This window comes from Miscanthus floridulus, chromosome 2, assembly GCF_019320115.1.
Source record: "Miscanthus floridulus cultivar M001 chromosome 2, ASM1932011v1, whole genome shotgun sequence".
Lineage (NCBI taxonomy): Eukaryota > Viridiplantae > Streptophyta > Magnoliopsida > Poales > Poaceae > Miscanthus > Miscanthus floridulus.
The window spans coordinates 114,728,356-114,860,162 of NC_089581.1; the positions used below are offsets into that span (position 1 = coordinate 114,728,356).

At 44.9% G+C, this 131,807-nt stretch overlaps 5 protein-coding genes, 1 long non-coding RNA gene and 1 pseudogene across 8 annotated transcripts; 6 read left to right on the top strand and 1 right to left on the bottom strand.

Moving 5' to 3' along the window:
• The first annotated feature begins 7,033 nt into the window (after window positions 1-7,033).
• LOC136539404 (pentatricopeptide repeat-containing protein At2g01860-like) lies at window positions 7,034-9,090 on the top strand. Its single transcript, XM_066531360.1, has one exon. It carries the CDS (start codon window positions 7,258-7,260, stop codon window positions 8,725-8,727), a length of 1,470 nt encoding a protein of 489 aa, XP_066387457.1. The 5' UTR covers window positions 7,034-7,257; the 3' UTR covers window positions 8,728-9,090.
• A 1,179-nt stretch (window positions 9,091-10,269) lies between these two features.
• LOC136539405 (protein trichome birefringence-like 12) lies at window positions 10,270-18,235 on the top strand. Of its 2 annotated transcripts, none has more exons than XM_066531361.1 (4): window positions 10,270-11,019; window positions 16,942-17,082; window positions 17,383-17,629; window positions 17,718-18,234. In XM_066531361.1, the coding sequence occupies exons 1-4, from the start codon at window positions 10,487-10,489 to the stop codon at window positions 18,003-18,005; spliced, it is 1,209 nt and encodes a 402-aa protein (XP_066387458.1). In that variant the 5' UTR covers window positions 10,270-10,486; the 3' UTR covers window positions 18,006-18,234. The 2 variants fall into 2 exon arrangements, with proteins under 2 accessions (XP_066387458.1, XP_066387459.1); XM_066531362.1 differs by having other exon boundaries at window positions 10,483-11,023; window positions 17,718-18,235.
• Window positions 18,236-32,392: 14,157 nt separating this feature from the next.
• Window positions 32,393-58,714, top strand: LOC136536896 (tetratricopeptide repeat protein SKI3-like; annotated as a pseudogene).
• A 2,140-nt stretch (window positions 58,715-60,854) lies between these two features.
• Window positions 60,855-64,890, top strand: LOC136528076 (uncharacterized). 2 transcript variants are annotated; one of them, XR_010776983.1, is made up of 5 exons: window positions 60,855-63,322; window positions 63,393-63,654; window positions 63,741-63,892; window positions 63,980-64,110; window positions 64,187-64,890. It is a non-coding gene; the product is annotated as an uncharacterized lncRNA (long non-coding RNA). The 2 variants fall into 2 exon arrangements; XR_010776982.1 differs by having other exon boundaries at window positions 60,855-63,654.
• A 7,645-nt stretch (window positions 64,891-72,535) lies between these two features.
• On the bottom strand, window positions 72,536-75,821 carry LOC136536897 (uncharacterized). The gene is made up of 3 exons (XM_066529037.1): window positions 75,441-75,821; window positions 73,666-74,604; window positions 72,536-73,321 (listed from the first exon to the last, which is right to left on the bottom strand). Exons 1-3 carry the CDS (start codon window positions 75,819-75,821, stop codon window positions 72,536-72,538), a joined length of 2,106 nt encoding a protein of 701 aa, XP_066385134.1.
• Window positions 75,822-78,118: 2,297 nt separating this feature from the next.
• LOC136528069 (uncharacterized) lies at window positions 78,119-79,439 on the top strand. The gene has a single exon (XM_066520968.1). The coding sequence runs from the start codon at window positions 78,574-78,576 to the stop codon at window positions 79,393-79,395; it is 822 nt and encodes a 273-aa protein (XP_066377065.1). The 5' UTR covers window positions 78,119-78,573; the 3' UTR covers window positions 79,396-79,439.
• Window positions 79,440-125,814: 46,375 nt separating this feature from the next.
• Window positions 125,815-129,368, top strand: LOC136536898 (uncharacterized). Its single transcript, XM_066529038.1, has 6 exons — window positions 125,815-126,812; window positions 127,191-127,380; window positions 127,498-128,303; window positions 128,434-128,521; window positions 128,610-128,834; window positions 128,985-129,368. Exons 1-6 carry the CDS (start codon window positions 125,815-125,817, stop codon window positions 129,366-129,368), a joined length of 2,691 nt encoding a protein of 896 aa, XP_066385135.1.
• Window positions 129,369-131,807: the final 2,439 nt, after the last annotated feature.

The window sequence follows — 131,807 nt, forward strand, 5'->3', positions numbered from 1 at the left end:
TCTTGTACAACTCTCCCGCTATGATGGAGTATTGCTTCATCTTGGAATTCATTCTATCTGTCTCAAGCTTGCTATGGGGCTCATAAGTTCCATTGAGGTAGGCGAATATGGGCGATCTCTAATCCTCACTTGCGATAACATGCATGGTACTAGGCCGTTCCTCTTCTTCTCATATTGCTTTGACTGACAACTCTTGATAAAAAACATCTGTTGGCATAGGTGCTCTCTGTGTAGCTGCTTTCGCTAGCTCATCGGCTTCCGCATTCTCGCTTCTTGGAATGTGGTGAAATGTAAAGCCAACGAAATGCTTCTCCATTCTTCTCACTGTGGCTAAGTACTTGATCAACTCAGGTTCCTTAGTAGTGAACTCTTTTTTGACATGCCCCGCTATTACCTGAGAGTCCAATCTGACTATGCACCTCCTGACTACTAGAGCTCTGAGCTTTCGCAACCCTAGGAGCACTGCCTCGTATTCAGTTATATTGTTGGTTGTGAGGAATTCAAGCCTTGCTGCAAAGCGAAGTTTTGGGTCCTTTGGTGGTGTTAATATTGCTGCTATGCCTACGCCAGCCATTCCCCATGCTCCGTCGCAATGCACTGTCCAAATTGGCTCTTCGAATTGCATCGCGGTGTCATAAGATGCTGGGATCCAATCTATGATGAAGACAGCGAGTGCTTGGGATTTGATAGCAGATCTATGTTCGAAGTCCACCATGAGCTCATTTAGCTCTGTGGCCCATTTCCCGATTCTTCCGATGGCTTCGCTATTGCAAAATAGTGCTTCCAACGGTTGCGCTAAAAGGACTTTGATGCGATGAGCTTGGAAATAATGTTTTCGGCTTTCTGGATGCCATGACACTGTGTATGCTATTTTTTCTAGTTCAAAATAGTTAAGCTTTGCTCCTAAGAGGGCTTCTGATACAAAGTATATCGGGAATTGCTTCATCTTGTTTTCATGTTCCTTTTCTTCGACTAGCACTGCACTAATAGTTGGTGGTGATGCCGCTAGATATAATAGCAGCGTTGCATATGGCAAAGGTTTAGATAATGTTGTTAGCTTGGTTAAGTATGTTTTGAGTTCGTCAAAAGCTTGCTGCTGCTCATGCCCCCATTCGAAATGGTCTAAGCTTCGAAGAGTTCTAAAAAAAGGTAAGCCCTTTTCGACTAATCTTGAAATGAACCTATTCAATGCTGCTAGCCCGCTAGTAAGCTTCTGTACCTGCTTTTTGCTTGCTGGCGGCTTCATGTTCGTGATCGCTGCTATCTTTTCAGGATTTGCTTTGATGCCTCTTCTCGATACTAGACAACCAAGCAATTTGCCTTTCTTGATGCCAAATATGCATTTATCTAGGTTCAACCTGAGGCCGGCCTTTTTTAGGTTTTCAAATGTTTCCTGAAGGTCCTTAATATGGGTCTCCTTCTTATCGCTCTTGACCACGATGTCGTCGACATATGCGATGAGATTTTTGCCTTTCTGTTTGTCAAAAATCCCATCTGTCATTCTAGAAAAGGTAGGGCATGTGTTGCATAGTCCCTCAGGCATTCGTCGATAACAATAGGTTCCTCCTAGGGTGATGAAACTTGTTTTCTCTTTGTCATCTGGGTTCAGCTAGATTTGGTGATACCCGGAGAAGCAATCTAATAGACTCATCACTTCGCACCCGGAGAAGCAATCTAATAGACTCATCACTTCGCACCCCGTGGCGATATCAACTAACTTGTCAAATCTTGGGAGCGGATATGAGTCTTTTGAGCAAGACTTGTTTAGATCGGTGAAATCAATGCACATTCGCCATTTTCCGTTCTTCTTCCTGACCATTACAACATTGGCTAGCCATTTTGGGTATTGAACCGGTCTGATGACGCCGGCGTCAAGTAATCTCTGCACCTCTACTTTCGCTGCTTCCGCTCTCTCTACGGACATCTTCCTCAGATTTTGTTTCCTAGGTTTCGCCCCTTTTGCCACGTTCAGGTTGCGTTGTGTGAGGTCGCGACTGACACCTTGCAAGTCTTTTGCTGACCAGGTGAATATGTCCTGATTCTCGTGTAAGAAAACCAACAGTCTGTCTTTCTCGTCCTCTGTGATGTCAGAGCCTATGTGCACGCATTTTTTGATACTAGCTTCGACAATGGGGCCTTATGCGTGTCTTCAGCTGCTTCAGCCCTTGGCTCAACTTTTCTTTTGCTGTTTGCTTCATTGTTAGGTGGTTTCTTGGAAACTTCATTGATGAGACTGTAACCCGGGATTGGTTTGCCCTCTATTCGCCTAGACGCAGCCTGATCTCCGTGTACTGTGATAATGCCGACAGGGGATGGCATTTTCATGCACAAGTAGCTTTGCTTTATTACAATTTTGAATCTACTTAGAACTCCTCTGTCGAAGATTGCGGTATACGGATAATCCATGTTGACTATGTTCGAAAGTTATGGTTTCTGTGCGGACCTTCTCGCCTTCTGCAAAAGAGACCGGGATTGCCTTCTTTCGTAGGACGTCTATCTCCCCCCCCCCCCAAAACCAAACAATGAGTTCCCAGCTGGTTCCAACGTTCGCTTGTCAAGGTTCATCTACTTGAAAGGCTTGATGAATAAGATGTCAGCAGAGCTTCCATTGTCTATGAGAATGTTGTGTACAGTGAACCCAGCTATATTCGTTGTTGCTACAAAAGCATCTGTGTGGAAAATCCCGCACTTGAAAGTCATTTTCGTCAAAGGTAATGGGTACCATGGACTAAGCCGGCCTGTTGAGTGGTACCCTTGGCGAGACGGTGTCCACTCTTCTTTCAAATTCTCTTCTGGCTCTCTTGTCTTCATGCTCCTGGTTTGATCCGCCAGTGATTGCGAATATATGGTCTTGCGATGGTAAGATATTGTTTACGGTTTGGTGTTCTTGAGTATTTTCTTGCTTTGCGGGCAGAGGATGGCTTGAATATTGTTGCTCTTGCTGAATTGGCGAGGATGCAACAGCCGACTGCCCTGGGTGATAACCAAAATGCTGGTATACTGGAAACGGTGGCTGCTGCTAGATGTACGGATGTTGGTTGTATCCGTGTGAAAAGCTGGGGGTGCTGGAAAGCGCTGCTGCCTGTCGACAAATACTGGCTGTCATAACCCTGATTGTTTACTATTTCATGACCAGTGTTGTGGAACACATGGTTAGATGTTTCGCTCCTTCTTGTGGTCTCGTCTTTCTCCTTAAGTTCTCTGGCCATTTTGTTGTATTTGCAGTCTTTTGTAAAATGTCCTACGTTTTCACCACAAACGACGCAAATAGGGTATTCTTTGGGCTTGTCCTCTTCCTCTGCCTTCACTTCCACCGCGGGGAGTTCATCCTCCTCGCCCGCCACGCGGAGACTGATCAAAACTTCTGTACTGCTGGTTAGGCGGCGGCCCTTGGAGACCTTGTTCCGCTGAGTTGTGCTCTGGCTGCTCTTGCAGATTGTTGATTGCGCGGAATGGTCTCATATTTCGCTGGCTTGGGGTTGGTGGTGGCCTAGGGGCCTTGCTTGCTTTCCTCCATGAATTCCTTGTCGCTTTTCGCTTCTTCAAGTCATCGTCTGATCTTGCGTATTGTCTCATCACCTCGAACAGCTCCCTTACGGAGGTGGGATAATTCCTGACGAAATGAGCTGCACACTGGCCTATGGCCAAACCTTCCACGACTGCTGCTATAACTGTCTCCTCTGGTGCATTTGGCACCTGAGCTTTGGTCTGAATGAATCTTTCCAAAAACTCAGACATGGATTCGTCGTCTCGCTGAATGCAGTTTAGCAAATCTCTCGTTGTTTTCATTCCTGGGTGATATCCTTGGAATGTGGACACTAGCTCTGCTTTGACTTGGCCCCAGGAGTTGATGGATAAAGGCTTCAGCGAGGTATACCAATCATGTGCGATGTCTTCGACCGCCATGATGAGTGACTTTGCGAGGATTTGAGCGTCTCCCCCAGCTGACGTTACTGTGATTTCATAATTCGCAAGGAACTTCCTCGGGTTTGTCTTTCCATCGAAGATCAGGATGCGAGGCTTGTAGCCGGATGGCCACGGATAACGCTGAAGTTCTTTCGATAAAGGTGAAGTGGGGTCGTCTTCTTCCGTGGTATTACAACGTTTCTGCCAGTGCGAATGGCACCTCCTGCACTTGCTCTCTGCAGTCCTTGAATCTCTCTCACCAATCTATCCCTCTGGATTTCGGCTTCCTTGATTGCCCTATGCATCTGTTTGGCTCTGTTATGGCCAGCGGCCAGCCCGAGCAGTTGCTCCTTCTCGTTCTCGAGTCTGAGGATGTCTTGCTGGTACTGATTCAGCGTCTTTAGGTTTCTTGCTTGCTCGGTAATTTCGCCATCTTCATCTTCTTCTACCTCATCGTCGTTTTGGTCGATCGACTTCTTCGACGTCGCCTTCCGGCGTTTGCTCAGTGTTGGATCACTCGGCAGGTGAGTGGCCACTGGTGCAGGCAGAGCAGCTTGCACGGATTGGGCTGCAGTGCTCGGAGCTCAGCAGGCAGAAGCGCCCTGATCTTGAACTCGTGTGTGGAGGGTGGTTCAATCTATGAAAAAGGAAGCTCCTTCGCCGTTGTCACAATCTTTTCGGTCCATCTTCAATGAAAGCAGTAGAGCTGTTGCCACGCCATCCTACTTCCTTTGTCCAATCTCTCAGGTGATAGAGTCTGAAAATATAAGGTGCCTCTGTTCTTTTGGTGCAAACTGCTGTCAGATATGATACTTAGCTAACTTTCTGCTATGCTTGTCTATTGTCTTCAGGTTGTCATGAGAGATCCTCAGGTGGCAGCAGATGGCTTCACCTAGGAAGCTGATGCCCTTAGATAGTGGCTCGATAGCGGGCATGACACATCTCCAATAACAAACAAAACTCTTTCAAATCGTGATACCATCCCTAATCACGCACTGCGTTCTGCCATCCAAGAATACCTCCGGCAGAACAAGCTGCAAAAACTATTTTCACAGGGGTAGGAGCAGGCCCTTGTTGGAGTTTCAATTGTGTCAACTGATAATCCTTGATATAAGGCGTGCCATTTGAGTTATGAATGCCAAAAAATTGTCCCCTTTCATGATGTGCGCATCATCTATTTGGATATGATCCTGCTTGGATTCATTCGCTGTTTGAGGAGATTTAGTCAGTGGTGCAATAGTTCTATGTACTGTATATGACGATTCATGATGTCCATATGAAATGGCACGGGCAAATATACTTTATTTCCCAAGCACAACTCGAAGAATTTAGGAGTTGTTTAGCCGACGATAGTCATAGTCCATCGTTACTTTTGCTTTCGGAAGGTCTCCATCTGGCTATGCTTATGGTTGGAGATCCTCACGTTCACGAGCAGGCAAATTCTTCGGATGACTCTGTATCTGTCAAGTAAGTACATATGCGTCTTTGGTTTTGTCATGTACTCCCTCCATTCTAAATAGGGTAAAGTACACTTTACAACCCTCAACTTGCGCCAAAGTTCGATTTTCAACCTTCAACTCTGAAACTGGTCAAGAAACACTCTCCAACTATCAAAACCGGACGAATTTGGTCCTCGGCCGGTTTCAAAAGCGGTTTTCTATTTTCGGGAGGTGCCAAAATTTTAAATTATTCTTTTGAGCATCTTAACGTCCTCAAATGAAAAAACTCAAAACTACAAAGTTGTAGATCTCATTGAGGTCTACAATTTACATATAAAAATTATCTTCATCCGACATCGTATCAAAGGGTTTTCTATTTTTTGAAATTTGAGTCTCATCACGCGACAAAATATGGTGCTGAAATTTTATATTATTTTTTCGAGCATCTTACTTTCCTCAAATGAAAAAAATTAAAACTATAAAGTTGTAGATCTCATCGAGGTCTACAATTTACATATAAAAATGATCTTCATCTGACATCGTATTGAAGGGTTTTCTATTTTTTGAAATTTGAGTCTCGCGTGATGAGACTCAAATTTCAAAAAATAGAAAACCCTTCAATACGATGTCGGATGAAGATTATTTTTATATGTAAATTGTAGATCTCGATGAGATCTACAACTTTGTAGTTTTGAGTTTTTTCATTTGAGGACGTTAAGATGCTCAAAAAAATAATTTAAAATTTCGGCGCCTCCCAAAAATAGAAAACCGCTTTTGAAACCGGCCGAGGACCAAATTCGTCCGGTTTTGATAGTTGGAGGGTGTTTCTTGACCGGTTTCATAGTTGAAGGTTGAAAATCGAACTTTGGTGCAAGTTGAGAGTTGTAAAGTGTACTTTACCCTTCTAAATATATATATAAATTTTGCTTTGCATTTAGATGTATATATTATGCCTAGACATAGCTTTTACTATGTATATAGAAAAGCTTTGGATAGGGGGAGTAGAAATTAAAGAGAAGTTGCTTGGAAATTGCCTTATACAAATCAAGATCAAAGTAGCTTACTGGATACCTGATAAGGGTGGATACAGGAAGGAAGGAAGTAATTTCAACAGAACATCAAATAATACAGGAAAAAAATTGATCTATCTGCATCGAAGCAAGAGAAAGAAATCAACTATGTATTTGCTTCATTCTAAAATGTAAGCTGTTTAAGTTTTGTGCTATGTTAAACTTCTCTAACTTTTACTGTATCTAGAAAAATATATTATCATAATAAAACTAATTTGGTGGTGAAGATTCTGGTGTTTTTTCTATGAACTTATTAGAGTCAAAAGAAACAACAACTTATATTTTTGGGACGGAAAGAGATCATAGTATGAAGTGTTACATTGCATGCATTTAAGAGATCAAATTTTAACATGATTGTTATGCCAAAAGATTGGCCAACAGGAAGACCAGCCAATTTGCTTGTCCATCAAGAGCCCGTGGAGAAATTCTCCATGCGGTCCAGCCCAACGAACATCGAGTACCCCAATGCAATACGAGGCAATTAACAGCCCATGGAAGAAGCCTACAAGGCCCAGCCCCACTCAGCCACGCATCCGTCCGGCAATCGGCAAATTCGACATCCGCTCCTCTGCCTACACGAGGAGCCAAGGTACCCACCCCCCACCCCCCACCCCCCATTCGCCTTTTCGGCGCTCGCGTTTCGGCCGCCGGCGGCGCCTCCACCCCTCCCAAATCCTGCCCCAGGCCCCAGCCATCGAAACTCCAATCCCCAGGTGGCCAGGCCCAAGCGCCCGACGGCTGCGGATCCTCGGCTTTGCAAAGGCGGCTGGGTACCCCCAGCCCCCAGCGACTCAGGGCGGATCCAATTACTCCCCAGCCCTGTTCTGGATTATTCACTGCTGATGCCCCAAGTGAAGACCGCCCGTACGCTGGTGAGCTTGCTGCTCCCGGCAGCGCCTGCCATTTGCCCAGCACTGGTGAAGCTCAGAGCCCGGGGGTTCTGCAGTCATGGCTCTTTCCCCTCGGCGTCTCGGATTTCTTGCTCATCAGAGCTATCTGATACTGATAGAGGTCCCGCCAAGGAGATGGAGGAGTCGGAATTCAGTGACGAGATATATGCCGTGAATGGTGCTGAAGAGGACGATGAAACAGAGGATTTAATTTGGAGCAAAGAAGAGATTGATGCTATTTCGGCGCTCTTCGACCGGCCGATGCGCCAGAAGCCCCTGAAGCCGCCAAACCCCGCGAGGCAGAGGGCCCTCCCATTGCCACTGCCGCACAAGACGAGGCTGCCCGCCGCTCCTGCGCCGAAGCAGAACGTCCGCCTCGCTGCAATAGCGGGGCTCTCTTCTCGCGCTTCCTTCAGTGACCAGGTGCGCAAGAACCCGGAGTTCCTCATCGGGATTGCCCGGGAGATCGCCGCGCTTCCTCCAGAGCACGACGTCTCCACGGTGCTCGACCGGTGGGCGAGGTTCCTCCGGAAAGGCTCCTTGTCACTTACCATTCGTGAGCTCGGGCACATGGGGCTCCCCGAGCGCGCGCTGCAGACATTGTGCTGGGCTCAGAGGCAGAAAGCTGTGCCGTTGTTCCCTGACGACCGGGTTCTTGCTTCGGCCATCGAAGTTTTGGCGCGCTTTGACCAGCTCAAAGTGGAGTCTGCGCTGGAGCAATGTGTGCCCACGGCCAGCCGTGCCGTTCTTGAGGCCATGGCGAGCGGGTTCATCAGAGCAGGGAAAGTGGACCGTGTGCGCAAAGTCCTTGAACTTGCAAGGATCAATAACAGGACGCTGCACCCCAGCATCTATGTGAAGTTGATGTTGGAAGCCACCCGGACACCTGAAGGCTATGGGCTTGCAGCAGCATTGGTCGATGAGCTCGGTGAGAGGCCGGACTTGGAGCTGCGTCTGCAGGACTGCACGGCTGTCATGAAGGTCTGCATAAAGCTCCGACGGTACGCAGCTGTCGAGAGCCTGTTCAGCTGGTTCAGGGAGTCCAGTGGGAGCCCCACAGTGGTGATGTACACGACGGTGATCCACAGCCGCTGCCGTGACGGGAGGCACCGCGAGGCACTGTCCCTGGTGTGGGAAATGGAGCAGGCAGGATGTCTGCTTGATCTGCCGGCCTACCGAGCTATTGTGAAGCTGTGCGTGGCATTGCAGGATCCAGAGAGGGCTCTCCGCTATTTGTCCAGGATGAAGGAGGCTGGGTTTATTCCAACCAGCGACATGTACGACAGTCTGATCGAGGGCTATTTGGCAGATGGGAGGCTGGCCAAGTGCCGACAGCTGATCAGAGATGCGGAGTCGGCCGGCGTGAAGCTGGACAGGAGGCTGCTTTCGCGGTTGTCTGAAATCGGAGGCAGACATCCTTAGTTGACTCTGATGAGTGTTGTTGACATGTGTTATGCACGGGTAGAATCAGGACAGGAACACCAAACTGTGTAGAGGCAAATTATCTGTAGCATTTATTGTAGAGTAATAGAAAGAGTAATCTTGACAGAAGATTATGAACTATTCTTTTGGTTGTTGCCCAGTTGCCCTTGTACTTTCCAGTAATCGATGATTTCATGACAACGATGAATTGGTGACTGCAACGGACTCAAGCCAAAATCCTGAAAGGCTGAAACTGCTAATGCATGCTTGCAAGTTTTTTTTGTATCCTTTCTTCTGACCATGCCATGAACAGTCTCTTTTAAGCTCTTAATCGATGCAAGAACTAAAAAGAATGTCCTCATTGTTGAAGGAAGCACCAGACTGCAGAGGCGGGGTTATCTTGTCGTTGCTGCCGAGTTCCGCTTGTACTTCTCGAGCAAGCGATGATTTCGTGACAAGGATGAATTGGTAGCTGCCATGAACAGAGCACCGTTCGTTGATGTGTTGCGAGAGAAAAACACTATATCATGACTGATAAGCCAGGCTGATAAGTTCAAGCGAACAAGGCTAAGCTGAAATCCTGAAACTGCTGATGCCTGGCTGCAAGGTTACAGTGAACAAGTATTTTGAACCTTTTGCTGCATTCTTCCTTCTGACGTTACAAGGTTACAGTGAACAAGTATTTGTCTCTTGTATGTTTTTACGAGGTGAGAATTCCTTGCGTGCCATTAAAAAAAAATCGCAATGCTCTCTGTGTGCCTCTGGAAAAGTTAACGGTCTTCAGCGTCACTGCTCTAACTTTTTTGTGCCCTCCATACCACTGCCGTCAGTTTGGGTTCTAACGCCGTCAAACTGCAGGTGTGAAAAGTCGAAAATACCCTTAAGTCTAAATATGTCATTACTTTTTTTTGAGCATCATGACGACTTTAAATGAAAAAACTCAAAACTAGAAAGTTGTAGATCTCGTCGAGATCTATAATTTTCATATAAAAATTATCTTCATTTAATTTCACAAAAAAATATGATTTGATATGATTAATATATCTTAAAAAAATAATATCTTTTTATGGAATTAAATGAAAATAAATTTTATATCAAAATTATAGATCTCGACGAGATCTACAAATTTCTAGTTTTGAGTTTTTTCATTTAAAGTCGTTAAGATGCTTAAAAAAAGTAATGACATATTTAAACTTAAGGGTATTTTCGACTTTTCACACCTGCAGTTTGACAACGTTATAGCCCAAACTGACGGCAGTGGCATGGAGGGCACAAAAAAGTTAGAGCAGTGGTATTGAAGACCGCTGAACTTTTATAGAGGCACATAAAACATTACGATCTTTTTTAACGGCACACAAGTGGCTGCAAGTAATGAACATCTGAAGCTGTAGCTTCAAGATTGATCAGTGCTGAATTCGTCTACTTTGATGCCAGGGGACTGATTAATGCTGGATTGGTGTTCATCCATGGATCCGAAGAGGTCTGAGAATGTTGACATACTTTGGTTTGGTGACCTATGACTATGATAACTCTACAAGCATGGCATCACTGCATCGATCGTACCTAGGAAATAGTCTTGACACAAGAAATTTTCTTTATGCCACTTCCAAATTGCAAAAGCTGCAGAAAGCCAAACCGGCAAGGGTACCCAACGGCAAGAACATAGAAACCGGTTAGATCCAGAGGGGAAGGGGAGGGAAAAGGAAAACTGAGCAGGAGGCCGGTGTCTGGGTGCCCGTCGTCGACAGAGGCGGGCACAATGCCGCGCCTCCGCCTCCGCCTCCCTCTGGTCCTCCTCCTCCCCATAGCCCTCACCATCCTCCTCCTCCTCCTCTTCCCATCTTCCCCACGCCCGCGCTCGCCCCCGCCGCAGCCGCTCCCCTGCGGCGCCGCGCTCTCCGATGCCGCCGACGGCCGGTGGGTGCCGACCCCGTCCCCCGCGCCGCCGCCACTCTATTCTCCGTCCTGCCTCTTCCACCGCAATGCCTGGAACTGCCTCCGCAACGGCCGACCCCAGCTCGCGGCGCTCTCCTGGGCGCCCACCCGCTGCGGCGGCGCCGTCGTCCCGAGGATCGACGCCGCGGGGTTCCTGGCCGCGGCCAGGGGGCGACGGATTGGGCTCGTGGGGGACTCGCTGTCTGAGAACCTCGTTGTCGCGCTCCTCTGCGCACTCCGCTCGGCGGACGACGGCGCCCGCAAGTGGAAGCGGCGTGGCGCGTGGCGTGGTGGGTACTTCCCCAAGGAGGACGTCATCGTCGCTTACCATCGCGCCGTCCTGCTCGCCAAGTACACGTCAGTGAGTGCTCTATGCTGCAGATAGCTGCTGCTTTCCCGGTTTGTTATTAAAAGAGCAATCCTTCTAGTACTTCTCTGAAATTACCATGAATGTTACCTACATAAGAGGTGTTAGTATTCTGTCATTAGTGCATTGCCTTGGGTGCAGAGAGCGCAGTTGCGAATTTGTGAGTAAGGAGGGCAGATAGAAAATATGAGTTTATCTATCTACTAGGCTCGCACAGACTGTTCGCTTGCTCGTAAATGATCGTAAATTTCCAGCCGGGAACAGTGTTTTTCTCTCACACCAAACCAGCCAGCAGTAAATAATCCACGATACGATACGGCCTGCCGAACAGGCTGATAGTTTTCTACATTGTAGCAGTAGTTATATCTGAGATGAGATGTTTCAGTTGCTTGGCTTGTTTAGGATACAAAAACATGCAACCGAGAAGAGGTCTTAGAAATTGGAACAACTATTGAAACATTTAAAGCTGTAAGACTGCAATGCAGTGCCATTACATGAGGCAGAGGGCACAATCTGAGTCATGTGGCGAATTCTATAAAAATGATCTTCAAGGAAGATGCACATGAAACAAACACATACTGCATTCACATACACGACTAGAAAACACAAAAACGGCACAAGCATTTTACCATTCAAATTGTTCATGTTTTTAAAAAGACTAGTTGTTGATGACCGGTAAACCATCATTCTATTTATATATGTATAGGAAAAATACTCCACTAGTGGTGTATGCTGCAACACAGTTCACTAAAAAAATTATTTTATTACACATTAGTCAGCCTGTGTTTTCAACTTTCTCACCATAATTAAACTGATTTGATCCATAAGCATGCAAAAAAAAAAAATCTGTTTATCTTTTTTTTACTCGAATGACACAAGAGAGTTGCGTGTCATTTCATTAAGAAGAGAAAGAATACCCTATCAAAAAAGAAGAAGAAGAGAGAATACAAGGAGAGGCCAGCGGCCAAGTCCCTCTGATACAGATGCACCACTTACAATAGAGACTCAGCGGCCAAGTCCCTCTGATACAGATGCACCACTTACAATAGAGACTCAACCTTGACCAAACAGGCCTTGATCTAGATGTCAAGGTTAAGTGACCTGATGAGTAGTTAGTGGAGAGCTGATGCACCAGCCAAAGACCACAAGCTACTTTCGTTTGCCACTGCCTGTAATACTACCAAAATACAAGGCCTAGCACCCTCAAACACACAAAGATTGCGATGTTTCCATATCTCCAACACAAGGATGATGAGGGAATTCTGCTCTTTCTTGCTATCCTTAGGAACACTTTTGACCCAATTTTAGGAACACTATGGCACCAGCTGGAGAAACAAGTGGCAGTAGGTTGAGGAACAAGGGCAACCAGACCCAATTTTTGGATGATAAACAACCAAACCTGTGTTGTAAAAAAAGACACAGGGGACTAGAATATGTTGAATTGTCTCATCTTCTTTATCACAATGGGGACAAGCACTGGGCTGTGGCAACCCTCTTTTAGCCAAACTATCTGAAGTCCGGCACCTATTCTTGATCTCCAACCAGAAAAAGAACTTGCAGTGGAGCTGGGCCCATGATTTCCAGACGCATTTTCATTGCGCAAACTTGATGGAACCGAGAAAATATGCATTGTAAGCCGGCTTACTAGTATAGGACCCTGACTGGGTTAGGCGCCATATGTGTTGGTCTGGCACATTTTGCTGCAAAGCAAAGTTACCTAGCAGATACCACAGGACTTGTACAGTCAGTGCTCCCTTAATGTCTGCCACCAATCTCCTGCCATCAAGAGCTAGGGAGACTGTCCACTGCTTAACTGCTTGTTTAGAGATTATCTTGATCAGGTTTGGAGCAAGCTCTGCCACTGTTTTTCCTTGTGACCAGTGATCAATCCAGAACCTGTGTTATGGGGCATCAATTAGGGGCCCAGGGGCCACAGGATCAATTAGAGGAATGAAGAAAGAACAAACAATCCAATTCCCCCAAATACTCTAGTCTCCCTCCACGCTGACTTTGCCCAGCCATCTTCCTGGTAATGGTTATCCCCCAAATGATCTAAGGATCATAACATCTGGTATTGGCTTGCTTCGGTTTCGATCCAAATCCCATGGCTTCAGCTGCAGTGCTGGATCACATCTCTGCGGTGCTGGATCGCCCAGCGGCACAACTTCTCCAAATCGGCTATCAGATCGAGAGATTGGATCGCAGACGTCGGGCGGCAGTGTGCGTATAGGACACGGCGCGTGGACTCCTGGCACGCCGGCTGGTACAGACTCTCTGTGGGGAGAAACGTCTGATTGTTGGCTCCAGGGCCATCACGTGGCCATCATCGGAGGAGCAGGCAGCGGTGCGCCTGCAAGCAGCAGGACGTGGCTTTCTTGTCCATCGGATGGTGTGGAAGATGCGTATGCCGCTCAGGCCGGCACTGCTTGATTCACAGCCTGCAGGTTCGACCACTCGAGCTCGCCCATACTTCCTGCAGAGGTCCAGGTATGGGGCCTCCCTGCACGGCGCACAACCAGCGCAACGCAGCGACGGCGGTTCAATCTGTGCCAAGAATTGCAGCAGCCGTCTCCTTTGTTCTGGCACCCGCCTTGGTGCTGGACAGGCCCAGCGTACTAGTGGGCTGGTACATCCTCCACTCTTCATCCCACATGAAGCCAGCAGTTGGGCTCTTTCCGTGGGATCCAGGAGGACATAGTTGCAGTCCAAAATTATTTTATATTTTAGTTTTAAATAATAAAATGAAGCCTAGATGTAAAAGGCTTCTTTTAGCGTGTTATAGATTTGCACCTGTGTGTGCATGTCGGGTTAGGCATCTAGTGTGGACTGCCACCAGCTCGAAGGCGAGCTGTCTCTCAAGGGTGGGGGAGTGTTATGGGGCATCAATTAGGGGCCCAGAGGCCACAGGATCAATTAGAGGAATGAAGTAAGAACAAACAATCCAATTCCCCCAAATACTCTAGTCTCCTTCCACGCCGACTTTGACCGGCCATGTTCCTGGCAATGGTTATCCCCCAAATGATCTAAGGATCATAATAACCTGCTATCGAGATCTGCCAACTAGGCTTGAGCATTACATGGCCATGAATTGGTAAACCAGCCCATGTCCAATCAGCCTCAGTTTTCTGTAACTAGAGCCAACATATGCACAAAGCCCATCCCATGATCTTGAAGTTTGTTATGCCTAAGCCACCATACTGGAGGGTTGCTCAATGCGCTCCCAGGAGACAAGAAATTACCTCCATTTACTTGCTCCCTACCTTTCCAGAGAAAGCCCCTTCTTCTCTTGTCAATAGCTTTGATAACCCACTTACGTAAATGCATGGAAATCATTAGGTAATAGGGATGGAAGTCAACACCACACAGACAGTAATTAAGTGACCCACTTCATTCATGAGAGAGGCTTTCCAGCCCAGGAGGCTGTCAACCACCTTGTCATTGATAGGTTGGATATCAGTTTTAGTGGGTTTGCGGATTGTTAGGTGAAGGCCAAGGTAGGTGCATGGGAATTGATCTGACAAGGTATAACTTCAGAGATGACTGCTAGCTCATCATCAGACCATCCAATAGGAGTTAGAGAACTTTTTGGCATATTAGTATTCAACCCAAAAGCATGACCAAAGACCTCAAGCTCCTTGATGAGACAAAGGTCAGTTCTTGTTGGACGGATGAACAGCACTACATCGTCCCAACGCTGCATTTTTTTGTTCTTTTTCTTGATATATGTTGTTTTGATTTTTTTTCCCTACTAGTTTTTCGTTTATACCCATGAAAAGCTGTATCTGACTCTTGACATAACTAGCTCACTTAGATCATGCTTACACTAAACATTGATGTTCTTGCTAAGCTAACTGTATATACAGCCCCTCTCAATATCTTTCAACCAAAAACCGTATTCGAGAAAAAAAAAATCTTTCAACCAAAAACACTGCTAGCAAGGCACAATGCAAGCCATATTCACCTGTAGAGATCATTGGGTGATTGCTTCTTGCCTTCATGATCATCGCCAATCATGGTACCGTAGCATTATCTCAAACCTTTGTCTAGAAGGATGAAGTTTTGCATGATTTTAATGTCATTAATTCATTAGATATGGAGGATCTGCATTGTAAATATAGTTGCACAAAAAAAGAGTTTTTATATGCTTAGGCTCTTTGGATGATTAGTAACTTTAGCCCACCATGATATCCTAAAATTTTATAACTTCATACAAGCATAGTCAGCGAAGGTAAGGCGCACGCTATCCCGATTATATTACAAAGAACTGGTGTAAGCATGCTTGTCAATTGCAAGTAGATGCATTTAGGGAGGATTCGAAATTCAAATTAGTTTCAAAATACACTTTGAACTAGAATTGATAGAAGAAAAGCTATTGCTAAACGCTAAAACATTATTATTAATCTCTTCTGATGCCCATTGCATACAAATCACAATCAGAACCTTCACCGCACGTCTTTGTATCTATAAGGGGCACACTATTTTTTTACTGGGGGTACTAATGGTGCTTAGAGGGCCTTAATAAGGAGCTGGCAGAACTTGACTGGGGGCCTGGGCCCCTGCTCATCTTAGCATAGGTCTGCGGTCCGCCCCTGACATGAGGGTGTGATGGCAGGAGTTGGTAGTATTCCAGTGGGAGTTGGGATGATGCTAAGTATAAATCTGGATCAGTTGCACTTGTGGTTATCTGTTCTGGAAGATCTTTTCTTGATTTCAGGTATTTTTGATGTGTAAGGGACTAAACTCCTATGGTAGTGCTGTTCCCTTGAAGAAACTAGGATGATATGTCATATGTGGCAAATATTGTTCTATGCTGCATGGTTAAGTTGCGTATATTGTTTGCTCAAACGTGAGTAATTATGCCGTTGCTTTGCTCTTCATTGTACATCTCTATGTATGTCCTATTTTTTTTACAATTTGACCCTTTTTTTGAAGAAAATTTACGTTTGGCCTCCTGGCAGACTTAAACTCATCTTTGGACCCTGGGGTCGGCGCCACGACTCATGGCGCCGAGGTAACACGTCTCGGCGCCACAGATCTTGACGCCAAGGTCGAAGACCAGATAATAACATGACGCTGATGTGGCTCCGACGTGGCATAGCTCGGCGCCGTGAGGTCTGGCGCCGACCTCGGCTATACCGACCTCGCCTGGCGCTGGCCTGCCCGCACGGGGCTCGATGCGCTGTTCCTCGGTAACCGCGGCACCCAAAGACGCAAGAGACGCGCCTGCTGCATGCCGTCTGGCTCTGGCACCGCCGCACTTTGCTTCTCCCGTCCCTGTGCCGGTGCAGCGCCAGCTAATACTTTTCTTTGGGCGGCACGGGGACGGGAGAAGCGGAGCGCGGCGGTGCCAGAGCCAGACGGCAGGCCGCAGGCGCGTCTTTGGGCGCCGCGGTTACCGAGGAGCAGCGCATCGAGCCCCGCGCGGGCAGGCCAGCGTCAGGCGAGGTCGGTATAGCCGAGGTTGGCGCCAGACCTCACGGCGCCGAGCTATGCCATGTCAGAGCCACATCAGCGTCATGTTATCATCTGGTCTTCGACCTCGGTGCCGAGACGTGTTACCTCGGCGCCATGAGTCGTGGCGCCGACCCCCAGGGTCCAAAGATGAGTTTAAGTCTGCCAGGGAGCCAAACGTAAATTTTCTTCAAAAAAAGGATCAAATTGTAAAAAGTTAGGTATGTATGTAAAGCAGCATGTTTAAGTGCACTTTGTTTAGGATTAGATGCACTGTAACACCCAAGGAGGCAAAGGATATTACTTAGTTGCCACATAAAGTTCATATTTGTTAAACATGCGGCACTTGGACATTTCTATTTCTTGCACCTGTGTTTTTTTAGAATAACAGGATTGCATTTTTTTTATACTTCGCATAACAAAATCATGAAGCTTACTTGGTGGTGACTAATGATACAAAGGTGGCATCCTGTGGAGAATTCAGAAGAAGATAGGAAGGATGGAATAAAAGGAACATACAGAGTGGATGTTGACATTCCTGCTAATGATTGGATAAATGTCACCAAGTTCTATGATGTGCTAATTTTCAACACCGGACACTGGTGAGTTCGTTTTCCCCAAATGAAGTCTTTCTTTTTGCATACTAGTAAAGTGAAAAGACCGTTTCTTGTTTAGTCGGAGGCAATGGGATTGTTCAAATGTTTGTTACAGTAGTACGGTTCCGGCTCTCAGCTTCGTATTGATGTCATATTCATTCATAAAAGGGTCTTTCTTGAACAGGAACAACCTTCAGTTATTTTCACCTGTTACTGTTAATTTTCTTGACGAACAGTTTGGTCATGAATATACTAATTTGTCATTATTGTTCCTATTGTGATGCTTTACACATTTCTCCATATCAGGTGGGATACATATAAATTCCCAAAAGATACTCTTGTTTTCTACAAAGGAGGAAAGCCGATTGAACCTCCACTTGACATACACAGTGGACTGAAAGTAGTCCTAAAAAGTATTGCTTCTTACATCGAAAGGGAGGTTCCTAGGAAAACACTGAAGCTGTGGCGCACGCAGTCACCTAGGCACTTCTATGGAGGTGAGTGGGATCACAATGGCAGCTGTGTATCTGATAGACTTCTTGAAGAGCATGAGGTGTGGTTCTGGCGACCAAACTGTTTCAATTCGGGTTATGCATTCCAAAGTTGTGAACTGTTTATTCATTTTCACAAATCTTGTGCAGCTCAATTCTTGGTTTGATCCCCGGTTTGGGGGAGTGAACAAAGAAGCGAGAATGGTGAATTTAGCAATTCAGGAAGCCCTAGCTGGCTCAGAAATCCAGCTGCTCAACCTCACTTACATGAGCGAGTTCCGTGCTGACGCCCATCCAGCTATCTGGCTCGGCAAGAAGGACGCGGTGGCTGTCTATGGACAGGACTGCATGCATTGGTGCCTGCCTGGCGTGCCGGACACATGGGTCGACATCTTGGCTGCACAGATCTTGCATCACTTCAAGCAGGGGAAAGGCTGATCACAGTTTTTTTTATTCTGTAGTTATGTGATAACTACAGCACATATTATAGATATATGTAGTTTTGTGATACAACTCTTTAGATTTGTATTTTTAGTTCCAAACTACAAGTTAATTTAGTTTTGTAGTCAAACTTCTTAGCCTTTTGAAACATCAAGCAATATTCATTAGGTCTTCCATAATGTGATAGTGATGGACCCCACAATGGGTAATAGGCATCGATAGGGATGAAAACGGTACTGATATTTTTCGACCGTATTTGAAACCGAATCCGTTTAGAGGGGTTGCGATCTGTCCGTATCCGAGTCCGGATATCCAACATCTGATGAAAACGGTACGGATATTTTCTGACCGTATTCGAAACTGAATCCGTTTAGAGGGGTTGAGATCTGTCCGTATCCGAGTCCGGATATCCAACATCCGATACCGTATCCGTATCCAAATACTCAAATCGTATATTTATGATGTCGATATCCAATCGTATTATATCCGATATAGTTGACACTATCCGTATTCGAATCCGAATCCGGACAGAAATATGAAAACAAATGTAATATCGGTGATATCTGTCCGTATCCGATCCGTTTTCATCCCTAGGCACCGAACCTCCTAGGGACTACTCTCCAAAAAAAATTTGTCACTGTAGAGTGGGTACTAGTCAAACTTTCTTAGCTTTGATCAGGTTTATAAAAAATATAAAAAATATTTGTATCTCTAAATAAGTTTATTATAAAAATATATTTAGCGACTTATCTAAATGGGACTAATTATGCACCATAAACATCAATATTTTATTATATATTTTGTCAAAGTTGAAAATATTTAACTTCTCAAGAGTGAGAATGACACCTTTTATGTAACGGGGGGATTAATTTTCAAATAAAATCCTATTTGGTAGAGCTCCTCTAACACCTCTTATGGCTGTAGTGTTTAAATAAGGGTTTGTTTGAGCCTCTCTTGGTTTTGATTCTTTGTGGGTCCCAAAGCATGCTCTTGCCGTCTTATAAGTCTCTTAGGCATGAGTTAGTGTTACTTGCCCTAGCGCATAGCGTGATGTTGTATAATCTTTTCGTCCCAAAATAAATCAACTTCTAGGGTTATTCTAAGTAAAACTATCTTAAGTTTAATTAAATTTCTAGAAAAGAGTACCAATATTTATAACACCAAATTAATATAGCTAGACACCTCATGAAAAATATTTTTATAATATACTTATTTGGTGTTACAGCTGATATTACTCTTTCCTATAAAGTTTGACAAACGTATGATAGTTTGACTTTAGATTATTCTAAGGACTAATTTATTTTAGGACGGAGGTAGAATGTTAACATATTTTCCATAAATTTGGCGGAGATTAGATAAGTTTGACTTTAGAAAAACTAAAGTCACTTACAATTTGAATAGAAGGGATTTACTTTGTTTTTTGATTGGCAGAGCCATAAATATTCTTAAGCTCATTTATTATTGCCAATTTGGTTTAGTGGGATAATGATCCGTGAACTAGTGAACCACGAAAATGTTTACAAACTCTAAGAGTGGATCAGCCCAGACAACGGCATGAGCTGCCTTCCAACTTAAAACTAACACGAGCAAATTCTTTATGAAAAAGAAAAAGTACGACCAAGTCCATGTGCACACATTACAGGATTGAGTGAAATCATCAACTGACTCAAAAAGGTCCTAGCGTGATTAAAGGTAGTTGAGTTTCTCCTTATTTCGACCGTCTATGGGTATTTGTAGTAGAGTTCCTTCTACTCTTGATTTCCCTGTGGCATGCAAAAAATAATTCTATGAGAAAAGAGATTCAATTGCCAAAAGAAATGGTGAAGCCAAAATTATTAGTGTCGGGGACCAATACTAGGGTACCAGAAGAGGAGGGGCTAATGGCCGTTATACGTTAATCCATCCAGGCAGTCAAAGATGCGACTACAGCTCCAACCGACATTGAGGTCACGGGCTCCGCCTCGCCCGACCTCTGGCCGCGGGCTCCGCCTCGCCCGACCCCAATGTCGTGCGATCCGCCTCGCCCGACACCGAGCCCGTGGGCTCCGCCTTTCCCGACCTCTAAGGGCGGGCTCCACCTCGCCCAATTTCTAAGGGCAGGGAGGTCGGGCTCCGCCTCGCCCAACCCCAAGGTCGTGCGATCCGCCTCGCCCGGCCTCTAGGGACGGGCTCCGCCTCGCCCGATACCGAGGCCACGGGCTCCGCCTTGCCCGACGTCTGAGGGCGGGCTCCACCTCGATCGACACTGAGGCCTGGGCTCCGTCTCGCCCGACCTCTAAGGGCGGGCTCCGCCTCGCCCAACCCTAAGGTCGTGCGATCCGCCTCGCCCGACCTCTAGGGACGGGCTCCACCTCGCCCGACCTCTAAGGGCGGGCTCTGCCTCGCCTGACTCCAAGGTCGTGCGATCTGCCTCGCCCGACACCGAGGCCACGGGCTCTGCCTCGCCTGACGTCTGAGGACTGGCTCCGCCTCGCTCGACCCCTCGGGCACAGCTCCTAACGGAAGCTCACGCCACCGCCAACCACTACGGGCCAGAAAGTACAACCTAAGGTCAAACTTTTGGTATCATGCAGGAAGCGGTCACGTCTCAACACAATCCATCCCCATGACATGTCATTCCACGGAACTCAAATCACCCACAGTGCCGGATGCGTGGTCACTATTCTGCCTACTCCCTGTACGGCCGCTGATCAGCACGATGGTTCATCACGCCGCCCGCTGGGGCGGAGTGGGACATCATGACCCACTGACAACGCTAGGGCATGGCATCATCGGCGGACAGGCGCCCGGCGTGGAGCTGTCTCTGTCGCCACTTGCCGTGTCAGCAGGACCCGTGTAAAGGAAAAGAAAGGCCCGGCGACCCTGAAGGACTATCTCTCTCTCGTTCTCCTCTTTTCTCCCGCTGTAACCTGTGCTTTCCCTTGGCCTATAAAAGAGAAAGCAGGGCACCCCACTAAGGGACATCACACCGCATCAGATCAGATCACATCAAAACCACTAGCATCGAACCTCGAACACATAGCCGAGCAACGACCGAGCTCTTGGCACCTATTCGTTCTTTCCATCATAGACTTGGGACCTATCCCTCTCTCGCCCATTTGTAACCCCTACTACGAACTTTTCAGTCCTAGTAACATGAGCAACAGCAATGAACTAGACGTAGGGATATTGGGCCCAAACCAGTATAAACCTTGTGTCCTCTTAGCACACCATCTGAGCCAGACACGCAATATTAGAAATTTACTTGGTGTTTACTCGAAACACCGACAGTTAGCGCGCTAGGTAGGTGAAAGCTCTAGTTTGGTTTTGGTTAATTGATGAAACCCTAAGTGCTAACCTAGTTTATCAAAGTGATTATGAGATAGGTAGCACCACTCCAAGTGATGAAGCAATGGCGAAGATCATGACAATGGTGATGGCATGGTGATGGTCAAATGCTTCAACTTGGAAAAGAAAGAGAAAAACAAAAGGCTCAAGGCAAAGGTAAAAATTGTAGGAGCCATTTTGTTTCGGTGATGAAGACACTTAGCGAGTGTGATCACATTTAGGATAGATAGCCGTACTATTAAGAGGAGTGAAACTCGTATCGAAATGCGGTTATCAAAGTGCCACTAGATGCTCTAATTCATTGCATATGCATTTAGGATCTAGTGGAGTACTAACACCCTTGAAAATGTTTGTGAAAATATGCTAATACATGTGCACAAGGTGATACACTTGGTGGTTGGCACATTTGAGCAAGGGTGAAGGAGATAGAGTCGAAAAGGAGTTAGTCGCACTGGTTACAAAGTGACCGGACACGTCCGGTATGGTGACCGGACACATCCGGTATTTGGCGACGAACTCAGTGACCGAACGCGTCCGGTCGCCACACCGGACACGTCTGGTGTGATTCAGTAAACGTAGTGCTCGGCAGATCGGTTGATCAAACACTGGTAGCGTCCAGTCCGGTGTGACCGGACGCGTCCGGTCGTCCGTGGGTGCTTACTGGACTCGACCGGACGCTGAGGCTCAGCGTCCGGTCAGTTTTTAACTGACGCGTCCGATCGGCCCTAGAGGCTTACTAGACTCGACCGAACGCAGCGGCTGAGCATCCGGTCATTCATGTTTGTGCGTCCGGTCATCGGCAGAATGGGCCGCAATGGCTCGGTTGGTTTGAACTAGACACATGGCAGTCTAGGAGCTACCGGACACGTCCGGTAGGCTGACCGGATGCATCCGGCATTCACGGCTAGAGCGTTCGGTGCTGCGTCCGGTGCATTGTGACCGGAGCGTCCGGTCAATGCGCAGTCAGCCAAATATTTGAGCCAACGGCACTATTTCCTAGGGGCTTCTATTTAAGCCCCATGGCCGGCTCAAGCTCACTCTCTTGCACATTTTCATTGACATAGCAACCTTGTGAGCTTAGCCAAAGCCCTCCCACTCATCTCCATCATTGATCCATCATCTTTGTGAGATTGGGAGAGAATCCAAGTGTATTGCTTGAGTGATTGCATCTAGAGGCACTTGGTATTCGTGTTGCGCTATGGATTTTGCTTGTTACTCTTGGTGGTTGCCACCACCTAGATGGCTCGATGCAGCGGTGGAGGATCGGCATGAGTTGGTGATTGTTCGTGGCCGCCTCCGGTGATTGTGAGGGGAGTTGTACCTTCCCCGGCGGAGTGCCGAAAGGTAACTCTAGTAAATTGCTCGTGTCATTGAGTTACCTCACTTATGGGTAGGTTCTTGCGGTGTCCAATCATGTGGATGAGGTTTGTGAAACACCTCTTAGCCGCTGAACCACCAAGTGTTGGTCGACACAACGAGGACTAGCGTGTTGGCAAGCACGTGAACCTCGGGAGAAAAAACGGTTGTCTCTTGTCATTTGCATTCTCCTGGTGATTGGCTTAATCTTCATCTTATGATTGGTTCATCCCTCGACACGTCGGTATAATCATCTTACTCACTCTTTTATATTCTTGCAAACTAGTTGTGGCAAGCTCTTTAGTGTAACTAGAATTGAGAGCTTGATTTGTTATTTAAGTTCATCTAGTGGAGCTCTTTAGTGTAGCAAGATTGAGAGCTCTTAGTGAGTAGTATCATAGCAAAGTTGTGTGTCTAGTAATCATTGCAACTAGAATTGTTGGGTAGGTGGCTTGCAACCCTTGTAGAGCTAGAGCAAGTTTGCCTTTTGCCTTTTGTCATACTAATCAAATTGCTCTAGTTGTTTTGTAGATTTTTAAAGAGGCTATTCACCCCCCCCCCTCTAGCCATACTAGGACCTTTCAATAGGGGCCTTTTGCGCGTCTTAACATCCACACCAGGCCTCGGATGGCTAATCACAACGTCAGCTAGGTCCCGGTGTAAGGTTGAGATGGCGGACTAGAGGGGGGTTGAATAGTCTTTCCTAAAATTAATCGCGTCGGCTAACCGAAACAAGTGTGGAATTAAAACGATTGGTCTATCCAAAACTACACCCCTCTATCTATGTTCTCTAGCACCTTCCAAAGATACTAATTAAGCAACAAAGGTGTCGGGCTAGCTAGAGCTCACCTAACCAATTCTAGGAGCAAGGTCACACAAACCTATGCCACTAGTACTTTAAGCAACAAGAGAGCTCCTACACATGCTAGTAAGCAAAAGCACAAAGCCACCTAATGCTCACTAGCAATGCTCTATAACAAGGCAACCAATGCCAAATTAGAGAGCGCAAATACTTAGCTACACAAACTAAGCAAAGTGACTAACAAGGTTACACAAACCTAATTAGCTATGCAAGGGAGCTACTTCTATGCTACACAAGCAAGAAGGTAACTAGTAAGCTACACAAGCTAACTAGTTACAAGAGCAACTACACAAGCACAATGTATATGAAAGTAATTACAAGCTTGTGTAACGAGGATGCAAACCAATGGGAAGAACAAGGTTGACACGGTGATTTTTCTCTCGAGGTTCACATGCTTGCCAACACGCTAGTCCCCATTGTGTCGACCGCTCACTTGGTGGTTCGGCGGCTAATTGGCATCACCCGCCAAGCCCGCACATCGGGCACCACAAGAACCTACCCTAAGAGTGAGGGTAGCTCAATGACACGCTTTACTAAAGTTGCTCTTCGTGGCTCCCGCGGGGCGAGCACAATGCCCCTCACAAAGCACTTCTCTGGAGCGCCGCACAAGCTTCTTGCGGGCTTTGATGGAGACCACCACCAAGCCGTCTAGGAGGTGGCAACCTCCAAGAGTAACAAGCACCACCAGCTTATAACTCGATCACCTAGTGCCCCTCGATGCAACCTCACGATGCAATCACACTAGAATCGCTCACTCACATAATCGGATGATCACTATCAAGTATATGTGAGATGGAGGGCTCCCAAGCACTACCACACAAGCCACCAAGGCTCTAGTGTGCTTAGCTATCGGCCCAAGGCCGACCATGGCTTCTATTTATAACCCCACGAACAAATAGAGCCGTTACCCCTTCACTGGGCAAAAGTCGGGACGACCGGACGCTCCGGTCCTACTGACCGGACGTAGCTCCAGACGCACTGGTCGTGAATACCGAACGTGTCCGGTCACCATACCGGACGCGTCCAGTAGGTACCTGACCGCCACATGTCCCACCGTTGCCACCAATGGCTTTCTGATATGTCCGACCGGACGCACTATTCAAAACGACCAGATGCAGAGCCGCTGCGTCTAATTGAGTCCAGTAAGCCACCAGGGCTGATCGAACGCAACAGTTAGAAACTGACCAGACGTTGAGCCTCAGCGTCCGGTCGAGTATAGTAAGCATCCATGGACGACCGGACGCGTCTGGTCACTCCGGACCGGACACGGCCAGCGTCCGATCAACTGCCTCACCGAACACTGATTTTGCTGATTCACACCGGACATGTCCAATGTGTCGACCGGACGCGTCCAGTCGCTGAGTTCATCGTTAATACCAGACGCGTCTGGTCACCATACCAGACGTGTCCGGTCACTCTATGACTAGCGCGACTAACTCCTTTTCACTTCTAACTTCTTCACCCTTGCTCAAATGTGCTAACCACCAAATGTATCACCTTGTGCACATGTATTAGCATATTTTCACAAACATTTTCAAGGGATTTAGCCACTCAACTTGCCACGCCACTCAATCCTAGCGATGATGCAAAGTTAGATCACTCGAGTGGCACTAGATGACCGATATGCAAACAAGTTTGCCCCTCTTGATAGTACAGCTATTTATCCTAAACCTGGTCATAAACTTCTCTACACACCTATGATGGGTGAAATGAAATGCCCTAGGTTATACCTTTGCCTTGCGCATTCCATTCCATCTCCTCCAATGTCGATGCAACACATGCACCAATACGATCAATAATGATATGATCCACTTCATATCATCACGTGATCATATTGGTTCATCGATCTTGACTTCACTTGCTTTTCACCGTTGCCTTCATCCATCGGCGCCTAGTCTTGCTCAAGCTTCACCGCCATGCGGTCCATCGCTCCAAAGCCTCCGACTTGCCCTTCACGCTTACAACCGGTCCATCAAGCCAAGTCTCGTCTTGATCTTCTCCACCTTGATCACATGACTTAATGCCATGTCTCATGTGCAATGAGCTCCTTCATCATCACATGTGTGAGCTTTGCAACATCTCTAAGCCATTTTCACCTTCATGGCATATGTTGCTCACACATATATACCTGTGGACTAATCACCTGTGTATCTCACATAAACACAATTAGTCCACCTAGGTTGTCACTCAATTACCAAAACCACACAAGGACCTTTCACTCGGGCGCACACATGCTTTTGGAGACTTGGACTTCATCGCCACGACGGAAGGAGAGTTGGTGCAGGCTCCCGCCCCCATCCAACCTCTCCACTCCACCGGCCTCGGCGCAATCATCGAGGCGCTGGAGGAGCTGTAGCTGCAAGCACTCGAGGCCTATGCCATCGGAAGCAACTAGCTCCTCAACTTCGACTATGGGAGGCTAGAGCGCTAGCTCGGCGCCTTCCTAGGACCACAACCATCCTGAGAGGACTTGTGCCACCTCACTTTTTCATTCACCAACATCATGATGTGGCTTGCTAGAGGAGAGCCGCTCTCTCTATAATACCTCGTCTGGAGCGCCCCAATAGTGCTCCCATGTAGGCCGCACACCACGGTTCTAGTGCATGATTGTCTTGGCCCCCACCATGACGCCCACGACACCCTCGACGTCCACAGGCGTAATGCGCCTGCAGAACAACCCGATGAGGACGTGTCGATCCACTAGGCGTAGCAAGGCGGCAGGTCACGCACCGTGGTTCTGGTGCATGAGCGTCTCGGCCTCCATCACGACACACATGACATCCTCAACGCCCGCAGGTGTACCTATGGCAATGTGAGGGAGGGGGCTAGCTGCGGCTACCACCCAAGTCATGGTGAATGCTATGACAGCGGCAAGGACCGAAGCCTGAGCCCTGGCTTGCTGGGACCTTAGGCCTTTGGCCGACGCATCCTCAAGGGCAAGGCAAAGCGGGACGAGGACACCAGCGAAGGCGCCTCCAACCGTTCTAACAAGAAGAAGAACAAACAGCGGCACGAGGGCTCGCTCATGGCCACGGGCGACCATAAGGGAGACTAGAAACCCACCAAGGGTACCACGAACCACTTCGAGAGGCTGCTCGAAGGGCCATGCCTGAACCATGCTTTCCCTGTCGAGCACCTATACAAGGATTGTGGCCTCTTAAAGTGGTTCTTGTCCAGGGGCTTCAATAGGGAAGATCACATGAAGGAGACCAGCTAGATGAAGCACGCAACGTCGCCCTCCTCCGCTTGGCCAAGTACCAGCAAGCGTTGCGCCGGTACCACTGTGGCAGAACCGCCTAATCTAATGCCTCCTAGGAGCACTCGTCTTTCATTAGACACTAAGCACTCAAAGGAGAACACTAAATTACATGGTTCTGTCGGGCACATCTTGAGGGAGAACCCAAAAATCCACATTTTTCCATCAGGATCATAAATGAGAGAATAAAGCTTACATCATTCTTAAACCATTTCTTACATCACTTTTAATACAATATCAGATTATAATATTTATTGTTATAACAACGGAATGTAATCATATTATCAGAGTTATGAACAATTTAAGTTAACAACAGAATATAAACATGTGATCAGAATTACAGCGGAAATAAATAGCTATTCATGGCATGATAAAGCATTGATAAATAAACTATGACAACTGATTATAAATTTTCATTTATAAAAACATTTGGTAAGACTTATAAATAAAAACTATGATCGCAACATAAAGGAAATCCTCTATGAGCCAACCAGGAGGAATCCACACACAAAGGTCAACTCTAGCATCCACCTGTCACCTGCAACAGGGGGAAATAAAACCTTGAGTACTCAATTGTACTTAGTAAGACTTACCCGATAGGAGAAAGAAAATACTCCAATGATTATACAAGGCTATCTGGCTTATGGGTTTATTGCATCTGTAGGAAGCATTACTAAGCGTGCGTCCTTATATTCGATTTTTATTAACAGCCGCATTGGTTCATTAACTAACCATTCTATGTAAGCACCTGTGCTACTTTCAAGTTGGTGGTAAGCAATTAGATTTCCTTTTTTCTATCTTCCATCTTTTATCTTTCAGTTCTTACTATGATGCAAGACCACAGACAAGCCATATCAGAACGCCGGTGATTCGCGGATCAATGCCCCCAGCTGGGTACCCTAAAAACACACGCCCCGCTTATACCCCAGGCACAAGCTGGACCAACCCATCACCCTCCTATCCAGGGTGTCTAGGTCCCCATCCAAACTGGGACTCCAAGGCGCCGCACCTTAGTCCCGGACTCAGTGCGGTGTAAGGACCTCCTAACCCAAAAACCACCAAGACAGTCAGTTCAAAAAGAGCCAGATTCACGATAAGAGAGCAACAAGTCTTCTAAGTGCCCATACCCAAGTATGTGCTCGGTATAATAAGTCTGTGACTTGCCTAGAGCCTTATGCAACGGCCGGTCCTTAACCGACATAGACAGGGAAAGCAGTGTAACCAAGCCATGCCCCGCATCCATGGTGACACAACCTCTTATTCCCACCAATACCAAAACCATATCTCTGCCCGATCACCATTTTTCCTTTCCACCATTTATATTTTCCAAGTGATAATAATATAGTAATATATTTCCTATCTCTTGTGAGTGACAGCCAATCACTTGACTTCTACCGGAGTCCTGTAGCATAGCATTCAACACGATCCTGTAATACTAGTAAGACTCATAGGATAAATATATATATATATATATGCAAGTGGGTTTCATTCAACTCCTTAAAACTTAATGCACAAATATAATTTAAACTGCGGAAAAGTAGGGGTTATGCACTGGGGCTTGCCTGGGTAAGATATATATTAAAAGTTAGTATCTGCATCTTCAGATCATCCACCATCAACTGGATAGAAAGCCCATTGCATCATCTCCTGGAGAGAATACCATTACATCATCTTTGGATTCCCAATCATCCTTCAATTGATCCGTTGATCCATCATCGTACCTATATGATATGCATTGATGCAAATACATAGATATAAATAACCAACAACAGCCAAAACGCTTAGAAATCTGATCATGCCTCACAAGCTAACGAGATAACTCTAACGCTAGTCTACGTATCCATGTTGTCGAATAAGGCGTTACTTCCCAATAATTATTTTAGTTATACAAACCCAAGTTGTTTCTTTATCCTATTCTATCAATTTAATCTTTATTAGGAATAGGGCATCATTATCTATTTAGCAAACTAATTATTTTGGAGCTACAAAAATTACTTTGAGCACCTAATATTGCTAGGAGCCTACTATACAAATTTCAGATTCAACAATATTACCAATTTATCACAACAATTCCTACAAGTTTATATTTTTACAATATTAAGTATCTTAAATTAATTATATAGCTTCCAAGACTATTATCAGACTATGTGAACAAAATATACTAATAGGTAGATCATGATTTTAGAAACTTAATAAACTTAGTTTCACCATTTTTGGAAACCAACACAATTTTATATTGATATTACAAGTTTGCTTCAACATTCAATTAGAAAATACCTCAAAATGAAAAAGGGGCCGGCGGCAACTAACTGGCCCAGCAGCCCAGCACGGACGGACGCACGGCGGATGACCCAGGCCATGGCCCAAAGGCGCGGTGATTGCTACCTAGCCAGTAGGCCCATGCACGGTGCAAGCGCGGCCTAGGCGCGGCGGTAGGCCGGCCCAGCGCGCGGCGAATGGCCCAGGCACAGCAGGGCAAGCCGACGCAACACGGACGAGCCCAAACCGACTAGGCGGTTTAGCAAAAAGGACCCTGCGTTTACCTCTATTCAACTCGAGATCCACAAGCGCTATTTATATGAGTCGTCCAATTTGCACCCAGCAGATTGCCTATGTAGGGAGGAGCCGGTGCCGGTAGCGTGAGAGGAGAAGCGAGGAGGGGTGCCGGTGCTCGCATGGGGACAATGCGAAATGGCAGTGGCAGCTCTGCTTTCGGCTTAAGGTGCACGAGGGTAGTAGCAGCAACGAGTGCGGCCAAGGTCGGAAGGACGAGAGCGGGGCCGACAAGGAAGCAAGCGCACGTGGGTGGCCGACCAAGGCATGCGTAGGGCAGTGCCAGTGAGGGCAGCACGACAAAGTCATTAGCTTAATGGGACAATGGAGGCAGAGCGGTAAGGTGTAGCATGGCCGTTAGCTACGCGCCTATACGCGCACAGAACATGAAAAGACATGGCGAGGGCAGAGGCAGAACCACGTGCACCTATTTCAGACGCCTGTCGCAGTGGATCAGTTCAGATGCGGTTGGATGGGAGGCTTTGCAATGCAGAGAAATGCAGAGCCATGACGAGAACGAGATGGTGAATAATTGCCATGCAATGAGTACTCTGTACATCAGGAAAAATAAACGAAGCTGTTGCGCTCTCTCTCTTGTCAGTCCATGCTTATCAAAATAAACCCATGAGTATATGTATATATATATATATATATATATATATATATATATATATATATATCGTTCTATTTATTAATGGATTTTATTTTATTTATAAAAGTTGCTTTTCATGCTTAATCTAACAGAACAAACCGTTCGCTAGCATCGTCGTTCGGTATTCCTAAATATCTTTACGCACTGAGTAACTTAACTTGGGCTTTTATTTGAGTCCACAAAACCTAGTCACACGGGATTCGCTTATCGCATCAAGTACATTTTAAATAAAAAATTCTAAGAAACTCATTTCAAAAATTTTACTTAGGCCTAAATCACGGTGTTAAACAAGATCGTAACACTAGAGGTGTTACAACCAACCCTCCTTAAAAAGAATCTCATCCTGAGATTCTAAGCAAGAATCAGAAGAGGGGAAACACGATTACATTACGTAGATCAGGGATTATATGAAAGATTACACGACTTCAAATGCTAACCACATAGAGATTAGGAATACATGTTTAAGAGCAACCTCATACAATCAAAACTTAATTCAAAAGTTGAGATAGTACCAAAAGTTGGTGTAGGTCCAATAGATCTAGAAACAGTCGACTGAAAAGTCAAACATCATGAATCCTAAGGCCAAACTACCCAAGGGAACTTGAACTTCTTCAACGAACCAAATCCTTTCTTCTTCTCAATTTACACCATCACCTCAGACTGATGAACTTAGCTCCACAATGGCGATTGGATTTCATAGCTCTACTCTGAATGCTAGGGGAATGGGGATGAAGAAGAAGAGCAAGGACCAAGGGTATTTTTATAGAGGTGAACGGAGGTGGGTTGCAACACACCAGAAGCGGATGCGATGGGGATGGGATACATAGACGGTTCATGCTATGGGGATAAACACGGCCGTGGTGTGCTCCCTACACAAGCGAGCGCATGGGAAATAAAGAAGAGGAGATAAGAGGGTGTGCTCGATGAGGGAGGCGTGTGGGCAGTCATGTCACCAAAAGAAGAAAGAAAGGAGAGGGAAGGGGGTCTGGTATGAGGGATGAGGCGTGAGAGTCGAGAGCAGACCGGATGCTAGAAAAAAGGAAAAGCGCACAGTGCACAAGGACGGCGAGTGTGGCACGATGCCACGGTCATGCAAGAACAGGGTGCTAAAGGGCCCAACATAGACGGCGTCCGTAGGGCACATAGCAAAAATAACCTAGCATGCGTAGCACAGTCAATTAAACACAGGGTTTGGGACATGACGTCCACTCAGGCTTTTACAATTACTCCCGACTATCCACTACTAACTTTCCATACTACTCTTCTTTCCTTTCCTTGTCCACCATGTGTACCAACCTCTGTGTGAACTGAGAGCATGACATACACACTTCCTCCTTTTTTATTACTCTGAGAAAACACTTCTACATCAACCCATTGTGGATTTCCCGTTTGAACACCTAAATATTTTCAAGGAGAATATTTTGTAGCAAAAGCGGTATGGCAGTGCAACTTGGTAAAGGTACTTGGTCAACAACCTCGATACCAGCGTGTGCCGAGCAGCATCACCATGTGGTGGCTGTTCCACAGGGAGCCCTCGGTTTCGTCGTGGCACCATAAGCTATTAACCCAACAACTATCACCAACTTACACGCCATGAAGGCGGTGGGGTCATAGACCACCGAATAGGGGAGTATTGCAAGGGAAGATTCAAACAACAAGGGTTCCCTTCACAACAAGGGATAAGGAATTCAAATCCAATGGCGGATTTGTTTTAAAGAGATTCAAGTGTTCTACTGGGACATCCATAATTAGTCGATATAGTGTCCTATGTTATCCAATCATGGCTGGTCTGCTGGTATCTGAATGACAACTTCTCTTGTAACCCACTTAATATCACCCTTGAAAACTTTAAGCTCGTCTAACAAAACTTAAGGGTAGGTGGACGCAATAAACACAGCAAAATAACAAAATGCATATTCCAATGGTCTTATACGAGTACATCATACAGGCATTCAGGCTCCCATTCATGGCACATCATTCACCTATGGTCGGATGATTTCAACAACTATGGACGACAACAACGGTAAGAGTACAATACCAGAGAACAGCAACAACAAGCACTACTACTATGGGTACAACATCCTAAGGCAACTAAGCTACTCTAGACCACACATCTTCATTCATAGCTCGGTGGATTTTTTCTACCGCTCTGGCTATGGGTCTGCATCTTCTCAGGGCAATAGCTAAGTGAGAGGAACCAAGGGCTCGACTTCTAACACTTCTGAGGGTGGAGGTGCTGACAGCACTGCAACACTGGTTCTCCTTCTTTCTGGTGGATGGACAGGAATCCCTTCCAAGATTGGGGCATGCTGCCTTTTAGCAACCAACGTCCTTCGCTTGGCCCTGGTGACAAGATAGGCCTCCCACAGCTAATGGACATGCCGATCTTTAGCCTCCTTCAGAGCTTCCAACATGGCAGTCTCCCGGCTCTTAGCAGCTGCAGCACTGGCATGTGCTTCGCCCAGTTGCACCTAGAGCATCTGGGTGAAGATCTCGGCTTCCTTGGCCCACCGGAGGTAGATCCTCAGTTCCATAGCTTGTCGACCATACTGCTCATCCAGAGCAAGCAGGTACGTGGTCAAGTGCATCATGGTAGGACTATCTTCTTATGCCTCCCGCCCTTGCAAAGCCTCCATGCAAGCCCTCTATGCCCGTCGATTCTTGTCCAAAGGTGGAAAGAACCTCATGGGGGTACGAGCAATGGGCTCCTCATAGATCTGGTAGAGGTACCGCAAGGCTTTGTGGGCCACAACCTGATAGGTGTCGATGAAGCTAAACCCGGTTGTGGTCACACTCCAGGCTTTAGTGAGGTCAGGGAACTCTCCACTCTTCCCGATGTAGATGGTAACCTCACACCACTTGGTGCCATGCTCCTCATACTCATGGCCCTCATACTCGGGACGACCTTTGACTCTGAGCTTTTATAGGGTGGCATGCAGGATTCTAGGAAAACCCTCAATGTTCAGGCAGTAACTACTAACCCAGGCTCCTACCATTCTTGGCGATGGTTGTGAGGAAGGCTGAGTGAAAAGCTAACTCAAAGAAAAAGCTAAGCGAGCTAAAGTACACCGAGTGGTGGTACCAATGGCTAAGCCAGGCTCTAATTATAAAGGTGGAGCATTCTGACACGGTCCACCAGGGTTCCTGTGTGAGGTCACTATGAATAAATCGACCAAATTTTTTGCGCGTTCGAGGCGAGCGAGGCCCGAGGCCATTATTGAATAGTACGACTATAGGACAAGGGTCCGACAAGAGCGCAGAAAAGGGGTACAGGAAGATGTGGGTCATGACAGGCGTAAACCATGGGTGAATATGGAGCACGAAGCCATAGTGTAGACCTAACTCTAGAACAGAAACGAGTCAGTCGTGCACAATACGACACGCGTGACACCTATGGATGGTGTATCTACCAGCAATACGACACTACAATGCACAAATAGGATACGCATGGATGCACGTCCTATACGTCCTTTCACTATTGCCAACATATATGACAAACATTCTCAAATTTTGGGCACATCATTCTCTCCCTATAGCTAGTCGTTACTATCGGACTATGCTCGAGTCAGTGTACCTACAGAAAAATTGATTAAACCTATCTAAGTCAGTAGAGTGCTGGCTATCCTAGATACATAACTATAGTAATAGGGCTACTTATATAACTTCGCAGTTGAACGCCCCAACTTTTTGCAAAAATAGGTTGTCAAATTTTAGTTTAGAAAAGGTTTTCGAAGCTTTATTTCCTTATTTGCGCTCTGATACCACCTGTGGTAGAACCGCCTAATCTAATGCCTCCCAAGAGCGCTCGTCTTCCACTAGACACTAAGCACTCGAAGGAGAACACTAAATTACACGGTTCCGTCGGGCACACCCTGAGGAAGAACCCGAAAATCCACATTTTTCCATCAGGATCACAAATGAGAGAATAAAGCTTACATCATTCTTAAAACATTTCTTACATAACTTTTAATACAACATCATAGTATAATATTTATTATTATAATAGCGGAATGTAATCATATTATCAGAGTTATGAACAATTTAAGTTAACAGCGGAATATAAATATGTGATCAGAATTATAGCGGAAATAAATAGCCATTCATGGCATGATGAAGCATTGATAAATAAACTATGATAACAGATTATAAACTTTCATTTATAAAAACATTTGGTAAGAGTTATAAATGAAAACTATGATCGCAGCGTAAAGAAAATCCTCTCTGAGCCCACTAGGAGAAATCCACACACAAAGGTCAGCTCTAGCATCCACCTGTCACCTGCAACAGGGGGAAATAAAACCCTGAGTACTCAATTGTACTCAGCAAGACTTACCCGATAGCATGAAGAAAAGACTCTATGGATTATGCAAGGCTATCTGGCTTATGGGTTTATTGCATCTGCAGGAAGCATTACTAAGCGTGCGTCCTTATATTCAATTTTTATTAACAGCCGCATTGGTTCATTAACTAACCATTCTATGTAAGCACATGTGCTACATTCAAACAGGTGGTAAGCAATCAGATTTCCTTTTTTTATCTTTCATCTTTCATCTTTTAGTTCTTACTATGATGCTAGACCGCAGACAAACCATACCGGAACGCCGACGATTCATGAATCAATGCCCCCAGCTAGGTACCTAAAAAACACATGCCCCGCTTGTACCCCAGGCACAAGTAGGACTAACCTATCACCCTCCTGTCCTAGGTGTCTAGGTCCTCGTCCAAACTAGGACTCCAAGCCCCCGCCCCTGAGTCCTAGACTTAGTGCGATATAAGGACCTCCTAACCCAAAAACCACCAAGACAGTCGGTTCGGAAAAGAGCCGCATCCACGATAAGAGAGCAACAAGTCTTTCAAGTGCCCATACCCAAGTATTTTCTCAGGATAATAAGTCTGTGACTTGCCTAGAGCCTTATGCAACGGCCGGTCCTTAACCGACATAGACAGGGAAAGCAGTGTAACCAAGCCATGCCCCGTGTCCACGGCGACATAACCTCTTACACCCACCAATACCCAAACCATATCTCTACCCCGGTCACCATTTTTCCTTTCCACCATTTATATTTTCCAAGTGATAATAATATAGTAATATATTTCCTATCTCTCACGAGTGACAGGCAATCACTCGACTTCTACCGGAGTCCTGTAGCATAGCATTCTACATGATCCTGTAATACTAGTAAGACGCATAGGATAAAGATATATATGTGCAAGTGGGTTTCATTCAACTCCTTAAAACTTAATGCACAAATATAATTTAAACTACAGAAAAGTAGGGGTTATGCACTGGGACTTGCCTGGGTAAGATATATATTAAAAGTTAGTATCTGCATCTTCAGATCATCCACCATCAACTGGATAGAAAGCCCATTGCATCATCTCCTGGAGAGAATACCATTACACCATCTTTGGATTCCCAATCATCCTTCAATTGATCCGTTGATCCATCATTGTACCTATATGATATGCATTAATGCAAATGCATAGATGTAAATAACCAACGATAGCCGAAACGCTTAGAAATCCGATCACGCCTCACAAGCTAACGAGATAGCTCTAACGCTGGTCTATGCATCCATGTTGTCGAATAAGGCGTTACTTCCCAACAATTATTTTAGTTATACAAACCCAAATTGTTTCTTTATCCTATTCTATCCATTTAATGTTTATTCGGAATAGGGCATCATTATCTATTTAGCAAACTAATTATTCTGGAGCTACAAAAATTACAGTGAGCACCTAATATTGCTAGGAGCCTACTATACAAATTTTAGATTCAACAATATCACCAATTTATCACAACAATTCCTATAAATTTATATTTTTATAATATTAAGTATCTTAAATTAATTATATAGCTTCCAAGACTATTATCAGACTATGTGAACAAAATATATTAACAGGTAGATCATGATTTTTAGAAACTTAACAAACTTAGTTTCACCATTTTTGGACACCTACACAATTTTATATTGATATTACAAGTTTGCTTCAACATTCAATTAGAAAATACCTCAAAATGAAAAAGGGGCCAGCGACAACTAACTGGCCCAGCAGCCCAGCACAGACGGGCACGCAGTGGACGACCTAGGTCGTGACCTAGAGGCATGGCGATTGCTGCCCAGCCAGCAGGCCCATACGCGGCGCAGGCGCGGCGATAGGCTGGCCCAGCGCGCGGCGAACGACCTAGGCATGGCGGGGCAAGCCGACCCAATGTGTCATCATGTACATTTTGGGGGGGGGTGAACCCCTCGACCTCTACTCTGCCTTGTCAGGGCGAGGCCGCTTTGAGCCCACCCCCTGCTCCTAGGCAGAGAGGCTCACTCCCCTTGACTCTTGGTGCGCGACAGCGGGGCCGCCCACCTCTGCCGGCATCTTAGGCGTGGCGACAGAGTCACCCGCCTCTATTGACTCCTGAGGGAGGCCGACGGTACATCCTGCTTCCACCGGCTCCCCGGACATACCCTCCCCTCCGTGGAATGGAAAGGGTCCTGACTCCTGCAAGGGCGAACCAATACCTATCTAGGCATCTTCGTTCTCCAGGATGCCCCACTCGACATCGTTGGCTATCTCATCGTCGTTGCTGTCATCATCGTAGTTGTCGCTGTCGGTGTCCTCCCCCCGTTCCCGCGCTTGCAGCTTCTGCTGTCTTTTCCACCTCTTGTCCTCCTTCGCCTTCCTTAGCTGCTCGCCCTTGATGCGATTCACCACCCTCACAAACGAATCCCTCAGCAACGGAGCTAGGTGATCCATAAAGATGAGGTCCCTCGGTTGGTCCTGTTCCTCTCAAAGTTAGTATCAAGAGGTCAGAAAATCAACTGAAGAAAAGACACAGAAAGGGGAAACTTATGAAGACGATGTGACCTAGCTCTGGCCGCATCGGAGGATGCCCCGGCACTAGATAAATGAAGTCAAGGGGGGCACCCACATCATCCCACGAAGGCTCCATCGCCCCCTTGATGCGTTGCATGATCTCAGAGTTAAAGAGCGCCCCCTCAGCAAGTGTTGTTCCATCGAATGATGCCTCGGGCACCATCGCATATAGCAGGAGCGTGTGTGGGGGTATTAACCCCTATACCCATACGGCTAGGCTTGGGCTAGCCTAGATTAGAGGGTCCGGTCCACCAAAAGATGACGTGTGGCCCAGCCAACCTGTTCGGAGTCCCGCACAAGGAGTTAAGACAGATTTGGCGATCAAGCAAGATCCTGGTCGATTAGAATAGGAACTCTTATCTGGCCATCTATGGCAATTGTAACTGGCTAGGATTAGTTTCTAGATCTGTAACCCTGCCCTCCGGACTATATAAGGTGAGCAGGGGACCCCTCTAAAAAACATCTCTCATTGACATATAGCAATACAATCAGACGTATGACATAGGTATTACGCCTTCTTAGCGGCCGAACCTGGATAAAACCTCGTGTCTGTCTTGCGTCACCGTCTTGTTTGTGGCTTGCGCATCTGTCTACCGACAATCTACTATCTTGGGCATACCCCTAGGTAGACTGCTGACCATATTTCATCGACAGTGGCGTGCCAGGTAGGGGGTGTGCGTACTGCTCTCCAAGCAAACAAGATGGTCATCATCTCTGGCTCTGTGGCTACGCCGAACGGCCTCACGTTCACCATTGGCCAGATCACCTGGACCACCGGCTCCAACGACTTCATCGCCATGACTACAGAGGAGGCGCGGATTCAATCTACGTCGACCACTGCTTCACCTGCATCGGCTACGGCTCCGACCAGCTTGGATATGGCTCTGACCATGGTGGATACAGCTCCAACCACAATGGATCTGGCTCCGACCATGGTACGTCTAGCTCTGACCACACCTGCATCATCTTCAGCCATGCCAACAACCCATCGTCCGCTTCCCCGCTACAAAGGGAAGCAGATCGACAACACCGACCTGCTCGACTCCATCGATCGGGTTAGCACCAAACTCGCTGAAACCCTAGCTCTGGTAAGTGCAATTCAAAGTCAACCTAATGAGCAGGTAACCGCTCCCCACAACAGATCTACCTAACCAGCTTGGGCTAGCCATCCTGCACAACTTGGTACAGATCTCGTGGTCATATCTACTCCTAAAGGGTGCTCCGCTCATCGCCAGCCAGCCTCCGCGATGGGCCTCTGGCTCTCCGAGTATGAAGCCTCGACAGAGAACTACCAGGCCCAGCCCTATGGCCTGCGAAACACTACCTCCAACTACGCGTATAATATACAATGCTGCTCGGATCTGTGTTTTGTACATCGACCTCGGCCGAGGCCACGCAACTTCGTCAACATGATTTAGATTGAGGATTATCAAGAAGGATCCGTCCACGCGGTCCAAGAGGGTGACTCCAGCTCCTCGTCTGGCATCACATCTAATGCCTCTGTCCACATCGAGCTCTAGCATCATGACGATGAAGGCGTCGAATACAATCTGGATAACCACGGTCGCAGGGCTAATCTAGATGGCAACCGAGATCGCCATGATGGCAATAACGATCTCCACCATTACCTCGGAGGATGTGATCTGCGCGCTCGCATCAACCAGAGAGCCAACGATCATGCATCCCATGAAAGCTATCGCCGTATGGAATATGACACTGCCCACGGCTCGCCGGGTTTGAAGCAGTTTACTCCACACCTTCGCCAAGTCATATGGCCCAAGAACTTTAAGCTCGAGAAACTTCAGAAGTACGACGGCAAGGAGAACCCCGAATTATGGGTCATGCTCTACGAAACTATGTGTAGATTAGCCATGGCTAACGAGCACATCATGTCTAACTACTTCTCAGTCGCTGTTGGCCATGCAGGTCACCAATGGCTGGTCAGCTTGCCGGCGAACTACTTTGATTCTTGGCAAGAGCTCAAGCAAGCCTTCATCGACAACTTCATTGCTACTTGCGAGCAACCCGGCAACAAATATGATCTGCAATGAATTCAGGATCGAAAAGATGAGCCACTGCGCGAGTACGTCCGGCATTTCTCAGAGATGCGCTTCAAGGTCCCATCAATCTCTGACAATGAGGCAATCGAGGCTTTCATCACTGGCCTCCGCTACCACGATGCCCTAAGGGACAAGCTCCTACGCAAGAGGCCTGAATCGGTCACAGCGCTCCTAGCCACCGCTAAGAAATATGCGGACGCCGATGATGCTAAAAAGATAATTATCGAAGAAGCAGCAAGGGTTCCATGCTCCGACCACCCCCCACACCGCGATGACTACCGCGACAACCGTGGTCAAAACGACAATTTTGACCGCCGCAACCAGCGCAACGACTCCCACGACCACCGTGACCAACGTAATCAGCGGCATAACTGCCGTGACGATTATAGGGGCAAGCGTGCTCGGGAAGACGACGGCGAGGTCAACACCGTTAAAAAAGGTGGCGGACATCATAACTATGAAGACGACTATGCCAAAGCATTGTAAGGGCCCTGCCAGAACTATCCCAAGTCAAACCATACTATGGAGAATTGCCACGTTCTCAAGTCTATCTACACGCGTAAATAGGCTCCGAATACATCCGACAAGCCTAATGACGCAGGGGAACAGCGCAACGAGGACAATGACGATGAAGACGTAGATCCCTGTCACAAGTACATCAAGCCAATCGATCGCGTGTACACCATCATCGGAGGCAAAGTGTCCATCGAGACCAAACGAGAACGCAAGCTGCTCGCTCACGCTTGCTTGAACATGGCCAACACCGATAACCTCCTCACCAATCCGCGGCTCCCTCCGTGGTCTCACCGTGAGATCTCCTTTAGCAGAAAGGACCAATGGGCTGCAAAACCTAAGCTAGGACATTTTCCCCTGGTCCTCGATCCTTGTATCAACAAGGTTCAGTTCGACAGAGTGCTGATCGGTGGTAGCTCCATTGATATACTATTCAAGAATAGTCTGCCTGCCCTGAAGATAACCCAGGCGGATCTCAAGCCATACGAGGCACAGTTCTGGGGTGTTCTCCCCAGACAGAGCTCTACACCTCTTGAGCAGATCATGCTACCTATGCAATTTGGGACCCCAGACCACTTCCGCACCAACTACATCAACTTTGTGGTCGCTGACTTCGACGGCACCTACCATGCTATTCTTGGTCAACCGTCGCTCACCAAGTTCATGGCCATACCTCATTACAGGTATCTGGTGCTCAAGATGCCTACCGAGAAAGGAGTTCTAACCCTCAGGGGCAACGTATACGCAGCTTATACTTGTGAGGACGACAGCTTCAAAATAGTAGAGGCTCATGACCTCTCTATTCGCATGGCCAAGACCATGCTCGATGCCAAGAAGACCTCAGCCGACCACCTAGAGATCCCAGAGCTCGAGGCTCCACGCAAGAACATCAAGTCTAAGGAGCACAAGGTGATCTAGCTGGTCGACGGCGATCCTAGCAAAACGGCCCTTATCGGGGCCAACCTGGATCCCAAATAGGAAGATGCGCTCGTCAGGTTCTTGAGGAGCAACATGGATGTGTTCACATGGAAACCTATTGACATGCCTGGTGTACCTCGAAACTTGATCGAGCACTCCTTGAATGTCAACGATAAGGCCAAACCTATCAAGTAGAAGCTACGACGGTTCGCCCACGACAAAAAGGAGGCGATTAGGGTAGAAGTTACACGGCTTTTGGCAGCCAGATTTATCAAAGAAGTGTATCATCCGGAGTGGTTAGCCAACCCGGTTCTTGTACGCAAAAAGAATAATGAATGGAGAATGTGCGTTGATTATACTAATCTCAACAAACACTGCCCTAAGGACCCCTTCGGCTTACCTCGCATAGACAAGGTCATAGATTCAATCGCTGGTTGCGAGCTACTTTCCTTTCTCGATTGCTACTCTGGTTATCACCAGATCGCTCTCAAAAAGGATGACCAGATCAAGATATCTTTTATTACGCCTTCCGGCGCCTACTGCTACACGACCATGTCGTTCGGGCTCAAGAACGCCGGGGCTACCTACCAACGCGCTATACAGGCCTGCCTCAAAGAAGAGATAAAAGACAACCTCATCAAGGCTTATGTTGATGATATAGTTGTCAAAACTAAGGAAGCACATACCCTTGTTGACAACTTGGAATGCACCTTTGCAGCCCTTAACACATTCTAGTGGAAATTAAACCCAAAGAAGTGCATCTTCGGTGTTCCTTCTGGCATACTACTTGGCAACGTCGTCAGTCACAATGGCATACGCTCTAACCCGGAGAAAGTCAAAGCTGTCTTGGACATGAAGCCGCCCAAAAAGGTGAAGGATGTTCAGAAGCTTACCGGATGCATGGCCGCCCTCAGCCGTTTCATATCAAGATTAGGCAAAAAAGGATTACCATTCTTTAAACTGCTCAAAGCATCCAAAAAGTTTGAGTGGTCGGAGGAAGCAAACGCTGCCTTCACACAGCTGAAACAATACCTTACGTCACCTCTGGTCCTCACTGCTCCCAGAGAAGATGAAACACTCCTGCTTTACATTGCGGCTACTAATCGAGTGGTCTCCACGGCCATGGTGGTCGAGCACGACGAGCCCAACCACGTCTACAAGGTACAGCGACCAATCTATTTCATCAGTGAGGTACTCAATGAGTCCAAGACCAGGTACCCACAGATTCAAAAATTGATCTACGCCATACTGATAACATCCCGAAAGTTGAAACATTACTTCGACGGATATCGTGTGGTGGTCATGACTGAGTACCCTCTGCGAGACATCATTAGCAACAAGGATGCAAACGGGCGCATCGTCAAATGGACAATGGAGCTATGCCCCTTCTCCTTGGAATTTGCAAGTCGTACTACAATCAAGTCTCAGGCACTCGTCGATTTTATCGTCGAGTGGACAGACTTAAGCACGCCTGCCTCTCAGGGGTCCGACGAGTATTGGAAGATGTACTTCGATGGCTCTCTCAATATCAACGGCGCGGGAGCAGGAGTCCTTTTCGTGTCACCATCCAAGGAGCAGCTCCGGTACGTCCTCAGGATTTATTTCCCAGCATCTAATAATGCCGTCGAGTATGAATCATGCCTACATGGTTTGCGCATTGCAGTCGAGCTTGGTGTTAAACGTCTCTATGTCTATAGAGACTCGGCTCTGGTCATCAACCAACTCAATAAGGACTGGGACATGACCAGCGAAAAGATGGATGCATACTGCAAAATCGATCAGAAAGCTGGAAGGCAGGTTCTATGGCATCGAGTACACACACATGATCCGAGACAAAAATCAAGCAGCGGATGCACTGTTAAAGTTAGGATCATCCCGAGCCAAAGTCCCACATGGCGTATTCATCCAAGACATGCTCACGCCTTCGATCGAAGAGGAAGATTCCACGGTCGACAAGCCTCCAGACAAGCAATTGGTGGCTACGGTTCCGGCGTCGAGCACCATCGAGCCACCTCTGACCACTCATGAGCCCAACTAGAGAATACCTTTCATCAAGTACCTAACAGATGGCAGCGGTTACACTGATAGAATAGAAAATGAGCACCTAATGCATCGCAGTAAGCAGTATCTGCTCGTCGATGGAAAGCTATGGCGTAAGAATGCAAAGGAGGAAATCTTGATGAAGTGTATAACCCAAGAAGATGGCGAGCATCTCCTAGATCAAATCTACTCTGGCTCCTGTGGCAACCACACGGCCTCGAGAATGCTGGTCGGCAAGGCTTTCTGAGCAGGGTTCTATTGGCCATCAGCGGTAGCCGATGCAGAGAAGCTAGTCCGCCACTGTGAGGGTTGTCAGTTCTTCGCCAAGTGAATTCACATACCAGCACATGAGATCCAAACAATACCAGCCTCTTGGCCCTTCACATGCTGGGGACTGGATATGATCGGGCCCTTCAAACCAGCTCCTGGGAAATTTATATGTGTCTTTGTGTTGATCGACAAATTTTCTAAATGGATAGAATACATGCCTTTGGTACAGGCATCCTCAAAAAAGGCTGTTACGTTCCTCGACCAGGTCATCCACCGTTTCGGCATACCCAACAGTATAATTACTGATCTAGGTACTCAGTTCACTGGGAACACTTTTTGGGACTTCTACGATGAAAGGAGTATAGTAGTAAAATACGTCTCGGTGGCGCACCCTAGAGCTAATGGATAGGTCGAGCGGGCAAACGGCATGATTTTGGACGCATTGAAGAAGAGGATGTACAGAGAAAATGACAAAGCTCCCGGAAGATGGCTCAAAGAGTTACCAGCCGTGGTCTAGGGCCTTAGAACTCAGCCCAGTCATAACACCGACGTCTCACCATACTTTATGGTTTATGGCACTGAGGGAGTCCTTCCCGCAGATATAGCTTTCAGATCAGCATGGGTTGAGAACTTCGACGAAGGCAAGGTCAACGAAGTGCGGGAGCTAGAAGTGAATAGTGCAGAAGAGAAGCGGCTTGATTCTTGTGTACGTACAGCCAAATACCTTGATGTTTTGCATAGGTACTACAACAAGAATGTTAAAGAGCGGTTCTTCATGGTCGGGGACCTAGCCCTAAAGTGGAAGACGAATCAGGCTGGTGTCCATAAACTCACAACTCCATGGGAAGGGCCCTTCATGATCAAGGAGGTCACACGACCAACGTCTTACAGGTTAGCTCACCTGGATGGTACGGACATACCTAATTCATGGCACATCGACAAGCTTAGGCGTTTCTATGCTTAACTACTAAGATATGTACTCCTCTTGTACTTTCAATTTCATTCAATAAAGCTATTATGATTTCTTCAACCACTCTAATGTGTCACTTCGAATTTTGTGGTTATTCTAACTTAGCCAGTCAAAGCCGACCACCATTCCTTCTAGGGTTTTTGGAGCAGGCCCTGTCTCCGGTTCCTCCCAACGCATGCATGGGATCTGCTCTCTACGCTACGGGTGATTGGTAGGTCCCCCCTGGTTTGACTTGTCCACGTCTATGTGTGCACAGGTCACGCACCTCACACTCCGACCACATGGCAAATTTGGGCTGTACAAACCTTTCAGGATGACGTGTTGAGTAAAATGGTACAACTAAACAGAACGTTTACATGTTCTCACTTAGTTACACCAACATGAGTTTCAAGCTTAAATACGTTTTATACAAAGCAAACAAGCTTATGATGATATACAGTTACGCTATTACAAGCTTGCCTAAAGAGGCCCAAGTTTACAACAACACAACTATGTCCTTCTTCTATAGCTCTAGCCTATTCTATTGGCTGGTCGGGGCACGCGGCACCCGCTGCTCGCTGCTCCCGACATCCTGCTCGAGTCTTAGGGACTCTTGTACTGGTCGAGCTGAAGAGGATGGCCTCGCCGATGCCTGGCTGGTCGAGACCGCAGGTTTCACCAGTTGGCTCACAATTGATGGCCTTTCTAGCTGACTTGTTGATGGCGTACCCTATACAGGTGTTGTCCCACCTCCACACAGGTTAATGTCGCTAATTATCTTTGAAGACAGGTCTAGCTGGGTCATTTGAAGCTCCTCGGCCTTGTCTAGATCTACCTCCTTTGGGTACCCAGCCTCCAGGCGCTTGAGATCGATTAAGGGGTAGTGGGCACGCACCATGCTTATCACATGTGCGCCTGTGTACTCACCCGCCTCCTTCACGAACTCTTGGAACCATCCCCACGCCTTTCGGCATCTCTCGACCAGTCCAAGCTACGGCATCCTTGGCACTTCTTCTGTAAGCGCTGGGTCAATAAGGTCGAGAACGGGCAAAATGCCAGTTGCCACCTTCTGGCACCGGTTCTTCCATGTGTCCTGATCCTTAGTGATCTCTAGGCATTGCGCCTTCTAGCCGTCACAATCTTTCATCATGGCTTCTAGATGTTTCTTGGCATTAACTTTTAAAACTGCAAACCACACAAGACATTAAAATGTCACGCCACGACAAGATAAGGCGGGCAATAGAATGAGCAAGGTGGTCTAGAACACTTACTTTTTAGTTCCTCCTTCATCTTAGTTGTGCGGTCCCGGAGTTGCGACTGGTCGTGCGATAGTTTCTCGTTGTCCTCCTTCAGGCGAACACACTCTGCGGCCACATGGCTATTCTCCTCTTGGAGACAGACTACTTCAGCTTCTAAGCCTACACTACAGTTGTTACTACCAACAATGCAACAACACGTGTCATGCACTTGCTGCGATAAAATGACAACTTACTTGTTTTTTCTTGCTCTTTGTTATTGAGCTGGACGACCAGGTTCTGGTTTTGTGCTTCTTGCTTCGTCCTCTCCTAGTCGGTGGCTTCAAGTTGGTGGCGCAAGCGTTCCACCTCGGCCGTCAGTTCTCTATTGCTTGCGATGATCCCCTTAATCTAGTCGAAGCATTTTTTCGGTACCTTGCGGTCTTCATCAAGTCCTGCATGTAAAAAAGCTAAGTCAGACAATTCAACTAGATAGCAGGATCAAGTGGTCAAGCTAAACATACCTAGACTTTCATCACCAGACGTTTTGTCGCTCGTTCAACTTTCATGGTCTCTTCGACCTCTGGGATTTCCTCGTGCATAACCCACTGGTCATTCCGCCAGCGCAACACATATACATGTTGTCGCTTGTCTTGGGGACGGCCCAAGACCTCTTCTACTTTGTCCTCTTTGGCCTCTTGTTCAGGTAGCGGCGCTTGCCTGGAGTTTGTAGTCTCTACGATCACTATGGCCTTCCCATGAGCCGTAGCATCGGCAAGCATGCTTTGTGCCACCTCCGGCTGCTGCTCCTCGGCTTGGTCTGATCCCCTTGGTGCCGAAGTATCCCCCTCAGCTGGGTTAGTGCTCGGAGCACTTGTACTTGGCTCAACTCTCTTCTCGACCAGCTGCTCGGGGACTGTCGTCTGGCCGCTCGTCTGCTGAGGCTCCGATGGACTTTCTTCTACAAGTTCCTCCATAGCCGGCTGCTGGGCAGTTCTCTCCGCCATTGCTGGCGAAGCTATGTCACACCTGGCTAGCTGGTTGGGATTTTCGGTGGATGCCGACCTAATATATCAGAGATAAGTTCAAAAGACAATAGTATTCAATATAAATAGAAAGCTTTCAGCAAGGTTACAAATACTTACAGCTTGAAAGCACGGAATGATGTGGCGAAGGCGCGTCTCTTCGTCCATGCCTACTCCATGTGCACTGTGGGTGCCATCGGGTCTCTTTCCACGACTAGTACCGGCGCCGGGGCTTGGTGCTCGACCCCTTTGCTGCTTGTCCTCTGCGTTGCAGTGGTCGGTGATGTGATCCCTGCCGGCACGGAGGAGCCACCCTACTCCATCGACTCTAGTTGTCTCCTCCTCTTTTGAGGGATGAGTCGGAAGATGTCTGCATCCTCTGTTTCATCATCTAACAGTGGGAAGATGGCCTGATGACGCTTGCTGGCCATCGGCCGCTTGCTAGCAGCCCTGGCCGTTGCCTCCTCCCCAACCCCGAGTATGGCCCAGTCGACATCTTCGACCCTGGCGCTAGTCTAGGCGGTTGGGCTGGCAACTTGCGGCCAATCCACACCAGGGGGTGGAGACACGAACACTGCTGCTCTGTCACGACCATTACTCTGGAAAACATAAAGGCGACAACACAGTAAGTTTTTGTTACAACATAACTCTACGGGCACAAGGCAACATAATTTACCTTTGGGGGAGGTTGGGCCAGCTTGAAGGCATGCTCGATGTCGCTTAACCTGACATAATTTGGATCAGCTAAGTTGAATAGCTCTCTAATCCTGGCTTTGACTTCTATCTTGTCAAGCGCCTCTTGCCTGGTCCTAGTTGGGTCCGCCCTACCTTGGTACTCATAGCCGGGATGTACCCTTCTCTGGCAAGGCTGGATCCTTCGGCTGATGAAGTTCCCGACCACGCTCGGACCATCTAGTTTCTTCCATGGGATCATCTCAAGAAGTTCTTAGATCTGCTCCAAGTGCTCGGGCTTCTCCGACCAGCTGTTCTTCTTCTCCAGAATGAACCCCACGTCGCACAATGTGATCGTGTTTGGCTCCTTGCGGATGTAGAACCACTTTTTGTACCAGTCATCCAAAGATGTGTTCTAAGGGCAGTGCAGATACTAGGCCTTCATCCCGTCACGCAGATTAAGGTACACACCTCTGACTATCTTTGAGCCGCCGCTTCCTTTCTTCCACAGACAGAAAAGATGGCGAAAGAGGTCGAAATGGGGCTGGAAGCCACCATATGCTTTGCAAAGATGGATGAAGGTGGAGACAAGAACAATTGAGTTGGGATGCAGATTGCAAATCCCAATCTTGTAATACAAACAGAGCCCCTAAAGGAAAGGGTGCACTAGAACCCCAAAACCCCGCTTAAAGAAATCTTCGAAAACCATAATCTCACCTGGTTGTGGATCGGGGTACCTTTCTCCTTTCGGCGCGTGCCATCCTGCGAGTGCCTTGTTATGGAGTACCCCCATGGTGATGAGGTCTTCGATGGTTTGCTCGTTGCTTCTTGACTTCCACCATTCCTTTGCCATGACTCCAGCCTTCTTCTGGGTGTCACTCTTTGCCATGAATCCACCCTTGCTGATGGAGGTGGATATGGTGGAAGGGTGATTGGTGATGAACCCGGAGGTATTAGGGTTGGCAAGAGGAAGAAGAAGGCTGCGGCGGCGAATGGTAATGGAGATCGGTAAAAAGTAACTTACCAGTTCTATATTATAAATAACCAAGAGTTCCGTCGTTTCGTCCGCCTGAGATTCTTGAGAGACGTGCGCACGCGCCGCAGGCGGTTGTTTTCACAACCTCGAGATCTGCGCCAATAAACGCGCCCCTTCGTTACCAGTGTACGTGCCTCTTCGTTGCTAGTGTGAGAGGGCCCACACTGACGCACCTCCTTACAGGTGCCAAGCGACTATTTGCTTGAAAGGGTAAGAGGGTAGTATGACATGCTATACCTGTCTGCTTTTTTGACTAGACGTGTCAGATTGGACTTGACAGAGTAAGAAGATAAATAAATACACCAAAGAATGGTACAAGCGGCGTTCGATTCTTCGCTTCATGTCTCGTGCTCAAGGACTGCCCAGACCACTGCCGTGCTCGGGGACTACTCCGACCACTACCGTGCTCAGGGACTGCTCTGACCATTACCGTGCTCGGGGACTGCCCAGACCACTACCGTGCTCGGAGACTGCTCCGACCATTCCCATGCTCGGGGACTGCCCAGACCACTGCCGTGCTCAGAGACTGCTCTGACCACTACCGTGCTCGGGGATTGCTCTGACCACTACCGTGCTCGGGGACTGTACCGACCAATGCTCGGAGACCGCCCTCCTCGGCTACATGTGATTTGTACTCACATACAGTTGAGAGACATTTATTTAGACCTTGCTACAAGGCTCATACTTCGCCTTCTAGCAAGCTCGAGGACTACATTGGTACGATGCACCTACCGGTGCATCTCGTATCGCCTGTTCAACGATTGGGTTCTCAACTTAACTGGGAATTCTTTTTGGACCCTGGCACCACGTGCCTACGTCACCTACTACCAAGCTCGGGGACTAAGTGGGCACACTTCACCTTGCGGTGAATGTGTTTGTTTTTCGACCCCTACGCCTCTGATGATCAAGGACGCTACGCTTCAAGACGCACTTACATTTCTTTTTAGAAATACAAGTGGGCACACTTCCCAGGACGGAAATCTTTTTCTTTTTTCTTAAGAGCACCACACATTCTTCGGACAACCTACTTCTCCGGTTGAATACGGTGGTCAGAGATGTCAAGAACTCAAGCCTCAATGTTCGGAGAAGGTTAAAATGGCGTGTCGTAGTATAATACATGGTGCTCGGGGACTAGCTGTGGGGGTATTAACCCCTATACCCTTACGGCTAGGCTTGGGCCGGCCCAGATTAGAGGGTCCGGTCCACCAAAAGACGACGTGCAGCCCGACCAACCTGTTCGGAGTCCCGCGCAAGGAGTCAAGACAGATTTGACGATCAAGCAAGATCCTGGTCGGTTAGAATAGGAACTCTTATCTGGCCATCTATGGCAATTGTAACTGGCTAGGATTAGTTTCTAGATCTGTAACCCTGCCCCTCGGACTATATAAGGAAAAGAATGGCCCGACGACCCTGAAGGACTTTCTCTGTATCTCGTTCTCTTCTTTTCTCCCGCTGTAACCCGTGCTTTCCTTTGGCCTATAAAAGGTAAAATAGGGCACCCCACTAAGGGGCATCACACCGCATCAGATCAGATCACATCAAAACCGCTAGCATCGAACCTCGAACACATAGTCGAGTAGCGACCGAGCTCTCGGCACCCATTCGTTCTTTTCATTAGAGACTTGTGACTTGTCCCTCTCTTGCCCGTTTGTAACCCCTACTATGAATTTTTCAGTGCTAATAACACGAGCAGCAGCAACAAACTGGACGTAGGGACATTCCGCCCAAACCAGTATAAACCTCATGTCCTCTTAGCACACTATCTGAGACAGACGCACAATATTAGAAATTTACTCATTGGTGTTTACTCGAAACACCGACAATTAGAGGGGATGAATTTGTTTTGTGAGTGTATAAACTTATGTCATAAGATCCACATATGGTGTAGTCAAAATCACTATTTTTTCTTTTACATTTTTGAGGAGTGTATTTACACCCCCGAACACTACATATCTTTACCCACAACACTACCCCCAACACTATACAGAATGATAACTTGGTGTGTGGAATGAGGAGACTCTTTCTTAGTGAAAACTCTATAGCGGATGTCACCAAGGTGACTAGAAGAGTTGAGTGACGGTAATGAGCCTTAGTGGCTTACAATAATTGTCTTGGTTGATGAGGTATTTGTGGCAAACTCAATACTATGACCGAGAGCGTAATTCGGTAGCGCTCTAAAATGGATTAGAGATTGGATTTTGATAACTGATGCCACGGGGTACATCATCTCATCTGGAAAATTTGTACCCCTTACTTGAGCTCTTTACTTCTCACATCTACATTATCTGCATGTGCTTGTATTATGTGCCTTTATCGTTCCTATATTAGAATAGACTAGTTAATAATTAATAAATTTATTTAGTTTTAGATTGTAAAACTCTTGGTGGGTATGAATAAATAGAGAACACTAGATAAACTTTAAGTACACATCTTGCTAATTAGTTTTTGTTTATTTGGCATGAAATCAAGCAAAAGCACTATATTTAGTTTTAGCAGCCGAGTTCACCCCTTCCCTTTGGAGGCTACTCACATTCCTTTTCGATGCCTGGTGCCCGGTTACCTCTCTTCTTAGATATACACTGTGGTCTTGTTTGTTTGAACTTTTGGTCACTTTTAAACTAGTTTTGGACTTTTCAAAAACTAAATAGCTCCCATAAACGAAAAGCACAAAAGCTCACTGTAGAGAGCTTCTGGATTTAAGCTTCCAGGAGCTTTTTGGCTTTTGAAATATTCAAAAACCGGGATCTAAAAGCTCAAAAAAAAAAAAAAAACCTCAGCCTAGATATCCGTAAAAGCAATATATCTAGAAAAACCAAAACATTTTAGAATTTGAAAGAAGTGTAGTATAGTTTTATGGTGTGTCTATTTGGTGACGTAATATTTATTATATTTTTACAATTAAATTAAAATGTAGATAATTTATGTAAGACACAATTAGAATTGCATTTTTTTTGCCGAGGCACTAACTGGGAGTGTCTCCACTAGCGGACTCGGAGACTCGACAAGAGCCAATTTATCGCCCTTCCGTCGCTTCGGCGGTTCAGCCCCTTTCCTCCACGCTCCGTTTCGCCGGCCGCCGTCTCCCGCCGCGCTACCTCGCCGACGACATGCCCGAAACCGTACTCCGCTATATCTCTCTCACACTCTCCCGCCCCCCTCGCCTCACTTCTTACTGACCTGGTCTTCTATCCCCTCGCAGGCGGCGGAGACCAACCTCCGCAGGCAACTGGAGCAAACCCTCGCCGCCGAACCCTCCAGCCCGCTCCACCACTACAACCTTGTAGGTTTCCTTGTCTATTGCATTGAGCCCGTGGTCGCGTCCGCGCTTCTCCGTTGCGCCTAATCACCTGCTGGTTGGTCCTGTGCGTGCAGGGCGTCGTGGGACCGCGCCGAGGCAGAGCAGGAGGGTGACGGGGAAGAGGCGCGGAAGCTCCGCGCGGCAGCGTCGGAAGATTTTCTCGCGGCGGCCAAGCTGAACCCCAACGATGGCGTCCCCTTCCGCTTCCTCGGCCACCACTACGCCCGCGGCGGAGACAATCAACGAGCGGCCAAGTGCTACCAGCGTGCGGTGACCCTCAACCCTGACGACGCTGCGGCTGGTGTATGTGTGGGAATGTGTATATTCATATGCCCAATGTATTCGTCCGTTTGCTTGTGCTGGGTTCTAATGTGTTTTCCCCCTTTATTTCTGGGCTATGGTGCAGGAGACGCTCTGTGACTTGCTAGATGTTGAGGGGAAGGAGAGCTTGGAGCTTGCTGTGTGCAAGGAGGCAGCTGGCAAGTCACCGCGTGCGTTCTGGGCTTTTCGAAGACTTGGCTACTTACAGGTAACTTGTATAGCAATTTCTTGAATGGACTATCTGTTGAAGTAAGAATTCAAATAGTATGTGTCATTAACAGAGGTCTGGACTAGATGTGTTATGTTAATGAATCTTACGGCTTCATTTTGGATTGGGTTGGAATCTACAGGTCCAAACTTGTCCAAGCCTAAACCCAATCATATTGGTTAAGGGCAGCATTGGTTTGCAGTAATTAGTTAGATTTAACATGGTTATGCAGAATGATGAAAATGGTTGAAATTTAACCTAATCTAGCCCCTTCAATATTTAAATCTTATAGCAATCTCATCCATTTGTCATTGATGTTTCTTGTAGTTTATACAGAGGCAGTGTTCACTTCCATTCATTATGGCATTGATATCACCACCCCACAAAACCTTTATGTTAAGTTGTTAATGTTAGTGACTTTTAATAACTCAATTCTGTGGCTATCCTTTTAGATTAGCTGACAGATGAAATTAGATTGTGCAGGATAACATGACTCAGTTGGTCATTCACCATTAGTATAGCATTATTAAGTAAAAATCTGGATTGTGCTGGTCTTGAAAATATTTGAAAGGTTTACACGCCTGGAGCAATATCTCTTATTATAACTTCTACTTGAGAAGTTGGTTGCTTATTTTCTTTAAAAATTGCAAAGGTTTTTCTGTTGGAAGGAGATACTGCTGCTAATATTTTAGGTGTGCAATTTGCTTTTGTTTAGGATAAGGCATTACAAAATTTGTATATATTGTGTATTGACATAGTTGGTGAAAGGTTAGGTTCATCAGAGGAAATGGTCAGAGGCTATACAAAGCCTTCAGCATGCAATACGAGGTTACCCAACATGTGCAGATTTATGGGAGGTGGGTACTTTTTCAGTTTGCTCTTGCCAAGGTTTCTTAGTGTAACTTATATGTGATGTGTTTTCAAGTTCAGTTATTGAATTTAAACATTCCATATTTATGGCTACAGGCACTTGGTCTGGCATACCACCGTTTGGGCATGTTCACTGCAGCAGTAAAGGCTTGCAGTTTTCGGTTTTGAGCATACTTAATAACTGTTGCAGTGTGCTGTATTGAGCCTTCTCAATGTGCTTAATTCAGTTTTTGCTGGCAGTCATATGGACGAGCTATTGAACTTGATAGTTCCAGGGTCTTTGCATTGATAGAAAGTGGAAACATCCAGTTAATGCTTGGTTACTTTAGAAAGGTAGGAAGTTTTCTGCTTGCTTTTTTAACTATCTATTGTTCTGCTGGTATACGTGATTTAATCAGCCAATGCTAATCTAACAGTGCATCCATTCAAAAATCTATTTAGCCCTTATCTCTTTCATTGTTAATACTATTTAATTTCTCTCTAAATACACAACACCAGGGAGTGGAGCAGTTTCGTTCTGCTTTGGAAATGGCTCCATGTAATCATTCGGCTTACTTTGGCCTTGCTTCTGCATTGCTTGCATGGGCAAGGAATTGTGTAACTACTGGGGCCTTTGGTTGGGCTGCTAGCCTCTTGAAGGTATTTTGATCTGATACTAGCTTTTAAATGTCATTGAATAGGCCATAGCTGTATAGCTTCACCATATATATTGTTTTCTCATAGGAAGCTTCAGAAGCTTCCAGAATTTGTACTTCTTTGACTGGAAACCTTTCATGCGTCTGGAAATTGCATGGAGATGTTCAGGTATTTGATTTTTCATCATTTAAGTATGCTTGTCATCTACTTATAATGTGAAGAGTTATAATATTATATTCTACCATATACCTTGCCTGCTTGGTGTCAGCTCGCACTTGCGAGATGCTTTCCTTGGGTGGATGGGAAGACCAAAAGGGGCATGGATGCACAGATGTTCAAAGATTCTGTTCAAGAGCGGAGAAATACATGTTTGTCAGCAGCAAATGGTGCAAAACTCTCATATCAACGTGCTTTGCATCTTACTCCCTGGGAAGCTAATGTTCACAATGATACGGCTATTTGTCTTTATCTAATTTGTTCCATGGATGACAACAATATACTCAACCCCAATGTTTGGTAGGTTTCTTTGTTGCATAGGCTAATACTATATTACCTTTCAGATGGCGTTTCGTGAGTTGTCTAAGAGTATTTGATTTTTCCTTTTTGTGCAACAGGGAGCTGCCAGAGAAAATGTCACTGGGTGCCTTGATGTTGGAACCAGTTAATAAGGATTTTTGGGTTACTTTGGGTTCAATGTCAAGTTATCTGGTTTTGAAGCAGCATTGTTTTATTAGGGCACTTCATCTTGACATGTCATTGTCTGAAGCTTGGGCATGCCTTGGAAAGGTACTGCTCTTAAAGCAACAGCTGATTTATATCTGCTACTAGTAGGGGGTATCTAATAGTCTGGCCTTCAGATTTACAGGCAGTCTGGTGATAAGCAATTGGCAAAACAAGCATTTGATCGAGCTCGAAGCATTGATCCTTCGTTGGCCTTGCCATGGGCAGGAATGTCGGCGGAAAATTATCACCAATCTGGGTACCCCTCACCCCTCATTTCATGGAAAAGGTTCCTATGCTGTGCTCTGAAAAATTAGTTACTGAAGCTGTTTTTTCTATTTCATGTGATTTTAAAGGAGCAATCCTGTAAATGAATCTTTTGAAAGCTGCTTGAGGGCTGTGCAGATCCTACCTGTAAGTGCAATTTTTTTAACATCAATAATGTCTTCACTTGTGAGTATAACAATTTTCTGATTTTTCTTCTCCAAGCTAGCCCTGATTTCATTCTATTATGTTCTTGCATTAGCTGCCAGAGTTCCAGATTGGTCTTGGAACAATTGCTGCCCGTTCTAGTAATCTTCTTTCACCTCAGGTATATATCCAGTTTTATATTCATGGTTGAGGCTCTTTTAGGTGGCAATGGTCTATTCAACTCGGTGCCAATTTTTTTAGTTGGCCTTCATTCTTATATTCTACATTATTTAACTGGTTGACACTAAGAGATACATGATGATTTGCTAAGTCATAAAGATATTTCTAGTGCGTAATCTGCTACTTAAAACCTTAGTGCCTATTTTAACAAATCAATTTCTTTATACTTGGTTCCATTATGTAGGTATTGATGGCTGTAAGACAGGCTGTTCAGCGAGCACCTCATTACCCAGAGTCTCACAATTTAAATGGCTTGATTTCTGAAGTGCGATTAGATTTCCAGTCTGCTATAGTGCTATCACATTTTACTTGCAAGCGAGATTTGCTTTAGGCATGATGTACAATTCCAAGTCAGACAATAGACAAGCTTTTGCTGATGTTTCAGTGAATCTTGCCCGTGCACTGTGCAAGGTAAGAGTGTTAACGGTTACTTTACATCTGGTTTGATGAAGTTAAACACACTAAGCAGCTAAAATCATGGTGTTTTGGATGATACATCTGAGATTCTAATCATTGCACTAATTGCAGGCTGGTCTCGCAACTGATGCAGCGCGGGAGTGTGAAGAGCTGAGATCTCAAGGTATATTGTTTTTATTCCACTTAAGCAACGGAAGGGTTCCGTTCCCTAATTTGCCAGATAGCATTGACAGTAGATCCTTTCACAATATTTTCCACATGCTATATAACATATAAACTAACAAGGGCGTACCCAGTGCAGAGAGCTCCCGCTCTATGCGGGGTCTCGGGAAGGGTGTCAGTGGCAAGCCTTACCCTCGCCTGTGCAATGCGAGGAGACCGCTACTCGAACCCGGGACCTTCCGGTCACAGGCGGTAAGACTCTACCGCCTGCAAACTAACAAGTACTCCTAAATTTTCTAGGACTGTTGAGTGTTGATGGATTGCAGATATATGCTCTGGCATTGTGGAAAATTGGACAAAGCAAGGAAGCTCTTTCTGTATCTAGAAGCTTGGCTGAAAATTTAAGTGGTATACAGGCGGAGAGTGCAACTGCAGCTTGGGGATTTATATGCACCTTGACGTATGGAATTTCTGGGAAGAACTCTGCAGCTGCCATCATTCACAAGCTTCCTGGTGAACTCAATTACAACTCACAGTTGAAATTCATTATCTCTGCATTGGATGCTTTGCATCCAACCAAGCGTCTCCAGCTGCCTCAGTTGAATATGCCTCCTAAGCATACAGCTTATGAAGTGATGAGTGAAGTACACTCGAATATTGCTCTTGGGAAGGCTGTAAGTATTCTAAAATACTGGTGTTCTATGTTTCTATGGAAAACTAGTTTATTTTGAGTACATGCTTGATGTACTAATATATATAAAAACAATCCTTTTAGATTGGTGCGGAATTTGACAAGCCTCTGAGTGTTGATGGTAGTTTGTCTTACCTGAAAAAAGTTCTGCACATGTATCCCGACTGCAGTTTAGTGAGGTAATTTTCTTGCTTGGAATGGTTATATCAGGAGTTCAAAAGGTTACTAAACTTGAGGCTTGAGTCAAAATATTGCTTACCATTTTCTCTTTTCTACATGCTGCAGAAACCAACTTGGATCCCTGCTGCTGTGGAGTGGAGATTGGATGGCTTCTCATAAAGCAATAAGGGTTACCTCTCTGTCGTCACATGGACACACATCCAGTATGGGCCTAAGATCACCACATCATGTTCAAGCCTGTGCAATGGTTTCTTGCTATGCTACCTGCCCCACTTACACAAAGTTCTCTTTCGCAACATGTGAACACCAATACCTAAGTGGACCTGATGCAATACACCACCTGCAAAGGTATATCTTCTACTTGTTGTATTGACAATGTATGCCTTTGGTAGGAGAGCTATTCATGTTCTTTTTTGCCCTCTCAAGGTGGGTTCATTGTGAACCATGGAACCAAGACGCACGCTACCTGCTTGTGCTTGCCATTTTCCAAAAAGCACGGGAAGAGAAGTACCCCAAACATATCTGTGTTATTCTGAAGAAGCTCATTATGCAAGTGTTGTCCAATATTAGCAATCCACACGAGAAAGAAGCTATGCAGTATGAGGTGTTTTTGCTACTTCTTTTGTCATCAGAGGTCTATTTGCAATCTTTAGACTATGAAAATTGCATTGCCCAAGCTAAAGAAGCCCTAAGAACCACCCCGTCAAGCTGTGTGGATACTTTTTTTTGCACATTTGCAACTGTGTCGGGCCTTTGCAGTGCAAGGGGATCTTTCGAACTCTAGGAATGAGTACATGAAATGCTTGAGAAACCATACAAATACTGAGATTGGCTGGGTAATGCTGAAGCAACTTGAATCTGCATGTTCATTGGAGGGCTCTTCTGATGAAATAGATATAAATCTGTGTGAATGCGTTAAAAGGAATGGTAGCGACTCATCGAAATGGGCATCCCTTTTCAATCTGGCGTGTGCTCAGTGCTTTCTGTGGGATGGAAACTTTGAAAGCGCTGAAAAAGCTCTTGCTCAGGCATGCACTCAAATAGATCCAGATAGCTGCATCAGTGCATCTTGTTCCTTAATGGTTAGTCACTTTCTTCTCACATAGCTCATTAGTCGTCAAGGATTCTCTAAAACCCTTTGCTGTTTATGGTATGAAGTTGCACCGTGAACCTGGTTGTTTTCTTCCCTCCAGTAGAATCCAGGAATAAACTTGGTTGCTTTCTTTCCTCGAGTAGAATCCAGGAATAAACTTGGTTGTTTTCTTCTCTCCTGTAGAATCCAGGAATAAACTTGGTTGCTTTCTTCCCTCCAGTAGAATCCAGGAATAAACTTGGTTGCTTTCTTCCCTCCAGTAGAATCCAGGAATAAACTTTGGTTGTTTTCTTCTCTCCAGTAGAATCCAGGAATAAACTTGGTTGTTATCAGATCAACAAACTTTCTGCTAGTCTTATTCATGTTGATATGTACTATGTAGTACATTCCTTGCACTGGTTATTGAGTGGTACTAACTGTTCACTATGCTAATAGTGAATTAAGGAAAAATGTGCTTAGATGATACTTTCTTGATAATTTATTTTGTGGAATTAAATTGATCCAATCTTTTAAGGACGCGGTGTGAAGGACCCCGCTTCTAATTTTAGACTGTTTCCCTGCATGGTCCTGAGAGTATTAGTCTATTTTGATAGAAATGAGGTAGACTGGAAGCTGAAGCCAATAGACCAATGGAACTAATCAATCACTTGCTTTCCCGAACTGGACAGCAGGATGCCTCCAATGAATATGTATTATTTACTTCTGTCTCACCTCACCCACCCCACAGCCCTCGTGGGCAAAAAGCAGCTATTGCTTTCTTCCTCTTATGAGCATATTAAACCCTCGGAAAAGACAAAGAAAAGGGGCTCCACTTGGATGCTATTATATTAGTAAGGAATAAACTATATATGAAAATTTTAGATGAACTAGAATGGCTACCGCTTCACTTAAAATATGCAGCCCACACGTAGTCAAGACAAGTAACGTAAAAGACAGAATGGGAAAAAGAAAGAATGGGAAAAAGAAATTGCAATTGGCTCGTATAGACCTACCTTGTTTTGAACGGTAACCTCTTAAAGCTTGGGAGACAGTTTTTTCTTGGTGATAGTTTGAACTTTCTTGGCCTATCCAAAGCTTGAAATATCTTTACTTATTGCCAGAGAGATAGGGGCTGAAACAAGGCTTGAAAAGGAGCTTACAAAGAAGACTCAAGTAGTGGGCGCTGACAGTTAAGTGACAAAGAGATGGTTATGTCCTAAGGGATGAAAGCAAGGTCACACCATTATGGAGAAGAGAAATTCTATCACGAAAGAGCTACTCGCTATAATAGGCCTGATTAATTACTAATTATAAAATATTCCTGTTTTATGTAATTTGATTTTGTACTGAATGAAACATCACTGATAGGTGCAACCTGTATGGAAATTGCCCGGAGGTTTGTAGCTCCTCAATTTATATCCCGCGCAGCTTCCAGCCTCAGAAAGGCCCAGCAGAAATCACATGCTTCATTACCTCTCGTGTCACTGCTACTGGCTCAAGCTGAGGGCAGCCTTGGCTCCAAAACCAAGTGGGAGAAAAACCTTCTACCGGAATGGTTCTCATGGCCCCCAGGTGCGAATTGAACCAGCCTTCGAATGAACATTATTGGGTTTTCAGTCAGCTGTTTGGTTTCAGTCTCAATGCCTTTTTTTCCCAGTTTGGTTGTGCAGAACTGAGGCCTGCGGAGGTGTACTTCCAAATGCATCTGTGTTAGCAACAAGGAATTCGGTAGAAGGAAGAACTGGAATCGGAAGGAAATAGGCAGCAGGAAGTATACGACGAACGACGACGAGTACTCTGATTTAGAACCAATTGTGATTGTTACAGTTCTTCATGCCTCTCTCTTCCCTTACAGCCTACTAATACATTCTCTACACCTGCCACATTGGGCCGACTATCCTTGTATTGGGCCTGCGCACTCTCTTGGGCCTGACAGGCCGAGCGGCCTCCTCTTCAACTCCAGGCGCGTCAGCTTCCAGCACGTCATCCTCCATTGTCACAGGCACAGGCAGGGACCTGCTGCTAGCATTCCCCCCATCTTCAGAACCAGCATGACCTCATGCTGGCGCTCGTGGGAACTGTTGGCGAAGTTGCTCGAGCGGCTCCCAAGTAGATAGCTCCGGCGGTGAATTTGACCACTGAATAAGACCTTGGGCCACCGGGCGAGCGCCGGATGTCCAGCGTTGTTGGAGCACCCGAAGCGGAAACTGAAATGGCCGCAAGTCAGAAGGTAGTGAGGGTGAAACCTGCTGAGGGCCCGGAGATGAACGAAGCTGTGAGACGTGGAAGACTGGATGAACAGCAGCGTCTGGTGGAAGAAGCAGCTTGTAGGCGACTGGACCAATCCTTTGAAGTACTTGAAATGGTCCAAAGAATCTGAAGGATAATTTGTTGTTGGAGCGGTGGAACAGAGAAGATTGTATATATGGTTGAAGCTTCAAGAACACCATGTCGCCCACAGAGAACTGACGCTCAGAGCGGCCTTTATCAGCTTGCCGTTTCATGCGAGCCTGAGCACGGAGCAAGTGCTGTTTGACAACAGAATGCATGAGCTGGCGATCAGTCATCCACTTGTGAAGATCAGGTACTGGAGCCACTTCATCCAAGTTCACCGACAATAGTCGTGGAGGAAAACCATACAAGACCTCAAAGGGGGAACGGCCTAAGGCAGAATGTGTAGAGGTGTTATACCAAAATTCAGCGAGTGACAACCAGCGACTCCACTGAGCTAGGCAAGTGTGCACAAAGCAGCGAAGAAAGGTTTCGACACACTGGTTGACGCGCTCTGTCTGGCCGTCCGTCTGTGGATGGTATGCGGAGCTGAACTGAAGCTCGGAACCGGCAGCTTTGAACAGACATTTCCAGAAATGACTTGTAAAGATGCGGTCGCGGTCTGAAATAATGGCTCGAGGAAGCCCATGAAGGCGATACACTTGGTCCATGAAAAGTTTGGCAACAGAAGCTGCTGTGAAGGGATGACGAAGGGGAATAAAGTGTGCAAACTTGGAGAATTTGTCCACCACTACTAAGATAGCATTGAAGGAACCAGACTGAGGCAACCCTTCGATGAAATCCATCGTGATCACTTCCCAGGAGACAGATGGCACAGGAAGGGGCTGCAAGAGACCTGGGTATCGTGACCTGTCCGGCTTAGCTTGCAAACACACTGCACAGGACTGAACATAAGCCCAGATGTCTGATTTCATACCGGGCCAGAAGAATAGAGCTTTAATTTTGATGTATGTTACCGGAGCTCCTGAGTGACCCCCCAAGGGACTGCTATGCAGAGCAGACATAATTTTCAGTTGCATGGGCTTGTTGGAACCGAGCCACAGACGGTTCTTGTATCTGATGACGCCTTGGACCAAAGAGAATGGGGGGTGGCTGTCGGGGCTGGCAGCCAGCTGAGATAACAAGGTGTTGACACAAAATGTGACGCACTGTGCCTCACACACAGCAAGCCGAAAAGTGTAGCTTCAATCGGGTTCTCGGGTGTTTCGTTATCCGGAAGCGTGCCAGTCAGTTTGACCTGAAAACTAACAAGGGATAAAACAATTAAATGTCAAACCGGAACATGTCGGGTAATACCAGACAGTTCCACATGTACGGCCCTGAAGCCACTTACAACGACATACAGCTATAGAGAGCTGTCTGCCAATGAGTTCATAAACCATTTCGGCTAATCGTAAGATGAATGCACGTGGAAACCTGATCGCCGAATACATGTGCATAGGAAGACATGTTTGAACAAGTAAAATTAATTATGAGTTAACGCATAACCAAATCCGGCAGTCCAGCCGAATTGGGGTCCATGAAGAAGGAACGTGCAAATAAAAACGATTAAACTAATCCAAAACCTGCATCTGCCGCACGACACCTGGTTTTGTTAAAGCTTAAACGTGATTAACATGCATGAACCCACAACATGTGACAATCTAGATTGAAACAATTCAGCCATGATGAGCATGTTATCGATTTTGCAAAGGTTATATAAAAGACAATGAACGTTGAAGCACGAATAAAACCACGAGAGAAAGAAGGCCGAACGATATCAATCTAGATTGGGCAGAAGTGTGTTACAAATATATATATATAAAATGTTTCGTAACATGCAACACTGGATAACTTAATGAATCTATTTAGATTTGCCATATCTAAAAGAGCCGATAACTATCTTGCTTTCACTAAGCATATTGAATAAACGCCCGCCGCATGGTATCTACTCATACACAAAGCATAAGCAAAGACTTCTTGATTGTCAAGCAAAGATCCGCCGCACGACCATTGAAAACAAACAAGACTACTTGCATCACGTTTAAATCCACCGCATGATACTAAACATGATAACAAGGTTGTCGGAACTTACGGAGGTCGACGGATCGATGATTCCTCTCGAAGAACTCGACGACATGACAAGAGGACTCGAAAGTTGGCACGGGGCCGGTTGTATTGATTTGGTTGTGAACCCCTTTTACAATGGTCGAGGGTCAATATTTATACCCTAGACAAAATGTGAGTCCTAGAGGACTGCGATTTACAAAGGAACTTCTAAACAAACTTGGAAACTTACGATTCCTTACCCTAAACTTATAGATTCCTTTATTATTACAACTCTCATCTTTCCGATCGGTCTTGCCTGCCATCTTCTGTTTTCCCGAATGGAGTTACCGCCTTCTAGAGTAACCGACCGCACAAGCATTTAGCCGACCGCTTGTTTTGTTTGCCGAACACCCTTCTTCCCGCATGTGGGTCTACCTGTCATCTTCCAGAATCGACCAAAATCCAGTGTTAACATATGCCCCCTCAATTTCGGGATAAAAGTTGTTTTATTCTGAAATTGACCACAAGCTCTTTCATCCTCCTAGGTCATCACCGTTCAAAACCGCAGCCGCTGCCCAAAAATTCAAGCTTTCAGCGCAACCTCGGACCTCCTTCAAATCTTCAATGGCGACCCAGGATGAAATCCCAGAGGTAAACTTTACTTATATTCGGCAACTTTCATCTTATCCTCCCGCTCCTCTTTTGATTTACTCCCCTCTGATTTCAATCATCTTCTAAAGGAATACAAGAGCCAGATTTTGATCCCCTATGCTGCCAACCCCGACTCCTATTTCCTCGGCCCAATGGGAAATCCTGACGCTTCTGAAATTATTGAGAAGGAAACCCAAAGAATTCCTTTTAAGTCTGGGATTACCTCGTCAAACCGATGGCCAAACACGTTCAAGAATTGGCCATTTCCTCCAATCACCGGATGACGTAACTGGTACAGGAGAATGCTGGAGAAAAGCAGCAGCCACTGGGAAAGTCAGAACATCAGTCATTGTCTGGAGTTATCTTTAGCAGAGACACCTAGGAATGATTCTCTTCTGATATCAGCTTCTCATTTTTGGTCTGACGCTATCAATGCCTTTATCTTTGGTCATGGTATTATGACCATCACTCTAGCCGACGTATTCATGATGACTGGCTTGAATGTGTCATTGCCAGTATATCCCTACAAGTACAAGAGCAAAAGTAATCAAAGAGCCGTCAGCTCTGGATGTGGATGGGTCAAACATATTCAGAACTACATGAATGCATCTGGCGCCGTCTCTGACAAAGAGTTGAAAGCCTTCATGAATATGTGGCTATGCAGATTCATCTTTTGTGGAAAATCCAATGAACCAACCCTGAATCACATGGTAATGGCTGAAGACTTAGCTACAGGCACTCAGATCCCACTAGGCAAATATCTCTTAGGGTCTGCTTATCATATGATGCATCAGATCACCCTTCAGATGCGTCAAGGTGGAGAAATTTCTTGTGTGAATGGTCCCTGGTGGCTAATTCAAATGTGGCTCCAGCTATATATGCATCAGATAACCCCTGTGAGCCTCTTCAACCTAAGTTTTCCCTCAGTTAACTATGCTGAAGGCAGCACAGCAAAGGTTAAGGCTTGTCAGACTTATAGGGAAGCAGCATCATCTATAAGCATTGATATAGACATTGGTCATTTCTTCAAGCTATTTTTCAAAGGATTCGGCAATGTGCTCTGGTTTCCTTACAGAGAAAATGAAAATCTGACTTTGCCCTGCAAGTTTAGCTATGCAATTGGTTGTTCAGGCCAAGAATCCACGGAGATTTTCAACTCCTTTATCAAACCTTGCACTTTGCCAGCCGAATTTCATCATGGGAGATTAGTACAATCCACCTATGAATTCTATTATCCAAACATGGTGGCCAGACAATTAGGATGTGGCCAACTGCCTCTAAAATTCCTTTTCTCAACAATCATAAAGTCAAGGGAAGTAATAACAGAAGGAATGGAAGCTAAGAAGGTCTTTAAATTAGGATGGGAATTGCCAATATACGAACCATCTCCATTTGGGCTAATAGATGTTGCTCATCCCTTCTTCGTTTCTTGGTGGCAAGAATGGCATGCTCATATTTTCAATATATCAGTTCATTCTTTATGCAAAAACTTGCAACCCGATTTTGCTTCTGACAGTGAGGTAATTTCATTATGCCCATCATTTCTTGTTCTTGAATCCACTTCTCATTTTAACATTTGGTCATGCACAGGATCTTGAGTTTACTCCCCTAGCCAAAGCAATCCAGTACTATTCGGCTGGTCCCAAGCCTGCTCTGGGGTTTGATGCTCCAAACTTAAAGGAATTCATGAAAACTTCTGCAACTTTGGATTCAGCACCTCTAAAAGCACTCATGAGAACTCTTGCTACTTCAGCTGCTGCATCTTCAAGAGGAAAAAGCAAAAGGAAAACACCTGAAAGTTTTCTCTTACCCAAAAAAACCAAGGACCAAGAAAGCCAAATTATCTCTTAAGGTATTAACCTTTTATTCTCTATCAGGTTACCAACCTCACTTAGCAGTAAACCTGACCACCTCTTACATTCATTACTTCCATTGCAGCCACAAGTCGAAATTCCCACATTAGGCAATACCTCAGTACCTGTAGAACCAATCCCTGAAGTTTTTATTGAAGATAAAGAAATCCATGATAGCGAAACTTCAGAGACTCATGAAGCTGAAGGCTCAGGCTCATAAACCTGATGAAACTATAGGTAACATTGTTCAACCAATTCTCTTTTTCTTTCTTTTTAATAACATCTATCTCTTGTGCTCATTATCATTTACTTTACCGAAAATAGATGAAATCTTAGATGAACTGGTAAGGGAAACTTCTCCTGATCAAGCTCCAGACCTGTCCCTACTGAATCTTCAGCCAAGTTCCCCAGCAAGCCAGGGTATAACCCATCCTGATGATCAATCATCTCAGCAGGTAATCCTTTGTTTTACACTATATTTTAGTAAAATTACCCAATCGGCTAACACCTTCTTTCTTTTCTTTTCTTTAGAAGAACATCACTAAACCGACCACCAGTTACTCCTTCTCTATTGAGGATTACATCATTGAGAAAGGTGAAGAGATTACTTCCCATCAAACCTTATCGCTGGAAAATCAGGCCCGGCTAAAAGAGGTGATCATTCTGCTAAACAAGGATACCATCAGTCTGGTTCAGGATGCAGACCAGATAAAAGACCTCCTTGAACTCATTGATCAAGATATCCCCTCTGCTCTCAAGGCTCCCCTAGAATCTGCAGCCCATCTTGATAACCATTTTGCTATGGTGAGAAGGGCAACCAAAAATATATCTTCGAGGACCGCTCTGCAGAAGGATAGATCTCTGAAAAAACTGGAGATTAAAGATCTTCACTCTCATATCCAGACTACGAGAAATTCCTTGGCAACCTTGGAGCCTGAACTGAAAGCCATGGAGGATGAAAAAAGCAGACTAGAAGCTCAACTAGCCGAACTGAATGCCAAAATTCAGTCTCACAGGGCCCATATAACTAACTTGCCGAAGAACATAGAAGCAACTTCACTAAAGATAGCTTCGACCATCAAAGAAGATCAGCAGATCAAAACTAAGTTATCCAGCATCCAGAGTTCTAAAGATGAAGATCAAAAAGTGCTAGATAATGTTAGCCGAATCAGGACTGAGGCCATAGAGGCAATCAATCATCTTCTGAACCAGTAGACATTGGGTTTGTAATAAACTTAAGTGTGATATCTTCTTTCCCTTGATTAACCAGCTTTATGTTTACTTATTTTTATTCATTCGAAAGCAATCGACCCCTTTCCCTTAAATTACTCGATTAGAATGTAGCCGATTGTCTCCATTCTTCCGATAGCCGAACGAATCCAATTCAAATATTGTGAGGGTATAACCGAACAATGTTGGCTCCAACAAACCAGGGAGATATTCAAGCGACGTTCGACTTAACCCATGCCTGGCCCAGCCCAGTAACGGCCCAGCCGAAAGGGAAAAAACCTACTCCGTCGTTCGGGATTCTCGCCCCACAACCCCGTGGAATTCGCCACGATCCTTCGTTTCGGCTTATAAATAGACCCTTCCATTAGCCTTCATCGCTATCTTCGCCTCAGCGTTCTCACATCCGTCTCCTCCACTTCCTTCGTTCGATTCATTCCAGAAGAAAACCCTAACCTCCATCAAAGCAAATGACGAACAGTGGCAACCGTGGCAAGTGTCCTGCCGATGGAGAAGCTGAAGGAAGCAGAGCATCGCGCTGCCGGTGTCGTGGGTATGATTCGGCTTTTTCCCCCTTTGCAATTTCCTTGTTCATCTCTTAATTTCGATTTTTCCTTCCTCATTCATCAGGATAAGGGTCATCAGCTCCAGCCAATACCATCTCCTTCCTCCGGTGACGGCAGCTCAACCGGGAACTCCATCATCCGGCTCCTCCGGGTCTTCCAGCTCTTCAAGCTCTTACCATTCCAATCCTTGGGGTTCGGCAGAACCAGCAGATGCACACCATCCATACTCTCACGAGGAGGCGCTCAAGTTTCGCCAGGAGAGGGACGAAGCCCGAGAGGAGCTAGGCGACGTCTCCAAGAAGTTCGGCATCGATCAAGCCAAATGGGAGGACCAGCGGAAGCAATTCTGCGACGCCATCACCGGTTTGATATCTTCATTTAGTTTTATCATCTTGGCTTCCTTTGCTTGCCGACCCATTTCTTCTTTTCTGCCCAGCTCTTTCCGCGGAGAATGACCGCTTGAAGGCGGCGGCAAACAAGATCGCCGACAAGGTGAATGCCCAGGGGGAGACATCCGAAGCACGCCTTGATGCTGTGGACGGCCGCATTGATCAGGCCGTCATCCAAGGTGTGCACCTCGGCGCTTCTCTCGGGCTGGCGGCAATGACCTCCCAAACCAACGAGGACTACTCCTCCCAGCCAGTTGGCTTCGTTGGAGGACACCCGGACGAGATCGACGACATTGATGAACGTCTGGAGGCCTACGATGATCATGCCGCTGCCCTTGCTGAAATCACAAACCCCCAGTCCGTCCTCAACAAGTTATTTGAGGAGTAGTTTGTATTAGGATGAACTTTTATAAATAATCTCATCCTTTGGAATAATATTTACTTCTTTGACTCTTTTCGGTAAAATTCCACTTGCGACTGTCAGAAAAATGCTAAAAACAACCCAGTTTTGGATAAACATTCTTCTGCTAGAGGCGATGCAAACTGCATCGGCTATTTTGTGCTAAAGGCGATATGAACGATATCGGCTATTCTCAATCTTGTATTTGATTTTTAGGCTAAAGGCGATATGAACAATATCGACTATTCTCAGTCTTGTATTCGATTTTTAGGCCAAAGGCGATTTTCTCTTTGTCGGTTTTTCTGATCTACATTCATGAACCAACCTCAACACTGGGGTAGTATTTCTGAAGAAATCTTCCATTAATAGCTCTGGTAAACTCCTCTCCAAATAAAGTCTTTAATATGTATGCATTGCCAGGTACACATTCTACAATTTGGAAAGGACCTTCCCAATTTGGAGACCATTTGCCGAACGCTCTATCCTTTGTTCCAACTGGCAATATAGTTTTCCAAACCAAATCTCCTTCTGCGAATTGCTTCAGCCTAACCCTTTTGTTATAATACTTGGCAACGCGCATTTTATTTTTCTCAATATTTTCTAATGCCTTGAGACGAATCAAATGTAAATCTTCCAATTCATCCATCATCAAATTCTTATAGTCTTCTTCTGCCAATTCTTTCTGTAACACAACTCGCCTTGAATCTGACCGTAATTCCCATGGTAGTACGGCATGATGCCCATAAACCAGTTCATAGGGAGACGTTTGAGTGGATCCATGACAAGCCATTCGAACAAACCAATATGACCAGGACATCTGAAAGCTGTTTTCGAAATATCTTCTATTGCCATAAAAATTTGGTTATAGCCAGCATTACCATCCATAAAACTAATGACTTCATAACCTGCTGCTGCATCTACCAGCAAATCGGCAACTGGCATTGGGTAACCATCCATGGGAGTAGCCTTATTAAGATTTCTGAAATCTATGCAAACTCTCATTTTTCCATTTTTCTTGTATACCGGTACTATATTTGAAATCCACTCTGCATACTTGCATGGCCGGATGAAGTTTGCTTCTATTAACCTTTCAACCTCCTTCTTCACATCGGCCAATACTTCCTCTTTGTATATCTTCCTTGGAGGTTGTTTATAAGGACGAAATCCAGGTTTAATGGGTAATCGATGCTCAACAATGGAACGATCCAATCCAGGCATTTCCGTGTAATCCCAAGCAAAACAATCTTTAAACTCTTTCAACAAATCTATGAACTTTGATTTATATTCTGGGTCTAACTTTGCACTAATATACATCGGCCTTGGCTTAGATCCATCACCAACATTAATTTCTTCCAATTTATCAGCCGACATAAAACCACGTCCCAACTTTCCTTTGTTGCCATCGACAGGATTTCCCATTAAAAATTGCTATGAGAGCCGACTGCTTGGATCGGCTGTTGGCCTTCGCTGAAAACATTTATAGGACCTTCTTTCCACACTTTTCCAGAGAAACAATCGATGCCCTCATACTCCCAATAGGTAGATTCTGTGGTAGCAACACTCACCGAATTATCAGCATGTACAACTTCAACATCATCTCCAATCCATTGAATGAGAATTTGATGCATAGTTGAAGGAATGCAACAATTAGCATGGATCCAATCTCTGCCCAAGAGTAGACTATATGCCCCCTTGCCATCAATGACAAAAAAGGTGGTAATCAGAGTTTTTGACCCAATAGTCAACTCGACATGGATAGCACCTCGGGTATCAGAAGGATTGCCAGCAAAGTCCCTAAGCACCATGTCAGTTTTCAACAATTCTTCATTAGTCATCCCAAGTTTCCTGAAGGTAGTATAAGGCATGATATTGATAGCAGCCCCTCCATCAACAAACATCTTGGTCAAAGGCTTGCCATTGACATATCCTTTTAAATAGAGTGGTCTCAAATGCCGATTCTTGATTGGCTTGTCAAAAACAGCCTGCTGCGTTAATACAAGCTGAGCCATCAAATCCTGATATTCACTTTCATCAAAATCAAAGTACACCTCTTCTTGGACATCTTGACCTTCGGGAGCTATAAATTCTGATGGGAGGAAGAAAGCCATGCAAGCATTAGCCAAAGGACCACATCCATCAGGCTTCTTTTTAGGACGCCATATTTGCTTTGTTTCGGTAACTTCCAGTTCCAACTCCCTATTCCTCAACCGTTGCACTCTTCTTTTCTGACTTTTCCTCAGGCCTGGAGGACACCACTGTCCTTTTTGCCATACGTATTTATAGAAGTCAGCTTCTTCATCATGCACTCTATCATGCATCCAACCTGAACCTGCAACTCTTTTCCTTTGCTGATTCTCAAAGTCATCTATTTTTAAGCGCCGATCATCTTCAGGAACCTTCGTTCCAAGTCTTTCATAGACGGGACGGCGGTTGACTCAAGATTGCCTATACTCGGAGTACTGAGCACTACACTCCGGACAATTATTTCTTGCAGGCAACCTCAAGCCTTCATTCCAACAATGCCTAAAGAACGAACAACCCCAATGAGACTGCTCCTGTTCTGTCATGTATTCTTCTTGCTCCCTTCGGTATACTTCTTCCTCATACCTCCGGCATTCTTCCATAAACCATTGCTTCTTACAGTATTCCTTCTCTTGTTCCCTCTGCCACTTGTTTAGCAAAATACGTGATGTAACTCTGGGTTTGGAAGCTTGACCTTTCTCGGTTCGGCTACTCTGAAACCGAACTCGTTGCTGCAGCTCTTTACTGGTGACTTGCCGATCCGGGTCAACAGCACCACTCTCCTTTGCTCTATCAGAAGTCAACACTTTCACCTTGCCTTTACCTTTGAGATCATTGGCAGAGACCATATTCACAGAGAAAGAAATCATATTTTGTGAAAAAGGCTGATCATCAATTTTCATCTTGCCATCAAACCTCAAGTGTCCCTCTTGGATAGCTTTCTGGATTCGTATTCTGAACACTCGGCAATCATTGATAGAGTGAGAATTAGTGTTATGAAAGCCACAATACTTTTTGTCTTTCACTCCTTCAGGACGTAACATAGGATGTCCTTCTGGCAACTTGATGTGTCCTTCCTTTATCAACAATGCAAAAAGTCTGTCTGCTTTAGTAACATCAAAATCATAGGTTCCCTTTTGTTGTTTCAACCAGCGTTGACTAACTTGGGTGGGTTCCTTTGCCCAATTTAACTCAGCTGCAGCTATCTCATCTTCATCAATATACTCAGTCGCTTCATCCAAAAAACCTTGATACACCTCATTAGTGGCATTATTCTTCTGAAAGCGATTATCTCTCCTAAATCCTTGGGCTTGATTACTCATAGCTGCTAAACGCTGTGCAAGTTGGCCAAGATCATCAAACTCTAAACCGAACAACTTCTCCCTGATATTCGGCAACATTCCTGCTATAGCTATTCCAGGTAGTTGATCATCTGGTAAATTTAGAGAATAACACATATTCTTGGTCTCCCTAAATCTGCGAAGATATTCCAATGGTGTCTCATTTGTTCTCATCCTCAGACTCATGAGATCAACCAACTTCTTCTCATTAGTACCCGTATAGAAATATGAATGAAACTTCTGCTCTAGTTCTGCCCACGTACCAATGGAATGAGCTGGTAGAGACGTGAACCATGTGAAAGCTGGTCTTGTAAGAGACAAAGGAAAATATCGAATTCTTCAAGCTTCATCTGAAGCAGCTTCTCCAAGCTGCATTAAGTACCGACTGACGTGCTCTATGGTACTAGTATCATCTTGACCAGAAAACTTGGTCAAATCTATTGGAGGCTTCACCCTTGGAGGCAACGCCACTCTGTTGTACCATTCTGGATAAGGAGACTTGTATGAATAGGATTGATTCTTTGGCTTCAAGCCGAACTGATTTTGCATCATATCAGCCATCTTGTGCATCAAAACATCAATGCCTGGATCCTGATTTCCTTGTACTTGTACTCCAGAAGGCAATCCTGAAACACTTCTATACCCTGGATTTGGCACAGCATTGATAGCACTGTAATCAGTAAATTCTTGATACCCATCTCCATACATATTCTTCTGCAATCTGTTTGATGCTGGAGAAACTCTATAAGCTGAAGGTGGCACTTCTCCCGTGGTACCAAATGTTACTTGGCCATAGGTGGGATGTGATTGCTTTTCAGTGTGAGTCAATCCACCTATATTTGAAGGCGACGCTACTTCTTTTCCAACAGGCTTCTCTTGATGCTTTGGAACATTGAAAAGCGTCGGCCCACTGAGTGGTCCAATATTTTCTTCGAAATATTTATCAACCATTGGACCAAAAGTACTGATCATGATTGCCCGAAAGGTATTCAGAAAAGCTGTGTGATGATTTGTCATGGTTTCTCCCATAGCTTTATAGACCAGGGCTGCCATCTTCTGAGCATCCTCCTCTTCAGTGTAATCAGTTTGATGCGGAAGAAGAACCCTTGGCATTGATTGCTTTTGAAATACTTTATTGCTCTTGTTTTTGGAAAAAGACATCAAGCATTTCCGTTGGTATTGCTCACATGCTTGTAGCACTAAATCCTTATAATTATCTGGCAATTCTGCCATGCTTACATCCAGAACATGATCATTGTTGATCTCAGATGCCATCTTAAACTAGCAGATGGTCCCACCGGGCGTGCCAAAAAGTGTGTTGACACAAAATGTGACGCACTGTGCCTCACACACAGCAAGCCGAAAAGCGTAGCTTCAATCGGGTTCCCGGGTGTTTCGTTATCCGGAAGCGTGCCAGTCAGTTTGACCTGAAAACTAACAAGGGATAAAACAATTAAATGTCAAACCGGAACATGTCGGGTAATACCAGACAGTTCCACATGTACGGCCCTGAAGCCACTTACAACGACATACAGCTATAGAGAGCTGTCTGCCAATGAGTTCATAAACCGTTTCGGCTAATCGTAAGATGAATGCACGTGGAAACCTGATCGCCGAATACATGTGCATAGGAAGACATATTTGAACAAGTAAAATTAATTATGAGTTAACGCATAACCAAATCCGGCAGTCCAGCCGAATTGGGGTCCATGAAGAAGGAACGTGCAAATAAAAACGATTAAACTAATCCAAAACCTGCATCTGCCGCACGACACCTGGTTTTGTTAAAGCTTAAACATGATTAACATGCATGAACCCACAACATGTGACAATCTAGATTGAAACAATTCAGCCATGATGAGCATGTTATCGATTTTGCAAAGGTTATATAAAAGACAATGAACGTTGAAGCACGAATAAAACCACGAGAGAAAGAAGGCCGAACGATATCAATCTAGATTGGGCAGAAGTGTGTTACAAATATATATATATAAAATGTTTCGTAACATGCAACACTGGATAACTTAATGAATCTATTTAGATTTGCCATATCTAAAAGAGCCGATAACTATCTTGCTTTCACTAAGCATATTGAATAAACGCCTGCCGCATGGTATCTACTCATACACAAAGCATAAGCAAAGACTTCTTGATTGTCAAGCAAAGATCCGCCGCACGACCATTGAAAACAAACAAGACTACTTGCATCACGTTTAAATCCACCGCATGATACTAAACATGATAACAAGGTTGTCGGAACTTACGGAGGTCGACGGATCGATGATTCCTCTCGAAGAACTCGACGACATGACAAGAGGACTCGAAAGTTGGCACGGGGCCGGTTGTATTGATTTGGTTGTGAACCCCTTTTACAATGGTCGAGGGTCAATATTTATACCCTAGACAAAATGTGAGTCCTAGAGGACTACGATTTACAAAGGAACTTCTAAACAAACTTGGAAACTTACGATTCCTTACCCTAAACTTATAGATTCCTTTATTATTACAACTCTCATCTTTCCGATCGGTCTTGCCTGCCATCTTCTGTTTTCCCGAATGGAGTTACCGCCTTCTAGAGTAACCGACCGCACAAGCATTTAGCCGACCGCTTGTTTTGTTTGCCGAACACCCTTCTTCCCGCATGTGGGTCTACCTGTCATCTTCCAGAATCGACCAAAATCCAGTGTTAACACAAGGCCATAGCAGTTTGATCAGAGGTGTATCCCTGTACTACTTCATCGAGCCAAGAGGTGGAGACTAAAGATATGGCATAGCTCCGTGTTGTGGGCACGCGGCGAGATAGAGCATCGGCCGCGCCATTCTCCGAGCCTTTCTTGTACAAAATCTTATACTGTAAGCCGAGTAACTTGGAGAAGACCTTCTGTTGCCATGGAGTGTGGAGCCTCTGTTCATTAAGATGGACCAAGCTGCGATGATCAGTGTGAGATAAAGAACTCGCCTTGAAGCAAGTAGTGACGCCACTGTTCAACAGCCAGCAAAATAGCAAGATATTCCTTCTCATAGACCGTCAGCCCTTGATTCCGGGGACTGAGACCCTTGCTGATGAACGCTATGGGGTGCCCATTCTGCTGGAGAACTGCTCCAATTCCGGTACCTGAAGCGTCTGTTTCAATGTGGAAAGGCAAGGTGAAATCTGGCAACGCCAAGACAGGTGCAGTACAGAGAGCCTGCTTGAGGACCGAAAAGGCAGACTCATGAGTGGATGTCCAAACAAACAACTGATCTTTCTTCAAGAGATCGGTGAGAGGCTTGGCAATAATGCTGAAATGACGAACAAACTTCCTGTAATAGCCGGCAAGGCCCAGAAAACCACGGAGCTCCCGAACGGACGACGGAGTGGGCCATTCGAGGACTGCTTGCACCTTGGCTGGGTCCGTGGATAGACCTTGGCTGCTGATGATATGACCCAAGTAGGAGATGGACTCTTTAGCGAAGGTACATTTGGAGAGCTTGAGCTTCCACTGACTGGCGCATAACCACTGAAAAACTTGGCGCAGATGGTGTACATGGGCTTTAAAGGAAGGGCTGTAGACGAGGATATCATCGAAGAAAACCAACACGAAGCGGCGCAAGCCCGGAGCCAAGGTACCATTCATGGCGCCCTGAAATGTGCCGGGTGTGCCAGTAAGACCAAACGCCATGACTCGGAACTCATACTGACCCAGGTGAGTCTGGAAGGCGGTCTTGAACTCTTCACCTTGCTATAACAGGATTTGGTGGAACCCGGCTCGAAGGTCCAATGTGGAGAACCATTTAGCATTGGCTAGCTCATCCATCAACTGATCAAACACTGGTACAGGAAATTTGGACTTCCTGGTCAGAGCATTGAGATGTCTGAAGTCTACACAGAACCGGTAGGAGCCATCTTTCTTTTTAACAAGCAAGACCGGCGAGGAGAAGGAACTCGAGCTTGGCTGAATGAGGCCCTGGGATAACATTTCCTGAACTTGAGCTTCAATTTCATCTTTGAGTTTGGGGGGTATCTATAGGGCCGAATGAAGACTGGCTGGGCACCGGGCAACAGAGGGATCTCATGGTTACAGACTCGAGAAGGTGGAAGAGATGTTGGTGGCTGGAACAAGTCAGCAAACTCCTCAATAATCTGCTGGATTGGAGCTGGCACACTGACTAGATCCTGAGCTGAAGAAGAAGTAGGAACGGTAGGATCAATGTGCAACAACAACTGGTCCGGTTCCTCAGGCAGTAACCCTTGCAACAACTGGGTCGTGCCAGCATACGGAATTGCCATCCACTTCAATGCCCAATGAACTTGCATAGGACTGTAGGTCTCTAACCAATCCATTCCCAAAATGGCGTCGAAGGTACCCAGCGGTAGCACACGGAAATCAGTGGTAAAAGAACATGAACCAACTGTCCATGGAACTTGGCGAAGCATCAAGGAACTCAGCAACACACCACCACCAGCAACTTGCACACAGCCAGATATAGCAACTGGATCTGAGTGATGTAACTTAGCAGCTGTAGTGGTACAGATAAATGAAGAAGAACTTCCTGAATCCACCAAAATGTGTACTGGAATACCCGACATGGAACCCAGCAACCGGATAGTACGAGCAGCTGGTACCCCAGACACGGCAGACTTGGAGATAGCCAGAAACACCTGTTCCGTTGGTTGATCAGCCGAGTCTTCGACAGCCTGCACAGCATCAGGGTCCAAGGATTCCCAAAGAGCATCAACTGCATGCAGGATTTCTGGGGCACACCGATGATCCTTAGTCCACTTGGCGTTGCACTTGTAGCATAACCCCAATGCTCGACGGTACGATTTGACAGCAGCCAGAGCACCAGATGCTGAAGATTGTGCCGTGGGAGCGACAGCTGCAGGCTTCGCCACGGGCTTGTCGACACGAGGCGGAGGTGTGGGAAGCGGCAGCGCAGTCCGTGGTGTGGCCTTAGGAGACCACTCAACAGATGCTGATGAACGGAACGAAGACGTTGCGCCCGCCTGGCTAGCCACCTCCTCCTGCACAAGAGCCATGCAAATAGCAGCATCGAGTGTCTGGGGTCGAGAAACCAGAATCATAGCTTTGAGGTCGGGCCGAAGGCCATCGATAAAGCGCATTGTATAGAACAGGGGATCAGTAGAAGCAGAATAAGATTTGAGGCGATCAATTAACACAGAGAAACGCTCGACATATTCCGAGACCGTAGAAGTTTGCTTGATGTGGAATAATTGACGGATTAGCGCTTCCTTCTGATCACGATCAAATCGATCGTGCAAGGCTTGACAGAAGGCTGTCCAATTTGCAGTGGCTGGGGTGTTTTCGATGGATTCATACCAGTTAGCAGCGGCGCCTTCCACATACATGGTTGCGACGCTAACCCAAAGGGAAGGATCTACGACGTACATAAGGAAGTAACGCTCGCAGCGAGAACGCCAGAGGCGTGGATTTGCGCCATCAAATTTGGAGAATGGAAGTTTAGGAAGACGACCAATTGGATGGGAAAAGTCATGTATGTCGAGCGGGGTTGGATGGCGAGGAGTAGAAATGGGTGGCCGAGGAGGAATGTAAAGCGGCGGGGGTGGGGGGCGCGGTTGATGCGGAGAAGGATGCGGAGGCGGAGGAGGGTACGGTGGCGCCGGTGGACGGTACGGAACTGTGGTGTCGAGCGTGGATGAAGGGGAGGAGGAGGAGGGGGAGGAGGAGGCTCGGATTGCTTACCCATGACTGGGACGTGAGTCCAGATCGCCCCGGTCCCGAACCCACCATCCCGGTGAGACGATGCCTCGCCATGCCCACTGGGCGCTGAGGAAGAAGCGGCGACGACGGAGGGCCATTGAGGCAAACCGTCGAACACCTTAGAGTCGCGACCTTGGGAGAGCTTCTGCATCTCGAGCCGCAGGTCGTCGACGAGGGCCTCCATCTCGGGCCGCCAAGTACCCAGGTCCGTGGCGGCCACCTCGAGGGCGAAGACTCGGTCGTCGCGGTCGTCGCGGAGGGAATCGATGCGGATGGCCTCCAAATCGGTAACGCGACGGCCGATGGTGTACGCCGTGTCGGCGCTCGCGAGCTCGAGGGAATCGAGGCGCTTATCGACCGCAGCGTCACGGGCGGATCGGCTGAGCTCGAGTTCGGCGAAGCGCCGCTCCCACTGGTCGTTGTGGTCGTCGAAACGACGGCCGAGCTCGTCCTTCGACTTCTGGATCTCCTCCAGGATCAACTTGAGATTCGACTCCATAGCTCCCAGAGAGCGTTGGAGACGGGTAAAGTGGGTATGAGGGGGATCGGGATCCAGGACTCGAACAGAAATCTGATACCAATTTGTTAGCAACAAGGAATTCGGTAGAAGGAAGAACTGGAATCGGAAGGAAATAGGCTGCAGGAAGTATACGACGAACGACGACGAGTACTCTGATTTAGAACCAATTGTGATTGTTACAGTTCTTCATGCCTCTCTCTTCCCTTACAGCTTACTAATACATTCTCTACACCTGCCACATTGGGCCGACTATCCTTGTATTGGGCCTGCGCACTCTCTTGGGCCTGACAGGCCGAGCGGCCTCCTCTTCAACTCCAGGCGCGGCAGCTTCCAGCACGTCATCCTCCATTGTCACAGGCACAGGCAGGGACCCGCTGCTAACAATCTGCTGGCGAGGCAGTCGGCTGCAGCTGTTTCTCAGCAGAACCAGCTGGTGGAGACGATGCAGAGCCCCGAGTTGTGGTTGCTTCGGGCGATTCACCTGAACCCGTCCTGCCCCAGGTACTGGAAGGCTCTGCTGCAGCAAATGGATGTGTAGCCTTTTGTATCACAGGTATCGTCCAGGCGCATTCTAGCGGGCGATTTATTTGGCTGAGATTGCCCGGACGCTGGCGATAAGTTTGTGACTCGTCGTAAGACTTTGCGTTGGGAACTTGGGATAGTTTGCATCTGCCCTGTGCTCTGTCCTTTCCGAAATGATATTACTGGAGCTTGTGGGATTATTTTGTCGATGTGTCTTTGTTAATTGTTATAACCTTCAGTTTGTAGGAACCAATACACCTGATCTCTTAAGAGTGTTTCTAACCATTGAAGTTGTTGCTAGCTACTCGTTAATTGGTAGTGAGAGCCGGAGAGGCGAAGTTCCAAGTGCGTGTCGCCCATGCACTACTCTAATTAAAGTGCTCCAAAAAAACTCTATTTAGGGCCTGTTCGTTTGGTGGGAACCAACCCTGGATCCATTCATCAGGAATACTTCACTAATTTATACTAGTTTTGATTAGCTGGAACTGGAAGGGTTCCTGGTTGGATTTCACCCAACCGAACGAGCCCTTAATGTGAATCTAGCTCCAGCCTCCCATCGGAAATAAAAGTTCTTACTTTCCATAATAATTTATTAGCTTAAATGAAAGTAATTATGCATTATACAAATATTTTCATAATGATGAATACAGCAATGCTAATCTTGTGTCGCTAGTTGGCTTGGGGTAAACTAAATTTGCCTTTAGGTTAGAGAGCAAATAGGAACTAAATACTTAGGCTATGTCTGAAAGAGCATTTTTCGTAACTGGCTTCACTAGAAAGGTAGAGAAGTTCTTTTTTTATATAACGGAAGACCACGATCATTACATTGAGTTGATACAATAATCTTGAACTTCTAGTCTCTGTATAAATCACACAACCTGAACAAAACAAAAAGAGGCTTTACACTCTCATGACTAACAATCATAAGACTAGATCACCATCTAAGTGTCCTGGAGAAAAAAAGGTTGTAACAGCTCGTGCCAATCGTTGAGATGATGTTGTAACCAAAGCCTATAAGGCATTTTTTTGTAGGATAACCTAAATGTGGAGTCAATGGACAACCAAATGTATCACCTATAAATAAATGGTAATAAACATGCCTCTTTTTAAATATGAAATCATCTGTTAAGGAAAAATCTTTTTCACTTCTAGAGCATTGTAACTAGCTTAACTAGGAAGCTAGAGAATCCATGTTTAGGTGGCTTCATCCAATCACCTATGTAATATTAAAAAAAAACCTTTGTAGTAGAGCTTTCTCGTGAAGTAACAGAGGCAGGGACTATTCCGGCTAGACGGAGCTTATACAAATTGAACATGTAATCCTAGCTGGATTACTTCCGGGCCTCGGTTCCCTGGGAATCCAACATGTCTTATCATTTGGAGGGTCATTTATGTAAGAATCATTTTATCTTTTCAATCTCCAATAGTTTTTTTATATCTCGTGTGCACTCTAGAGAGTTATTCTCGTATTCTATTTTTTAGCTAGCGAAAAACCCAGGATAGAAGGTGGATATATTTGAATAACTATTTAGAGAAGCTATTGGAGAGCAATTTTTCACCAAAATCTCTGAGATACTCTTAATACCCTTCCATATTAATGGAGATAGAGATTTCAGTAAAAAAAATTCTCTTCAAAATGTATAGTGACTGTAATTGTTTTTTCAAAATGTCAAACAAGTTATATAAAAGTCGTTGAAGGGCAAAGAGATATAGACAGCAAATTTTATTAGAATAAATAATGGCTTTCCAAAGGAGAAATTAGAGAGTGAATTGTGTATAGAAAAAGAAGAACCTAGCGAGCCCAACCACAGCAAAACACGCCTAGAAACACGTAGCCTCTTTGTCAGTTGTTTAGGCGACGGCGTGGAGCTCTGCAGAATGTCATCCTAATTTCAAGGAGGTGCCCACGTCAGGTCACTTGCAGATCGGCTCTCGCCGCGCTGTTGAGCTGTTCTCCCAGGCCGGTAAAATAATGGAGCCCAAATCCCTCCCACTCAGCCGTCAGCACACGCGGCGCTCCGCCGCTTGCCGGGCTACCGCGGCGCGCCACACGTCCTATGCTCCCGCGCCAGCCTCCGTCGTCTAAACATCACCGCTATCGCGAGCCCGAACGCCTCCTCCGCTCAACAGTCACCCACCGCTTCCAGCATCCAGCCAAGCCCGCGCGCCGCTCACGCTCACGCTCTCAGCGCCTCAGCTCGCCAGGCCCATGTCAGGCGGCGTCGGCCCGACGGCGGGGGGCGGGATCACGCTGCCGTCCATGGGCGCGCCCCCACCGCCGCTGCACCCGACGCCCACCTCGCCCACGGCGCGGCCGCACCACCACTATTACCTCTTCTCCATCAAGCAGCTCAACACGCTGGGCGCGGCGGCCGTGCTCGCCTTCTCCACCACGGTCCCGCTGTCGGAGATCGCCTTCGCGGTGCTCCTCCTCCCCTACCTCCTCCTCCTCGCCCGGCTCGCCTTCCCGCAGCGCCCGGGCAAGCCCAACCCGGCCGCGCCCGTCTTCCCGGGCGTCGGCGGGCGGCTCCGCCTCGCCGTGCACACCGCGGTGGGGTTCGTCGTCGGCGCCGCGCTCCCGGCGCTCTACATCCTCGACGGCCTCCGGGCCGGGGACACGGCGGGTGTCGCCGCGGCGGCCCCGCACGCGTTCCTCCTCTCCGCGCAGGTGTTCACCGAGGGCATCGCCGCCGCGTGGCCCGGCACGTTCTCGCTCCCCGTCAGGGCCGCCGTGCCCGTGATGTACAGCGCGCGCAGGATGTTCGCGGCGTCCGAGTGGCTGCGCGAGGAGCTGCAGGAGCGCGACGACCTCGGGCGTGGCCCGCCCGTGCCGCCGCGGCGGGTGGTGGCCGGCAGGGCGCTCGCGGCCGCCAACCTGGCGTTCTGGGGGTTGAACCTCTTCGCGTTCCTGCTGCCCTTCTACCTGCCCAGGGCGCTCAGGAGGTACTACCTCGGCAGCGACCATGAGGATGACGGCGGCGCACACGCGCACTTGAAGCAGCAGCAGGGTGAAGGGAAGAAGGATTCGTAGATCAGGCTAAATAGACGTGTGTGATTAGTAGCGGAACAACTACCTGTCTCTGTCTCTGTTCCTTCATTATGTATACCAGTAGTTGTCTTGTTTGATGCATGCCAAACTTTTTTGCTCCATGTTATTACCAGCAGAGCAACGCTTACAAACTAATATCTTCTACTACTATCCACAATTTTATTCAATGAAACTATCTATAATTTGTTTTTTTTATAAAGGATAAAGATCCGGCTTCATCTATGTATGGTAGAATCAGGCCACTTGAAAACACTAACAGAGACCTAATCCGATAAGTAGGTAACCATCCAAATGACCCAAAAAAATATAGCGAGCAGCTTGAAGGAGCATCTCTTGGTCCTCATGACGCTGTAGCTTTGTCCACTGCCGGAGCCAATGCGTCCCCTGAACAGTTGTCCTGTTCGCTTGGCTGATAAGGCATGACTGAAAGTATCGTTGGCTGATTTATTATGAGAGAAAAATACTGTTCGTTGGCTGAAAAAGTATCTGCAAGAAAATTCGTTTCTTGTGATCCAAATGATCCAGCACAATGCTGCTGCAGCAGTTAATAACGATAGATTATGTTTGCTCCCCAAGTTACACCATGGATTAGTCATGTATGTTAATTGGTCTTGGAATACCAAACAATAAGTGGAAATTAGCATATGCACATTTAAAAACACAGGTGCTGAATAGACTCATTTACATGACAGGATAAACATTTTTTCCCGTTTCAATTCCGTCTAACTAGATTATCTTCAGTCAGAATTACACCTCTTTCCACATAAAAATCTTGTTCTTCATTAACATCTTTGCACGCTGAATTTTCTGTAAAGTTCTCACACCATTATTAACTAACATTGCATACATAGATTTAACTGAGAACTGTCCTGTTGAATGTAGAGACCATTTAAAAACATCTGGGCTATCTTGAAGATTCAATTCCGTTAAAGAGAAAGAAGACACAATTATGTTCCAATCTCTCAAGTTTTGCCCCACCAGGCTTCTCCTCAACATGATATTGAGGGGTGATGTCTGAAAGATATTAGCCACAATGTCTTGCTTCCTACGAACTATGTTAGGGTACTTAAGTTTAGTCTGATTGTCCAATCATCTATCTTTCCAAAATCTAATTTCAGAACCATTCCCTACTTTGAAGTATCCATTGTTTAAAAATTGGTCTTTCACATTCATTAGGCCTTTCCAGAAGTGCAAACCAGTTGCTTTTTTGTTCCTCTCCTAAAGTTTTGTTTCTCACGTATTTGTTCCTCAATAAGGGCCTGTTTGGTTCCAAATAAGTCACATACTTATAAGTTAAAAAGTGAAATAAGTGATTGATTTTGCCAAACACCACCAACTTATAAGTCACCCCTGCTTATAAGAAATAAGCTGGTTCACCCCTGCTTAAAACTTATAAGCCACCCTTTTTCACGTGGGGCCCACACCTTTCACTTAACAGGTATGAGCTTATAAGTCATCTATAACCAAACAGGCATGACTTATAAGTCACTGGTTTTCAGTCACCTGACTTAATAAGTCACCTGACTTATGGAAACCAAACAGGGCCTAATGCTCATTATAAACCTTAAACAACCACTTGCTGAGTAAACATCTATTTTGTAACTCCAAATGTTATAGTCCCAGACCCCCTTGCTGTTTAGGTTGACAAATAATATCCCATTTGACCAATCTATATTTTTCTTGTGTTGGACGTTTTGCCAAATTTTTTTTTGGATCTGCAATAATTCAAAATTTTGGACACTCCTTTTGATAGTTCAAAAAAAGACATCATAAACATTGGTAAGCTCGAGATCACCGAGTTTATGAGCACTAGACGGCCTCCTACTGTGAGCAGCTTTCCTTTCCAACAACTCAATAATTTCTTCTCAAATATCTCTTCTATGACCTTCCAATCTCTATTGTTTAGTTTCCTAAAGTGCATAGGAATACCCCTGAAGGGGAAATCACCAGTTTTACAACCAAACAGTTGTGAATAGGCCAGTTGTACTCCTTTGCTTTACCAAAGTAAAATATTTCACTTTTGTGGAAATTTATTTTTAACTTTGATAATTGTTCAAAAGCACAAAGTAGAAACTTCATATTTATTGCCTTTTCCATATCATGGCTCATAAAAATGACCGTATCATCCGCATACTGTACAATTGACAAACTATCATCTACTAAATGTGGAATCACCCCTTCAACCTAACCATTATCTTTAGCCCTTGCAATGAGTAGAGCCAGCATGTCTGCCACTGTGTTAAATAGTAATGGAGACAATGGATCGCCTTGCCGTAAGCCCTTCCTTGTTTGGAAGTATGCGCCTTGCTGGTCGTTTACTTTAATTCCTAAGTTGCCCCTTGCTAAAGGAAATCCCATTTTACCTTATCATATGCTTTTTCAAAATCAATCTTGATAATAATACCGTCTTGTTTTTTTGGTATGGAACTCAAGAATTGTCTCGTGTAAAATGACTGCACCCTCCATAATGTTTCTTCCTGGTAAAAGTGATGTTTGTGTCGGTCTTATAATTCGTTGGGTTATGCTTGTTATTCAATTAGTGGCCACTTTTGGATTTTTTTTTGAAGCTAACATTTAACAAACATATGGGTCTACATTGTTGAATTTGTGTTGCTTCAATTTTCTTTGGGAGCAATATGATTGTTCCTAAGTTGAGGCTGTGAAGCGGCAAAGATCCCTGATGGAACTCCTGGAACAGAGCCATAAGGTCTTCTTTTATGACACCCCAGAAAAACTCTGCTAGGAAATCATCAGGCCCCGGAGCTTTATTATGCTCCATTTGAAAAATAGCTGTTCGCACCTCACTTTCATGGAACTGTTGAGTTAGGATCTCATTTTCTACTGGGAAGACTTGGGGGATATCTTCTCTTTGTGATTCATCTAGCGTCACAGTACTCTGTTCTGATGGGCCAAATAGGTTTTTGTAGTATGTAGTAATGTATTTCTTAAGATCGCTATCACGAACTACTCTACTTCCATCTTCCAACTGGAAGATACGAGTTTTTCGATGTTTCCCATTTGCCACCAGATGGTAAAATTTAGTATTCGCATCTGCCTCTAAAAGGTTTTTGACCTTTGCCCTTTGATATCATTTCAATTCTTCTTCCCCCAAGAGGCTCGCCAGCCTTTCATTAAGGACATGTTTCAGGTTGATCTCAGCAGCCTCTAACGTTATTGACTCGGCCTTTTTATCTAGCTCATCTAGTTTATTTAGTAATGCCATTTTTTTCTTCCTTATAAGCGCCACTTATGTATTTTTCCCATCCCCTAAGGTATTGGCACACCTTCCTGATTTTTGTTTGCCACCTCTGTAGCGGTATGCCATCTGTGTATGTGGTTTGCCAAATATTGCTAACCACCTCTATGGAACCATTCGACAGAAACCATCCCAGCTCAAATTTGAACTGTGGTTGGTAAGCATTGGATGAGCTTCTAGTATTTAAGAAAGGGAATATGGTATGATATTTCTCTATTTAGGGCAGTTAGAGTGGTATGTGGAAACTTGGACTCAAAGTTGATACATACGAGTACTCTGTCAAGTTTCTCCAATGTCCGGCTTTGAAGGTGATTAGACCAAGCAATTTCCTCCTGACAATGCGATCTCATGGAAATTAAAGGCATCAGTAATTGCATTGAATAAAAAAGGTCATCTATGATTATAATTGTCATTATTTTTCTCCCAAGGTCCAAGGATGATGTTAAAGTCACCACCTAGAATAATAGGTAAGGTTTGCTTTGAACACATCTGTACTACCTCCATCAAAAACCTTTCTTTATGTTCTTGTTGTGCAGGCCCATAGACCTACACCAAATTCCATTTGAAGTCGTCCTCTCTATTCTTAGTTTAAAACGCACTAGAAATTCGCCCTCCTCAATCTCTCCTATATCATACGTCAAAAGATTAACCCCATCTACCATGACACCAGAGCGACCTTTCGGAGATTTAATATGCCACAAAAATTCCTTCCTAGCACATATATTATTTAGTGTGGATTGTGGGATATTATCCCGTCCGATCTCTGATAAGGCAATAGAATCTAAATTCTTTTCCTTAGTTAACTCAGAAAAGAAATTTGTATTTTTTTGGGTCCCCAAACGCATTTCAATTCCAAAATACACCTTCATTTAAACTGATTCTGTTGTCTTCACTTAAACTGAATTTGTGATATAGTAGAGTGTAGATCACTAAGATCACACCCCTCATCACTGAAACACTCTGTTAACTCGCTACAAAAATTGTTTAAAACTTCCAAATTTAAGACATCATCAACTGAGCATTCTGTACTAGCATCCCCATCATCTTTGCATTGAACTGTGTTGTTCAAAGACAATTCATGCAATCTGCTAGCTTCCTCATTTTTTAAATACTGAAAAGAACTAGCAACTTGCTTACAATCTGATCCTAACGAAATGCCTAAACTAGCAGCCATTTCGAGTAAATCACAGTTATCAAAACTTGTAAAAGAAGGATTTGCTAGAAGGTTACCTTTAGGTTTCGGAACATCCAAATTTTTGGTGGCTTTAAGCTTTGTCGCTTTCTCCATTGAATCTTGACCACAGTGACAACATTCCGCTTGCTGGCTCTTACCGGCGACAAAGTCTCAGTAGCAGGTGCTTGCCCATGCATAGCCGTGTCACTTATTAGGAAAGAACTGGCAAAATAAGTATGATCACAATCACGAGAGATACTACTTTATGTGGAAACTTCTCTGGAAATCAAGACAGGAATACACAAAGGTAATCTTCACTATTCAATATATCTGGAGGTCTACAAACTCAATGAATTTACAATGAGTGGTAACTCGATCCAAACGGATTACAAGAAGAAGAGGAATTGAAACGCAGAAGAGTTCTCCTAATTGTGTTACACATCACCATTAAACTTTCCCCGGTTTATATAGTCGTCAGCATACAACGGCCCAAAACATGAGTGGCTGGAAAGCAACTACGCATGCAGCCATTAAGCAGGCATGTATGCATGCAACCAGAAAACGTCTATGCCAATTTGGTAGAAGCAAATTTAGACTATCGTCCATGTGTAAGCACATGAAAGATCCTTTAGGAATTCGGAGCATAAATCAACAAACTCTACCTTGAGACCAATTCCTTTCTTGTGAAGAATCACCATCAAAATCCTTCAATGTTAACAATCACCATGCACCCAAAAATAATCCCATGGACTAAACGGTAACACCAATTAAACTTGAGCAAAGCTCAAACTTATTAGTAGGAATAGTCATCATGATGACTGTAGGATTTTTATGAGTACTAATCTTGCATGCTTTGATATCACCTTGGGCTATAACACCTCGAATGTAGTGATATGTAACATCAATATGCTTTGTTCTCTCATGGAACATTTGATCCTTTGTAAGGCATATAGCACTCTTACTATCACAAAATATAGTGGTACAAAATTTATCACCACAGAGCTCATTGTACAAACCTCTCAACCAAATAGCTTCATTGCATGCCTCAGAAATGGCCATATACTCTGCTTCAATTGTAGATAAGCAGCTGTAGCTTGTAAACTTGCTTTCCAACTAACAGCACATCCACCAATGGTGAATACATAACCTGTGAGTGACCTTCTTTTATCCAAATCACCAACATAATCAGAGTCCACATAACCAACAAGTCCAATTTTAGATTTTCCAAAATTGTAGACATGCATTTGATGTGCCATGCAAATATTTGAAAATCCCTTGGACAACTTTCCAATGCTTTTTACCTGGTAACAAGATCCTAACATATGGGTATGTTAAGCCTCAGGATCAAAGGTTCCTGACCGAGAGATAGGGCCTTAGGTGCGCTCGCATGCACCTTCTGGCTAAGGATAGGGCTGAGCCAGAGCACACCTTCTGCCTTTGCTCGGGGTTCGGGGGCTCGCCCGAGCCTCAGGCTCCTGATTGATGGAAGTCTAAACCCGATCCTTGGCCGCCTCCTGGCCTTCAACGTAAGCCAAGGCCCGGGCCTGAGATAGGCGCCCGAGCCTCCAAGACTCGAGGGCTCCCCAGCGCTACCCAACAGGCGCGGTGTTGTCAACCACTCCTCTGACAGGGTCACGCACGGGATGTGACGCAAGAAGACAAATCCCTCCGCTGGCTCCAAGGGCTCTTGGGCCCGCTCGTCAGCCCCTCAAGCCAGCTGCCTTCACCGCCAAGAAGCCTCTAGAAGGCGCACCTGGTGGAGGCCGGTCTAAGCCAAAAGAACCTGACACTCAGCGTGTTAGAACAGAGGAGCCGGACGACGCCTAGAGCTCCTTTGGCTCCATGACAACGTCAAGGTCCATCCACGTCGCTGCAAGATCCTCCTGGACTTCGGCACACGTAGACCATAGGCTCAACTCCCCCAAACCGCCATGTACCCGACCTACCTCGATATATAAGGGAAGGTCGGATCCTAGAGGGGGGGAGGATGATTCCAAATAGATCATTCCTATCCTCACCGAATAGCTCGAGCTCTGCACTGAGAGTAGAGCCACCCTGAGAGGAGTACGGAGAGCTCCTCCCCCACTTCGATCGTCTTCCTCCTCTCTGACGAGGGGGAGACCTCACCGATGATGAGGCTCAAGGATCAACACCGAGCAATCCCCTACCAAATCTCTCTCTTGCACTCTATTGTAACCCCCCGATTTTGGGTGCTCTTGAATACAAGGATCATCTGCTGCTGGACGTAGGGCCCTGATAGCCCAAACTAGGATAAACCGTTGCGTTCTCTCTGTGTTCTTTGTGTTCTTGAGTCCACCCGAGCTATCGGAGACACACACTTAGTGACACCTGGCAAACAACAATGCTTGCCATGGTTTCAACCCTGCGACAGCTGGATTGGCCATGTATCTACTAACAACACTCAATGCATGAGATAAATCCGGACGAGAGCAAACCATGGCATACATAAGAGAACCAACTACACTTGAGTATGGAACTTTAGACATGTACTCCACATCTTTATCTGACTATGGACATAAAGCTGTACTCAATGGCTTAGCTTCATGCATATTAAAGCGACAAAGAACCTTATTGATATATCCTTTTTGACTAAGGTATGATTTTCCAACATGTCTTTCTCTGATAATTTCCATGCCAAGAATCTTCTTTGCTGCACCCAAGTCCTTCATCTCAAACTCGTTATTCAACCGTGCCTTTAGTTTTGCTATTTCATTTTTATCTTTTGCAGCAATCAACATGTCATCAACATACAAAAGCAAATAAAGGGTTGAGCCTTCAATGGTCTTTAAATAAACACAACTATCATTATCTGATCTCTTAAAGCCCTGAGAGATCATAAATGAGTCAAATCTTTTGTACCATTGTCGAGGAGACTATTTTAAGCCATAAAGAGATTTCTTTAACCTGCAAACCAGGTCCTCTTTTCTAGGAATAACAAAACCTTTCGGTTGATCCATATAAATGTCTTCCTCCAACTTCTCATGTAGGAATCTAGTTTTAACATCCAACTATTCAAGCTCATAGTCAAGCATGGTGAAAGGTCATAATGGCTAGAGGGGGTGAATAGCCTATTGAAAATTTCTACAACAACACTTAGCAAAGATGTTAGACAATTAAACGGCGAAGCGAGTGTTGCGCTAGCCTACTAAAAGTGCAAGCCACCTACCATAATTCTAGTATCTATAGTCTCTATCCACACAAAGGCTATGTCACTACACTAAGTTAGTGAGCTCTCAAAAACTAACTAAAGAGCCTCACTAACCACTAGACTCGACACAAGCTTGCTCTCAAAACTAATTACACTAAAGAGCGAAGCAACACTAGAAATGTAAATGCAAGGTAGGGGATGTGATGATTATACCGCTGTGTCGAGGATAGGGCCAATCACAATATGATGGAGCCAATCAATCACAATCAAGATAACCAATGAAATCCTCGGACAAAATGAGACAATATTTTTTTACCGAGGTTCACTTGCTTGCCGGCAAGCTAGTCCTTGTTGTGGCGATTCACTCACTTGGAGGTTCACGCGCTGTTGGTATATTTAACGCACACAGATAAATCCATAAGTGCATAGATACTGCTGTAGCTTTCACCCAGAGGTATTCCAAGTATCGTATCCATTAGAAAACGTGTGAGACTAACTATGGTCTAACTTAACTAAGGGTAGCAACAAGGTTAGGATAAATAGGAGCGTAGAGAGAATAACTAAAGTTCTCTAGTTCTGACTTGGGTAAGCTTATGTCTTCTACTATTTAATTGTGGACATTACTAGGGAAAGACACCAGCAGAGGATGCTTTCCTTCGCAACCGCGTCCTATGTGTGCCTATAGATGGGAGGTGGACTATAAAGGATCAACGAAGCTATATAGTACAAGCTATATAGAACTTATGTCACTCACGCGATCTACCACCTTCCGAAATGCAGGGTGCATCCACGATTAACCCAAGTCTAAGCACCATGCTTACACTTACGATTAATACTCTACTCCCCCTAGGAAGAGAATAAAGCACTCAAAAGAGAGTCGTGAACCTGAAGAACAATATAAATATGATGCTTACTTGAATCAGAAGTTGGTTACCAGATAAATCTCAGACGTAAGCTCAGATAGAACTTGAATCCGCCAAGGTACAAGCCATAGAGAGAGCACCGACAGGCCGACACCTCCTCTAAACTCTTCCCTCACTCTCTATCTCTCTATTATTTATAAGACTAGATCCTATGGAGGACTAATCTTCTCTTAATAGCTGGCTCTGATCCTCATGATATGAATTAGAGTTTTAGGATGGCTCTAGGGAGGGTGGCAGGGACTGGTATATATAGGTCGGAGCATCCAACGCGAGTCCTTGGATCAAACTGGCTTAAAGGATGGCGTAGATAAAACCTAGGAGGCGATGGAAAACCAACATAACAATGGGAGGCTAACATAGGGGGCCATAGGTTAGGCAGCCTCTAGGTGGGGCCAGCCAGCCCCACATGTCAGAGACACGGGCTGCACTTCGGTGATTTGCCTTCTAGAGTCTTCCCACGTTGATTACGCGGCAGAATCCCATAATTTCCTTTGACGAATAGGTCCCCCTTGATGGTTTTCTAGATAAACCTTGCTAAAAACACAAATTCATCAAAACTCATGGAATTTATCAGTTTAAACCCCTATACCTATATTTGGTGATGGAATTAAGTATAAATACATGTTATGTTGACAATTTATAATTGATGTTAGTGACCGTCAACATGCGCTAATTGGCATCACACACCAAACCCATAACCGGGTGCCACACAACCAACATAAGATGAGGATCACACAAGCCATGAGCAATCCACTAGAGTACCTTTTGGCTCTCCATCGGGGAAAAGTTAAGAACCTCTCACAATCACCATGATCGGAGCCAGAGATAATCACCTTCCTCCCCTCAATGATCCTCGCTGCACCAAGCCATCTAGGTGGCGGCAACCACCAAGAGTAACAAGCGAAATCTGAAGCAAAACACAAACACCAAGTACCTCTAGATGCAATCACTCAAGCAATGCACTTGGATTCATTTCCAATCTCACAAAGATGATGAATCAATGATGGAGATGAGTGGAAGGGCTTTGGCTAAGATCACAAGGTTGCTATGTCAATGTAAATGGCCAAGAGAGTGAGCTTGAGCTGGCCAAACACCTTTTATAGAGCCCCCAAACGAATAGAGCCATTGGGCTCCTCGGGGCAGCTTACTGCGCATCGACCGGACGTGCAGGTCTGGATGATCGGATGTACCCAGGCCTACGTCTAGTCCATGGATGCTCGCCACATGTCTCAAGTTTAAACTATGGTTGTCGATCACCAACAGCTAGTTCGCTCCTATGCTCGCATTTAAAGAAGGATCAGACATGTAGATCCATTGACCGACACGCCAGCCCCACATTAGATGCTCACTATGCCTCGTGCCTCCAACTGATGAACGGACACGCTGATTAGCCATAGCGTCTGTGCATTAGGTCATTTCTAGAGAGCTCCCCGAGCATCAAAACCATGACTGGATGCGTCAGGTACTCATGACCAGACACACCACCGCATCAGGTCCTAGCTGCGCTCACCAAACTGCTCACGTCATCTGTCGTTAGCACTGACTAGACACACAAGCGTCGAGTCAGGGCTTTTAGTTCCTTGTGCGAGTCTTTGTATTCCCTTCTCTTATTGTCAAAATATTCTTTAGCATCTTCTAACATGTCAATTAGTTCATCTTTAGTGGGTTCATTATCATTGTCACTTTCACTTTCACTTTCACTTTCATTATCATGTTCCTCATCATAACCATCATCATAGGTTTGTACCTTAGTGGCCTTAGCCATGAAGCATGATGGAGTGTCAAAGAGAGAAAGCTTCTCATTGATAGCAATGCTTGCAAGAACCTTCTTCTTGGTGGTCTTGTCATCATCACTATCATCATCATCACTTAAGGAAGCATCACTATCCCAAGTGACCACATATGAACTACCCTTCTTCTTTTTCTTGAAGGTCATCTTGTCCTTCTTCTCTTTCTTTTCCTTTTTGTCCTTCTTGTTGCTCTTCTTGTTGTCATCATCATTGTCGCTATTGTATGGGCATTGAGCAACAAGATGATCCTTGCTTCCATAATTGAAGCACCTTCTTGGCTGTTCCTTGTTCTTGGATGAAGATTTCTTTGTTCTAACATGGTAGCCCTTCTTCACCATGAACTTGCCAAAATCTCTTGACAAAGAGAGCCATCTTCTCATCATCCATCTCATCAAAGCTCAAGTCTTCATCTTCACTTGATGATTCTTGCTTTGCCTTGCCCTTGGATGATGTGGCCTTGAATGCCACACTCTTCTTCTTCTCATCCTTCTTCTCATCTTTTTTCTCCTTCTTTTCTTCCTTCTCATCATCATCTTTATATGTGTCATCGGTCATCACATCTCCCAACACTTGGTTTGGTGTCATGGTGTCCAAACCACTCCTCACTAGAATAGTGACCAATGTGCCAAATCTCAAAGGTAAGCATCTTAAGAACTTATGAGAGAAGTCCTTGTCCTTCACTTCTTCTCCAAGTGCTATGAGATCATTGACAAGCACTTGAATCCTATGGAACATCTCTGGTACACTCTCATCATCCTTCATCTTGAAACTAGCAAACTTCTCCTTGAGGATGTATGCCTTGGCACCCTTCATGGCTTGAGTGCCCTCAAATGATTCCTCCAACTTCTTCCATGCCTCACGAGCCATCTCAATGTTCATGATTTGCTCAAATGTTCTCTCATCCAAAGCATCATGAATGGCACTAAGAGCAATGCCATTGTTTTGGAGTAGCACTTCTTCAGCGGTGGTGGGAGCCTCTTCATTGGCAAACTCAACCTTGGTCTCCACCACCTTCCACACCTTTCTATTGATTGACTTGATATATATTGTCATCTTTGCCTTCTAATAAGGATAGTTAGAGCCATCAAATTGGGGTGGCTTCTTGGTGTTGTTGATTTGAGCTGTTTTGATACTGAAGGTTGTTAAGCCTCAAATCACGGTGATCACGGATCTAATACCACTTGAAAGGTCCTAATGGATAGAGGAGGGGTGAATAGCCTATTGAAAATTTCTATAACAACACTTAGCAATGATGTTAGACAACTAAACGGCGAAACAAGTATTGCGCTAGCCTTCTAAAAGTGCAAGCCACCTACCATAATTCTAGTATCTATAGTCTCTATCCACATAAAGACTATGTCACTACACTAAGTTAGTGAGCTCTCAAAGACTAACCAAAGAGCCTCAGTAACCACTAGAATCGACACAAGCTTGCTCTCAAAACTAATTACACCAAAGGGCGAAGCAACACTAGAAATGTAAATGCAAGGTAGGGGATGTGATGATTATACCACTATGTCGAGGATATAGCCAATCACAATATGATGGAGCCAATCAATCACAATCAAGATAACCAATGAAATCCTTAGACAAAATGACATAAGATTTTTACCGAGGTTCACTTGCTTGTTGGCAAGCTAGTCCTCGTTGTGGTGATTCACTCACTTGGAGGTTCATGGGCTAATTGGCATCACATGCCAAACCCGCAACTGGGTGCTACACAACCAACACAAGATGAGGATCACACAAGCCACAAGCAATCCACTAGAGTACCTTTTGGCTCTCCGCCAGAGAAATGTCATGAACCTCTCACAATCACCACGATTGGAGCCGGAGACAATCACCTTCCTCCGCTCAGCGATCCTCTCTGTAGCAAGCTGTCTAGATGGCGACAACCACTAAGAGTAACAAGCGAAACCCAAACACCAAGTGCCTCTAGATGCAATCACTCAAGCAATGCACTTGGATTCACTCCCAATCTCACAAAGATGATGAATTAATGATGGAGATGAGTGGGAGGGCTTTGGCTAAGCTTACAAGGTTGCTATGTCAATGCAAATGGCCATGAGAGTGAGCTGGAGCCGGCCAAACACCTTTTATAGAGCCCCCAAACGAATAGAGCCGTTGGGCTCCTCGGGGCAGCTTACTACGCATCGACTGGAAACACAGGTCGGGGCGATCGGACACACACAGGCCTGCATCTGATCCACGGATGCTTGCCACGTGTCCCGCATTTAAACTACGTCCGTCGATGACCAATGGCTAGTTTGCTCCTATGCTCGTGTTTAAAGAAGGACCGGACACGCCGATCTAATGACCGACGTGCTAGCCCCGCGTTAGATGCTCACTGCGCCACGTGCCTCTAACTGATGATTGGACATGTCGATCAGCCATAGCATCCATGCGTTAGGTCATTTCTAGAGAGCTCCCTGTGCATCAAAACCATGATTGGATGCATCAGGTACTCGCAACCGGACGTGCCACCACATTAGGTCCAAGCTATGCTCGCCAAACTGCTCATGTCATCTATCGTCAGCACTGACCAGATGCACAAGTGTCGAGTCAAGTCACTTTTTGCCTCAATGTCCGGTCAAGCACCAGAGAGAAGCCTAGTGCGCCACCAAGTTTTATAACTGACCGAACGCTAACACCCCGAGTTCGGTCACAATGTCACCTGCATTCGGTCACTGATTTCAGTGAAAATGAACTCCACTTCACCAACTTCTCCACCCTTGCTCAAATGTGCCAACCACCAAGTGTATCACCTTGTGCACGTGTGTTAGCATATTTTCACAAACATTTTCAAGGGTGTTAGCACTCCACTAGATCCTAAATGCATATGCAAAGAGTTAGAGCATCTAGTGGCACTTTGGTAACTGCATTTCAATACGAGTTTGACCCCTCTTAATAGTGCGGCTATCGATCCTAACTGTGATCACACTCGCTAAGTGTCTCGATCACTAAACCAAAAAGCTCCTATGGAAATTCACCTTTGCCTTGAGCTTTTTGTTTATCTCTTTCTTCTTTTCCAAGTCCAAGCAATTGATCATCACCATGGTCACACCATCATCATGATCTTCACCATTGCTTCACCACTTGGAATAGTGCTACCTATCTCATGATCACTTTGATAAACTAGGTTAGCACTTAGGGTTTCATCAATTCACCAAAACCAAACTAGAGCTTTCACATGGCAACAATACTATAAGTAAAGTTAGAATTGAACTATGCTTCACAACAGGTTCGGTATTACCTTCAATTTGGCTATAGCCTTTGGCAACTAACCTTGCCTGATATCTCACTTCTTCACTTGGTGAAATTCCTTCCTTTCTTTTGAAAATTCACTTGCAGCGAATAGGCTTCTTTTCTTTTAGTAATTTTACCAAGTTCCAAGTGCCATTCTTATCAAGTGACTCCATTTCATCATGCATGGCAGTTACCCAGTTACTGTAATCAGTTGAATCAATAGCCTTAGAGTAAGTAGAAGGTTCAGTATTACCTTCAATTTCTTTTGCCACACTTAAAGCATAAGCAGCAATATTAATTTTGTTAATCAATCTCTTTGGTTCTATAATTTGCCTCCTGGGCCTATCAACAGCAATGGAACGCTATCGTGGTGGTGGTGACTCTGAAACAATGGGAACATTCTCAACAATAGAGGAATCCTCAGTAATAGGTTCGGCTAAAATACTATTAATTTCTTTTCTTGGGGCATCAACAAACTGCTCCACCTAAATAGTTGACTTCTATTGACCATCGACAAGAAAATCAGTAGTATTGTCTTGTAACATAGCTTGTTCGTTAAAGACAACATTTTTACTAATCACAACCTTTCTGGTTTCTGGATTTCACAGCTTATATCCCTTTACTCCAGATTTATATCCTAAAAGATACACTTAATTGCTCTAGGCCCTAGTTTTCCGTTATCAACATGAGCATTCACAATACAACAAAAAACTCTCAATTCTGAATAGTTTGCTAGAAAACCAGACCAAACCTCAATTGGAGTTTTCTTATTAAAGGCAATAGAGGGAGACCGAGTAATGAGATAACAAGCAGTGGAAGCAGCTTCTGCCCAAAAATGTAAATGCAGTCTTGCATTAGACAACATGCAACGAGCCTTTGATATGATTGTTCTGTTCATACGCTTAGCTACACCATTTTGTTGAGGTGTGTAAGGAACTATGCAGTGTCTCACCATGCCTTTAGATTTACAATAAGAATTAAATTCCTCCGAACAGGACTCCATCCCATTATCGGTGCAAAGCTTTTTTTACCTTCTTTTTAGTTTGCTTTTCAACCATTACCTTCCACTCTTTAAAAGCTAAAAATGCTTCTGATTTATGCTTCAAGAAATAAGGCCAAACTTTCCTAGAGTAATTGTCAATAATTGTCAACATATAACAAGCACCACCTAGTGATGTCTCACGAGATGGCCCCCATCAATTAGAATGCACATAGTCAAGAATACCTTTGGTTGTATGTGTCGAGGTATTGAATTTCACCCTCTTGTGTTTGCCAAACACACAATGCTCACAAAATTGTAACTTACTAGTGTTATGTCCATCAAGAAGCCCTCTCTTACTTAGCTCTGCCAAATCAAGTTCACTCATATGCCTGAGACGCATATGCCGAAGCTTTGTAGCATCAGAATCAGATATTGACTTTGAAGTTGTAGCACCATTACCTACAATTGTAGTACCTCGCAAGAGATACAAATTGGCGGATTTCAAATCACCTTTCAAGACAACAAGAGAGCCTATTGATACATTCATAACTCCACCTCCAGCGGAGTATTTGTACCCTTTCAAATACAGAGTACTTAATGAGATAAAATTTCTTGTCATAGTTGGAATGTGCCTCACATTAGTCAAGGTCCTGATGACACCATCAGACATTTTAATTTGAATGGATCCAATGCCAACTATCTTACGGGGTGTGCTATCACCCATTAATATAGAGCCACCATCTTGCACAGAATCATAAGTGGTAAACCATTCTTTATGAATGCATATATGAAAAGTGTAGGCTGAATTAGGAATCCATTCATCATCAATCTTTGCACATCCAACAAAAGCAACAAGAACATCACCTTCACCGCCACTTTTAGTAGCAACTGAAGCTCTACCTTCATTTTCAGTTTTACCTCTTGACATAGATATGCTATTTCGCTTTTCCTTGTTTTTCAACTTATAACACTCTGTAATATAATGATTGTCTTTATTGCAATAATTGCAGAATTTATCACCCTTCACTCGAGACTTTGCACGGCTCCTGTAGCCACCTGAACTTTTAACTCTAGATCCACTATAGGACCCCTTCTCCTTTTGCCTACCCCAAACAAACAAGCCTTCTGCTTGTGAACTTGAACTTTCAGTAGATACCATTTCTTTCATCTTTTCATTGGCATGCAAGGCTTCATAAACTTCATTTAGGGTGAGAGTATCACGACTATATAGTATAGTATCTATGAAATTTGAATATGAACTAGGTAGGGAACACAAAATAATAAGACCAAGATCCTCTTCATCATATTTTACCTCCATTGACTCAAGATCAGCAACGATCTCTTTAAATTCTGAAAGGTGGTCCAACACCTTTCCTCCATCTTGCATCTTGTGCAAAAACAACTTTTGCTTATGGTGCATCTTGCTAGTGAGATCCTTTGTCATACAGAGCTGCTCCAACTTTAACCATAGTCCAGCAGCAGTGGTCTCCTTTTAACACCTCCTGCAAAATATTGTTTGACAAATGGAGATGAGTTTGACATAAAGCCTTGTGGTCTTTCCACTTTTTAGCATCGGACCAATCTGTGGTATTCTTCCCACCAAAACCATCTAGCGCATCATCCCATTTAGCATGTGTCAGAATTGCTCGCATCTCGACTTGCCATAGAGAAAACCGTGTATCTCGATCCAACAATGGAATATCATACTTCAAAGATGCCATGTCAAAGAAGCCTGGATTGAATAGGCAATAAACTTGGCTCTAATACCACTTGTTAGGAAAGAACTGAAAAAATAAGTATGATCACAATCACAAGAGACACTATTTATGTGGAAACTCCTCTGGAAATCAAGACATGAATACACAAAGGTAATCTTCACTATTCAATATATCTGGAGGTCTACAAACTCAATGAATTTACAATGAGTGGTAACTCAATCCAAACAGATTACAAGAGGAAGAGGAATTGAAACGCATAAGAGTTCTGCTAATTGTGTTACACATCACCGTTAAACATTCCCCGGTTTATTTAGGCATGGGCATACAACGGCCCAAAACATGAGTGGCTGGAAAGCAACTACGCATGCAACCATTAAGCAGGCATGTATGCATGCAACTAGAAAACGTCTGTGCCAATTTGATAGAAGCAAATTTAGACTGTTGTCCATGTGTAGGCACATGAAAGTTCCTTTAGAAATTCGGAGCATAAATCAACATCAATGATAAATGTAGCAGCAAGACCACATGCTTCTTTTTATGTAGGAGCGGATCACCTAGGCACATCCCTAACTGATGTCGCCTTCTCCTTTGGTGTAGGCGTAGTTACACAAGCTTCCATCGCCTTCCCCTGCGCTGCACCACCAGAACCCCCTACGGCCCCTCCTATTGGAGGTACGTTAGGTGGTAGCTGCTTTGGTGCCGAATCCATCTGCATGCCATCCTCCTCCATATGCTCTTCATTACCATTATGTAACACCCCTGGTGTTACGAGCTCGTTTAGCACCACGATTTAGGCCTAAGAAAATTTTCCGAAATGAGTTTTTCGGGTTTTTAATTTAAAACATACTTGAGGCGATAAACGAATCCTATGTGACTTAGTTTCACGGACTCAAATAAATGCTCAAGTTAAATTAGTCAGTGCGTAAAGATATTTAGGAATATCAAACGACGATGCTAGTGAACGGTTTGTTCTGTTAGATTAAGCAGGAAAAACAACTTTTATAAATAAAATAAAATCCATTAATAAATAGAACGATATATATATATACTCACGGGTTTATTTTGATAAGTACGCTCAGTTGAAAAGCTTTGGTCTAGTGACATGTTTACGTTTACGTATAGACTCGTTTTAGCCCTTAGGATAAATTGGTAACATACCCACGACAGCTACCGTCCTGACCGCTTGACGATGGTGGTGCGTCCCTGCGCGGAATCAATCACCCGATTTACTCGCGTCACGCCGTGCTGTCGAGTCAATTGCTTGCTCTTCCTTTTTCCCTGTCTGCTTCTGTGCCGCGCCATGGCGCTTGGAGCATGTGCCATCCCTGCCGCGGCCGTGTACTGCGTTGCTCGTTTTCCTTCCTTTTTCACTGCCAGTTCGGTCACTTCATCCTTGCAGCACCATCACATCCTCTGCTCATCCTTGCCTTGCCTCTCTGCTGTCTGCCTCTGCTTGCGCTGCCGTGCCAGCACGCCAGGTCTGCAACTGTCATCACCGGCCCTGTGCGTTCCTGTGCTGACCACTGTGGCGAGGACACCCAGGTGGCCATGTCGTGTTGGTGCCTGTCTCTTCTGTAGTCACATCCGCCAATGATGAGGCCAAGCCGTGTCAGACCTGTCCCTCACTCCCTTCCTTTTTCCCCTGCCTTCCGGCCGTCGTCGCTCGGCCACAGCGCGCAAGCGCACCGAGCCCTGCTGCTAACCACGCGCACCCCTCGGTGAACCGTACTACTCTAGGCGACCTCCGCTGGCACCTGCGCAGCTCCCATTGCCGGCCATCGCATGCGCATGCTGCTGCCTGCCCTACCCTCTGCCATTTTAGTCTCGCCAGTCACCATGGCTACCATCCCTCTCTCTTGCCCTGCACCACTCCTCTACTCTGACCTTGAGCCGCTAGCGTCGAGCTTCGCCACCAAGCACCCCGGCATGGCCTGGTGCTCGCCACGGGCGCCGTCCTACAGCGCAACCACTAGGCTATGGCTGCACCAAGCCTCGACCCCGCTGTGGCCACACAACCACACATGCCTGAGTCCCGCTGCCTTTCCTGTGTGCCGCAGCGCTGCCCTGCTGCTCCTTGGTGGCTTGTCGTCGTCGCCTCGCCCTCCTCGTAGCGCATCTGAGCCGCCATGGCTCCTCCTGTTCCCCTACGTGTGCGAGCCCTGAGGCCCCACGCTGGATCCAAGCTCCTGCTTGCCTTCCCCGCTGCGCGCTGCCCCACCGTCATGGCGTCCCACACCGATGCCCTTGCCACCGTTAAGGTGCATCTCGAGAGCGCCTAAGCTGCTGCGCTCCACTGTGCCGCTCTCCCTCCATTCTCCGTGGCTGACCACAGCGCTGTCCCTCCTCTTCCACCCCGGCATCTCTGCCTTGCCAGCGTCATGCCGCGCCGCTCGTCCACCATCGTTGCGATTTCCATAGTTCGCCGCCCGGCTCTCCTTCGCGAGCACCTACGTGTTCCACACTGGTGCCCCCTCTTCTTCCTCACCGCCTCCAACGCCATCGAGCCAGTACCTCCACCAGCGCCGCCGTTGCCACCTCCCCTACCGCAACCATTGTGCCCGCCTCCATGGCTCGCGCGGCCAGGCTTCCAGGGGTTGGCTTGGCTCTTGCCATGGCTAGCCCGAGGCCACATGAGTCCCCATGCAACTCGTCGGCGGGTGGACCGCCGCAGCCGTGCCTTCCCGGCCCCACCGCGCCATTGCCGCCACCGCTGGCCGGTGTCTCTATGTTGTGTTCTGTTCGTGGAAGGTGAAGAGATGGGTAAGAAGGTGAATAGAAATACATAGGGTCCTTATTGCGAAATACGTGACTTTGATTAGTGAGCTAGATCGTAGATTGATTAGTTAAAAACCTGGGGTCTTCTCTGCAAAAACACGCGCCGAGACTAGGCCACGCCGCGTTGGCCGGCTTGTTGGGCCGCTCGCCCTGTGCCTCTACGGTCGTGGCCTGCTTCGCGCTGTTCGCCTGGGCCGCGCATCCGCGTGGGCCGAAGGGGGTGACCATGGGCCCTTTAGTCTTATGAAGCACTTGCTAATTTAATTGTAGAAATAAACTTGTAAAATCGATATAAATTTGTGTATTTCTCCAAAAATTATGAAACTAATTTTGTTAGTCTCCTAAAATTATGATCTACCTGTTAGTATATTTTGTTCACATAGTTTGATAATATTCTTGGAAGCTATATAATTAATTTAAGGTACTTAATATTATAAAAAGTTAACTTATAGGAATTGTTGTGATAAATTGGTAATAGTATTGGATCTAAAATTTCTACAGTAGGCTCCTAGCAATATTAGGTACTCACTGTGATTTTTGTAGTTCCAGAATAATTGGTTTGCTAGATAGATATGTTACCCTATTTCGAATAATGATTAAATTGATAGAATGAAATAAAGAAACAACTTGGGTTTGTATAATTAAAATATTTGTTGGGAAATAACGTCTTATTCGACAACATGGATACATAGATAAGTACGGTTGTCATTAGAACTAGGTCGTTAACTTGAGAGGCATAAATCATATTTTATGAATCACGGTTGCAGTTGATTAATTACTTCTTGCATTGCATCGCATTGCATATCATATAAGTATGATGATGGGTCAAAGGATCAATTGAAGGATGATTGGGAATCCGAAGATGGCATAATGGTATTCTCTCTAGGAAATGATGCAATGGGGTTTCTATTCAGTTGATGGTGGATGATCTGAAGATGCAAATACTAACTTCTGATTATATTTTACCCAGACAAGCCTCGATGCATAACCCCTACTTTTCTGCAGTTTAAATTATATTTATGCATTAAGTTTTAAGGAGTTGAATGAAACCCACTTGCATATATATATATATATATATATATATATATATCTTTATCCTATGAGTCTTACTAGTATGATAGGATCGTGTAGAATGCTATGCTACAGGACTCCGGTATAAGTCGAGTGATTGCTTGTCACTCGCGAGATATAGGGAAATATATTACTGTATTATTATCACTTGGAAAATATAAATGGTGGAAATGATAAATGGTGATCGGGCAGGGATATGGTTTGGGTATTGGTGGGCGTAAGAGGTTGTGTCACCGTGGACACGGGGCATGGCTTGGTTACACTGCTTTCCCTATCTGTGTCGGTTAAGGACCGACCGTTGGATAAGTGTTGAGGCAAGTCATAGATTTATTATCCCAAGCACACACTTGTGTATGGGTGCTTGGAAGACTTGTTGCTCTCTTGTCATGGATCTAGCTCTTTCCGGACCGACTGTCTTGGTGGTTTTTGGGTTAGGAGGTCCTTGCACCGCACTAAGTCTGGGACTTAGGGGCGGGGTCTTAGAGTCCCAGTTTGGATGGAGACCTGGACACCCAAGATAGGAGGGTGATGGGTTGGTCCTGCTTGTGCCTGGGGTACAAGCGAGGCGTGTATTTTTGGGGTACCCAGCTAGGGGCATTGATTCGCGAATCGCCGGGCAATTCGGTATGGCTTGTTTTGGATCTAGCACCGTAGTAAGAACTAAAGATGAAAGATGGAAGATGGAAAAAAGGAAATCTGATTGCTTACCACCTGCTTGAAAGTAGCACAAGTGCTTACATAGAATGGTTAGTTAATGAACCAATGCAGCTATTAATAAAAATCGAATATAAGGATGCATGCTTAGTAATGCTTCCTGCAAATGCAATAAACCCACAAGCCTGATAGCCTTGCATATCCTTGGAGTCTTTACTTTCCTCCTATCGGGTAAGTCTTGTTGAGTACAATTGAGTACTCAGGGTTTTATTCCCCCTGTTGTAGGTGACAGGTGGATGCTAGAGCTGACCCTTTTGTGTGGATGCCTCCTGGTGGGCTCAACGAGGATTCCTTTACACTGCGATCATAGTTGTTATTTATAGCTCTCACCAAATGCTTTTATAAATGAAAGTTTCATAATCTGTTGTCGTAGTTTATATATCAATACTTCATCATGTCTTGATTAGATATTTATTTCTGCTGTAACTCTGTTCACATGTTTATATTCCACTGTTTAATTAAATTGTTCATAACTTGGATAATATGATTACATTCTATTGTTATAACAATAACTATTATACTCTGATGTTGTATTAAAAGTGATGTAAGAAATGGTTAAGAATGATGCAAGCTTTGTTCTCTCATTTGTGATCCTGCTGGCAAAAATGTGGATTTTCGGGTTCTCCCCTAGGGTGTGCCCAACGGAACTAAGTAATTTAGTGTTCTCCTTTGGGTGCTTAGTGTCTAATGGAAGATGAGCACTCCTAGGAGGCATTAGATTAGGCAGTTCTGCCACAGGTGGCATCAGAGAGCAAATGAGGAAATAAAGCTTCAAAAACCTTTTCTTAAATAAAATTTAACAACAAATTCTTTTCAAAAAGCTAGGGCGTTCAACTGTGAAGTTATATAAGTAGCCCTATTACTATGGTTATGTATCTAGGATAGATGACACTTTGCTAACTTAGGTAGGCTTAATCAAATTTTCTGCAGGTACACTGACTCGAGCATAGTCTGATAGTATCGACTAGTTATAGGGAGAGAACGATGTGCCAAAAATCTGAGAATGGTTGCCCTATATGTTGGCAACAGTGGAAGGACATATAGGACGTGCATTCATGGATATCCTATTTGTGCATTATAGTGCTGTATTGCTGGCAGATACACCATCCATAGGTGTCACACGTGTCATATTGTGCATGACTGACTCGTTCCCGTTACAGAGTTAGGTCTACACTGTGGCTTCGTGCTCCATGTTCACCCATGGTTCATGCCTATGGTGACCCACGTCTCCTTGTACCCCTTTTCTATGCTCTTGTTGGACCCTTTCCCTACCGTCGTACTAGTCAGTAATGGCATCGCACGTCGCTCACCTCGAATGTGAAGAATTTGGTCGATTCGCTCATAGTGATCCTACGCGGGAACCTGGGTGGACTGTGCCAGGACCACTACCGCTCTGTCTTTATAAGCAAAGCCTGGCTTAGCCATTGGTACCACCACTCGACACACTTTAGCTCGCTTAGCTTTTCCTTTGAGCCAGCTTTTTGCTCAGCCTTCCTTGTAACCACCGCCAGAAATGGCAGGAGCCTGGGTTAGTAGTTACTGCCTGAACGTTGAGGGTTTTCCCAGAATCCTGCATACCACCCTGCAAAAGCTCAGAGTCAAAGATCATCCTGAGTATGATGGCCGTGAGTATGAGGAGCATGGCACCGAGAGGTGTGAGGTTACTGTCTACATCAGGAAGAGTGAGGAGTTCCCCGACCTCATTGAAGCCTGGAGTGTGACCGCAACCGGGTTTAGCTTCATTGACACCTACCAGGTTGTGGCCCGCAAAGCCTTGCGGTACCTCTACCAGATCTATGAGGAGCCCATTGCCTGTACCCCCATGAGGTTCTTTCCACCTTTGGACAATAATCAGCGGACATGGAGGGCTCGCACGGTGGCTTTGCAAGGGCGGGAGGCACAAGAGGATAGTCCTACCATGGTGCACTTGACCACGTACCTGCTTGCTCTGGATGAGCAGTACGACCGTCAAGCCTTGGAACTGAGGATCTACCTCCATCGAGCCAAGGAAGCTGAGATCTTCACCCGGATGCTCTAGGTGCAACTTGTCGAAGCGCATGCCAGTGCTATAGCTACTGAGAGTTGGGAGACTACCATGTTGGAAGCTCTGAAGGAGGCTGAAGATCGGCATGTCCATCAGCTGCGGGAGGCCTATCTTGTCATCAGGGCCAAGCGAAGGACGCTGGCTGCTGAAAGGCAGGATGCCCTAATCTTGGAAGGGATCCCTATCCACCTACCAGACAGAAGGAGAACCGGTGTTGCAGTGCCACCAGCACCTCCACCCTCGGAAGTGTCAAAAGTCGAGGCCTTGATTCCTCACTCAGTCATTGCCACGAGAAGATGCAGATCCATAGCTAGGGTGGTGGAAGAATCCGCCGCACTAGGAATGAAGATGCGTGGCTAGAGTAGCTTAGTTGCCTTGGGATGTTGTACCCATAGTAGTAGTGCTTTTCATCGCTGCCCTCTAGTATTGTACTCTTGCTATTGTTGTTGGTCTGTAGTTGTTGAGATCGTCCTCCAGTAGGGAAGGTGAATGCTGTGTCATGAATGGGAGCCTAAATGCCTGTACGTTGTACCCGTATAAGACCGTTGGAATATGCATTTTGTATTTTGCTATGTTTATTGCGTCCATCTACCCTTAAATTTCGTTAGACGTGCTTAAAGTTTTCAAGAGAATATCAAGCGGGTTACAAGAGAAGTTGCCATTTAGACACTAGCGGACCAGCTGTGATTGGATAACATAGGACACTATATCTACTAATTGTGGATGTCCCAGTAGAACACTTGAATCTCTTTAAAATCAAATCCACCATTAGATTTGAATTCCTTGTCCCTTGTTGTGAAGGGAACCCTTGTTGTTTGAATTTTCCCTTGCAATACTCCCCTTATTCTGTGGTCTATGACCCCACCACCTTTATGGCGTGTAAGTTGGTAGTAGTTGCCTGGTTAATAGCATATGGTGCTATGACGAAACCGAGGGCTCCCTATGGAACAACTGCCACATGGTGACGCTGCTCAGCATGCGCTGGTATCGAGGTTGTTAATCAAGTACCTTTGCCAAGTTACACCACCATGCCGCTTTTACTACAAATAATTTCCTTGGAAATTGTTTAGGTGTTCAAACGGGAAATCCACAATGGGTTGATGCAATGGTGTTCTCTTAAGGTAAACAAGAGGAGGTGGTTTTGGAGGAAGAAGGTATGACATGGTCTCAGTCTACATGAAAGACGGATGTGGTCGAGTAAAGTAAAGAAAAAGAAGAGTAGTAAGGAAAGTTAGCCTTGTGTAGTCGGGGGTGATTGAAAAGTCTGAGTGGATGTCATGTCCCAAGCCTTGTGTTTAGTTGACCACGCTATGCATGCTGGGTCATTTCGCTATGTGCCCTGCAAACACTGTCTGTATCTGGCCCTTAGCACCCCATTCACGTGTGGCCACGGCATTGTGGCGCACTCGCCGTCCTTGTGCACTGTGCGCTTTTCCTTTTCCTAGTATCCGGCCGGCTCTTTACCCCGCACCCTCATTCCCTATACTAGACCCCCCATTTCCCCTTCCTTTCTTTCTTCTTTTGGGACATGGTCGCCCACGCACCTCCCTCGTTGAGCGCACCCTCTTATCTCCTCTCCTTTATTTCCCATCTGCTCGCTTATGCAGTGAGCGCACCTTGGCCGTGTTTATCTCCACAGCATGAACTGTCTATGTATTTCATTCACACCGCCTCTAATTCCAGTGTGTTGCGCCGCACCTCTGTTCGCCGCTATAAGATACCCTTGGTCCTTGCTCTTCATCTTCATCCCCATTCCCCTCGCATTTTGACATAGAGCTATGAGATCCAGTCGCTATTGTGAAGCTAGGTTCGTCAGTCTGAGGTGATGGTGTAATCTGAGAAGAAGAAGGACCCAGTTTGTCGAAGAAGTTCAAGTCCACTATTGGTTAGTTTGATCTTAGGGTTCACGATGTTTGAGTTCTTAGAGTCCTGTTTCTGGATCTGTTGGTGCTACGCCTGATTTGGATAATCATTATATTGTTGTTTATCCATTGTCCTCGTCTATCTCGACTTCTGGATTAAGTCTTAATTGTATTAGGTTGCTTTTAACCATGTATCTCTAAATCCCCATGTTGTTTAGTATTCGAAGTCGTGTAATCTTTTGTGTAACCTCTGATTTACGGAATGTAATCACGTTTCCCCTCTACCGATTATTGCTTTGAATCTCGAGATGAGATTCTTTTTAAGGAGGGTTGGTTGCAACACCCCTGGTGTTATGAGCTCGTTTAGCACCACGATTTAGGCCTAAGAAAATTTTCCAAAATGAGTTTCTTGGGTTTTTAATTTAAAACGTACTTGAGGCGATAAGCGAATCCTATGTGACTTAGTTTCATGGACTCAAATAAACGCCCAAGTTAAATTAGTCAGTGCGTAAAGATATTTAGGAATGTCAAACGACGATGCTAGCGAATGGTTTGTTCTGTTAGATTAAGCAGGAAAAGCAACTTTTATAAATAAAATAAAATCCATTAATAAATAGAACGATATATATGTGGCAGAACCTCCTAAGAAATCAGGCCCACGTGCATCTATCGTTGTCTCAACAGACCTCTGATGGCGTACACGAGTTCCCAACAACTTAACAGGTCTGTCGGGTGTCCTCGGGAAACCCGAATCATCCACGAATCTTTTCCAAATAGGATCCCAATCACAGACATTGCAGATTACAACAGATTTCAATATACATACCAGAGATTATAAAGCGGAAGATTTAAGTTTTAATATTACAAACTAGTTGTTTCAAAGTTACATAACCATAAGTGTCATACAACCATAGTAGCAGGATAATATTACATTAACATTATTTATCATACAAACTAGTGCCTTGTCCAAAGGCCATTCATCATTCCTCATCGTCATCGACTTCAAACACTGACATGCAGCAGGGACCAAAACAAGCCTGCGCATGCGACTCACCTGCAACAAGGGTTGACAAACCCTGAGTACAAAAAGTACTCAACAAGACTGACCCGACGTAAAAGGGGTAGAATACTTTAGAGATGCAGGTGTTGGGGCAAGGTAAGGATGTAGCAAGATTCAAAAGTTCTTTGCCAAAAGCTTACTATTCTTGATTCTATTTTCAAGTTTTACCCCTAAGTCTTCTTAGTTCATTATCTCAAGCTAAGTGTTCATATCCCATGTTCCATTTCTTCTCATTCCATTCCTTTTCTCAAGTTTTAGTAATTCACCAGTCCTGCATTGCTTCTGTATTGAAACGAGTCTCCATATCCGTGGAGCATCGGCAATTCGAATTGATTCAAGTCCCAGCTGGGGATTCCTTATCACACGACATATGTAGAACTTAATCTTGCATATATCAACCTCGCTACCGGATCCTCCTATACTAAGCCATCTCCACGCCACTCGAGAGCACAGCACACCTCAAATCCAGCCACATTCCAAATAAACAGAAGGGGCAAAAAGGACTTTTATAATTTGAATTTGAATTCAAATTTGATTTGTTTACCTTTTTACTTAACTTTGATTTTTGACCAGTAACATGGCACATTAGGGTTATTTGAGTCAATTGACACATGGTCTCACATGATCACATGAAATTTGACCCTTGTGGTCATGATCTTTATTTAGAGTTTGGGATCACATTACATCACATAAAATAACAACTTATGAAATAAAGCTTATTTAGTGAATGCATTCAAATTTTTCTACTTTATGAATGCTTTGCAATGCATATGATGACATGTCAAGTTTTAGTGCTAGGTCAAAACACCAGAGGTGTTACAACCCTTCCCCCTTAAAGAAATCTCGTACAAAGATTTAAAACCTAAGGCTAAGTAATGGAAAAGGAAATGTGTCAAACTAACACATCACAACTTTGTTCAAAAAGCTTGTGAGGGGGTTTTCCATTCTTATGACAAAAGAGACAAGTTACAACATAGATAAGGTATTGCAACTAGATAGAAGCGAAGAAGTTAGGAAAGTTTTCTTCTAAGAAATCCTCGGACTCCCAAGTAGCTTCATCTTCAGTGTGTTGATTCCATTGTACTTTGTAGAACTTGATCATACGTCTTCGAGTGATTCAATCTTTCTGATCTAAGACTCTAATGGGGTACTTGGCATAAGTCAAATCAGATTCTAGTTCTACATTACCAAAGTCGATCACTTGGTCAGGTACTTGAAGACACTTCTTTAACTGGGATACATGGAAGATATCATGCACAACTGACATGTGATCTGGTAGCTTGACGCGATAGGCGACCGGTCCACATCATTGTTGGACAAGAAAAGGACCAACATAACGGGGCGCCAATTTTCCCCGAATCCCAAAACGATGAACTCCTTTCATCGGCGACACATTGAGGTAGACATGATCTCCCACTTTGAATTCTAGTGGTCGTCTCCTATTATCAGCATAGCTTTTCTATCGGGATTGAGCTACCTTCATATTAGCTTGTATGAGTTTAACTTTCTCTTCAGCTTCCTTGACCACATCCGGCCCAAAGAACCAACGTTCTCCAGCTTCTGACCAATTTAAAGGTGTCTGGCATCTATGGCCATACAATGCTTCGAATGGTGCCATTTTAATGCTCTCTTGATAGCTATTGTTATATGAGAATTCAGCTAAGGGAAGGCATTCGTCCCATTTAGCATTATAGGAAAGGACACATGCTCTCAACATATCTTCAAGAATTTGATTTACCCTTTCAGTCTGTCCATCTGTTTGCGGATGATAAGCAGAACTGTGGATAAGTTTAGTTCCCAAAGACTCATGTAGACTTTTCCAAAACTTGGATACGAACAATGACCCTCTGTCAGAGACAATGGTCTTGGGTGCCCCATGCAGACTAAAGATTCTATCAAGATAAAGCTTTGCATACTGTTCCGCTCGATATTTATCTCTGACTGGTAAGAAATAAGCTATCTTGGTTAAGCGATCAACAATAACCCATATTGAATTGTAGCCTGCAGATGTCCTAGGCAATCCTACGATGAAGTCCATACAGATATCTTCCCACTTCCAAGATGGTACTGGCAATGAATGTAATGGACCTACAGTCTTCATGTGAACTGCTTTGACTCTCTGACAAATATCACATTTGGCCACATATTGAGCTATTTCTATTTTCATTTTGGTCCACCAATATCTCTTTCTTAGATCATGATACATTTTGTTGCTACCTGGATGAATGGAGTATCTTGTAGAATGAGCTTCATCAAGAATCTGCTTTCACAACTCCGGGCGTTTGGGTACTACCAATCTATCTTTGAACCATACGGCATCGGATTCATCAATATTGAAACATGTTGGTTTTCCAGATCTGACTTTATCTTTGATATGGGCTATACCCTTACTTTTCCGTTGAGCATCAATGATCTAATCTTTGATAGTGGACTCAACTATAACATTGGACAGGGAACCTTGTTCTACGATTTGTAAATTCTGATGCTCCATCTCTAGACACAATGTTCGTTGCATAGGTTTCACAGTCAGACAATGGCAATGGCTCTTACGACTCAGGGCATCGACAACCACATTAGCCTTGCCCAGATGATAATGCACTTCTAAGTCATAATCTTTGATAAGTTCTAACCATCTTCTTTGCCTCATATTCAACTCTGACTGAGTGAAGATATATTTCAAACTTTTGTGATTTGTATAGATATGACAGATATTGCCCTATAAATAATGTCGCCAAACCTTGAGTGCATGAACAATAGCGGCTAATTCAAGATCATGGGTGGGATAATGTTCTTCATGCTTCTTGAGTTGTCTGGAAGCATACGCTATGACTCTGGCTTCTTGCATAAGAACACAGCCAATACCAATTCCAGATGCATCACAATAAATATCAAACGGCCTCTCGATATCAGGTTGTGCTAATACTGGTGCAGTTGTCAGCAACTTCTTTAACGTTTGAAAGGCCTTCTCACATTCTGTTGACCATACAAACTTAGTTTGATTTTTTAGCAATTCAGTAATCGGCTTCTCAATTCTAGAGAAGTTAGGGATGAACCGACGATAATATCCTGCCAACCCCAGAAAACTACAAACTTAATGAACAGTGGTAGGTGCTCTCCAGTTAAGGACTTCTTCTACCTTGCTCGGATCGACAGCTATACCTTCAGCAGATAACACATGACCCAAAAATTGTACTTCCTCTAACCAAAATGCACATTTACTGAATCTAGCATATAATTGGTGGTCTCTTAATCTTTGTAGAACAATGTGGAGATGTTCCGCATGTTCCTCTTTGCTCTTAGAATATATAAGAATGTCATCAATGAACACCACTACAAACTTACCCAACTCGGGCATAAAAACTGAGTTCATCAGGTACATGGAATGAGCCAGGGCATTGGTCAGCCCAAAAGACATGACTAGATACTCATATAGACCATATCGGGTAGTAAACGCTGTCTTCGGCACATCTTCTCGTCTGATCTTAATCTGGTGATAGCCTGATCTCAAGTCTATCTTCGAGAACACCTTAGCTCCCACAAGTTGATCAAAAAGCAAATCAATTTGGGGTAAGGGGTATTTGTTCTTTATGGTGACTTCATTTAACAGCCGATAGTCAATACATAACCTTAAGGTTTGGTCCTTTTTCTTCATGAAGATAGCAGGGCATCCCCAAGGTGATGAACTGGGTTGAATGAAACCCTTGTCTAACAACTCTTGTAGTTGGATCTTTAATTCTGTGAGTTCTTTGGGTGGCATCCTATATGCTCTTCTGGACACAGGTGTTGTTCTTGGTTTCAGATCAATTCTAAACTCTACATCTCGGTCTGGTGGCAGACCATGCAGATCATCGAGAAAGACATATGTAAATTCACATACCACAGGAATTTTCTCGGCTTCTTCAACAGTAGTTGCACAGACTGTTCCAACTGTACTCTTAGGGAAGGGAAGTTGGATGAGAAGTTGGGTTTTGCTGTCAGGTACATTTACCCTTGTGGTTCTACACAGGACATCTATGATAGCCCCGTGTTGGGTTAACCAGTTCATACCAAGGATCACATCTATACCTTGATCCTTTAATATCAGCATATTGGTAGGGAACTCATAACCTCCCAAATCAATAGGTACATGCTGAACTACCTCCCTTGTATAGATTTGTCCCCCGGGTGACTGTATATGATATGGTTCTTTTGTTTCCCTAATAGTTACCCCATGCTTCACAACAAATGTACGATTGATGAATGTATGGGATGCACCAGAATCAAATAAGGTAATTGCAGGATGCTTAGCAATGGGAAACATACCCATCATTACTGGTTCTCCTTTTGGAATAGATTCCACCTAAGTATAGAAGACCCTTCTAGTTTTCTTCTCAGCCTGACCCTTCTGACTGTTCTGAGCATTGCCCTTGTACTGATTCTAAGCTTGAGTAATAGGGGCTTTAGGTGCATTAGGATCACTCTTCCTAGGATACGGACATTCTCGGGAAAAGTGTTTGGGTTTACCACAATTATAACATGGATAATTGTGATTCTAGGGAGTAGCAGTGCGGTTTGCATTATTTGTATTCTTTTGCTGCTGCGGTGCTTGATGAGGATAAGGCGTATTAGTTGCAGGGCGAATAAAGATTTGCTGCCTGCTTTGGCTTTTTTGTGGGCGGAATGGTGCATGGCCATGATTTTGAGGATGGTAGACTATCTTTTGATGCTTTCCACTCGATGATCTAGAAGCAGATATTCTCTTTTTCTTCGCCTCCTTGTGTCGGTGGTAATTCTCCTCTAAAGCGATAGCAATATTGACTGTCTCATGATAAGTTGCGTTGCCACAAGTTGCCATTATGGTCTGAAGTTTGGTGTTCAGGCCTCTTAGGAAATGATTCTTCTTCTTCCTGTCAGTATTCACATACTCTATAGCATACTATGATAGGTGATTGAAGCGCCCAACATAGTGCATCACCAGGTGCTCTCCTTGCTTAAGAGCCAAAAACTCTTCTAACTTCATGGTCATCACGCCATCTGGAATATAGTGTGCCCTGAAGGCATCCTTAAACTCCATCTAGGTGATTTGGTGACCAGTGAGCTGTACAGCTACCAAATTTGCCCACCAGGCACCAGCAGCTCCTCGGAGTTGCTGTGCCACAAACCTTGGTTTCTAAATCTCGGTACAGTGAATCAGCTCAAACTTTTGCTCTATTGTCCTAAGACAATCGTCATCTTCTAAAGGCTCTTTTGCCTTAGAGAACACAGGCAGACATGTGCCAGTAAAATCAATATAGGTTGACTTGTCATTTCCATTATTATGGTGGCCACGATTAGGGTGTGGTGCCTGTTGGTTCTGAGCCAATTCCCTTAACAACCTAGCATTCTCTGCCGTTGCGTTGACGAGTGTGGCTATGGCATCTGCCATAGTCAGAGGCATTGGTGGAGGATTTGGGATATGATCATTGTCATGCGAGGTACTTGCGCCAGCTCGGGTTATAGGACGAGGCATCTGTTAGAGACACATGTTTATTTACATTATTATTTATTTAAAGCAGTTAAAAGGTTTCATGCTACAAGTGGTTACTTATTTATATTACATGTCTTGTATCCCATAAGACAACCCTGGTTTACTAGAAAAGCAGTAAAGAAACTAATACTACTCCAAGCTCTCAGTCATTGGTGTCTGTGTCCATACCGGACGAAACCTCATCTTCATCTGAGAAGTACACTAATTCCTCAGGGTCCTCCTTCTCTTCTTCATCGTGGATTTCTCCTGGATCTACAATCATTTCTTCATCTGTAACTTCACCATCCCCATGAGGTAGATGAAGTTGAGCATACATCATGTGAACATTCTCATGAAGAATGGCATTGTCCATTTCCGGGTCTTCTACGTAGAATTCCAACTCATGGACGCGTTCATTGGCCACATCCTCTCGTGTCCAGGATTCATTCCGCAACTCGGTGTTCATGGTGATGTACATTCGCATTTCAGCCAGCTCCTCTTGATCTTTGGCATGAGCTTGACGAAGAGTGTTGAGCTCCTTGGTAAGGTTCTCGATGTTGGTGGGATTGCTTGAAGATCCTTCCTCTCCTAAGGTCCTATAACTTCCTTCACCAAGCTCATGGTTTCGCGGTGCCAACTGGTGATGAGGGACTCCGTGAGGTCCGGTGGACTTGCGTGCGGTTATCTTGGTCTTTGCCATAGCTTGTAGATGTTAGGGTAGGACTATAAGAATAGCTAGAGGATAATGGAGGTTAGCAGGAATGGGATTGACATTACTTACCCAACCACTTTTAAGGGGAATTATTATGCAAGGTGTTCAAGCATGATGCATGAATCGATCTTACGAATCTAGGTACAAAAGATTTATATAATCAAAAGTACTAGATTTTTAATACATAGACAAACCTAATCATATTATCCGCCATGAACTTTCAAATAAGATAGGATTGAGACTAGATCAGAGGTAAGAAGAAAGAAATTGAACTTTAAAATATCAAGTTTACTTTCTTTGATCCAAATCAATTTGAAGGTTTTCCAAAGTAACCTACAATGATCTTATATAGGACCTGCTCTGATACCAACTATGGTAGAACCTCCTAAGAAATTGGGCCCGCGTGCACCTATTGTTGTCTCAACAGACCTCTGATGGCGTACACGAGTTCCCAACAACTTAACAGGTCTGTCGGGTGTCCTCGGGAAACCCGAATCATCCATGAATCTTTTCCAAATAGGATCCCAATCACAGATATTGCAGATTACAACAGATTTCAATATACATACTAGAGATTATAAAGTGGAAGATTTAAATTTTAATATTACAAACCAGTTGTTTCAAACTTACATAACCATAAGTGTCATACAACCATAGTAGCGGGATAATATTACATTAACATTATTTATCATACAAATTAGTGCCTTGTCCAAAGGCCATTCATCATTCCTCATCGTCATCGACTTCAAACACTGACATGCAGCAGGGACCAAAATAAGCCTGCGCATGCGACTCACCTGCAACAAGGGTTGACAAACCCTGAGTACAAAAAGTACTCAACAAGACTGACCCGACGTAAAAGGGGTGAAATACTTTAGAGATGCAGGTGTTGGGGCAAGGTAAGGATGTAGCAAGATTCAAAAGTTCTTTGCCAAAAGCTTACTATTCTTGATTCTATTTTCAAGTTTTACCCCTAAGTCTTCTTAGTTCATTATCTCAAGCTAAGTGTTCATATCCCATGTTCCATTTCTTCTCATTCCATTCCTTTTCTCAAGTTTTAGTAATTCACCAGTCCTGCATTGCTTCTGTAATGAAACGAGTCTCCATATCTGTGGAGCACTGGCAATTTGAATTGATTCAAGTCCTAGCTGGGGATTCCTTATCACACGACATATGTAGAACTTAATCTTGCATATATCAACCTCGCTACCGGATCCTCCTATACTAAGCTGTCTCCACACCACCCGAGAGCACAACACACCTCAAATCCGGCCACATTCCAAATAAATAGAAGGGGCAAAAAGGACTTTTATAATTTGAATTTGAATTCAAATTTGATTTGTTTACCTTTTTACTTAACTTTGATTTTTGACCAATAACATGGCCCATTAGGGTTATTTGAGTCAATTGACACATGGTCTCACATGATCATTGGTTCATCCCTAACTTCTCTAGAATTGCGAAGCCAATTACTGAATTCCTAAAAAATCAAACTAAGTTTGTATGGTCAACAGAATATGAGAAGGCCTTTCAAACGTTAAAGAAGTTGCTGACAACTGCACCAGTATTAGCACAACCTGATATTGAGAGGCCGTTTGATATCTATTGTGATGCATCTGGAATTGGTATTAGCTGTGTTCTTATGCAAGAAGGCAGAGTCATAGCATATGATTCCAGACAACTCAAGAAGCATGAAGAACATTATCCCAGCCATGATCCTAAATTAGCCGCTGTTGTTCATGCACTCAAGGTTTGGCGACATTATTTATTGGGCAATATATGTCATATCTATACGGATCACAAAAGTTTGAAATATATCTTCACTCAGTCAGAGTTGAATATGAGGCAAAGAAGACGGTTAGAACTTATCAAAGATTATGACTTAGAAGTGCATTATCATCTGGGCAAGGCTAATGTGGTTGCCGATGCCCTGAGTCGCAAGAGCCATTGCCATTGTCTGACTGTGAAACCTATGCAACAAACATTGTGTCTAGAGATGGAGCATCTGAATTTACAAATCGTAGAACAAGGTTCCCTGTCCAATGTTATAGTTGAGTCCACTGTCAAAGATCAGATCATTGCTGCTCAACGGAAAAGTAAGGGTATAGCCCATATCAAAAATAAAGTCAGATCTAGAAAACCAACATGTTTCAATATTGATGAATCCGATGTCGTATGGTTCAAAGATAGATTGGTAGTACCCAAAAGCCCAGAGCTACGAAAGCAGATTCTTGATGAAGCTCATTCTACAAGATACTCCATTCATCCAGGTAGCAACAAAATGTATCATGATCTGAGAAAGAGATATTGGTGGACCAAAATGAAAATAGAAATAGCTCAATATGTGGCCAAATGTGATATTTGTTAGAGAGTTAAAGCGGTTCACATGAAGACTATAGGTCCATTACATTCATTGCCAGTTCCATCTTGGAAGTGGGAAGATATCTGTATGGACTTCATCGTAGGATTGCCTAGGACATCTGTAGGCTACAATTCAATATGGGTTATTGTTGATCGCTTAACCAAGATAGCTCATTTCTTACCAGTCAGAGATAAATATCGAGCGGAACAGTATGCAAAGCTTTATCTTAATAGAATCTTTAGTCTGCATGGGGCACCCAAGACCATTATCTCTGACAGAGGGTCATTGTTCGTATCCAAGTTTTAGAAAAGTCTACATGAGTCTTTGGGAACTAAACTTATCTGTAGTTCTACTTATCATCCATAAACAGATGGACAGACTGAAAGGGTAAATCAAATTCTTGAAGATATGTTGAGAGCATGTGTCCTTTCCTATAATGCTAAATGGGACGAATGCCTTCCCTTAGCTGAATTCTCATATAACAATAGCTATCAAGAGAGCATTAAAATGGCACCATTCGAAGCATTGTATGGCCATAGATGCCAGACACCTTTAAATTGGTCAGAAGCTGGAGAATGTTGGTTCTTTAGGCCGGATGTAGTCAAGGAAGCTGAAGAGAAAGTTAAACTCGTACAAGCTAATATGAAGGTAGCTCAATCCTGACAGAAAAGCTATGCTCCGCTAGAATTCAAAGTGGGAGATCATGTCTACCTCAAGGTGTCGCCGATGAAAGGAGTTCATCATTTTGGGATTCGGGGAAAATTGGTGCCCCGTTATGTCGGTCCTTTTCAAGTCCAACAACGATGTGGACCGGTCGCCTATCGCATCAAGCTACCAGATCACATGTCAGCTGTGCATGATATCTTCCATGTATCCTAGTTAAAGAAGTGTCTTCAAGTACCTGACCAAGTGATCGACTTTGGTAATGTAGAACTAGAATCTGATTTGACTTAAGCTGAGTACCCCATTAGAGTCTTAGATTAGAAAGATTGAATCACTCGAAGACGTACGATCAAGTTCTACAAAGTACAATGAAATCAACACACTGAAGATGAAGCTACTTGGGAGTTTGAGGATTTCTTAGAAGAAAACTTTCCTGACTTCTTCGCTTCTATCTAGTTGCAATACCTTGTCTATGTTGTAACTTGTCTCTTTTGTCATAAGAATGGAAAACCCCCTCACTAGCTTTTTGAACAAAGTTGTGATGTGTTAGTTTGACACATTTCCTTTTCCATTACTTAGTCTTATGTTTTAAATCTCGGGGAGAGATTTCTTTAAGGGGGAAGGGTTGTAACACCTCTAGTGTTTTGACCTAGCACTAAAACTTGACATGTCATCATATGCATTGCAAAGCATTCATAAAGTAGAAAAATTTGAATGCATTCACTAAATAAGCTTTATTTCATTAGTTGTTATTTTATGTGATGTAATGTGATCCAAAACTCTAAATAAAGATCATGACCACAAGGGTCAAATTTCATGTGATCATGTGAGACCAAGTGTCAATTGACTCAAATAACCCTAATGGGTCATGTTACTGGTCAAAAATCAAAGTTAAGTAAAAAGGTAAACAAATCAAATTTGAATTCAAATTCAAATTATAAAAGTCCTTTTTGCCCCTTCTGTTTATTTCAGAATCCATTTGGAATTTGGGGGTGTGACAAAAAGCAAAGTTGAAGCTTATTTTATAAGGATCAACTTTGGTACTCAAAGTTTTTAAAGTTTATATATAAAATTTGGAGTAATTTTGAAATGATTCAAATGCTCAAATGCACCCCAAATTCGAATTTCAAAATGGAGGCAGAATTTGAAAATGTTCCTTTAAGCAAAGTTGTAGAACTTTGAATTTTGAGCAACTTTTATTTTTGGAGATTTTCAACTTCTTTAGAAATTTTGGGAGTAATTTGTAAAATGGACTCAGTGGCAATTCTATAAATATTTCAGAAATTTCGTTGACAGCAGAGCGCCACTGCCTGCTCGCCACCGAGCTACCGTCGCCGGCCGTCTTCACCGCTTCCTCACGCGGTGACACGTCTTTGTCGCCATGGCGACTCGTTCGGGAGCTGACGAAGCTAGACGCGTGTTCCCCTTCTATAAATAGGAGCACCCGCCATCTGTTCCACCACTGCTCAGCTCTGCCGCTCGCCGTAGCCGCCGTCGAACCATTCCTGTCGTGCCTAGCTACGTCAACAAGATCGTCTCGATCTAGCACTTCTCCTTGGCTTGCTCGCATCACTCGAGTTCACCAGAATCACCCAGCACGACATCTTCTTCCTCGGAGCCAGCCGAAGCACCACCACCACTGACCTCACCGTGGCCAGGACGCTCCAGCCCGTCTTCGCCTTCATCAAGCACATCGTCGTGTTCGTTGTGAGCTCCTGAGCATGATGCTCTCTCTGTTTTACTCTCTACCACGCTATAGCCGGCGTTGTGCCGTGCACCGCCGTGCCCGCACCACAGTGGCCGCCATGGCCGACGAAGAGCTCCCTCCGATGCGCCTGCTGCAGTTCTGAGGGTCGGGATAGGTTCGTGGGGTGATGTAGATCATGATGGTGCGGTCTGTCTCGCCGGAGTCTTGCCGTCAGCGTGTTTTGACCGACCGGTGCTGGCAGCGCCGCCGTGTCCTGCGTTTGTGTCACTGATGAACGGGCCCAGGCTGTCAGTGAGAGAAGAGAGAGAACAATGAGTTTTGGTATTTTCTAAATTTTGAATAGTGCAGTAACTTTGGAAATTCATAGGAAAATAATTACAGCTCCAAAAATTCTGAAAATTTGTGTGTAGCTTCTGTACATGTTCTATTATGGTTTAAAAATATGAAACTTGAAATTTGAATAAATTGTTAATGTTCAAAAATTCAGTCAATTAATTAATAAATGTAATTTCCATGATTTTTGTAGGCCACTGTATAACTCCAAAAATTATGAAATTTGTTTTGGTACACTAAATTGTCTTGAGGAAGCTTACATAAAATTTTGAGGTCATTTGGAACAAGTTCATTTTTAACTTAATTCCAAATTTAATTCAAAAATGGATAAAAGCAAACCCTAAGTGTTAGTTTAGGGTTTGATCTTGTTTTGGTCATGTTTTGTGACCAGTAGGGTTTCAAGATCAATTTGGTCAAGTCACTTGTGTGGTCCTTGATGGTAGAATTGCAAGTTGGTTTTGTTGGCTTGCAACTGTACCGTGAAGGAAAGTTGTATTCAAGGTGTTATTATATTTCATGCACCATGAAAGCATCATGTTTACATTATCATCATGTTGAAGCATATGTTATTATTTCATGTAGAATTCGAGAGTGAACCAATCCTAGTTGAGCAAGTCATGGAAGAATCCCTGGTTGTCTCGGGATTCGATATTTGTGGTACTGATCCGGAACCCGAGATCGTCAACGAAGGCAAGCCTCGGTTTATGCATTAAACCATTACCTTGTTTACTTTGAAAAGTTTATCACCTATGTTACCTATTGCATTAAGTTGATTTATTCAAATGTTACCTACTTGATGCATTGCCTACCTTGTTAATTGTTTATCATCCTTGAAGATGATTTCATTTACAAAGGCGTAGAATGCTTAGTATGCTTTATGGTAGGCTTTCAAAGTAAAAGTTTCGATACAATCAAAGATGGCATACTAGCCAAAGAAAGAAAGAAGATAGAATGAACTAGAGACTAGTCAGGTAACTTATCTTGAATGTTGGGTAATGTTGCCGACTATGTCGCTTAAAGGCCACTCATTGTGGATCTTTTGAACGAGACACTTTGTAGTACTGGTCACATACTCTGGTAAGCCTACTTCGGCTAATCCGATACTAAGACGAATGCCCACGCACTGGGAGTGGAGAGATGGCGGGAGTAGCGTGTACCCTCATGGCTAGAATGTGGCCGGATTTGAGGTGTGCTGTGCTCTCGGGTGGCGTGGAGACGACTTAGTATAGGAGGATCCAGTAGCGAGGTTGATATATGCAAGATTAAGTTCTACATATGTCGTGTGATAAGGAATCCCCAGCTGGGACTTGAATCAATTCAAATTGCCGGTGCTCCGCGGATATGGAGACTCATTTCATTACAGAAGCAATGCAGGACTGGTGAATTACTAAAACTTGAGAAAAGGAATGGAATGAGAAGAAATGGAACATGGGATATGAACACTTAGCTTGAGATAATGAACTAAGAAGACTTAGGGGTAAAACTTAAAAATAGAATCAAGAATAGTAAGCTTTTGGCAAAGAACTTTTAAATCTTGCTACATCCTTACCTTGCCCCAACACCTGCATCTCTAAAGTATTCCACCCCTTTTATGTCGAGTCAGTCTTGTTGAGTACTTTTTGTACTCAGGGTTTGTCAACCCTTGTTGCAGGTGAGTCGCATGCGTAGGCTTGTTTTGGTCCCTGCTGCATGTCAGTGTTTGAAGTCGATGACGATGAGGAATGATGAATGGCCTTTGGACAAGGCACTAGTTTGTATGATAAATAATGTTAATGTAATATTATCCCGCTACTATGGTTGTATGACACTTATGGTTATATAACTTTGAAACAACGGGTTTGTAATATTAAAACTTAAATCTTCCGCTTTATAATCTCTGGTATGTATATTGAAATCTATTATAATCTGCAATGTCTATGATTGAGATCCTATTTGGAAAAGATTCATGGATGATTCGAGTTTCCTGAGGACACCCGACAGACCTATTAAGTTGTTGGGAACTCATGTACGCCATCAAAGGTCTGTTGAGACAACGATAGGTGCACGTGGGCCCGATTTCTTAGGAGGTTCTGCCACAATATATATATATATATATAGGGAGAGTATATTCAGTAGCCAGCTACAAAATTAGTTATTCTATAGCCACCTCCATTTACGATAATTTTATATACTAATTTGCAATAACGTCAATATATATTTACGATAGTTGGGTCACTATAATACATGAGGATATTTACCATAACGTTATAGTAAACCACTTAGCAAAGAGTTACTATAATCTCGTAAATTAACATAGTAATTATCGTAACTCAAAGTGGCTATAGAATAAGTTATTTTGTAGCCAGCTATAGGGTAGTAGTTATATATATATATACACACACTCATGGGTTTCTTTTGATAAGCATGCTCAGTTGAAAAGCTTTGGCCTAGTGACATATTTATGTTTACGTATAGACTCATTTTAGCCCTTAGAATAAATTGGTAACGTACCCACGACAGCTACCATCTTGATCGCTTGATGACGGTGGTGCATCCCCGTGCAGAATCAATCACCTGATTTACTCGCGTTGCGCCGTGCAGAATCAATCACCCAATTTACTCACATCGTGCCATGCTATCGAGTCGATTGCTTGCTCTTTCTTTTTCCCTATCTACTTCTGTGCCACGCTATGGCACGTGGAGCATGTGCCATCCCTACCGTGTTCGTGTACTGCGTTGCTGGTTTTCCTTCCTTTTTCACTGCTAGTTCGGTCACTTCATCCTTGCAGCACCATCACGTCCTCTCCTTGTCCTTGCCTTGCCTCTCTCTGTTGTCTGCCTCTGCTTGCGCTACCATGCCAGCACGCCAGGTCTGCAACCATTGTCACCAGCCCTGTGTGTTCCTAAGCCAGCCACTATGGCGAGGACGCCTAGGTGTCCATGACGTGTCAGTGCCTATGCTATGCTGTCTCTTCCGCAGTCGCGTCGCACCAATGATGAGGCCAAGCGGTGTCAGACCTATCCCTCACTCCCTTCCTTTTTCCCCTGCCTTCCAGCCACCGTTGCCCGGCCATAGCGCGCAAGCGCACCGAGCCCTGCTGCTAACCACACGCGTCACTCGGTGAACCGTACTAGTCCGGGCGACCATGGCTGGCACCTGCGCTGCTCCCATTACCGACCATTGCACGCGCATGCTGCTGCCTGCCCTGCCCTCTACCATTTTAGTCTCACCAGTCACCATGGCCACCATTCCTCTCTCTTGCTGTGCACCACTCCTTTGCTCTGACCCTGAGCCACCAGTGCCGAGCTTCGCCACCAAGCACCCCAGCGTGGCCTGCTACTCGCCGCGGGCACTGTCCTGTAGCGCCACCACTAGGCTATGGCTGCGCCAAGCCTTGACCCCGCTGTGGCCACACCATCGTACGCGCTCGAGTCCCGCTACCTTTCTTGTGTGCCGTGGTGCTGCCCTGCTGCTCCTCGGCGACTTGCCGCCATCACCTCGCCCTCCTCGCATCGTGCCTAAGCCATCGCAGCTCCTCCTGTTCCCCTATGTGTGTGAGCCTTGAGGCCTTGCGCTGGATCCAAGCTCCTGCTTGCCATCCTCGCTGTGCTGCTCCACCATCGCAGCGTCCCACGCCAACACCCTTACCACTGTTAAGGCGCATCTCGAGCGCGCTCGAGCCGCTACGCTCCACTGTGCCGCTCTCCTTCCATGCTCCATGGCCGACCGCAGCGCTGTCCCTCCTCTTCCACCCCAACGTCTTTACGTTGCCAGCGTCATGCCGTGCCCTCGTTCGCCATCGCTGCGCCTTCCAGAGTTTGCCGCTCGGCTCTCCTTCACGAGCACCCGTGTGTTCCACACTGACGCCCCTCTTCTTCCTCATTGCCTCCAACGCCGCTGAGCCAGTACCTCCACCAGCGCTGCCATTGCCGCCTCCCGTGTCATGGCCGGTGTGCCCGCCTCCATGGCTCACGTGGTCAGGCTTCCGGGGGCTGGCTCAGCTCTTGCCATGGCTAGCCTAAGGCTGCACGGGTCCCCGTGTAGCTCATCGGCGGGTGGACCGCCGCCACCGTACCTTCCTGGCCCCCCTGCACCATTGCCGCCGTTGTTGGTCGGCGTCTCTGTGCTATGCTATGTTCATGGAAGGTGAAGAGATGGGTAAGAAGGTGAATAGAAATACACAGGGTCCTTATTGCAAAATACGTGACTTGTTTGAATAGTGAGCTAGATCGTAGGTTGATTAGTTAAAAACCTAGTGTCTTTTCTACAAAAATGCGCACCGAGACTAGGCCACGCCGCGTGGGTTGACCTGTTGGGCCGCTCGCCCTACGCCTCTGCGGCCGTGGCCTTCTTCACGCTGTGTGCCTGGGCCGCGCATCCACGTGGGCCAAAGGGGGTGGCCACTGGCCCTTTAGTCTTATGAAGCACTTGCTAATTTAGTTGTAGAAATAAACTTGTAAAATCGATATAAATTGTTGTTGTTGTCCAAAAATTATGAAACCAATTTTGTTAGTCTCCTAAAATCATGATCTACCTATTAGTATATTTTGTTCACATAGTTTGATAATATTCTTGGAAGCTATATAATTAATTTAAGGTACTTAATATTGTAAAAAGATAACTTGTAGGAATTGTTGTGATAAATTTGTAATAGTGTTGGATCTAAAATTTCTACAGTAGGCTCCTAGCAATATTAGGTACTCACTGTAATTTTTGTAGTTCCAAAATAATTGGTTTGCTAGATAGATAATGTTGCCCTATTTCGAATAATGATTAAATTGATAGAATGAAATAAAGAAACAACTTAGGTTTGTATAATTAAAATATTTGTTGGCAAATAACGTCTTATTCGACAACATGGATACATAGATAAGTACGGTTGTCGTTAGAACTAGCTCGTTAACTTGAGAGGCGTAAATCATATTTTACGAATTACGGTTGCAGTTGATTAATTACTTCTTGCATTGCATCGCATTGCATATCATATAGGTACGATGATGGGTCAAAGGATCAATTGAAGGATGATTGGCAATCCAAAATGGTGTAATGGTATTCTCTCTAGGAGATGATGCAATGGGTTTTCTATTCAGTTAATGGTGGATGATTTGAAGACGCAAATACTAACTTTTGATTATATTTTTCCCAGGCAAGCCCCGGCGCATAACCCCTACTTTTTTGCAGTTTAAATTATATTTGTGCATTAAGTTTTAAGGAGTTAAATGAAACCCACTTGCATATATATATCTTTATCCTATGAGTCTTACTAGTATGATAGGATCGTGTAGAATGCTATGCTACAGGACTCCGATATAAGTCGAGTGATTACCTATCACTCACGAGATATAGAGAAATATATTACTGTATTATTATCACTTGAAAAATATAAATGGTGGAAATGATAAATGGGGACCGAGCAGGGATATGGTTTGGGTATTGGTGGGTGTAAGAGGTTCTATCACCGTGGACGCGGGGCATGGCTTGGTTACATTGCTTTCCTTGTCTGTGTCGGAGCAGGACCGACCGTTGCATAAGTCTCGAGGAAAGTCACAGATTTATTATCCCGAGCACATACTTGTGTATGGGTGCTTGGAAGACTTGTTGCTCTCTTGTCGTGGATCCAGCTCTTTCCAAACCGACTGTCTTGGTGGTTTTTGGGTTAGGAGGTCCTTGCACCGCACTAAGTCTAGGACTCAGGGGCGGGGGCTTGGAGTCCTAGTTTGGACGAGAACCTAGACACCCAGGATAGGAGGGTGATGGGTTGGTCCTGCTTGTGCCTGGGGTACAAGCGGGGCGTATGTTTTTGGGGTACCCCGCTGGGGGCATTGATTCATGAATCATCGGGCATTCTGGTACGGCTCGTTTTGGGTCTAGCACCGTAGTAAGAACTAAAGATGAAAGATGGAAGATGGAAAAAAGGAAATCTGTTTGCTTATCACCTACTTGAAAGTAGCACAGGTGTTTACATAGAATAGTTAGTTAATGAACCAATACGACTATTAATAAAAATCAAATATAAGGACGCACGCTTAGTAATGTTTCTTGCAAATGCAATAAACCCACAAGCCAGATAGCCTTGCATATCCTTGGAGTCTTTTCTTTCCTCCTATCGGGTAAGTCTTGCTGAGTACAATTGAGTACTTAGGGTTTTATTCCCCCTGTTGCAGGTGACAGGTGGATGCTAGAGCTGACCCTTGTGTGTGGATGCCTCCTGGTGGGCTCAGCGAGGATTCCTTTACGCTGCGGTCGTGGTTGTTATTTATAACTCTCACCAAATGCTTTTATAAATGAGAGTTTCATAATCTGTTGTCATAGTTTATATATCAATACTTCATCATGTCATGATTAGATATTTATTTCCACTATAACTCTGTTCACATGTTTATATTCCGCTGTTTAATTAAATTGTTCATAACTTGGATAATATGATTACATTCTGCTATTATAACAATAACTATTATACTCTGATGCTGTATTAAAAGTGATGTAAGAAATGGTTAAGAATGATGTAAGCTTTGTTCTCTCATTTGTGATCCTGCTGGCAAAAATGTGGATTTTTGAGTTCTCCCCTGGGGTGTGTCCGATGGAACTGAGTAATTTAGTGTTCTCCTTTGGGTGCTTAGTGTCTAATGGAAGACAAGCACTCCTAGGAGGCATTAGATTAGGCGGTTCTACCACACATTATCTTTTGCACCACTATTAGCCTCATCGAAAGCTGCATCCATATCAATTGGTAGTGGCTCCTCACTAGTTCCTTCCTTCTCCACATGAAATTGTAACTCATAAACAAACTTCCTGATTACCACATCCACCAAGTCAGGAACTAACTTTGGGTTTAGAATTGCGACTCTCAATCTTGCCTGTCCAAATTTTTTGTTGAGTTTCATATCCACCGCTCGAGTTACTCCCAAGGTGGAACCGATGGCCCAAACAATGGAGAAATCTATCAATTCTTTGGATATGCCTCTGAACTAGTCCAAACTTTCTCATATTTATACTCATCCTTGTTGGCACCTTTCTCAAAAACCAATTTTTGCTTTCTTTTTTTTGAACATGGAAGTGATCTCCATTACTCAGAACTTAATGCCAAATCAATGGCTACAAGAACATTAATACAAGATGGAATACTATCCTTGATCAGATTAGTACCCGAACACAACTTGGCCCCAAGGGTAGCTAGACGGCGAGCAACCAAATTACAAGAATGTGGTTTATAGGCTATACTGCTGCTGCTAAAATTACAAAGCAAACTTTCTTTCAATTCCCACAGCAGCCCACTCGTCGAGCTTTGATCAAGGACCTAGGTGTTGATGGCTTCAACCACCGCCAGGGCATCAGTCTCCAGCACCACATTCTGAATCCCTAGTTTAGTCGCTCACTACGACACTTGTAAACAGGCGATAATCTCTGCATGAGATGCCTCATGCACCTTCCCCAATCTGCCATAACCGGTGCAAATGACCACACCATCACATCCCCTCATCACATAGCCTCAGTCGCCTATAAACTACTCCATTGTGAAGGCACCATCACAATTGATCTTGTGATCTCCGATGGAGGTTTGATCCTGATCGACTTCCTCCGGGTTGGGATAGGTTCACTATCTTTGTTTCCATTGGACCCCATTCTACCATCCGTTGAAGCAATTCAGCTGGTGGGAATGCAGTAATGAAAGCATTTGTACCTTTCTCTTTTATCACCCATTTGTTCTTGCCCGATAGAAGTCTTTCAAGATCCACCATGAGTTGATTCGGAGTAAGTGAACCTTTTATAACACTCATCATGGCATTTTTCTCTTCAATTTTATTTTTTTAGCACCGTTGTAAGGAATGTAGTTGAATTTGAGGCCTTCTACTACATATGCACAAGGATTAGCTACAGGTTGCCCACCTTTCATATGCGGACAAGCTTTTGTAAAATGTTCACCATCACACACATCACAACAAATCACCGTAGTGCAGACACCGAAAACATGTCCTTTGGTATACATCTATAACAAAAAGGCTTGCCTTTGCTTTTGTTCGTGCCTGTACCGATGGCTCCGGAATGTCTTTCGAATCAATCATCACCTATTGTCCTATTGCAGTAGGGGCTGGAGCCAAAGTTCCACTTGTCACCGGTATTGCAGTCATGGAGGAAGCCAGCGCCTGGTTTGCAGCAGTGGTCATGTTCCTTGCCTGACTGGCCATTGTAGTCTCCCGATGAAAACTAGTTGTCAGACCTCCACTCTGCACTACTAGAAATGTGTTCATCAATGACGATTCACTTGTGACAATTACTAATTTCATCACAGAATGAGAGCATTCTATGACGAAATGTGCAGGTTCGTCATTAGTCACAAGTGACGGAGCTTTGGCACGAAGAATAATGACGAAAACGAAATAATCGTCATACAATAACAAAACTAAATCGTCATTGATTGTTTGGCTCGTGTACCACCTCGAGGACATGGGTCCAGCTGGACCTGCAGCCTTCCCCCTCCATTTTTTTTGCAAAAAAATAGCTCATTGAGTGAGCTTCGAACCCACAACCTGCTGCTAGGTTGATAGGTGCCTTACCAATGGAGCACTCGGCCTTTTGTGATAAAAATGTGCATATTTTTTTTATTTGTAAACTCCATGGTAATTGAATCATAGATAATGACATGGCGCTGTGGTCCCACCAGCGGGTCCCACACTGAGGACATGGCGGAGCGGTCCCACCATCGAGTCCCACGTCGATGATGTGGCGATGCGGTCCCACCAGCAGGCGTGGCGGCGAACACGTGGCGCTGCGGGCCTAGGGTCCAGCTCCACCAGCGGCCTGCCCCTCCCTTTTAATTTTTGCAAAAATAATCCCCCGTAGGGGGAATCGAACCCGCGACCTGCCGCTAGACAGGGAGGAGGCGTTACCGCTGGAACTCCTGGCCTTTTGTGTTTATGGCTAGCCTGTTTTTGTATTTGTACTTAGAACATGATATCATGTTTTTTTTTGTTTTGTCGATCGAGTTGATGGGCCATACGTGCGTGGCGGCTGGTCACGTAGACGTCCCATACGTGCGTGCATAGGTATCGTGGCGCCGCCGTAGTTCTTCTCTAGGGAGGCCAGTACCGATCTGGTGATCTACGTGAGCTGTCGCTCATCGCTGGCCAGTACCAATCTGGCGATCTCCATCTCCTTCTCCCTGCGTCCACGCCGACACCGTCGTTGTCAGTACGCGCGTGGGACAGAGCAGCAGCGACGGCGAGCAGAGCTGCGCGTGGAGCGCGAGCAGAGGATTGCTGAGTACAAGGTTTGATTTGTTTATCAATTTGTTTTACATATATGCATGTCTTTGATGTGTTTTTGAATTTTGTTGAATTTATTACTGGAATTTAAGGACTGAGTACAATGTACAGATGGATAGAAGCTGGATTTTTGGGACACAATTCACACCTGCATATGTGAAAGGAGTTGAAGAGTTCATGAAATTTGTTAGTGAAAGATACCCCGAAGACAGCCACATACTTTGTCCATGCAGCAAATGTCTTAATCAAACTCTGCGGTCTCAGGATGATGTAAGTGACCATATACACATTTATGGGATGTCAGCTACATACACCAGGTGGATTCATCATGGGGAGTCGGCAGATACTGTAGTAGTTGAGAATTTGGAGCAGCCGGAGGTCGAAGGAAGTGATCATGACTTTGGGATACATGTGGATGTGGCCGATGATGATTATGATGAGGATCACGGAGTACCAGAGATGATAGGAGATTTGTATGCTGCGGCAGAGGCTGATGGAGAACAACCAAGGTTTGCAAGAGTCCTTGAAGATGAAAAGAAGTCACTTAGCCCGGGATCTAGCCATTCGAAATTCTCTTTTCTGGTGAGGATGTTATATATCAAGTCTCGTTATCGAATTGGCAATACAGGATTTTCCATAATGATGAAGCTGTTGTCATCAGGATTCCCTCAGAGTGAGTTGCCAAAATCATATGATGAGGCCAAGAAATATCTTGGAGAATTGGGCCTTGGTTACGAAAACATCCATGTGTGCAAGAACAATTGTGTGTTGTTTCGAAAGAGGTATGAAAAAGGGAATGTGTGCCTAGTATGCAAGACGTCTAGATGGCAAGATGAAACTGGGAACAAGAAGGTTCCACACAAGGTATTGAGGCATTTTCCACTTTTGCCAAGGTTGAAAAGAATTTTTGCTTCAAAGCGAACTTCTGAGGAAACACAATGGCACAAGAAAAAGAGGATGCCAGTCGACAATGTAATGAGCCATCCAGCTGATGGAGAAGCATGGAAGGACTTTGACACGAGGGAACCATCCTTTGCAGATGATCCGAGGAACCTGAGGCTTGCCTTAGCTACTGATGGATTCAATCCATTTGGCAACATGAGTACGCAGTACAGTATGTGGCCAGTGCTTCTGACACCACTGAATCTCCCACCATGGGAATGCGTGAATCTAGCAAACTGCTTTATGTCTTTACTCATCCCAGGTCCAAAATCTCTAGGAAAGGATTTTGATTTGTTCCTTGAGCCCCTAATTGAAGAACTGCTCGATCTATAGAAGGGTGTCAGTACCTATGATGCATGCACTGGTCGGAAGTTTAACCTTTGTGCTGCCGTGTTGTGGTGTATACATGATTTTCCAGCGTTGAGCACGTTATCAGGGTGAACAACAAAAGGGTATTATGCATGTATTTATTGTGATAAGGATCCGTTGTCTCGGGCAATAAGGAATAAGATATGTTACATTGGACATCATCGTTACCTTCCAAGGACACATGCATGGCAGAGAAGCTTGGCTTTCGATGGTAAGCGTGAAAACAAAGAGCAACCAGGCAAGTTCACTTTGGAGGAGGTCCTAGAGGAGCTAGAGAAGGTGAAAGATGTCAGGCCAGGGAAGCATCATGAAATTATTGGAAATAAAAGGAAGCGCAATGAGGGTCCAAAGATTTATAGCCGCAAAGTTGGGTTGTGGAGATTGCCATATTGGAAATATTTAAAGCTTCCACATAATCTCGATGTCATGCACATAGAGAAAAACATATGTGAAAACATTCTTGGCACATTACTCAATGTACAGGGCAAGACCAAGGACACAACCAATGCTAGGCTAGATTTGCATGATATGGGCATAAGACCTGAATTGCACTTACAGCAGCATGGCAACTCAGTCATTGCTCCACCTGCTCCATATGTCTTGGGGAAGGATCAGAAAACCGAGTTATGCAAGTTTCTCAAAGGTATCAAGTTTCCTGATGGATATGCGGCTAACCTAGCAAGATACATAAGTGAAGATGGTTCAAAGGTGCAGGGAAAGCTTAAAACACATTCTTGCCACATACTCCTACAAAGAATCATACCTGCTGGCCTAAGAGGACTGGTGAGGAAGGATGTATATGAAGCAGTTGCAGAGCTCGGGACCTTCTTTAGGGAACTATGCAGTAGAAATCTAAGGATTGATGTTGTCAAACGGCTAAAAGAAGAAATTCCATTGATCCTATGCAAGCTTGAGAAAATCTTTCCACCTGCCTTCTTTGATGTCATGGTGCACTTGGCCGTCCATCTTCCTAATGAGGCACTGCTTAGAGGTCCTGTTCAGTACGGATGGATGTACCCAATAGAAAGGCGGCTAGGCAGTTTGAAGAATTTTGTAAGGAACAGGGCGAGGCTGGAAGGATCAATTGCTAAGGCATATATGGCAAGTGACACATTGACTTTTTGTTCTAGGTATATGGAGGATATTGACAATAGATTTAACCATCACGATGATAATGATGGAGAGATGCCATTGCCTGATGACGTCTCTATTTTTAAGCATGGTGTTACTCTTGTTGGATCTAATAGGAGCCAGTACATTGATGATGATGTCCTCAATAAGTTAGTTTGGTATGTGCTAAATAATTGTGAAGAAGCTGAGGAATATTTGGAGTAAGTATCTATTATATGTTTTGGGGATTAGTTTTTGTTTAATTTCTAAATTTTCAAATTATTCTTATGACTTAGCTTTGCCATGCAGCTTGTACAGGGATGATCTTGTGCAGCAAGGTGCGCTTGATGTTGATAAAATGGTTGAACAAGGATTTGCAAAGTGGTTTAGGTGCCATGTAAGTCAGTACACATTGTGTTTCTAGGTTTAGTAAATGCATTAGTATCCATATGTAATTGGTTAACTGAGTACTTTTGTTGCAACAGATTGAGAACAAACATAAGGAGCATCCAGAATCGGTTAGCGAAGGACTGTGGGCACTGTCATGTGGCCCAGATCTGCGAGTTAAGACTTGTGCATCTTGCATAGTTAATGGAGTGTGGTATAGCACTGTGGATCGTGAGAAGTTCTTTCTGACACAAAATAGTGGTGTAATGACTAAAGGTTCACATGATGGGAACGGCATAGATTTTTATGGAGTCCTTAAAGAGGTAATTGAGTTGCAATATAACTCAAATCTTCAAGTCCGTCGGACGGTGGTTCTATTTCGATGTGATTGGTTCAAGCAAGAAGGCAAGACGACAGGCCTTCGAGATGACGGACATTTCAAATCCATTAATGTGCAGTGATTATGGTACAAGACTGATCCTTTCATCTTAGCAACTCAATCAAAAAAGATATTTTACATGCAAGACACATCTTTAGGTAAAGATTGGCGAGTTGTGCAGAAATTTGAACATAGGAATATTTATGATGTCGCTGAAAAAGATGAGGACAGTCATGATGTGCATCAGGATGATTATTGTTCTGATACTGAGCATGTAGTGCAAGCAGGGGCTGATAATGAGGTTACTCAGAATATTCAAGGTGGAGAAGCCACTATAATTGAAGGAAATTTACAAGACCTTATAAGCAGCAAGAAGCAACGTATTATTCATGAAGATAGTGAGGATGAGGAGGAAGATGAGATAGTACTGCAGTACTGTAGTGATGGTGGCAATGTAACAATGATGACATGTCCCTAGACGATGAAGATGATGATTTCTAGTATGGACCAGTGTCATGTCCCTAGACTGCACTATTGGAAGGAAAAAATGTTGACTGATTTCAGTTTCTATAGAAATTATGTTGAAATACGCACATCTGGTTATTCCTTGACCCAATAAAGACATTTTTTAACTTTACTATCTTCATACAATAGAAATATGTTTCAACATAGGCAAGAGAACATATGAACTAGAAAAACAGAGCAAACACAATACTTCTATAATCATGAGTCCATGACTTCACTAAGTGAGACTAAATTTAAGAACTAATGGAACAGGAGAAAAATATGAACTAGCAATCAGTACTCATAGAGAACTAATATTGTTTTAGATTTTTTTTAAAAGAGAAAAGTAGATCAGTCTCACCTTCCTGCTCTTTAGGTGATAGAAATCTATAAGATCATCTGGTTGGGCATAAGTTATCTGTGCCTTGGCCTTCATCTCCTCAGTCTCCCTAAATTGCTTCTCAGCAAGCATGTTGACAAAGCTCTAGCGGCAAGACTGCAACCAGACCTTCCTAACATCATCACCAGTATTGCAAAGCAGCCTCACACAGAGAACAATACGATCATACGAGTCATTGTCAATAGGGTGCGGGAGGTAAGATGACTGTCCCAACTGCAAGATGGACACCATGATCAACAAGGCTTCAGTACTGGCCTTGTTTACTTCAACCTTTGCTGGCTTAATCTCCTCCAGCCTCAACACAAGCTTGGTCAGGTTACAGGCAACAACAGCAGCCAAGAAGAAATCACCAGACATAATGAGAGATCTGAGATTCTGGCTGGAAGCCAATGATCCAAGAGCTGAAGTAGGAGCCCAAATAGCAGTCTCAGTGGCAGCACTCTGTGTGGCATAAGTTCCATCTGCAAGAACAGCAGGCCTCCTCGAAGACACAGTGACAGAGTTCACCGCTGGCTGGGATGGCTTAGAGGAATCAGTTGTCTCACCTCCCTCAGAGACAGTGTAGAATGGAAGATCCCCAAGGCATTGCTTGATGGTGGAAATGGCACTCTCAACCTCAGAGAGAGACAAGGAATACGCTCCAAGGATCCAGAGAGCACAGGAGCAGACACGGGATGCCTGGATCTGATAGAATATGTCGATTAGCCTCTGGATCATGGACACACGGAGCTTGGGATTAGTCTCTATAATCTCGCGCACAAATAGAACAACATCAAGTGCTACAGCAACATTAGGATCCCCAAGGAAGCTCGGTGGTTCCAAACTGGAAGGCAGGATTGGGGGACATCGAGGGCGAGGAGTGGGGCAGCGCGCCAGATGGAGCTCTAGCGGTGGACAACTGCGCCAGAGTGATCTTGCGGGTGGTGGTGGTGCCGGCGCCTCTGGCGCTACCAGCCGTGGCCGCCACGCCACCGCTGCAGCGCAGGTGGATGAAGCTCTAGGTCTGGGCGGCGTAGCTGTAGTGGAGGGGAGTGTCTGCGAGGGGGAGAACTTGGTGATGGACCTGCAGGCCTGTTCATTTGGTCATGCTTAGGTGAACAGTTTAAGTAAGACTGCAGTCGAGAACTAACGAAAACACTTGAGTAGCGCATTGGTAAGGCACTTTGAGTTTCTCCCTGCGCTCCCGGGTTCGAACCCAATGGGAGCAATTTTTTTTGTTTTTCCCACATTTGTTGTGTTTATTATTTTTCTATGTCTCTATGTTTATTTTTTTGCCAGATTTTTAATTAATTATTAATATATTATTGCTTAATGATTTACCTCATTGATCTTCAAACATCTTATTACATTTTTTAGATATTATTGTACTTATTTGTTGAATGACTAAAGGATAAAAGCTTTAAGCTACCTTGTGACTAAGTGAGAGTTGTTCATGCATGTACAAGATGTATAGTACCATTTTGTCGAAATCATTTGAAACTTTAATGGGATGTTTATGGAGCCAAACAATGATGCTGTGTGCATCTGTGCAATTTTTTGACCAAGTTTACCTATTATTGTAATTTTTTGTTGGATTAGTGAAGGATAAATGTTAAAATACCCTAAGCTAGCTAAAAAGATCTAAAGCCTTGCATGGACACCTCACTTTGGTGTATAATGATGACAAAAAAGTTTCAGCTAATTCTAACAAAGTGGTCAGGATCATCCTGACAAAGTCATACATGTCTAACATATATCCCTCTAACTAAGTGAGAGATGTTCATGCTTGTACGTGATGTATAGTACCACTTTGTCAAAATCCTTTGAAATTTTTATGTCATGATCATACACCAAAATAAGGTGTCCATGCAAGTTTTTAGAATTTTCTACATAACTTAAGGTATTGTAGCTTTTATCCTTTAGTTATTCAACAAATAACTAAGATAATAACTAAAAAATGTAATAAGAAGTTTCAAAATAAATTGGGTACCATAGGGTCTTCCGGGAGGGAAAAAATGCTGCCAAAAAAAATGC

Bases quoted from the DNA above. Each gene is read 5' to 3' on its own strand.
- LOC136539404 (XM_066531360.1), top strand. From the start codon at position 7,258: ATGCCCCAAGTGAAGACCGCCCGTACGCTGGTGAGCTTGCTGCTCCCG.
- LOC136539405 (XM_066531361.1), top strand. From the start codon at position 10,487: ATGCCGCGCCTCCGCCTCCGCCTCCCTCTGGTCCTCCTCCTCCCCATA. The intron at 11,020-16,941 runs GTCAGTGAGTGC...AATGATACAAAG, and splicing joins GTCCTGCTCGCCAAGTACAC to GTGGCATCCTGTGGAGAATT. The intron at 17,630-17,717 runs GTGTGGTTCTGG...AATCTTGTGCAG, and splicing joins GACTTCTTGAAGAGCATGAG to CTCAATTCTTGGTTTGATCC.
- LOC136536897 (XM_066529037.1), bottom strand. From the start codon at position 75,821: ATGGAGTCGAATCTCAAGTTGATCCTGGAGGAGATCCAGAAGTCGAAG. The intron at 74,605-75,440 runs GTGTTCGACGGT...GCTCTTGTGCAG, and splicing joins CCCAAGGTCGCGACTCTAAG to GAGGAGGTGGCTAGCCAGGC. The intron at 73,322-73,665 runs GTCTGTAACCAT...ATCCTGTTATAG, and splicing joins CATCTCTTCCACCTTCTCGA to CAAGGTGAAGAGTTCAAGAC.
- LOC136528069 (XM_066520968.1), top strand. From the start codon at position 78,574: ATGTCAGGCGGCGTCGGCCCGACGGCGGGGGGCGGGATCACGCTGCCG.
- LOC136536898 (XM_066529038.1), top strand. From the start codon at position 125,815: ATGGATAGAAGCTGGATTTTTGGGACACAATTCACACCTGCATATGTG. The intron at 128,304-128,433 runs GTATGTGCTAAA...TTTGCCATGCAG, and splicing joins GTCCTCAATAAGTTAGTTTG to CTTGTACAGGGATGATCTTG. The intron at 128,522-128,609 runs GTAAGTCAGTAC...TTGTTGCAACAG, and splicing joins CAAAGTGGTTTAGGTGCCAT to ATTGAGAACAAACATAAGGA.